Source organism: Ylistrum balloti, unplaced genomic scaffold (genome assembly GCF_031769215.1).
Source record: "Ylistrum balloti isolate Yb309-2 unplaced genomic scaffold, AGI_CSIRO_Ybal_v1 Utg371514, whole genome shotgun sequence".
NCBI classification, from domain to species: domain Eukaryota; kingdom Metazoa; phylum Mollusca; class Bivalvia; order Pectinida; family Pectinidae; genus Ylistrum; species Ylistrum balloti.
In genome coordinates, this window is record NW_026782782.1 from 2,792 (window position 1) to 110,817 (window position 108,026).

Here is a 108,026-nt window from a genome sequence, read left to right on the forward strand (position 1 = left end):
AAAAAAGAGCCGAAGGATGATTTGAACTGCATCATACAGCGGTCTCTTCCATCCAGGACTTGTAAGGACCCCAACTTGAAACCTGGAAGGCGAACGAGAAACATCCCAAGTGATCGAAAAAAATGCCATAATCTAGATGGATCAGTCCACTAGCCTCAGTAAACTTCCTATTTTTGTATTTCTGATAATTTTAGAAGAACGTTTAACACGTGTTTATTCTGAAGCGTGCCACTACTCGAATGAACTAAAATGCGGCATATAGGCGAATCTTCGACACTAACAATGCCCCGGAAGTGTCTACAACCTACAATGAAATTTGCCTATCAAGCTTACAATTAAATCCAAGGTTATCTGCCTCATAAAATATGTCATATATAATCAAGTCGTCAATGCTTTTAAAAAGATCACTTCAGCCTCCCTACTAAGGTATTTTTACAAATTAAAAAAAAATAAAAATGTCTAGAACCCAAACCAAGCTATCAGTTTCCATGAAATCGAAAAAGCTGACGCCACGTGATAACAACATGAACTATATACATCTAACACGAATGATAGAAACGTCTTTGTTTATAACACGATTTTGTTGTTTGTTTCGTGGTGAATAAAATTAGCCACATGCTAAACAATAATGAGATTACATGTAAACAATGTTGGAAAATTCATTTGTTAATACTGTATTAACTCCAATAAACTAACTCTATAGCTAAATAGATTGAACATAATTTACTATAAAAACGCAATACACAGAAATGTACAGACACCATTTTTTCTGTGATTAAGTCTGAAACATAGAATATACATATGTATAAAGCCTGAAGTTCACATTGATCTTAACAGAATGCTGTTTTACTAATAATACATTTGTGTTTTTATTATTTATCATATTGATGATTATCTTATAACGGGATTTTATCGCATTACCTCCCTTGCATCAGTTTTAAAGCCAAAAAAATAACTACACAAATATCAACGAATTCGTTGGTCAAGAAGAAGAAACAAACATTCCGGAGGAGGAAATAGGTTTTAGTAATCATCAAATTGATATATCAACAAACCGATATTATATGAAGTTTACCAATGCCATGAATGAAATAAATTAGTTTCTTTATGTCTAACTGCAAACTTTGGAAATATACGTCAGAATATTTGAAAACACTGTCGGAAACACGACTGCGAACACACACACATGGAATTTTCAAGTTGAATTTATTTGAATTTATCAACTTAAAGTTTCTGTTCGAATTTTTTCCAAAAATCAGTATAATAATTATGATTAAATTCAAGTACAATGTAGGCGTTGTTTAAGATATACCATTTTATCATAATGTATATCTTGAAAATTGTAAAACAATTGACGCAGGTAGACAATTTCAGACTTGTTCACTGTTCGGTGAACAATCTATGGCAAGAATTTCCTGACTGCTGACCATTACACTATCGCGACATCTCATAAAGGTTTATTGGAAGTTGTTGGATAGACGTCTCGAAATTCTTGACATTATCATAATGGCAAATTGTCTAATTACGTAATATGAATTCCTTGATCGCAATCTTTATGAGTACATGGATAGGAATTGACCCTAAAACATCAAGAAAATAACATGTCAACATAATCATAACTTAAACTCAGATTCAATAAAATTACAGCAAAATATAAAAGATCGATTTACACAGAGACCCCTGAAAAAGTACAAAGAGAAAAAGACGGTGTTTTAAATGGGAACTGAATTACAATTTCTAGATGTAAATTTCCGATGCCTAATCTTTTGCCAAATCTAATACTTCACAAACGTAGCACAATAAAAACATATGACAACTGAGTCATATCTAGCGCATGATAGATTTATCATGAAACCTTAAATATATTAAACAAAAAAGAAAGGTAACACTACTTTATTCTGTGATTAAACAATTAATCCCTTCATAAATACTTACCAATCATGTACGAATAAAGTAACTGATCAATTCTGATAAAACTGCAGTCATGATTCATTATAAAACTTTGCGTTCAGTTGATTTTATTTGACTGTAAAGGACGTTGGGGTCAATTTCAAAGGTAACACCATTATTAACGGGTATGGCCACCGTTTGCAAAGTAAACGGCATTGCAGCGTCGTCGCATGGATCTCGTAAACCGGCGGATAATTCGAGGAGGGATGTTGTTCCATTCAGGCTTGGGCCAGCTCCTGCAAGTTTGACGACTGATTTTGAAGTTCTCTCATGCGTCGCTCAAGAACGTCCCAGACATTCTCAATCGGTGACAAATCAGGTGATTTAGATGGCCAATCTAACATCTGTACATTATTCTGCTGCAAGGAAGTTCTGCTGACGCGACTGGTGTGCGCTGGTGCGTTATCCTGTTAAAAAATGGCGCCAACGCCATGGCGTCTTAAGAATGGCAGAACCAATGGTCTTAAAATTTCGTCCCGATATCGAATGCCGGTTAAATTGCCATTTAACACAACAAGTCTGGTAAGAGTCCCCCCCACAAATACCACCCAAAACCATTACACTTCCGCCGCCAAAGCGGTCCCATTCTGCGACGCAGCAGTTCGCAAAACGCTCCCCTCGTCGCCTCCACACTCAGCGTGATGCAGACAAAACCTGGACTCATCTGACAACAGCATATTGTTCCAGCGTCGTAAGGCCCAAACAAGATCCTTGTAGTCTCTACTGCGGTTACGAATCGATTGCGCAAGTGTATCAATCGTATACGACGGTCATCCCTGGCGGTCGTTTTACGGGGTCGGCCGCTTCGGGGACGATCGGATGTTGACCAAGTTTGGTTTAAACGACTTACCAACTGGCAAATTTTCTGCAACCAAAATGGCGTGCAACTCGACGGCGAGACTCCCCAGCCTGGATCATGCCTACAGACCATTCTCTCTGTACTTGTGACAGCCTGGGCATGATAAAGTTAATAAATAGCAAGATTCGGTGATTTCTTAGTCCTAAGGATCTAAGGAACAGTTGTCAGTTTGAATGTTTATGAAATTTCAAGCGAAGATACAAGTTAGTCGCAGAAAACCTCGTTCAGCTCTTTCGCTAATACAGACTTTCACGCTTGAATGATTTTGGTAACCCCCTTGGATTTTGTAATGTAAAACATTAGCATTTTCTAAAAGTGCACAAACGTCATTTTGTTTTCTCTCATTTACAGGTATTCGCCAAGGAAACATATTAAACTTTCTTTTTTTGTTGAGTATATAAAAGTCACAAGAAAACAACGGACCATGTCTTCAATAAAATATCGTCATATCTTCATGTCCGGTTGAAGCATGAGACTGACGAGACGAGTGACACCTGATCAACACAGCAAAGCCCATACATTTAAATCGAATATACTTAGTAAAACAAAACAAAAAGAAAACATTATTAAAAAACTGAAATGTTACAAGTTCTGTTCAGTGCAGTGGTCACAACGATGTTTATATAGGTGCCGTTTTAACTGTTATTCTGTCTGCTTAGTCATCACTGTTGGTTGCCATATTCTCCTCGATTCTTAAAAGGAATTCTAGAAAACATTTCATTTCTGTGCTTTTTAACAGACATGTCGCTATGTTTTCTGAAGTTTCGCTATCCATTTGTTTCAGTGTCACCCTTACAGGGTTTTTCAGATATTTTCCTTCATCAGTATTTTTTGCTCCTAAAAAGATACTTCTAAGGAGATTTTCTTGTTTCTCTTCATCTTCTGTGATTTCCAAGATGCTTGTACAAATTACCTCCTCGATATTTCCAGAACTCCACAGATATACATTCTTTTCGTTTTTAAAATATTCAAGAATGTCTTTGGTTGTCTTCTCTTTGTCTTCACGCAGACCTAAAACTTTTGCCTTTGTCTCTACTAACTCATCTTTTAACTCTGAATGCAGCACTACATCCCTGATAAATAATGTTATCGTTTGAAGTGTCGGATTCTCCAGGTCTCTATCTCCTAAGTTCAGTGCCTGTTTAACAGTTGTTTCATTGGTAGTAGTAGTGTCCAGAACCTTCTGAATCTGTTTTGTCTGTTCTTTAATTTCTTCTTCCTTAAATTTCCTTTTTCTTCTTTGAAGAAGAATTTTGACAAAGTTGAGAGTTGATTTTCGCCAGTCCGTGACCTTTTTCTTTGGACTTACATTTGCCATACATTTGAACAAGACGTCCTTATCAAGCAGAAACGCAAATGTTATTCCGAGACTATTTGCCATTTCTTTCAAAGTGTTGTACGATGTGGCACCGTCGGTACAGATAACTTGAACTCCGGCAATTCTTTTCTGCAAACCTTTGAGATTTTGATCGTCGAAGTTTTCAAGATATTCTGCCTCCAAGATTTGATCAAATACAGACCCAATTACGTACATGTCTGTAATGCTTTCGACAAACAATACATCTGTAGCGTACAACATTTCTTTCAGTTTGACTTCTACTTGATGAGTGTTTTCAACTTTTTCACTCAATTCAAAAACGGAGTGTTTCCAGTTGCGTTGTGCGTCTTTCTTCCTCCTGCAAACGTACATTCGAGACATTCCCCATCGGTTGATCATTGCTGTTTGATGTGGAACGAATATCAACACCTTCTTCTGACATTCTTTTTTCCGAATCACAAGGTCACGTAACTTCTGAACCATTGGAGGATGCATGCCTCGATCCGGTTCCTCCAACATAATTGTTTGAAATTTCTTGTGAGCAAACAATAATGAAAACTGCTTTGCTTCCATTATTCCTTCCGGTACCTTGAGGAGTCTGGTTCTGTTTCTTTTACCATCCTCAAGAATAATGTTTTTCGAATTTGGTGGATTCCGTTTAAATGTGTATTCAAAAGGATGAATAAGTGTATCAAATATCTCTTTTGACTTTACCTGGTCGACATCATCAGATTCCAATAGCTGTTGAAGTATCTCCGCCTTGCTTGACGCTGTGTCGTAATGTTCGTTTCCTATGCCAATATTTTGAGTATGGCTCCACTGTATCTGTCCAGGGGAACGTATCGGGAACGTGATGGCAACAGAATCATGTATTTTCTGTAGTAATTGATCACACTTTGAATTCTTATTTTCTGATCTTTCACTTTTAGTATCCTTAATTCGAATCATTTCATTATGAAAACTATCAAGTGTTTTCTTCTCGAAAAGCTCTTCCAATCCCTTTGGTATTTCGTCTGTGTCAAGACTTAAATCAAAGTGTTTCACATCTTCTGGTTCAAGGGAATGCCCTTTAGGGATGGTACAACAATCTAGATAACATCTTTTTGTGTTCGAAATGTACACTAGCCTGTACATCTCTTTTTTGTCCTCTGACAAATGTTTTACGTAGATATAGGAATATAGGCATTCTCCTGTTGGAAGTTCGTCTGATAGACTCTCTGTTATGTCAAATTTACATAGAACAAACGCAGGGAACTTTTCGTTTGTTACAGTCGATGTTGAAGAGCTTACCTTGTTTGGTAAACATCGCCTTATCAGTTCGAAAATGGAACTTTTCCCAGTGGCATTCGCCCCAACAAGGAAGTTAGGTCCGTTCCGAAATTTCATTAATTGGCGATGCCGAAAGCAAACGAAGTTCTCAAACACTGTTGCCCGAAGCATTGTATTTCTGAAAGTGTTAAAATAAAATTGTATTATAGAAATATGCGAAAGCTATTTTTCCAACATCAAGTTATTTTTATTGCATACTACATTTTCATAAAATCATGCAATAGCCAATGATCGATATATTCAGGATATTATGGAAATGATTCTGGAATGTGAAAAATATATTGATGTCGTGTCAATAACTATTTGCGTTCACAAAAAAGGTTAAAGTCAACATGATAATATGTACACGTATCAAGTATTGTGCCTTCGATTCATAGAGATGTCATACAAAGATGAATACAGGTTAGACTAACACTCCTTGGACATTATCTTAACCTTACTGAAGAATCATGAGAGATGATCAAATCATGAAAAATGAATTTGAAATTTCAACACACCTTTTTAGACATAACATAAATATAACATATGATATACGGTTTATGGACGTAGTTCCAGTAGTAAACTTTTTTATGATGATTTTTAAAGCGCAAAATCAGCATGTTGCCGCACAACATTTAAGATGCAGGCGCTTCAGAATATATGACAGGACATAATTCATTTTCTTTTTTTTCCTGAATAATTACACTAGTGTATACCTACATTGTTATCAATGAGCTATTTCTCTAAATTTCACTGGCAAAAAAAAATGTATTAATTCTTGAATATTTCCACATTTTAAAAAAATTATATTCCCTTCTTTCATTACAAGGTGAGGGATATCATACTTTGATATTATGAAAAACAACGTAAAAAAAATTTCTTTTGATTTAACGAGTTTTAAATAGCATAGCAGTAAAAAAACTGAAAATGTTCCAAATGATTTAAAACTGCTATGAGAGAGTTCCACAAGCGAAATGCCTGTAAGAAATCAGTTTGATGGCTATGATAATTCGTGCCAAAATTATATTGAAATTAACCCAAGATTTAAAACAGTTTTATTCATGTGAATTGTTTTGGCAACCATATTATACCAAACCGAATCACACGTCAACTATGCCATCAAAAAGAGTACTCCTCAAGCGAAATAGCTTCAAAAGTTCATAAAAATAGACCTTTTTAAATTTGTAAGTATATCATAAAATACAAAGTGTATTACAAAAGTTATTATATTGGAATTCCTTTTATATTAAAGCTTGTCTTACTTCCGGTCAAATGTTAAAAGATCACCTCCTTAAGTTAATATCATTTCGAATTTTCGCCTTTTGGGGTATCTAAACTGTCGATCCGCATTGCAATTGTGATTCCTAATTTGGTATAATGAACATGTGGTTGTAAACTGGCGTTATAGATTTAGTACAACTTTGAAGTCATCGCAAGTCAAAGTCAATCATATAAAAATATGTTTAAATCAACTTGAAAACAAAAAGCATTAATGCATCATGCTAGTCCAAAAGCAATTATTTGTTGATACTCGCCAGTAATTGCCTGGCAGGTATGTTGTAAGAATTGTACATGTTCGGATATGATTACATTGATACAGAAAGATGTTTTACAAGTGAGTCTTTTTTCCCTCTTAAATTAATCCCTAATTTTTGACGGTATTGCTTTTATTCAAATATAGTGTGTTATGTTAGTCATGTTTATACGAGACTGTAAACAAAACTGTAACATTTAATTAATGAGTAAGACAGAGCCACGCGTTGTAACAATGTACATGGCATTAATAGGATTCCAGGTATCGGACGTCTTCTATACTGTACCAATACCAGGCCACTTACGGAGGTAGAATAACCAAGGTTCAATCAATTCTCTTGTTCAAACAATAAATGGCCACAATATCAAATGCTCTTAGAGCACATTGTTCAAAAGTGCGTCTGTGGTTTATAGCGACGTATTGAACGGAAATTCTTAAACATTTTTGGATTTTCACCCGCAGATCGATTGAGAAAAGATTGCATCACACAATTTTATGTTTCAGGTATCTTAAAACTTTAACTTCAACATTAGGGCCTTAAAAGACATTGGTCTAATGATTACTAAAGACTGTGATGTCTTGCATAAGAAGCTTCTCATCTAACCTTCTAGTAAATAAGTCGACGTATTAATTATTTCCGTCATACTGATTATATTTTTGCCAGTATGAAGTGAATTACACTGTATCTTTTGTCCACCCTATATTTGTCAGTCAACCTTATTTTATAATCCGATGCTTTTTTTATTTGATATATCTCCTGTTTTATGTATTTCTTCATTATTGGGAGAATATAGAAGCTAATGAATGAAAGTGCTACATTTCTGGAGAATAAACATGATGACCTTAACCATTATTCTCGGAGAAATTGTTTGGAGGTTTATCTAACCTGATTGGAAACACCAACGATTTGGTATTGTCCGCATGATTTTTTTTTATATATATAACAACCTTGAAATAATTTTAACTTAAGCGACGTAATTCCACTAGGTATCCCAGTGATAGTATCTTACGGCTCGGGGTATTTGGTGTAAGATACCAGATTTTGACTACCTTGATAAAAAAAATATGCCTTATGTATCTTAACTCATGAATGTTAATGCATGATTAGCACTTAAACACTATTATCGAATATGTTTGTTAATCTAAACATGGTGGATGTATCATTGAAATTATACCTATGGCACAACCTCATCTTTGTATTAACCTGTACAAAGTGCATGTATCATTAAATTGGTACAAATGATACCGTCTCAGTTGTGTGTTAACCTGTACATGATACATGTACTATTAACTTGGTACGAATGATAACTCCCCATCTTTGTGTACCATTAAAATGGCAGCACTGGTGGTGTCTCGTCTGTGTGCAAATCTGAATATGTACCTTTAAAATGGAACCAATGATAAAACCTAGTCATATTAGGAATATATTTTTAGCTGTTGATTATCCAAATGGTTGAGATTACCTGCTATCTTGAATAAGCAAGGAAAACTTTTAGGAGCATATGCATTAAAAAAAAACTTAAGTGAGCATTAATTAAATCAAACATCTAGACGCATGTAAGGACTCAAAACGAGCATATTACCTTTAGAGTCTCTTCAGCCCATATTTGCCCAGTGTTGGTTGATACATGGTTTTCAAATATCACAAAGTTGATTAAATATCCAGGTATGTTATAATCACTTCTTTACATGTGTATGAGGATTTTCTTATATTTCGCATGGTGATAAATGGAGCTACTACTTTACATATCTAATCAAGCGGAAAATAAATGTCATGTGATCTTATTGTATATGGAATCAGTCGATTTCTTGGTATTGGACGTCCACCAACTTACCGATGCCAAATATATATCTAATATATATTTTTGTCTGTTATTTAATATAAAAGAAATACCTACACAGAAGTATTACACTTCAACAAAGTTAAGCATTGGAAATCTGAATCTTGATATATCCACCAAGTCAATACCTGTTTACTGAAAGCTTATGTTATTAGATTATAAAAATGTTATTATTTATACACATATCATAATGTGCTCTATTCAATACATGTACCTAAGTACGGGTTCAACTGATTAGGTAATGGCGACAAGCCAAAATCTGCACAATATGTGTGTATATCAAAGTAACGGTGGCCTTTGCGTTACAACACTGTATTGTAATGATCCGGTGGATCATACAAAGCAGGTAGTTTGGCTGACTTATAACCATCTATCATTGAAAGACTGTTTATTGATGAAACAACCACTCACCATGTGGTCAAAATGTGTCAAAGGGGATGTTCTTCCGCCGCAATATTGCTGACAAAATAAAAATGGCTAATATGTATTCACTCACATTCAAGGAAAAAGAGACATTTCTATGTGAATTAGATTAGTACTCTTCATGACTGAAGTGTATATTTCACTACCCGTCGATTAATATAACAAGTGTTTATGGTCCCAATATGATGGCCGATGTTGTTGATTCGTTTGAGTGTAACGTATGTTTTATTCAATTGTGCCACAATTTTCTCTCAGAGAAATTTTAATTGCTCGACGCGTAATCGATTGGTTGGAACTACTCATTTTGTCTGCCTCCCTACCGTTAACACGAGAGGGCTTCTGAGGATATGATTGCAATAAAGTTTGTATCAACCAAGACACTGGAAATCATAAGTAGCATACGGATTAGTGGAAAGTTGCTCATGTTGTCTAGAAGAGTCTGTCCTGGTTGGTATATATGATGGATGTGGTCAATAAATTTCTTGTAATTTAAAGTCAAGACGCCATCAATATATCTCTAAATATTAAACGACTTTATAAATAATCTGTTGGCAGATGCTACCACCAAATCCGACGAAGAAGTTGTCAACCAGAAACTTATTCAATTTCTTACCTTTGATACTGCGCTCATACTTGCTCCCGTGTCCAATTCCTTGTAGGCTTCTGAAATGCATTCAACATTTGGAGCAAGTCATGGCCAAATTAAGAGATATTGGTTACATGGTTATGACAACGGATGCGGCAAAGTATGATCAATCGGCGCAGATTTCAAATATTAAAACTCTTAAAGGTATCTACCTGTACTGTTGTAGCTTTGTGTAACAGCACTTTTCACTTGTACAACGTCAGTGCCAAGTAATTTTTCGATATTTTGATTAATTTCTGATAGCATTAAACAATGGCACGGCTGACGGACATTCAGAGGGGTCAGGCCATTGCGATAGTTATGCAAGGTCAAAGGCAAATACAGGTTGCCTGACAATTCGGTGTCAATATTTGCACTATGGAACGTCTTGTTAAACGTCTAAAGGAAACTGGGTGGATTGCTGACAGAGCAAGGTCTGGGCTTTCGCGCGTGACGTCCCATTGTGGGGACAGGTTTATTCGCTCCGCGCATTTGCGCAATCGGCTCCTTATTGCCACTGAATCTGCCCTTCATACCACAGGTACATACTCATAACCGTCCTATTCATGCAAAAAAAGTAAGGAATCGATTTCGGGAAGTTAGTCTGCGGGCACGTCTCCTATTTGTAGATCCGCTCCTTACCGGTGCTCGTCGCCAGCGTTGTATGGCTTTGGTGGCGGTACATGCCCCCAGAATATGCCCGTTGAAGCAATGGGCCTTGCTTACTGATGAGTCCCAGTTTACCCTATTTCGGGCAGACGGTTGATGTCGTGTATACTGACGTCGTGGAGAACATTTTGCAGACTGATGCGTAGTAGAGACGGGTATGTTTTGGGGTGGAACGGTTATGTGTGGTGGGAAATCTCGCATTGAGTTAAATCACCACTGGTTGTGTTAGCGGATAATTTACCTGCCGTTACGTATAGAGATGAAATCCTCCGACCCCATGTTGTCCCATTATTGCAGCAAAAACAACCTCACATTCCAGCAGGATACTGCTCAACCAAAGCAGCGAGGATCTGTCATACAGCCCCGACCTATCCCCTGTTGTGCATTTGTGGGACCAACTGTTAGACATATTCGGCCACGTAAGCCTCCCTCTCCTACTCTTGACAAATTTGAAGAATGGGCCAACAACCCCATGATGAGGATAAACTCATTCATAAACCCCATGCCTAGGATAATCATGACTGTGGAGAGAGCGAATGGGGGACATACCAGGTAATAGCCAGCTTCCACAATAGATCCATTTCAATTTCAGATGACAGTGTTATTTTTCAATTCCTTCAAGTACCCCTAAATTACTAACCAGTTACAAATAATTGATTTAGCAGTTTTTTTTCCTGTATGGATTAATCTCTATTCTTCGTCATCTTCAAAGTTTACACTGCGTTTCCCTTGAGAATATTTATACCTCATGTCTATGCGTCAAACCTTTGTAATAACAAATCATGGTTTCATATCAGATGTTTATTTATTATTATTTTTTTTTAATATTTTAATAATTTAGGTAATAAGGAGATTTAACCACTTTTATACATGCTCACTAATACCATTATACGAAAAAAAACATGAAAAAAGTCTTTGCTAAACTGTAGTATTTGGTATTGAACATGTATTAGCTTTACATACCTTACCGACACACAGCGTTTAATAATTTTGTTTCTGAACGATCCAAATAAAAAGTTATTGTCATTTTCTGTTTGCCGTGCTTCAGTGAGTGATCGAGCCTTTGTTATGACGTACTCATTTTGTATGTATACATTGTGTGTTGTGATATTGCTAAGCATGATAGTACATGTGTAATATTATCGCATGTGAAAGAAACCCTTTGGTGTACGTTCTATTGGTTCTTAAAATCGGGTATATCAACATGAAGTCTACATGCAGTGTCTATATCATCTCTGTCTGTCAAAACAGATAATGCACAAATTTAAAAGCAACTTAACTATAGAAACTTTCAAGGCTAGCGTACGTATTAATTTCACTGTTTGTATTGTGTCGGCACACCTGTAAGTATCATTACATAACTGGCGTCACAAATTACTCATAATCATGGTTCCTTAAGTTCTGACTACATTTAAAACTGTTCACATGTGTACGTAAACGTAGATGAGATCATTAATTATTATCATTTGAAATTCTTTCCTTTGTCATTTCTCTACATAACTATATACATGCAGCAAGTCAAAGATCTTAAAACCATAACCTTACTTAGATAAAAGAAAAGTACCATCAGCGTACAGGGACTTTACTGGATTGCAACATCTTACCTTCTATACCGCAGTCACACTTGCTACCGATTCCTTGTAGAGTTCTGCTTTAAAAGCATTCAACGTTTGGAACAAGTCATGACCAAATTCAAAACACGTGATACCCTATTAGTGACTGGCTATGTGGTCACGACAACGGCTGCGACAAAATATAATTAATCGCCGCCGATTTCTAATCGCCATAAATGTATTTTAGCTATTTTTCCCTTTTGTTACGGTATCTTTATTCGTCCAATAAATCACAGCCAAGGACAAAATTTGTGATTAACCAATAATGTACTTCATGTCTATGCGTCAATTGATTATTGACTTGAATAAGTTTCTGATGGACTGTCAATATCATATATAAAATCTTTTAAATACTTTTAAATAAGTTTGGTAATTAGGTATTTTAACCACATATATGCACGCACTACAATGCCGTAATATATAAAATATACAAAAACCTGAAGAATTGGTATTGAACATATATTAGCTATGTCCTATAAGGCAACATGACCGCTAAGTGTTCTATCTACTGTCATCGTAAAGTAGTTAGCATGGAACCAGCGTTCTTGAGTCCCGGTATCATTGCCGATGTTGTTTATTCGTTTGTGAGAAACGTTAAGGTATATATCTTTGTATTCAATTTTCCGACAATTTTCTTTCAAAGTAGTTCAAATTGCTCGCCGCGTAAGCAATCGGTCGGTACTAATCAGTTTGATGCTAAATCACTTTGTCTGCCCCACCACCGGGAACAAAAGATAACTTTTGAGGATCTGATTTCAATAAAGTTTGTATCATCCAAGACAAATCATCATAATTATCATACAGCTTGGTTGAAAGCTGTACATGTTGGTTTCGTTGTGGGTAAAGATAAGCGTCTGATCTAGAAGAGTCCATCCTGGTTACTATATACGACGGACGCAGTCAATAAATTTCTTATTTAAAGTCAAGACGTCATCAATATATCTGAAAGTGGCATTAAACGACTTTGCAAGGTCTTTGTGACCTGTTTTGCTAAGCTCTTCAATAAATGAAGCCTAGTATGAAAACAAAATTAAGTCAGCCAACAGAGGGGTGAAAATTGTTCTCCATAGATATACTAATAGTTTGTTGGAAAATCTTACCATCAAACATGATGAAAATATTGACAACCAGAAACCAGAAACTCGATCATTTTTTATGATTTTCCCTCCGTATATTTCTTCTTTGATTTGCACACACGGGGATATCATTTTCCTGGTCAATTAAGCGCAAAAACGCAGAATTCATGCCATGTCAATGACAGAGGCTATCGCTGGAAAATCTTATTGGTTGTCCATGTATGTAAGTTTTCAATTTGTTGGTATGGTCATGTGGCACTGGATTCATACTGCACTGTTGTTGATAAGGATATTGTAAGAAAAAAATTAAATGTACAACAATCAAATTCCATACCTACAACTTCATTGAACCAATAAGGACTGCGTGTCACATTTCTCGACATTTAACAATCGATAGCTTTATTCCTTCACGCAGTCAAGTAGTTGCTTGTTATTATCAATTCATATTCCTTTTACAAATAATAATGAACAAGTCAAACTTTTGTGCAATCTACGTTACATTCAAACTTTTGTTTTTTAAATGCCATTCAGATGTTGTTGCTGTTACATCCTTCATTATCTATGTCCTTGATTTCATGTGTGTCGTTGTCTAGCTCTTAGTTAACTTGTTCCCAGTTTGCTTTCTTCCAGATGTACAATTCCCTGGGTTTTTTTAAAATTTCTATCGATATCAGCTATAAATATGGCAGGGTATAGTGTATAACAGTGTATAAAGATGGTAATGAACTTACAGGATTTTTCAGGCGTGGCATACCCTTATCTACATAAAGGTGGGTGGAAAATAACGTAACTAGATTGCGATAAGATTAAAGTGAAAGTCAAATAGACTCATTCTTCTGATATGTTATTTATATCCTACAAGAGTGTTTCCAGAATCCTCTACCTTATTACATGCAGTTTCTCTAATAATGACATGGTGTTAAGAGAAGTGATCCTTTGAAGATATTCGATATCAACATCAAGGTAATTGATAAAAATCCAACATTCAATGAAGTAATCTTATAACCTGGAAGTTTGCTTGTTGGTTTTGTCGCCGTCTAGTACAGCCAGGGTCTTCCGAAGCGAGGTCTTCTTACAGAAGTAGATGACTATCTCACTACACAACAAACGGTAGATCCGTAGGTCCGTTTATCCCTGTTTATCCCAAGTTTTAAGTTAACCACAGAGAGACATATAGTCTTAAGGATTCTCACGACAAAGACTATAAATTAATCGCGGTAGTCAGTCAAAACCTTTCTGACTTGCACAAGGTTTTTGGCTAAAATACAACTTATTTAGATTCAGTCCAAGTAGTTGCTTCACGGTTATATATCAAAAAAAAAATTCTATCATCTGCTAATAGGAACATGCATGATTTAACCAGATTAAGTAGACCATAGACGAACTTTACGAACGGGGTCCGAGATCGTCTTGGATTAATATTCCAGACATCACAGTTGACCATTCTGAATGTTCTTCACTTATTGACACTTGCTGTTGTCTGTGTGTAAGGAAACTGTTTATCTATAATAGCAGATGGTCTGAAAATTGATTAGATATTTATCTTGCTTTTTAAAGCAATCTGTTTGTTCTCTGTCCCCAATGACTTGGAATGGATCATATTTCATGGTTTTTTTTTTTAATTTACCATCAAATTTAAAAAAAAAAAAAAAAAAACATAAAAAAAAGAACACAAACAAACAAACGAACAGCAAAAAAGAAAAAAAGAAAACACAAAATGTGTAATTAAATTCTTTTACAATCTAACTCAAATCTATTATTTGCCAAGCTTTCATTTTTCCATCATTACGAGAAAAATATAATTTTGGTTCAGTGTTGAACATACATTTACAGTGTTTAACTCACTTTCTAAATCTAAATTGTGCATGAAAAATGTATTCCTTAATATGCCTTAAATATCAATAAAGCTTATTATCATCATGAATTTTATGTTACTGTGAAAAAATATAACAAAATAAAAACGGAATCCCTTGTACTTAAAATAAACATTTTCTCATATTCTAAAAATAGAATTTAGTAGGTAAGCATTTACATGACCAAGACACAAGGTTCCCCAAGACGCCATTTTGTCCGATAACCACAAGGCTGTAGCATGGTGTTTGCAAAGTTGCATTGACTTGTGATCAAGCAATATGAGTTCAGGACTGTCCTGGAAAACTGGACGGGATGGTCGCAGGAATTTCGGAGGTACGTTTATGACGCTTAACAACGCTTTAATTTGAGTAGGCGTGAATGGTGTTTCAAGCACTTACTGCGACTTCAGACCAGCATCTGCCAGCTGGCAAGATTCGTCGCAAGTTATAAGTTTAAACATGTCATTAGCAGAGGAACATGGGCATGTATGTACCTCTATACTTGTGACAGGTTATGGCTATTGTAAAATTAGGCTTGGCCTATCATCTGATCAAACAACTACGGAGTTAATCAATATTGCTGAACTCTACTGTGTAGTTCTAACAACGGACATCATGCTTGTCTATGGATCATGACCTGTCATAGTTCTAAGGGTTCTGACTATCCTCTGCGATTGTTTTTTTGTGGTCTATAACCAAGGCAAAATAAAACTCAAGATAGATAGTCAGAACCCTTCTGACTAATCATGTTCTCTCTACTCAGAAATTAAACTCCTCTGAGCCCAAACCGAAAATTTCTGCCTCTAAAATGAAAATTTAATGTCAATATTCACATTTATTATGCAGTAACTGATAGTTATCTTTTTGCTGACTATGTTCATTTTAGACAATGGGTATATTGATGAAAGTGGCAGAAACAACACTTGTAGTTGGCTATTTTTAAGCCATTCTAGTGTGTTTTCTTCCCTCTTAGAAATTCGTCGCCATTACCAGTTCCACTAAAAACAGCTTGACGCCACTCTGAATAGCCCAAGTGAAGAGTATCGCGCTATTTTCGGTATTGATGGACAGTGCCAGCGTAGTAATAGTAAACTAAAAGGTCTGAAAAAGTGAATACGGCAAAATGAACTTGATTTGTTTTTAAATGAACCCTAGATTTCTGTGTAGGCTGGTGGAATAATTGTTTAATTCACTGCATCCATGCTAGATGTGTTTTTACCACTTTCATGGAAGTGCCCATTCTGTCTCTGAAATGTGCAGTCAGTAAAATATCCATAACAGCATAATAAATGTGAATATCAATTTAAAATCAGCATTTTAGTGACGGACATTATATGTCTACCCAAAGCCCAGCACAGTGATTTACAGGTAAGTCATAAGGGACATTGTGAAAATAAAAAATAATTAGATAAAATGGCAAGATTTGGTTGAGATATTAAATATATTTGAAACAAAAACTATGACTTTACTGTCTATACTACCTACAATGGTTTCTATGGTTATTGATAAACCGAATCACTTGTCAATCTTACCATTGTTTACAATGAAATACTTGTATTGTGTCAGGAAAATACAGCTGTCAGAAGGGCATTCTAAATTAGAATTTTTATTCACACAGATCACCCGTGAGTGATTTTATATACAGTACCTACCCCATTCATTGCATTACATCATACATGATGTTTTACCAAAAGTCTATGGTTTTAACAATATGTTTGATTTTTTTTCCAAATGTAATTCATAATGCTACATAATGTGTCAGTCAATGTTTGTGAATATCTGAATGTATTTACTGTCACAAACTTGGCAAAATCAGCTGGATAGTTATTAAGATTCAGTTTGAATGTTACTTTCAGTTTTATGAATGTTTTTCTTATCATTGCATTTTTTAACTTTACACTCTTGCTCACCATAATTATTGTATTGAATGAACATTTTAGACCATGACGACCGTTGGGTAGATCATGACAACAACAATGACCAAGGTGGACGAGGAGGGGGAAAGTACAACAACAGAGGCAAGACTCGAGGGAATCGTGGATTTGGTGGCTTTTACACTCCGACTCGTGGCAGTCGTAGTAGCTACCGCAACAAGTACACCTCAAACAGTCGATCATACAACAATAGGGGTTCGAGTAAGTATTGAATGACAATTATAGTGTTAAGAATAAGTAGAAAGTTTGTCCAGGCTCTTTCTGCTACACTATTAATCACTGGAAAATTCATACTTTGGGTATGAGTTCAGTAAGGTAGTGTGTCAGATGGAGATTTTAATTTGATAGATAGAAATACATTCCTGGACTCCAAATTTAAATATCTGTTTCCCAAATTCACAGCCATTATTGTTAAAATGTGTGTAAGAAAATAATTTGGTTGACTTAACAGTGCATAATTATGTCTTAATTATTCTCAATTAATTTTTTATATTTATATTGGATACAATTAGATTCTCCTAAACATAGAATAGTTGTTTTTTTGTGATGTATTGTACATTGTGTCATTATATGTACATGTTGCATTGTAACATACTACATGTCTGAGTCAGGCAATTTCCTCTACATATGTTACCGATACTTTCAACAATCTGTTGTTCTAGTCCATTTACTAATACATGTAATATGTGTTAATTCTTATGTTGGGTACTTGAAGTCAGTAAAGAAAATATATTTTACCTTGGTACTGTAGAATTGGTTGACATTCTGTCTGTATTGCTTTTGTTACAGGATGTAACATATAGAGTTAAATTTCGTACAGAGTTCATGTGCTTCATTGTATCTATTTGGAAAAAAATAAACAAAAAAAACCATGCCTTTATAGAATATAGTGATATACGTACATGTTTTGTAGGAGGAGGAAATTCAAGAGGTGGTTACAAAGGAAGTGGAGCAGCAGGAGGAAGTGGTGCAGGTCCTCGCAACAGACTAGATAGTGAGGGAGACTGTGACATGGAAAATGAAGGGTCTGGATCATCATCAAGATAGTGAGTATTTCATGGAAAGTTTCTTTAGGTTATGTAATAATGACATGAAAAAATTGGAAAGAAGTTAATAGAAAAAATCAAATTAAAGCCTTACAGGTATAGTGTATGTAATTTAGCCATTGTATTTTTAAGCTCTCCATACGGCCGACCGGATCGACGTGGCTCCAGAAATTCTAGGGGAGATTACTCCAGTAAAGGTAAGTGCTAATTGATTTATATACCAACATACTTTAATATAACATATTCTTTCTAATGCAATTCTGTTGTTCTAATATTGAAAATTTGATGGTAAGTTTCATAGCTATTTAACGATGATGTGGGTTTTGATTCTTATTTCAGGAGACTCAAGACGAGGAAGTGGCGGTTATTCAAACAGCGGAGGAAGATATTACAACAGTGGCCCGCAGTGGTACAAAGTTACGGTGAGTTACATCTATGTATTGTCTGTGTTGTATATTCCTTCATCTTTCTTTTCTACTACTAAGAAGAATATAACTTTCCAGTCTAACTGTAATGGGTTCAGTGTTTGTAATATGCTAGCCCAGAACTACATGTGTACAGACTATAATGTAGATTAAAGAACAAAAATAGAGACGTATCATAAATGCCAATATCAAATGTGAGATTTTTAATTATCTTGTCTTCCACAGATACCAAAAGGAAAGAAATCAGAAAAAGCAGTGCTACTTCGGTTGATAAATGAAAACATTTCCACTCCATTTATTCCACAAAATGTAAGTGTTATATAGTGTAAACAATATGTTTAGTTGATTTGTGTCTGTGGAATACTTGGGTCTATAACAATTACCCAGATCAGCTGTTTGCTAGCTATTTATAGGCTGTACCAAAGTTTACACCACAAAAATGCCCTACAACACACATAAACCCCTATGGAAAGGATATTAAATGTGTTTGGAAATGAAGTAGGTGATATTGTTATTTCACAAATACAGCCAAACCTCGCTATCTGGCACTCTGTAGGACCATGGGAAAACTTTGAGATAACTGAGCATTCTATTTAAGTGAGTTTGAATGCAAAGTAAGCATGAACCAATGAAATGCTTTGAATTGAACAGGGTCTTTGAGTCGTACAAGTTCTAGGTAAAAAGAGTCAACCGTACATGTATATGAGATAACTAGATAAAAAAGAAAACACAAGAAATGTTAAAAGATGTTGTGTTTTTAAATGACAGATTAGAACTGTTTCATGCAGATGTTACTTCTCTGCTTCTCTTTTGGATGAAAAATTATATTGTCGACACTGTACAATTTATGTCCTTTCATCCATAAGTTTCTTACACACCAATATTTTGCAATAAGGACATCTTTCCCTGACATAACTTAAAGATGTTTGAATACTTTCAATTATTCTATGGGAGATATCAGTGTAGTAGAAATGATCGCACATATTTTAAAGTTTTAAAGGTAACAAATTTCCAGCATACTTCTAGAATCAATAGCCTACCACCACCGACTTCCTATCAATATCTAAGTCTGTGGAACCACTGTCTCAGAGATCAATCAAGTTTCTTATATGATTTATCAAATGGACATTTGGAATGCTTTTCACTTTTGAAAATTACTTGATAACAATGAATTAATTTATGAAAACTTTAATGTGAAACAACACTGATTAGTGTAGAGTTAGCTTTTTAATGTAAATCCTGGTGGTGAGCTTACACTTTGTTCATAAGCATGGATTAGAAAATGGTAAAGAGTCTGAAAGATATATTGCTTAAGGAAATAATGTGAGTTCAGAAAACCATGTAGATGCAAACATAGCAGTCTTAAGATTATGTCATCAAATCTGTGCTAATAAAGGTTCATGAGAGTAATAGATTTGTCAACACCTATTCCGTTGAAACGAAACCTATTGTTGCTGATTGTGTTTGGAAATTGAAGGTGTGATTAGTTTATATTTTGACTTGAAAATGTTTAGATGATTTTTTATTTTGATGCATATAATCAGTATATATAGACGTGATAAAAAGACACTTCTCCTGGCTGCTAAGGTTTGAGTGAGTGCCTATAGGTTGAATTTTCCTTCTTTGTGATTTTCATCTCTACCTATACTGATGATTCTCATGAGACTACAGTGAGATTTGGCCTCTAGCCAGACATTCTACCACAAGTCTCCAGAGAAATTCTCTCTAGCCAAGGCTAGAAAGGTGACCATTAGTAGGACTCATGTGGTTAAAACATACACTTAGTATTTGAAAACTAATAATTTGCAGCACTTAAAGAAGTTATGAACTGATCAAATGTTATTGGTCATTATAGGGTAAGGTACTTTAAAAAGTAAGAAACAATAGTCAGTTGGGTAAACAAGCCAGTAATTGATTAGTTGTCAGAAGCCAGAATCTGATCATCAGTGTTGAAATTCTCAACCCATCCCCATGAACACAAGAAAATATTTAACCAATTTATAGAATTTAATACTTTAAACCTTTCACTGACCTATTACTGTGCACTACACTGCAAAAGGCGTAGATTTCAGAATTGATCGCATGTCAGGATTAGCAACATATTACCTTTGCAATCACACTCGTCCACCAAAATGATTATTTGAAGATCTTATTATGACTATATGTCTTAAACCTTCAGGTATTTATATCAGCATGACCAATCACTAAAGATCAAATGCTATTCTGTATATTGATATACCACTTCCTGTACACAGTGTCTCTGGGCATCCTTGACACTTTGATTTTTCAATATTCAGCAATATTACACAAAAGTGTCTTAAACTTGAGATGGAAAACAAGCTTAGAGCTTAAATTATTTCCTTTCCTAAATACATCAGATATAGGTATATTTCCAATATGAATAGTAATCCTATTGAAGAGTTTTCACACTGAAAACACTGCTGAAATAAGGTTGCTTTAATTGCAATTTCTTAATGTTGCTAATGTAGTTTGTTTATTTTGGATTGGTAAAATTATTGCCAAATTGTGATAGTGCACATAAATGTATGCCAAACTAAGTATGTTTGATAGCACATGTATTTAGACATTAATGATATCCTCCAGATTGTTGGTATATTGGTTTTGGTATCCTATTTTGATGGTGGTTTATTACAAACTGGCTGTCAGACAGAGCAAAGTTGAACTATTTTGTTTGTTTTTTATCATACTTTTTTTCATCAATTTTGGATTGGCCTTTTAGTCATAATATTGGGTGAAAAGTGATTATTTGAAAGTAATTTTCTATAGTGTTGTTTTCGAACAAATATGCTAAGATGTAAGAAAAGTTTAACTACCACTTAGTTCTTGAAATTGATGTCAAGTCCTTCTGAAACATGTTTAAAATTTTTGTTCCTAAAGCAAGTTTTTTGATGAAATATATTTGTGAACATTAAATCTCACTGGACACCTGCTGCCGATATTTCATGTATAACTTGTTAAGCAATAGCATTTTAAGTCAGAATTAATCCAGCTTGTTTTGCAATGCATTTGGTGTTGAATTATTTTGGGGTAAATCTGTTTTGATAGCCTGTCCTTGTGTGAGTAAGTCTTGTGGTGTGTATGCACTGACCCAACTGTGACTTCATTTGAAAGAATTTATTTGTAAATTACTAAGTATAGGTGAGTTGTAATCAACCAATTGTTTGCTTTACAAGATTTGATAACCTATTGATTGAACATAGATGCCTTGGTAAGTTTTGTGGTAGTCATATTTGTTCAGTGATAGACACAGTAATTACACAATATGTCTTGGCTGTAATACTTCTCCATGACATCAGTGATGAAATATTTCACTGATGTTAAAAATTTGCTCACTTTAGTGGCAACAAGAATATAACAAGAGAAAAACCACTGTTAGATAACATAACTGCTGTACAGTATTATTTCTGAAAAGTGAATTTTAAATATGATTGTAATTTGTAGTTCCACTTTGAGCAAGACAGTGCTGTGTTCCATATACAAGACAAAGATGTCGCAGATGCAGTCCGTGCCCAGAGTCAAAGACACACACTCCCAAATGGATTCAAGGTATAACAGATTCACCAATAATACTGCAGAGAATAGGGTTGGTTTCCAATTATATACTGCTGTCATTATCTGGAACATTTACTCAATGAGGTCAACATGGCTTCTTTTGTATGAGAATGTTTCTTTTTCTTAAGCCGAACTACTATTTAGCGATGTTTATTGTTGAGATAATCTTTTATATCGCGAGCAAATGTGTCATTATGTCTTTTTATGTATGTATAACACATTGGTGTAAAACATCACTTTACTTCAGGCAAGAAAATCTCCCCACAATATCATGTGCTTGATTTCTGATAAGCTGAGTTTGTCTGGAATTCCAGTTGAATGGGTGTTGTCATATTATCTGTTGTGTGAGAACATGTTTGTTCCTTGGAGATTCAGTTGTATACAGCATTATTTTTTTGTTTTATTGCAGTTGTGTTAACCTTACCAGTATTTGTTTACAGATGGCAATTATTGTGAAGTCTGTTATTGTTTACAGATGGTAGTTATTGTGAAGTCTGTTATTGTTTACAGATGGTAGTTATTGTGAAGTCTGTTATTGTTTACAGATGGTAGTTATTGTGAAGTCTGTTATTGTTTACAGATGGTAGTTATTGTGAAGTCTGTTATTGTTTACAGATGGTAGTTATTGTGAAGTCTGTTATTGTTTACAGATGGTAATTATTGTGAAGTCTGTTATTGTTTACAGATGGTAGTTATTGTGAAGTCTTATTGTTTACAGATGGTAGTTATTGTGAAGTCTGTTATTGTTTACAGATGGTAGTTATTGTGAAGTCTGTTATTGTTTACAGATGGTAGTTATTGTGAAGTCTGTTATTGTTTACAGATGGTAGTTATTGTGAAGTCTGTTATTGTTTACAGATGGTAGTTATTGTGAAGTCTGTTATTGTTTACAGATGGTAGTTATTGTGAAGTCTGTTATTGTTTACAGATGGTAGTTATTGTGAAGTCTGTTATTGTTTACAGATGGTAGTTATTGTGAAGTCTGTTATTGTTTACAGATGGTAATTATTGTGAAGTGTGTTATTGTTTACAGATGGTAATTATCATGAAGTGTGTTATTGTTTACAGATGGTAATTATTGTGAAGTCTGTTATTGTTTACAGATGGTAATTATTGTGAAGTCTGTTATTGTTTACAGATGGTAGTTATTGTGAAGTCTGTTATTGTTTACAGATGGTAGTTATTGTGAAGTCTGTTATTGTTTACAGATGGTAGTTATTGTGAAGTCTGTTATTGTTTACAGATGGTAGTTATTGTGAAGTCTGTTATTGTTTACAGATGGTAGTTATTGTGAAGTCTGTTATTGTTTACAGATGGTAGTTATTGTGAAGTCTGTTATTGTTTACAGATGGTAGTTATTGTGAAGTCTGTTATTGTTTACAGATGGTAGTTATTGTGAAGTCTGTTATTGTTTACAGATGGTAGTTATTGTGAAGTCTGTTATTGTTTACAGATGGTAGTTATTGTGAAGTCTGTTATTGTTTACAGATGGTAGTTATTGTGAAGTCTGTTATTGTTTACAGATGGTAGTTATTGTGAAGTCTGTTATTGTTTACAGATGGTAGTTATTGTGAAGTCTGTTATTGTTTACAGATGGTAGTTATTGTGAAGTCTGTTATTGTTTACAGATGGTAGTTATTGTGAAGTCTTATTGTTTACAGATGGTAGTTATTGTGAAGTCTGTTATTGTTTACAGATGGTAGTTATTGTGAAGTCTGTTATTGTTTACAGATGGTAGTTATTGTGAAGTCTGTTATTGTTTACAGATGTTAGTTATTGTGAAGTCTTATTGTTTACAGATGGTAGTTATTGTGAAGTCTGTTATTGTTTACAGATGGTAGTTATTGTGAAGTCTGTTATTGTTTACAGATGGTAGTTATTGTGAAGTCTGTTATTGTTTACAGATGGTAGTTATTGTGAAGTCTGTTATTGTTTACAGATGGTAGTTATTGTGAAGTCTGTTATTGTTTACAGATGTTATTGTTTACAGATGGTAGTTATTGTGAAGTCTGTTATTGTTTACAGATGGTAGTTATTGTGAAGTCTGTTATTGTTTACAGATGGTAGTTATTGTGAAGTCTGTTATTGTTTACAGATGGTAATTATTGTGAAGTCTGTTATTGTTTACAGATGGTAATTATCATGGTAGTTATTGTGAAGTGTGTTATTGTTTACAGATGGTAATTATTGTGAAGTCTGTTATTGTTTACGTGAAGTCTTATTGTTTACAGATGGTTATTATTGTGAAGCCTTCCTCGCCACCATTAAACTACATGGACAAAGAGACAATAGAAAAACTGAAGGTACTAATAACATGAAAACTTAGAGTCAAAGATCATTCCTATAATGAATTACTTTAATGCATATCTCTAATTGTCAGTAAAATTATGATCAATCTCAGATATGAGATGAAAAAAAATTATAAAGAAGTTCGGACATCAGTATAAAGTAAATTTATTTTAACCAAATATGGCTAAAATTTCTGTATTTTGTTACCAGGCGACCATGAGTAGGCGATATGACTCCAGTGCTAAGATGCTAGACCTTAGTAATCTTTACCAGGACTCAGGTAAAGTATTACCACACCACACTAACTGGCTGGTGATGAAGTATTACCACATCACACTAACTGGCTCGTGATGAAGTATTACCACATCACACTAACTGGCTGGTGATGAAGTATTACAACATCACACTAGCTAGCTGGTGATAAAGTATTACCACATCACACTAACTGGCTGGTGATGAAGTATTACCACATCACACTTACTGGCTGGTGATGAAGTATTATCACATCACACTTACTGGCTGGTGATGAAGTTTTACAACATCACACTAACTGGCTGGTGATGAAGTATTATCACATCACACTTACTGGCTGGTGATGAAGTATCACATCACACTTACTGGCTGGTGATGAAGTATTACCACGTCACACTTACTGGCTGGTGATGAAGTATTATCACATCACACTTACTGGCTGGTGATGAAGTATCACATCACACTTACTGGCTTGTGATGAAGTATTACCACATCACACTAACTGGCTGGTGATGAAGTATTATCACATCACACTTACTGGCTGGTGAGGAAGTATTATCACATCACACTTACTGGCTGGTGATGAAGTTTTACCACATCACACTAACTGGCTGGTGATGAATTATTACCACATCACACTAACTGGCTCGTGATAAAGTATTACCACATCACACTAACTGGCTGGTGATGAAGTGTTACCACATCACACTAGCTGGCTGGTGATGAAGTATTACCACATCACACTAGCTGGCTGGTGATGAAGTATTACAACATCACACTAACTGGCTCGTGATAAAGTATTACCACATCACACTAACTGGCTGGTGATGAAGTATTATCACATCACACTAACTGGCTGGTGATGAAGTTTTACAACATCACACTAGCTGGCTGGTGATGAAGTATTACAACATCACACTAACTGGCTCGTGATAAAGTATTACCACATCACACTAACTGGCTGGTGATGAAGTATTATCACATCAGACTAACTGGCTGGTGATGAAGTTTTACAACATCACACTAACTGGCTCGTGATGAAGTATTACCACATCACACTAACTGGCTGGTGATGAAGTATTACCCCATCACAATAACTGGCTGGTGATGAAGTATTACCACATCACACTAACTGGCTGGTGATGAAGTATTACCACATCACACTAACTGGCTGGTGATGAAGTATTATCACATCACACTTACTGGCTGGTGAGGAAGTATTATCACATCACACTTACTGGCTGGTGATGAAGTTTTACCACATCACACTAACTGGCTGGTGATGAAGTATTACCACGTCACACTTACTGGCTTGTGATGAAGTATTACCACATCACACTAGCTGGCTGGTGATGAAGTATTACAACATCACACTAGCTGGCTGGTGATGAAGTATTACCACATCACACTAACTGGCTGGTGATGAAGTATTACCACATCACACTAACTGGCTGGTGATGAAGTATTATCACATCACACTTACTGGCTGGTGAGGAAGTATTATCACATCACACTTACTGGCTGGTGATGAAGTTTTACCACATCACACTAACTGGCTGGTGATGAAGTATTACCACGTCACACTTACTGGCTTGTGATGAAGTATTACCACATCACACTAGCTGGCTGGTGATGAAGTATTACAACATCACACTAGCTGGCTGGTGATGAAGTATTACAACATCACACTAACTGGCTGGTGATGAAGTATTACCACATCACACTAACTGGCTCGTGATAAAGTATTACCACATCACTCTAACTGGCTGGTGATGAAGTATTACCACATCACACTAACTGGCTCGTGATGAAGTTTTACAACATCACACTAGCTGGCTGGTGATGAAGTATTACAACATCACACTAGCTGGCTGGTGATGAAGTATTACAACATCACACTAACTGGCTCGTGATAAAGTATTACCACATCACACTAACTGGCTGGTGATGAAGTATTATCACATCACACTAACTGGCTGGTGATGAAGTTTTACAACATCACACTAGCTGGCTGGTGATGAAGTATTACAACATCACACTAACTGGCTGGTGATGAAGTATTACCACGTCACACTTACTGGCTTGTGATGAAGTATTACCACATCACACTAGCTGGCTGGTGATGAAGTATTACAACATCACACTAGCTGGCTGGTGATGAAGTATTACAACATCACACTAACTGGCTGGTGAGGAAGTATTACCACATCACACTAACTGGCTCGTGATAAAGTATTACCACATCACACTAACTGGCTGGTGATGAAGTATTACCACATCACACTAACTGGCTGGTGATGAAGTATTACCACATCACACTAGCTGGCTGGTGATGAAGTATTACAACATCACACTAACTGGCTCGTGATGAAGTATTACCACATCACACTAACTGGCTGGTGATGAAGTATTACCCCATCACAATAACTGGCTGGTGATGAAGTATTACCACATCACACTAACTGGCTGGTGATGAAGTATTATCACATCACAATAACTGGCTGGTGATGAAGTATTACCACATCACACTAACTGGCTGGTGATGAAGTATTATCACATCACACTAACTGGCTGGTGATGAAGTTTTACCACATCACACTAACTGGCTGGTGATGAAGTATTACCACATCACACTAACTGGCTCGTGATGAAGTATTACCACATCACACTTACTAGCCAGTGATTAATTGTCACCACATCACACTTACTAGCCAGTGATTAATTGTCACCACATAATACTTACTAGCCAGTGATTAATTGTCACCACATCACACTTACAAGCCAGTGATTAATTGTCACCATATCACACTTACTAGCCAGTGATTAATTGTCACCACATCACACTTACTAGCCAGTGATTAATTGTCACCACATCACACTTACTAGCCAGTGATTAAGTGTCACCATATCACACTTACTAGCCAGTGATTAAGTGTCACCACATCACACTTACTAGCCAGTGATTAATTGTCACCATATCACACTTACTAGCCAGTGATTAATTGTCACCACATCACACTTACTAGCCAGTGATTAATTGTCACCACATCACACTTACTAGCCAGTGATTAATTGTCACCACATCACACTTACTAGCCAGTGATTAATTGTCACCATATCACACTTACTAGCCAGTGATTAATTGTCACCATATCACACTTACTAGCCAGTGATTAATTGTCACCACATAATACTTACTAGCCAGTGATTAATTGTCACCACATCACACTTACTAGCCAGTGATTAATTGTCACCACATCACACTTACTAGCCAGTGATTAATTGTCACCACATCACACTTACAAGCCAGTGATTAATTGTCACCACATCATACTTACTAGCCAGTGATTAATTGTCACCACATCACACTTACTAGCCAGTGATTAATTGTCACCACATCACACTTACTAGCCAGTGATTAATTGTCACCACATCACACTTACTAGCCAGTGATTAATTGTCACCATATCACACTTACTAGCCAGTGATTAAGTGTCACCACATCACACTTACTAGCCAGTGATTAATTGTCACCACATCACACTTACTAGCCAGTGATTAATTGTCACCACATCACACTTACTAGCCAGTGATTAATTGTCACCACATAATACTTACTAGCCAGTGATTAATTGTCACCATATCACACTTACAAGCCAGTGATTAAGTGTCACCATATCACACTTACTAGCCAGTGATTAAGTGTCACCATATCACACTTACTAGCTAGTGATTAATTGTCACCACATCACACTTACTAGCCAGTGATTAATTGTCACCACATCACTCTTACTAGCCAGTGATTAATTGTCACCACATCACACTTACAAGCCAGTGATTAATTGTCACCACATAATACTTACTAGCCGGTGATAAAGTATCACAATATCACATTTACTGGCCAGTGATTTCAGAAAAAAATATTGTCATTAACAAATATTCTCCCACTGAAGAATTTTTTATCTAGCATTTTCCCTTGTCTTAATTTTGATATATGAGGAGGGCTGCGATAACTTAGTCAGTTAGAATGAGGGTCTTCTTGTCCTCAGGTGAAGACCTGAGAGTCTCCTTGCTGTAACTTCTTGCTACCTGACTGAATAAGATACAGGAAAGCCCATCACATGTCATCCAAAGCATTTGCGGTTAAGTGTTTTGCCAAAGGACACAACCATGATAGTTCAGACCACTCCATTTCTCAGCTTCATGAGAACTAAAAACTGTCACGGGTTGGGAACATGGTAGACAAAAAATTTCTGTCTCTAAAATGTATTCACATTTATCATGCTATTATTGATACTGTTTGTGTTAACATTTTTAGGTCACCTGGCCCAAAGGGCCAAGTAAGCTAATAGCATACCGTATTAACCATCATCTGTCCTTCAATTTTTTCTACAAATCGCTACTAGTTATAAATGACAAAGCAGATTATCACCAAATTATGTCCGAAGCATCCCTAGGGAAAGTAGAACAAATTTGTATAAATGATTGGTCTCAGCCCCATGGGACCTTAAGGAGCAGTACTCAAAGAGGGAAATTTTGCAAGTTCTTTAAAATCCTAGCTACTTGTCCTGTAGGTATGGTTGGATTTTGCCATAACTTGGTTAAAAGCAATGCTGAGAGAATTAGAATCAGTTTTGTATAAATGGCGGGTTTCAGCTGGCTGGGATGGGAGGGGTGGGGCCTAATATTGGAAATAGGGCAAATACTCTAAAATCCCCTGTAGGAATGATTAAGTCTAACTATGAATGGTTTGTCAGACCCTCTATGCACAGTGGGTTGGTGCACAACATGAAAATAGATCTATTTTGTCTTGCATGCTTTGTTATTAAGAATTCCTTTTCCTTTAGTTTTATCAATGCAATTTCAGTCAAGCAAAGCCAAGTAAACCCTATTGTCCTCTTGTTATTGACTGTGCCCATTTTAGAGACAGAACAGAGGCATTCATAATGAAGGTAGAAATGCATTCACCATGGATGTGGTGAATTATTTCTGCTATGTATCAAGAAATCTTGGGGTCATTTCAAAGCAAATTATGTTCTAATTCACCAGTTCAAACAAACATATATAATTTATCAATTAAAACTCAACACTGTCATATAGAATACAGCTCACTGCAGCTTGTGCTTTAATGTGGTAAAAGTACATGAAATACGACAATCTGTGTCGTGACAGTTCCATGCTTCCAAAGGAGTATATTATCGGACACCTGATCGAGTTGCCTTTGTCCATCGCTATAAACCTGAAAGAACATCACAACCGAATCATCAATACACTGCTACCCCCACATTAACTAATGTTGAGGATGGGGGGGGGGGGGGGTAAGTATAAACCATGGGCGTACTGTATGGCTCCAAAAGCTTGAATGACGCAACTGTATTGGTCCGCCCTGCCCCACGGAATTCACATGCTACCTGTCGCACATCGTGTATGTCCAATTCCCCGCTCCAAAACTACACACCTGAGTATTCGAGCACCCAAATAACACCCTAGACTAGAGGCAGGCTACACACCACTATTAGCAATGGTGGGAAAGCTTGAAATCTGTATATTAAAACCAGAGATTATGGTTGGAAACTAAGGCATGAATTTTATGAAATCAGTTTGAAATAGAAGAAAAGTAATAATTCCTCCGTTTAGAGCATATTAAAAATCAAGTTCCTTGACTTTACACAGATAGGACAGCCTCTTTGAGCTGGACATGTAAGCATCATAGCACATTGTACACATTAACCATCTGTAACTTCTATGTCATCGTAGAATTTAAAGATTCTTCAGACCATTAGAAATAATATACTGCAGGTCACTGGAGCTAGATTGTTTATCGGATCAGAACTTCAGAACTGAACATTATTCGATTTGACATTTTGTAACATATCAAAGTCAGGATCATTCATTTGCTGAAAATCTCTGTCTGACAGTTTTAGGTTGGACAAAGAGACATGTTATCACATAGATTTTTTGTCAAAGTATGAAAAATGTATATGTACGTTAGAAGGCATGTATTATACAACAGGTTAGGAACATAGTTATGTTGATCAGGGAATTGCTGAAATGTGTGTATTTGTGATGAATTTAAAGGCTTCGTAAAACTTGAAATAGTTAAGATTGTTATTCCTTTTACAGAAATGTCAAAAGAAAATGTACATCTACCTCTCAGCAGACAAAATGTGATGACACAAGTGATCACTATTATAGAAGAGAATATTCCAGAGGTAAGAATCACTATCATAGAAGAGTAAAGTGATATCAGTCAGGGCTCTTGATCTGCCAGATTTGGGACCGATATTCGGCCCCATTCCCAATGCAAAATAGTATCTTTTTTCCCAATTTAGACACCAAGATTTCCCAATTCTAAGGAAAACACCCCAGGCCCCAGTCCCAAAATGGGGTGTGAGAGCCCTGTCCGTATTCGCATAAATTTGGAGTGAATACCACATGATGTACAATTATTTTGTAAGCATTGTAACATAGCATTAAGGGAACAAAATGATAAGGATGGAATGATTTGTCATTGACTCTCAAAGATTAACTTTATATTTTCAGTTGGAGGGACTGGATATCAGTAATAATCGGCTGATATCATTAGAGAATTTGTCAAAATTGACGAAGATATGTCCTAATATTGGAAGAGTCAACCTTGGTAAAAACTCGGTAAAAACTTTTTCATAAATATCTCTCCATAGTACAGTCGAACCTCTTTACTCGGAACTTGTATAACTTAAAGACTGTGTTTAATTTGAAGCATTTTGTCAGACCCTGCCAAACTTTACACAAAATGTTCTAGCTAACTTAAATTGAATACTCAGTTATCTTGAAGTTTTCTCATGGTCCTGCCAAGTTTAAATAACAAGCTTTGACTAGTTTGATTTCTATTTTCAATTTACAAAGTTATTATAGAAATGTCAGAAACTCTCACTGTTTCATTCCATAGTGATTACTGTAACAGGTATTATAGCTATATTTCTAGATAATTGGATGTGGTTCATTTGTTATGTGTGAAGTATAATTTAGCATTAGTTGAACAGTGTTTAGTATAGAAGTATAGATATAGATACAGTATTACCTCCCTTTACACACTCACAGGTGCGGCACCTTGATGAATTGGACAAAGTGAAAGACTGGAAACTTGTGGAACTGATGCTGGATGGAAATGAGCTTTGTGATAAGTTTGAAGATCAAGCAGCATACATTAGGTAATAGCTGACCCTGACACTCTTGACCGAGGCTCGCTTGACCTTGGCTTGATTGACCGGGGCATGCTTGATCTCTGGAGGCTGTTGGTAAGGTAGTATAGTCAGATGGTTAGGTGTCTGGCCCTAGTAGTCACGGATGGTTATTTTATGGTGACTGCTTTAAGTGGAGGTGATGCAGATGAGTTCTGATGGTCAGATGCAAAAAAGACTCATTACCAATCTATAGAATTGTATCAATTTGCAGTGCACTAGTTTACTATCAAAATTTTTAAAAAATGAAATGCTTTTTGGTGAAAATAAAGGTACATGGATACACGTTCTGAAGCCTAGAAATTATAGAAGCAATATTTGGCATGCCTGTTACAGAAAAACTCCAAAAAATCTCTTTACATGGTAGTTATTTTGTATTGGCCATCACCAGGTGTGTTAAGTCAAGGTTATAGTCAATGGAACAGTAGGGTAATATCAATAAGGTTCAATGCAAAAATGTTGTCACTGACATTATCATAATATGTCAAACCAAATCTGAGATGTTTTATTTTATGATTTTTAACTTAACATTTTCACCAAAGACACTTAGTATTAGATCACTATGGCACAATGTGATGGAAATTATTTATTCTTTGTCCATATCTAGACTTTGTCTGGTTTACAATATGGCACTTTATCTTTATATAATATACATGTATGATAGGTACTCATAAAACAATGTAGTATAATTAAAGTATAATCTCTATATATAGAATATTGTAGTCCTGAGAGCAAATATTAATCATGCTTTTGTATCAAGCAAGTGTTTCTTATATTAAGTGGAATTTACACACAAGGTGCCACAACACATAGCCAGAGCAACAAGTTGGAAAATTTTATGCTGTATATAAGGAATGAATGAAATCAAACATAAGCGATATTATCATAGAGATGACTCAGGTTTATCTGTAACTAATCTATAGATACAAATATCTCTGATTGATAAGCAATATCTGGAGTATCTACATGTAAATGTAATTTTTAAAGTACATGATGTTATAACAAAACCACTGTTTTTACCAGAAACATAAAATTTTGGTATTGGCCTCAATTGCAATGTTTCAAGATGGATTTTGATTGCAGTGGATTATGATATGCTATCAAACAAGGAAGGCACGTAAAACTGAATCCAGTCTGTTTTCCGTCATCAATGGTGCCCTTAAACTGATTCTTTTGTGGCCATACTTGTACAATTTTATAGAAATTTTAAATGACCTGCTAGATTTATAACTAGGAAGGACTTTGGTACAGAACTCATATCCTTCTAGTTTCACATTGTCAGGCCTTCCTAATTATTCCAGATTTCTTTCTTTGTGTCATCTCTGGAGACTTTGGTTGACTTTTGAACATCTTTTCAATTAAAGTTGAAAGAATTTTTTTTTTCTCAGGACAACTATTATGCCTTGGCTTCATTATGATATGATTATCATTATTCCTATCACCAGTATTTCTTTTGGATGATAAATGTGTAATTCCTTAGGGTGCCTTGTAGTCACTATCATCATTTCCTTTTTCATCTCAATTTGATGAAGATATCACTTACTGTTATGGTGACCCACAACTTACCACCATAGTGGTGTGATCTGTCTGTAGTAATTTCTTGATCTATACATAGTCCTTCTGTATTAAAGACTTTAAAGTTGACCCACTACTTACCATCAAAGTGGTATGATCTGTCAAAAGAAATTTCTTGATCTTTCACTATATGCTTATATTAATGGAAACTATGCCCTTCAAGAATATTTTGGTAGGTTCTGGAAATCCATGATTGGTTGTAAAGATATTACCATTTTTCTTCTACTTACTCTGCTGGTGTTCCCTCTCTTTAAGAATTTCCCTATCTCAAGATTCTTCTCATTGGTTACATATTTTGTTTAATCAAGAGGATCTGTGTTCATATTTTAAAAAAAAAATGAAAACTGAAATGGTTTCAAATGAAAGTATGCAAACAAGGCATATACATTGTATGAAAATTGGAACATTCTTTTTTTGTGATGTTTGAATTCACTCAATTTGATGGTTTGATTTTGTAAAAATGATCATTTAAATTCTTTCACAAACCCAAAACTGAAGAAAGGTGGTTTTGAGTATTATTAATTTGAAGAATACTGTAAACAAGCTACACTGACTTGTAATATCTGAAACAAGGATCTATTAAACAAAAACAAAAGCAAGAAATCTTATTTTTGAAATTGCATAGTACTCCAGAGTTGAAGGTGTACTGTTGGAAGTTTGAGGGTTTTAATAACCAGTGTCATAACATATGTTATAAGCAAACAACAAAATTATGTTTTGTATTTGACCTTTTTTTCTGTTTGTATGTGTTTTAGAAATCATTGTGCTTGTATTAGTATTCTCCAACTTGATGATACCTCAGAAAGGAGTTATCTCCCTTGAATGAAAAGCTCTCGTTTGAATTGAGATGGAGGTGCCTTGTGACACAGGTCTGTCACCGATGACGGGTAAGATCTCCCAAAGGGAGGCAACCTAGGACAGGGGCAGCTGGCACTCGGCTCAACAGCAGTATCTAAATCATTTGTTGACCATGAATGATAACATGGATATATGGCAGAGCTATTTATAGTTCTCAGCTCAGAATTTGTAGATAGGCGTCAATAGCCTGTTATCAGTGATACACTACTTCTGTTTACTTCATTGTAGACTTCTGTGGAATCACTGTATCTATGTAGGTAATTGTGATAGGTTTAAGGCAATGTAGGAATCCCAGTGTGAGATACATATATATATATATGTATGTAGGTAATAGATTAGGTAGGGACTAGAGTTGGAGTCACATGATGGATCAACTGTCATTTAGGAACATACATTTAGCATAAGGATCTTGTTAACAGTTTTATTAGGTTAGTTATTTTGATTTTAGATCGGGAAGGAATCATACTAGAAACTGCCTGGCTATACTGCTGTTGATTTGGAATACCTCCAGAGAGCAAAATTTCCAAAAACAATAATGTGCTGCACATACACACCTTGATTATATAATTAATCCATTTTATCAATATTGAAAAAAGAGCAAAAAAAAAAGAAAAAGGAAAAATACTTAAGAAACATTTCCTTTTGGTTATTCAAAATTACTGATACCCTAAAATCTTGTATACAAGATCATCTTAGGTGATCTCCTTCTTATATTGAACCAGTCCTTTGATTAACTGAAGAAAATATGACACCTCTTAAATACTGCCCTGTAGGTGCATTGTCTGTTTACAGTACTAGACTCTCCTTATTCTGGTTTCAATTCAATGGTGTCACTTTGGTGTTATACTACAACCACTCCCAGTCAACTAGCTATCAGTAAATCTAAGCAATTCTATGCTTCAGTTTGACTTTCATTCTGTCACCAGAATTCTATGATGTCTGAGGTGAACCATCTTTACATATGGTGAAATCACTGGTGTATCTCTTGGTAGTCAGTTTTATCAGTATCTTCCTAGAGAGTTGTTCAAACTGACTTGAACTGGATTTTCCTGGTAACTATTCCATGGTGTAACTATTTAGGTTTAACTAGTATCTGTGTTATAACTGGATATCAGTATAAGATTATAGCTAGCTATTAGTTATAACTAAAGACAAGTCCCCAGTTGTGAAAGTATGGATGGTAGAATACTAAGTACACAAAGTGTCACTTTCACAACAACATTGATGCTCCCTCACTGTTAGCATATTATGGAAACAATTATTATAATGAAAGAAAGAATGAAATGCTTTGAAAATGCCCTCTGTACCATACTTACATTTCCTAGCAAATCTTATACATATTGTATATATTTCTAGCAGATAAAAATGAGAAATGTTTGAAAATAAAATAAATGTGCCTTGTTTGTTTTGTGGTATCATATCATGTTCTATAATATAACCAGTCAATGTTTTACCTGTAGAGGTACATCACATACTGTGTCAAACATCAACAAGTTTTTTGTTGGACTATATCACATAACAATGGTTTGTTTAGCAGAAACTGTACAGAATGAAAACACTTCTTTGCATTCAGTATTAGTTATATCAAGTTCTCCTCGGTAAATAATCTCATATTCAGGTTAGTAGTAAAAGTGACATAGGTAAAAAACAGATCCCAAATTTTTCCTTTCAATTTTTGCCTAAAATTAAGCTATGAAGTCAAATAAGATGTTAATGTATTTTACCATGAAGAAAACAAAATTAATCCACTGAACAATGGTAATTACCTGGTATTTATGATAGACAATAGTTAATGTTTGTTATGTAACCACCTGTGGCCTTTCTTGATTGTTACCATGTACAGATGTTATGTGAGTTTGACTTGATAGTAGATTTTAGTATTAACAATATTTTACAGAAATATTGTTTGAAAACATTTTATGTAAAAATAATCTACATACAATTTTACATTTGAATTGAGATTTCTTTTGCTTCTCAAAAGATTTAAGGTTGATTAGAAACCAGTTACTAATAATGATTTTGTAAGATGTTACATAAGTTTTATACTGTGTACAATGTAATCTGCCAGCAGAAACTGAACATGTTAGTGTGATCAATCTGTTTACATCATCCGTGTGAAATATCTATAGGGAAAGTCATGAAAAAAGAAAATGTTGACTATTATATTGATAGCTTTTATGTTCCAGTGCTGTACGGAAGAAATTTCCTAAAGTTATGAAGTTGGTAAGATTTCAAACTTTTTTCTTTAAATGTGTCCATTTTAGAATCTCTCTCACATTTACTCAAAAGGATAATATATCCATCAAACTCTTTCTACTGAAAGGCTGAATGCTCGTAACAGTGGACGAAAAGCCTGTTAAGTTAATTCTCTATCTTTATTCAATTCTAGATCACATTTAATCAAGATTCTGTTTATTACAGAATTCAAATTGATACAATAGTGGTACTGTATTTCATGTGTGTCATAAGATATCTGTGATATGGGTGCATTCCAAAATTTGTAGCATATTACTGTATTGTAGGGAGTTAAGGGCCACCCTTGTCCATCACATGGTGAGTTATACCAAAGTTACTCTGTGTGATGTGAGAGGTTAATCCATCTTTAAGATTTTAGGTCATCTGACCAGACCAGTCAAGATAGCCTATTGCTGTTGTGTGCTGTCAGTTGCTTTCTGTAAACTTTTCCTGTAAAACGCTACTCCTTTTTAATGCCCAAACATACTTCAATTATATATAATCAGAAACATTATTTGAAGTGTGGAATCATTTCTTAAATTTAGAAAGTTGATTCAATGCCAAGGGAGCTTGGGATTGTGCCCGAAAAGGGAAGTTAGACAATGTTTTGCTTTAAAATGCTACCTTCTTCTTAATGCCGGGGTAGATTTAAACCAAACATGGGGAGTGGTAATGGTATCAAACATGAATGAAGTGATCCTGAGATTGTCCTGACCAAATCTTGTTTTTCAGTTTGGTCCATAACTTATCTTGAGCAAATAGTCTGCTTCTCAAGTTTCATTCACACCATTTAGAAAAATATTGGGAGTTTAATTTGTTAAGGAAAAGAAACATTTTTTTTCATCCTGATCAAAATTTCAACCACAGTAACCATTTTGTAACGTGATTAAGCAATTATTTTTCATCAATAGAATCTACCATTTATGAGTTTCTGATACTTTTAAGGAATTCATCAGATTGGTTAGACAACCATTCACAAATTTTGTGGTCTGTCCATCAATCCATTTGTCGAATGTCAGATGATGGTTAAGGACTATGGTCCTGTTGATATATTTAGATATTATACAACAGTCAGTCAACTAATTCAAAAGTGATCTGTGTCATTTAATCCATTTTATCTATGAAAAACTCCCCAGTTAAATAATTCGTGTCAAAAATTAAAAATAAAAAAAAAAAAAATAAATTCATATTTCATTTTTTGCAGTAATCTCATCTTAGTACTTTCATGCTGAAAGTATTGAGGTAAATTATTTTTGATGTAATTAAAAATTTCTGTACATTATTTGAGGTGATTATTATGAATGCACAAATTCATCATTAGGCTTATTTGCTAGAAAGTGATGATGTACTATAAGTTGATTGTTCCAATTTTTAAAATTTGTTTACAGTAACATTACTTTTTAGCCCACCATCTATTCAGATTGCTCTGCGTCATTGGTCCGTTCATAAATAATTTTTGTTTTTCTTGTGAAGTACTGGATGGATCTTTCTCAAATTGCATATATAGTTTCCCCTTGGTCCATAGTTGTGGCTGTTTAATTTTTGGGGCTGATAAAAAAATACAAAATGACCCACAAGCAGCAATATTGAATTTTGACTTGGAAAGTTTGTTTTCACTGTTTCTTAAGAGCTACTCTATAGATCTTTCTCAAATTTCATGTATAGGCTCATTTAAGTCCCTAGTTGTGTGTTTGAGGTTTGGACTGATCAGAAAAACAAAATGGCTGACAGGTAGCTATCTTGGATTTTGCCCAGTAAAGATTGTTATCGCTATTTTCTAAGATGTACTGCATAGATATCTCTCAAATTTCATACGCAAGTTACCTTTAGTCTTTCCTTGTGCTCATTTGATTTTGGGACTGATCAGAAGAAAAATATTACTTCAAGACAGCCATTTTGGATTTGGCAGGTAAAGAATATCATTGCTATTTCTGCAAAGGAATGTTCAAATGTCTTCTCATTAAGAGCAAAAACAGAGTAGAAAAGAGAAAAGAAGTTAAAAGATCCAACTTTCAAACAGCACATAAAGATCAAACAATGGTGGGTGCCAAAATCCCTTTGGGATCTCTCATTTACATAAGAAGTCCCTTGTCCTCTATAATCATTTGATGCACTCAATTTTATTATCACCACTATAGTCAACATGAATAAAAATCTATAGTCTATTAATAAGTGTTGTTACATATTTATAACTTTGTCATTTTAATAGGATGGACACGACCTTCCGCCCCCAATAACCTTTGACCTGGAGACAAGTACAGAATTACCTGCCACTAAAGTAAGAATGATATAAAGACGATGTTATTTGCTTCTGTATGTTTATTTACATTCTGCTTCCCTTAGCCTTCTTAAAAACATAATCCTGGAATTTCAGTGACATTGAATTGGTGTGCAAGTCTTGACCTAGAAACATAAATATACAATAATCATTATTTCTTTTTTTCCCCAATTTTTGTTATCCAGGGCAGTTTTTTCTTAAATGCAGAGATCCAGGATGTTTTGGTGAAATTCCTAAAAGAATATTTTACAATATATGACTCTGACAATCGTCAGCCATTGACTGCAGCTTACCAAGAGGAGGTTAGTGAAATAGACCTATTAAAGTACACATTAGAGATTATGACAAAGGGTACAAGTGCTTGTAAATATGATAGTGAAAAAATAAACAAACTTTATAATACAGTATCACTACACATTGAAGCAAGATAACATGGTGTTGGAGGGAAGATGATATTTTGTGTCCGACAGCTTTAGGAAATATTTATAATTTTATATTGACGATACTTTCTTTTATATTTATAGGCTATTTTTTCCTTGTCAGCTTCAAAAAACAATTCATCAGATCATTGGTAAGTGGAGTAAGACTTTATAGACTTCATAGCAGATCATTGGTCTATCTGACCCTACTTAAACCATACAGAAATAAGACACATGTAGAAAGATGCTCAAGTGAAATGTATTGAATATATCATATGGTGTATTACTTTTGTCTTTCATCTTTTCTCTCATGATCTGAAGTGATTTGAATTTGATTCAGAATCCAGTTGACTATACAATACAAAGGTATCTGGTGTGGTTGTGAATGTAGATCCTGATTAATTATGCCGTTATACATAATAAGCTTTGAAAAGTAAAATTCTTATTGCATGTTAATTAACATGTTTAATTAACATGTTTAATTACCTATTCCACTGTTTTGATGTTAAGTTCTTATGTTTCAGGCAAGCAGGTCTGCAGACATACTTTCCAGAGAGTAGAAATCTGCTGCGAAAATCACGAGATCCAAGTAAGGAAAAAGAGATTTCAAGAACTCCCAAATCAAAGTTTTGGACAAAAAAACCAATAAATTAGAATAATTTATTACAGTCACTGTTTCCAAGAGGTTAACAAGCTCCAGCAGTAAATTTTAGTGGATATAAGAATTGTTTTTATCCCTGTGTCATTATTTAAATTCAGAGGTCAAACAATAGTAGAATATTATGCATCTACTGTCTCTTTTATTTTCAGTGTAGCTTTTGATATTGATTTTTGTGTCCATATTTTCAGGTCAGAAGCAGCGAGTGTTGATGCGTGGCAAACTGAATGTTGTGTCGAAGCTGTGTCTGTTGCCGAAAACTACGCATGACTACAATTCATTTGTGGTGGATGTTGACCATGCTTCTGTAAGTACAGTGTAAATGTAGGTATCAAATGTTTAAATTTAACTAGGATGATCACAGCTGTCTAATCATTATCTCAATGGTTCAGGTCTTTTATGAAGATTTGTTTCAGATTTAATTCACATTTAATGTTTTAGTTAGTGTAATAGTACAGATTGAAAATGTGATCAGATATGTATATATGACAGATACTAATAGACTACTTTCAAATTGAAATGATCCTAAATATTTACGCTGAAGTCTAAAACTTGTGGAAAAGAAGTATTACAAAAAATGTCAGTATTGATGAGATTTCAAATGAAACAAACAATTGACCTTTATTTACTTTCGAAGTTCGTATATTGAAAATTATTGTTAATTTTCCTTTCAGACTACCCTCCTCAGCTTCACAGTAATGGGAGTCTTTAAAGAAGGTGAGTTTTGAATTAAAATTTGTTGTTTAGACAATGTCTAGGGATAGGAAGAATCACAGAGATAGAAAACTTATAACCTACAAACCAACTGTTGATAGTTAAAATCTTATTTGAAAGTAGTAAGTTGTGTATGGAGTTAGTGTTTCCTCAAGAAATTAAGTGTAATGACTTCCGTTGGTGGTATGACAGATTAATTAGAATTTCTCTTGAGATTATGAGATGCTGAACAGATTTGAGGACTGTCATTGTACAAATGAAGGAACAAAATATTTATTTCAATTTTTTGTAAACTTAATTATCTCACAACGTTTTGTTTGAGAAGCTGTATTGTGCTATATTTGTTTTGTTTTTTCTGATGTTTTAGCTGACGAACGTTCCGATCGACAACCAGTGAGGGCATTCAGCCGTCGTTTTATAGCCCTGCCCAGAGGTCAGGGGTATGTGAAGTTTTACTATAATATACAACAATTTTAAAAGGGTCCTTGTCTGGTTATTCAAGCCCACCATCATCTTGGATTTTTAGGTCACTGATCACCTTTGTCAGATGTTGTTTATCCAGCGTCTGTGCATCATGTGTTGTGCACCTGTAAACTTTGAACATTTTTGACATCCTCTCAAAAACTCATGAATTGATTCAATGAATGTAAGACACCCACAGGGGCAGGAGAGGCTGGGCCAAAAGGGTCAGTCAAATTGACTCAAATTTCAAAAATCTTCTCTACACCCAGATTTGGTAGAATCAAATGCACTTCAAGTATGGAAGTGTCTTAAAGGTGCCTTGTCTAAATTGTGAATTTCATGGCCCTAAGGTTTCACATTTCTCCCTTGGGAGGGGGTAAAGTTTACTGTAGTTTCTATAGGAAATATAGATTTTTGAGCATAATTTGTTTAATTTCCAATGGCAATATTTCAAACTTGGTTAGAATTATGAACGAAGGATGAGGGCTTGATGGTATGCCCATATTGGTCCAGACATGACCCCAAGGGGCTGATAGGCATTGCCAAAAGTGGTCAAATTGACTCATATTTCAAAAATCTTCCTTTGAACACCCAGATATGATAAAATCATTTAAATGCTCATGGGTGGAAGTGTCTTAAGGTGGGTTACCAAAATCGTAAATTTCATGGCCCCAGGATCTCATGTTTCCTAGTGGGAAGGGGGTAAAGTATATTGTAGTTTGAATAGGCTGATAGGCGGGGCCAAAAGTGGTCAAAATGACTTAAATTTAAAAAATCTTCTAAACACGCAGTTCATCCTCAATACTCCCGGAGTTACGATCACTTTCCCTCTCTGCATTCCTGAAACATGTCATGTAAAATCTAGGTTCAATGTGGGACACCTTGTGGACAAGGCAAAAAGACTACTTTGATCCTTGGATGTACATCAATTGAATCTCGAGGTCACATAACGGTATATTGTAATGGCTTTTAAGTTGTAACATTCAAAAGGAGGGTATTAGATTGGGATTTGTAAGTTCTTTTTCTCCAGGAACCAATCAAATTACTTCTCTTGTGCCTTCAATTTCGCTCCCTATTGTATCAAGGATGCACCCAGTTTATGATAGAATCAAATGCCCTTCATGGACAGAAGAGTCTTAAGGTACTTTACCAAAATTGACACTGGCTTACTATCATCAATGTCACCATTTCTTTTTCACAACACTTGAAAGGTACTGACTGGATCGCTCTCAAATTTCATATGTACCTTCCCCTTCTTCTCTAGTTGTACATGTTTGATTTTGGAACTGATCAGAAAAGCAAAACGGCTGTCAGATAACCATCTTGGATTTGGCAATTGAAGGTTATTATCATTATTTTTGCAAAGGAATAATCAAATTTGATACCATTAAGAGCAAAAACAGAAGAGAAGGGAAAAGATCCAACTTTTAAAGATCAAATAAAGTTAAAGCTATGTTGGGCACCAAAATCCCTCTGGGATTTCATATCTTTTAAAAATTACCTTCTCTAACTTTGCTTTCAAGACATGAAAACTACATAACAATGCTAAGATGTCACTGTTCTTGTTGACAGTATGGTGATCGCCAATGATATGCTGACAGTGACAAATGCTTCACCTAGCCAAGCACAGGTATGTGATGGATACAAATTAGCCTCAATTATAAGGACTCAATCTAAAGGAAACTTTTAATCAAAAGATATCAATGAAAACTTCTTAATTATTGTGGTCTTTTTAAGAAATTAAGTCAGTTCTGTGATAAGATGTAATGTGAAAGGTTTATTTTCATTTGTGGTTAATCAAAAATTACTATTTCAATGGCACTTGGTTTCGTTGATATACATATGGCTCTATAAATCTACATATATTTTGATTAACGGTTTGTGGACATACAGATTTGTCAATGAAAATAAATCCCCAATGAAAATCAACTGTAGAGTATAGTGCTTTTGAAATTGGTTTCTTGACAGCACTATTAACTAGCCGTAAAATCTTTCAGCTGAAGTTTTGTAATTTCTTCATTCTTCAGATGTAGTTAAGAAAAAATTCATTAAGGTAGTTGTTATTTTGAATTTCAGGCAGCCTTTAAGAACCCTGCCCCAACTCCCTCATCAAGTCCTGTGCCTGACACAACTCCTGCTGCACCGTTTCATCCAGCAGGGCCAAGCCTTACTCCTGAGCAACAACAGATGGTGCAGAGCTTTTCTGCACAGTCGCAGATGAACCTAGAGTTCTCAGTCAAGTAAGTGAACATATACACAACATAATAAAGCAATATGTGTACAATATCAAACTCAATGAATGAAATTGAAAGCTTAACATTGGCTCATAAAAGTGTTTATTTTTTTGTCGCATTCTTTCATTATATGTTATCAACCCTTAAGCTTACCTTTTATCTTCATATTGTACAGTTGTTTAATTTGGTGGTGCAAATATTTCCTGGTTGTCTAGGTTTGGTCTAGTTCATGAGGATTAAATTTTGCACATGTGTAATCATAAGTACCATGTATACAGACATAAGATATATATTTTTGTGATTTCGACCTACTGTAAAAATGGATAATCAGTTTTGTGATAATTTTGATGACTACGAAAATAACAAATGTAAATCGCATGTGAATATTACCAAATACACAGTGCAGTTGCCTTCTGTTTTAATAAATCATTAATGTTGTTATCATGAGTTATCAATATAAAATTTCCAAAATATTCATGGATTTACATATATTTAATAGATGTCTGGAGGAACATCACTGGAATTATGATGTTGCAGGTCAAGCGTTCCTCACTCTACAGGTATGTACTTTAAAATTTCACATATTGTTGGTGGGGATCATAGATATGGAGTTAACTGTATCATCTGTTGTGATAAACACTAACAGGTGTCAGTGGAGAGATGTCATTGCTGAATAATAATGAACTAATGAAGGAAAATAACAAAGTAAACTGCTTCCTCAGTGGAGTTCATTGAGTATTACCTATATAGAGATAAATGTGTTCAGTTGTCATGTGAAAAATTGTAAGTGTGCAAACACCTTATATGCCCTCTATTGGAGACATTCTGATGTATTAGAATTACTTCCCTTTGTTTCACTCGATCAATGACTTAACGCTAGGGATGCAACTGCTTCTGCTTGAATATATGGTGCAAGAGTTCCCAGATGCATGCTGTCTTGAAAAATCTGAAGGCATGTAGCATCAAGTGGAATCAGTCAGCTGAATTTTAACTGAGGAACATTTTCACAGGGCACGGAGGTTGCTCATTGTCAATTTAGCTAAATTTTACATGAATTATCATCACAAATCACAGATTTTAAATTTGTTAATTTTGACTTTTTGAATCACTTTCTTTCATTTTTGGGACCGTAAAACAAACACTTCATTTTTGGAAGAAAATTACAAAAAAAGAAAGAAATGAAGCCCCCTCTTATTGAAGCAGATAAATTATCCTAGAATATTTTTCTTTCCAAGTATTGTCTAAAAAACCTTTAAAACAAGGCCAGATAAACATTATCAGCCATTTTTCAAAGCTTTCTTTTTTTTAATTTTATTTTTATTTTTTATTTATTTATTTTTTTTTTTTTTTGCTATTATTCTGTTTTTTTGTTGTTTTTTTTTGTTAATATCTCATTAGTTCTGTTGTTGTATAGCTTGTTCTCATTGTTGTGGCATAACTTACTTTAATTGATCAAGATGTACATGGCAGGTGTCGCCAATGAAGTGGAAGACACTTACTTTTCCTGAACACCTGGTCTGATTCTCCTTGTACATTTTCATGAGTCTCCGTGTAAATCTTTCTTTTGTTTGTGAGTTTGGTGTGTGATTTTGTTGACTTTTTGGTATTTTCTATTATGTTTTGATGACAGAGGAAATTTATTTCCAAAAAATGCCTCATCTTGAGATAAGAAAAGAACGAATGATACATGAAAATGGATTATTTCCTGTTTCACTTATGTTAACATCTGTGAAAAGGGAAAAGAAATTTTTCTGCTCTTATATTACATTCTGAAACTTTAAACTTTTATAAAATTGTTACCTCAACAAAAATTAGATTATGGAGAATTTGACCACCAGACTTTGATAAACTCTTAAGATTGGACTGTTTCTATAAAAAGACATGGAAATATATTGAACAAGAACACTACAAATAACTATCACCCCTGTATTGTGAGTACTTTCAGTACTGTGATTAAAAATGATTTATGTTGTTTTTCTTTTATCAGAAAGAGAACAAAATTCCACCAGAAGCATTTGTGAAATGAACCAGTCCAGAGATGAGTGTGAAAAGATCTCAGAAAATCTTGCTCCAAGGCAGTTTACTGATTGAACATATAACTTTCTACACAGAACAGTAGCAAGCTATTTAATCCTGACACAAAAAACAAATCCAGCTTGGATTTATTTCACTGTTTTAGAAGAGACATAACTTAGGAGGAAATTCTAGTTTTTATCAAACAAGTGAACATGGTTGGATCTTCAGGCCAAGAGTACCACTTCAAGTATCACTGATTTGTATTGGATATGATATGTGTTACACAGACTCTGTTTTAGGCCCAATAACCGACTGGCTACACAGACTCAGGTTTAGGCCCAATAACCAACTGATTACACAGACTCTGGTTTAAAGACTTCAGTCAGTCTGCCTATACAGACTGGTTGAACAGACAGTTTGCTAAAGAATCACATTGAGATCAGACTTAAACATTGCTAGAGACATTCAAATTACTACAATGACAGTTTTCTTCAGAGGAAAAAAGTAATTCCATCCATATAAACAACTTGCTGTTGACTTTCCTCTGTGGTCACTTTCATCAGTTACATACCTGTAGTACTCTGTGACTCTTAGTACAGCTCAGATCGGAAGGGCAGTACATAATGTACCTACTTTTAAAACCTGGTGGTATACAGGCATGTGATAATCTAGTCTGAATCTTAGTCATGCTATACGCTCCTCATTGGTTAAAATCACCAGGGATGATGTCTGATTGGGTTGAACCACCAGGGATGATGTCTGATTGGGTTGAACCAACAGGGATGATGTCTGATTGGTTAGAACAATCAGGGATGATGTCTGATTGGTTAGAACCACCAGGGATGATGTCTGATTGGTTAGAACCACCAGGGATGATATCTGATCAGTTAGAACCACCAGGGATGATGTCTGATTGGTTAGAACCACCTGGGATGATGTCTGATTGGTTAGAACCACCAGGGATGATGTCTGATATATCATCAAAATTATTATTTTCAAAATGTTTTTTTGAACATTCATGTTGTTTATGAAATATGGTAATTTTAAAACCCTAGATATGGGTAATAAATATTACATATTGTACATTTTCATAGAACAAAACTGTGGTTTGATAGTGTAAACTGTGTGTGATACATGTTATAAATTATTGACTGGATGGATGTTCTTGGGCTTTCTGGTAAGGGATATACTTGTAAATACTTTGTCAAGTCAACTGTTTATGAGCGATGATGGTTTTAGTATGTGCGAAATTTTATCATTGTAGATTTTATATTCCTGAAATTGTATTTGTAAAAAACATTTGTTGTTAAAAAATAGTGATATTGGAAGAGGCCCAGAGAAATCATCATTTAAATTATCTAACGTTTCATTTCATGCAAGGAGTGCTACATCATAAAATCGGGGTTTTTTTTTTTTCCAAGAACTAAATGTAATAATGTATTTTTTAATAAGTGATATTATCTTATCTTGATACATTTTTATGTATTTTTGTATGGTCCATACTTTTAACATTTGATTCAAAATCCTTAATCAATTTCCACCAAAATGTCATATTTATTTTTCAATCATTGGAGGAAGAATACAATCTTTAAAAAATTCCCTGAAACTATGTCTTTTAAAAGATTTTGATTTAACATTTTCACTTTGATCAGCCATCATTTTTTAATTGGTTTTGAGGATAAAAATTATTACAGACAGGAAACGTATCAACATTCTTAATTACTGGAGAAGTAAAGGGACAGATATGTGCAAGTTTTGTGTCTTTTTTTGTGTGTAGTGTAGATATAATCTATCAAGCTCTTTGTTGTACAAATTACATGAAATATAAAACATTTTAATTGTTATAGGACAAGAATTTATTGTAATTATGAAAAATAAATTGGTGAGGTTGTAAGCCTGAGTATATGTCACAGCAGCTGTATGTGTTTTTGGGGATGAATATGGTGAGTGATTTGGTATGATTGGTGAAAGTATTTGTTTGAAGTCTGGAATCTTGAGGATAGAGGATGAGAGGGCTGTTGTTTGTTCAAAGATTTATAGAAAAGTACCATCTTTCCGTCAAAAAAAAAAAAAGATTTTCTGTATAGATTTGTCATATTATTTGTGAATTGTGTATTACTTCATAAATACCCTTATGATTCATGACATCAGACAAAATGTCAAGTTTTAATGTTTGATAATAAATATTTTCGTAGAAAACAACCAGTTGTCCATTGTTCATGTTTGTTGTTTTACTGTATAGAAACATTGTAATATTAAGTCTGAATTTTGATGGTTTGGGTCTTCTTGTGAATTCTTTGTTATTCCTTACAGAAAGATTGAAATATGAAGTCGGTATTTTGATGATTTTAGTCCATACAACATCTAGGTAGACCATACACATGGTAGAAAAGCTGGAAGGTGCTTAGTCATTTTGACATGATTAAAAGGTAGTTTTACAAATTTAAAGTATAGTTACATTTAGAAAATTAAAGGGAATCTATTACACTCATCTGTTGATTAAAAAAGATGTGATATAGAGATACAGTAAGATGACTGGTAATGGTCCTGGGCCATATCAGATTACCAAGGTTAAAATTATCACAGTTAAAAACCTTATGAATATTGGCGGCTAGAATGAAATGCTTTCAAGACTGAGTGACCCTTGCCAGTCTTCATGGTTACACAAGGTCAGATTACCGGTGATGAAATCTTCACACAGCTTGTTCTATTCAGGCCAAAAAAATGAGAAAGGTGGTCAAGGATTCTATTAGCTCACCCTCCCCCAAAAAGGCAAACAAGCTTATGCCATGGTGGTTGGCTGCTTTCTGTATGTCAACTTGCACCTTTAAATGGCATCTCAATCATCAAGTGTCCCAGGGTAATAAGGGCCTATAGCATGCTAAGTTGATGTTATACAAAGTCCATTGGAATGGATGACGTTGACTCACTTTCAAGGTTAATAGGATACTAAAATCTAAAATCATTTTCTCCATTCCCAAAAGACTCCAGTTTCATTATTTTACCTGCTACATATGCACTACCATATTTGGGATGAAGACAACGGTTCTTTTGCTCAGATAGAAGCCTTCAATTGAAATACCCCAGTAGCTTAACTAATCTCAACAAATGTTTGAATGTTTTATCGATTAATGTTTTGCTTATAATGATTGTATTGGAGTGACTATTGATAGTTCCATCACTATTTTCTATCCTTAAAACGTATCTTATCCTCAGAATTGCAATTGTTTGCCCCTGATTCATCAGAAGATGAAGTGGCTGTGAAACAACTAGAGAATAAATGGAATTTGTACAATGTATTTCAACTTTTTACTAATAATCGCAGCTTCTAGTCATGAATGAATGAACAGATTTTGACCAAATTTGATCAGGAGCATCTTTGCAGGTAGGGGAACTAGGCTTGTATAAATATTGGTTCTTGCCCCCCAGGGGCCAGAGTGTGGGGCCAAAAAGTGTAAAAAAGAATTCTTTAAAATCCTATTATTGATGTAGGAATGAATAGAATATTGCCCAAATTTGGTCTGAAGCATTTTTGGGTGAAGGGAAATCAGCCTTGTATAAACATTAGGCCTCTGCCTCCTGGGGTGGGGTCCATTGGGGGAAATAGAGCACAAACTTTAAAATCCTACTCTTCTTGCAGGGATGAATGAATATTGACCAAATTCAGTCTGAAGCATTCTTGGGTGAAGAGGAATCAATTTTGTGTAGATGTGTAGGGTCTTCGCCATTTGCGGCAGGGCCAATAGGGGACATGAAGTAAATTCTTTAAAATTCTACTCTTCCAATAGGAATGGATACTGCTCAAATCTGGTATGAAGCATTCTTGGGTGAAGAGGAATTATTTGTGTATAAACAGTGGATACTGCCCCTTAATAAATACATACTACCTAAATTTGTTCTGAAGCATTCTTGGGTAAAGGAGAATCAATTTTGTATAAACATTAAGTTTTGTAAGGGAAGGTGGGGCCTAATAGGGGAAATAGAGCAAATTTTTAAAAATTCTACTTCTCTTGTGGGAATGATTGGAATTTGCCCAAATTTTGTCTGGAGTGTTCTTGGGTGAAGGGGAATCAACTTTGTATAAATGGTGCATCATGATCTCGTAGGGAGGAAATGCAAGTTCTTAAAAATTGTTCTTCTGTATAAGGATAATATCCAAGTTTGGTCTGATGCAATTTGTGTGAATAGTGAATCAGACTTATGTTTAACTACAAGGCCCAATTGTATCAGAAATTGTTTGTCATACCAATGTTTGAAATTCTTTATTTAGTGCTAACGAGCTATATTAATCAGGTGAACGATGCAGGCCCTTAGGCCTCTTGTTTGTCTTGTAACATAAATCATGTACCAAAGATCTCGATGAAAAGCAAGTTTATGCAGCCCACCATCTTATGATAATTTTCAGAATGATAACATCTTTTCTACAAATTGAGTTATGCCAGCAGGTTTGATTTGCAAATAAATATACTTAATACAAATGATCTAGAGGATATTTATTCGAAGTAGTAACTATGGAACAAATAACCCCAAATTGTCTCTTTATAAACAACACAAGCAAAATGCCAACAGGATTGCATACATGGATGGCTCAGCAATTCACAGTTCAAAAAGGAGAAGAATTCTAAAGGTGTACAATACGACCTCCTATTGAGCCCTGTCTCTATCACCAAAGAATGCTTCAAGCTGAATTTGGACAAAATAATATCATTCCATGTTTGCTAAATTTCCCCTATTGGGCTCTGGGCAGACTAACTATTTATACAATACTGACTTGCCTTCTTCCAAGGTTACTTCTTGACAAATTATGTCAAAATACAATTTACAGTACTTCAACAACAGAATGATTTTGAAAGGCCATACCCAATGTTTACATAAAATTGTGTTTTGTTTGCCAGAGGAGCCTCTGATCCAACCTGGACAAAAGTAAAAAAAATTGAAAAATTAACTTAATTTCCACCATTGGAACCAATGGGTATGATATTAGTACCTAAGGTATGCAATCCAGTCTTGAATCTGTTGCGCAAGTGCGACATTCAAATCACCCGGTCTTGTCATGTCAGTACAAATGGACGATTTGGTAACTAACCCAGTAGCATGGAAACATGTATAGAGACAGGCAATTGTACACTGGGCAACGTCATACTGTCGTGCAACAGCAGTTTGGCAATGACCATCCAACAACATAGCAATTGTTCTACTCCTCTGAATTATGCATGGCATCTTGGTCAATGGCAAAATCAAAATGCCAGCATGGAAAATTGATGTGGCTGAACATTGAGTAGCCATTGAAATTATTTGTTGCAAAAAAAATCTGGCTTGACTAATCACACTTCATGATTTGGACTAAAGAAGCTAACAAAGTCAGACAATAACATCATCATTCTTGGCTGATTTTAGGGTAGATTGTCGAGAAGGGAGATCATTCTTGATGTTATACCTTACCAAATATTCCATTATTTCCTCACAGCTAAGGTGTACTGCAGGGGACAACTTTGTGTATTTCTTTTTTTGGTGAGTATACTTTCCTTGCATCTTTCTATACCATTGTCCAACTTCTACATCATATCTGAGTCAAAATTGTGGGATTAGGTTTATTTTGCATGGCACGTCTCCAACAATCAAAATAAAAAAACAAACTATTACATTCAAACAGAATACACTTTATTATGTAAAACAAGTTTACTCTGAACTACCGAACATGTTATTGTTCTGTTAAAGAGCTTCACAATATGAATTATCACTAACGTAACAAGATAGTTATAGATACCTCTGGTCTAGTACAATCAAATCCATGTTTCTTACATAATACAGACAAAATGAAGGTAATCCTACAAGAAAAAGACAGTGGGAGTATGATCCTACATTGTATAGTCAATGCAAGGATTATCCTACACCATATAGACGATGTGAGCATGATCCTACATGATAAAAACGATGTGAGGATGATCCTACATCATACAGACAATGTGAGCATGATCCAACATCATCCTGACAATATGATGATTTTTCTATGAAAATATGAGTAACATCCTACATGCTACAGACAATGTGAGGATGATCCTACATCATATAGACGATGTGAGCATGATCCTACATGATAAAAACGATGTGAGGATGATCCTACATCATACAGACAATGTGAGCATGATCCAACATCATCCTGACAATATGATGATTTTTCTATGAAAATATGAGTAACATCCTACATGCTACAGACAATGTGAGGATGATCCTACATCATATAGACGATGTGAGCATGATCCTACATGATAAAAACAATGTGAGGATGATCCTACATCATACAGACAATGTGAGCATGATCCAACATCATCCTGACAATATGATGATTTTTCTATGAAAATATGAGTAACATCCTACATGCTACAGACAATGTGAGGATGATCCTACATCATATAGACGATGTGAGCATGATCCTACATGATAAAAACGATGTGAGGATGATCCTACATCATACAGACAATGTGAGCATGATCCAACATCATCCTGACAATATGATGATTTTTCTATGAAAATATGAGTAACATCCTACATGCTACAGACAATGTGAGGATGATCCTACATCATATAGACGATGTGAGCATGATCCTACATGATAAAAACGATGTGAGGATGATCCTACATCATACAGACAATGTGAGCATGATCCAACATCATCCTGACAATATGATGATTTTTCTATGAAAATATGAGTAACATCCTACATGCTACAGACAATGTGAGGATGATCCTACATCATATAGATGATGTGAGCATGATCCTACATGATAAAAACAATGTGAGGATGATCCTACATCATACAGACAATGTGAGCATGATCCAACATCATCCTGACAATATGATGATTTTTCTATGAAAATATGAGTAACATCCTACATGCTACAGACAATGTGAGGATGATCCTACATCATATAGACGATGTGAGCATGATCCTACATCATACAGATTAAGATGATTCTCTATGGCACTGACTTTTTGAGGATGATCCTACAGGTACAATGTGAGGTTGATTCTACAGGTACAATGTGAGGACGATCCTACAGTACAATGTGAGGACGATCCTACAGGTACAATGTGAGGACGATCCTACAGGTACAATGTGAGGACGATCCTACAGGTACAATGTGAGGACGATCCTACAGGTACAATGTGAGGACGATCCTACAGGTACAATGTGAGGACGATCCTACAGGTACAATGTGAGGATGATCCTACAGTACAATGTGAGGATGATCCTACAGGTACAATGTGAGGACGATCCTACAGGTACAATGTGAGGACGATCCTACAGTACAATGTGAGGATGATCCTACAGGTACAATGTGAGGATGATCCTACAGTACAATGTGAGGATGATCCTACAGTACAATGTGAGGATGATCCTACAGGTACAATGTGAGGACGATCCTACAGGTACAATGTGAGGATGATCCTACATGTACAATGTGAGGATGATCCTACAGGTACAATGTGAGGATGATCCTACAGTACAATGTGAGGATGATCCTACAGTACAATGTGAGGATGATCCTACAGTACAATGTGAGGATGATCCTACAGGTACAATGTGAGGATGATCCTACAGTACAATGTGAGGATGATCCTACAGGTACAATGTGAGGATGATCCTACATGTACAATGTGAGGATGATCCTACAGTACAATGTGAGGTTGATTCTACAGGTACAATGTGAGGATGATCCTACAGTACAATGTGAGGATGATCCTACAGTACAATGTGAGGATGATCCTACAGTACAATGTGAGGATGATCCTACATGTACAACGTGAGGTTGATTCTACAGGTACAATGTGAGGATGATCCTACAGTACAATGTGAGGATGATCCTACAGTACAATGAGAGAATGATCCTACAGGTACAATGTGAGGATGATCCTACAGTACAATGTGAGGATGATCCTACAGTACAATGTGAGGATGATCCTACAGTACAATGTGAGGATGATCCTACAGGTACAATGTGAGGATGATCCTACAGGTACAATGTGAGGATGATCCTACATGTACAATGTGAGGATGATCCTACAGTACAATGTGAGGATGATCCTACATGTACAATGTGAGGATGATCCTACAGGTACAATGTGAGGATGATCCTACAGGTACAATGTGAAGATGATCCTACAGGTACAATGTGAAGATGATTCTACATGTACAATGTGAGGATGATCCTAAAGGTACAATGTGAGGACGATCCTACATGTACAATGTGATGACGATCCTACAGGTACAATGTGAAGACGATCCTACAGGTACAATGTGAGGACGATCCTACAGGTACAATGTGAGGACGATCCTACAGGTACAATGTGAAGATGATCCTACAGGTACATTGTGAAGATGATCCTACAGGTACATTGTGAAGATGATCCTACGCGTACATTGTGAAGATGATCCTACGGGTACATTGTGAAGATGATCCTACAGATACAATGTGAGGATGATCCTACAGGTACAATGTGAGGATGATCCTACAGTACAATGTGAGGATGATCCTACAGGTACAATGTGAAGATGATCCTACAGGTACAATGTATGAATGATCCTACAGGTACAATGTGAGGATGATCCTACAGTACAATGTGAGGATGATCCTACATGTACAATGTGAGGACGATCCTACATGTACAATGTGATGACGATCCTACAGGTACAATGTGAAGATGATCCTACAGGTACATTGTGAAGATGATCCTACAGGTACATTGTGAAGATGATCCTACGCGTACATTGTGAAGATGATCCTACGGGTACATTGTGAAGATGATCCTACGGGTACATTGTGAAGATGATCCTACAGATACAATGTGAGGATGATCCTACAGTACAATGTGAGGATGATCCTACAGGTACAATGTGAGGATGATCCTACAGTACAATGTGAGGATGATCCTACAGGTACAATGTGAAGATGATCCTACAGGTACAATGTGAGGATGATCCTACAGGTACAATGTGAAGATGATCCTACAGGTAAAATGTGAGGATGATCCTACAGTACAATGTGAGGATGATCCTACAGGTACAATGTGAAGATGATTCTACATGTACAATGTGAGGATGATGATCCTACAGGTAAAATGTGAGGATGATCCTACAGTACAATGTGAGGACGATCCTACAGGTACAATGCGAAGATGATGATCCTACACCATGTAGACAAGGATGATATTTCAGGAGGCTGACAATTTGAGGATGATTCTACATCATTCAGAAAAAGTGATGATGATCCTACACAGTACAAATAATGTGAAGATAATCCTAAATATTACAGATAATATGCAGATGATCCTACATGATACTGACTATGTGAGGATGATCCTACAAGGTACAGTTAATGTTAGGATATTATTTCTACATATTACAGATAATATGAGGATCACAGTACATGGAACAGACAATGTGAGGACAATCCTAAATGATACAGACAATGTGAGGATGATCCTACATGAAACAGACAATGTGAGGATGATACTACATGAAACAGACAATGTGAGGATGATTCTTAAGGACAAAGGTAATGTAAAGTATGACACACATGCAGTCCTCATATGAAATTTAACAACTGAACTAATATCTGCATGAATCAGCATTCTAATAAAAAGTTCTAAAGCATTATGATAAGCTCATCAGTTACACAGGCTTATTTTACAGCGACTCACAATCAATCCTTGCAAAATAGATCAAGGAAAAACCAGTAAAATAATGGAATTCCTTATGATATACAAATTCTCCCTTAAAATGTAGACTAGTGGAGGGGAAGTTGTCATCATTATGCTCAAGTCAACCTAAATATACATCATATGTATAGGTATGCAATATATGTATATAATCTATGTACAATTTATGTCACAAACATGACAGTTATAACAAAACAATAAGAAAACAATAACAATTTGACACCTCTACTGATCACTGAAGTTTTCTTGTCCACTGAGATACTTGTATGGCAGATCTTGTATGAACTCCCCTATACTTTTTTTGTGAACCAATCAAATTATGGTGGGGAAAAAAAGCAATTGTGTGGAGAATCGTTGAAAGAAAAGAATTTAAAGTAACATATTTAAGCACTTATAACAAAAAATATGCTTTGATAGGCAAGATAAAATAATGAATATACACAATAAAAAAAGAACTTTGATCACCAGTATGAACAAGGTTCACAACATTTTGAAGTTTCTAATGCAGGTTACAAAGAGCGTGGATTGAAGCATGCTGTTTTTACAGAAACAGAGAGGCTCATTTATACTAGAAAATGTTAGCACTTTCCTCAAGATATTGCTGTTGCACTAATAATCAATTTTTTACCAACAAAATGCAAGCAAACAAACAAACAACAGTAAACAATTACTTATAGAAAGAAAACATGAAATATTTTAGGCACAATTACAGCACAATTACAGCAGCAATACATGCTCTTGCCAACCTCACTTAAACTGTTTAATCTGGAAACCAAGTATAACAGTATGCAGTCACATTACACATCTATACCGTTTTCCTAGCTTTCAATTCTCCAGCCATTTTTAAATGGTCATACCAAACCTAACAACCATATGCAATGACATTCAAACTTTTGAAAAACATTCTATACAAACAGTTAGATTGATGACTAAATAGTGACAAAAACAAAACTTGAACACAATATACACTGTATAGTATTAAAGTATACAGGCATATTGTGTTGTAAGTATAGTGAAAACTTTGCAATTATAGCATTTATCATGCAATACCCAGGAAGGGCCAAAGCATGATAGCAGAGAGGTGGGTTTATTCAAGACCAATGATATGGCATTTATTGGTATTTCTACTTCAATAAGCGTTGGTGGGCTTATCACCAGGCATGAGCTTATTGCCAGCTTAACACAGCATACCCGTTGGAATCTACATTAAAATCTTTCTGTGTCATATCTTTGCTAAATAAAACCCCCCTGACCATAGCCGTACAATTCTGACATGTGGCTCAAATTAGGCATAGCGAGCTAAATCTCAACACAGAGAAAGCAAATGTAACATAATATGCATAGCCTTGTAAATGAGTGGATACAAGCTGATTGTACTCACATTACTGTTTATTCAGCAGCAATTTTACTATTTTATAAACATGTTTCAGTGATATCACCTCAGTATCCCACAACTCGAATGAAGTGTTTATTTTACAACACAACAAAATTTATGTACAGAAACAAACAATACTGATACAGTCTCCCGAACATTTCATCATCAAGTGTTGAGGCATCACAACATTACAACACAGAAAATTTGTTTGTAACCTACTTTTGAATCATCTAGGTCACTCTCATTCCATCCTGTATTTGTAATAAAACAACACTGATGTAACAGAGACAACAGACCCATTAAATGAAGCTGCATTTCAAAACTAATCAACACTTAAATGGAGATAACTCATAATAAAAGAGTGGTATATATACACCATACTAGTGCATCATTCTCCCAACAAAACATTGGTTTTACAAGAATTTGACCACATTTAGACAGGGTAGTTTATACAGTGAATATTTTAAAACAACACTGTCATTGGGTCATTTTTACAGGCAAATATGAAGGTACTATGATATACATCATTGTATGACAGAATGCTATAATGTAATATAAAATTTATTCTTCATCGAGACAGTTGTAGAATTTCATGTACAGCAGCAGTATCAAAGATGTCATTGTATTATAACAACAAAATGTATGATTTTAACAAATGTTACAAATCTGGAAATTTCATGCCATTTTTCTACTTAATAAATCAGTTTCTCTTGTTTCTCCTTTTTAATGATTTGATGTTCAATATCTTAAGTGACTGATATTTCAGTTATCACATTTAGTTTACAGGATTTTATTCCATAACTTCTTTATTTTGTCAGTTCAAATATTTCCAGATTTACATAATTCATGGAATGATGTAATCATGATGACAACAATTGCAATCATTTTGACCTAATCAGAAAAATCAATGATTCCATACAATGATGGCACAATTTACTACTATTCATAATTCATATTTTCACATTCAAAATTTGAGAATAAAAACACTGTATAACATAGCACTTCAACAGAAAAACTAACATTTGTTTGTAAAGGAGGATAAATAATTCAAATATTCAATGTGTAGTTTATGTCTATCATACAACCAAACCCTTTAAAAGACATACCAGTAACCTATTGATTTGTGTGAAATTAAAATATTCAACATTAAGCCTATAGTATGGAAAAAATAAGATGAGATGGAAAGAATAATCCAGAACAAAGAAATTATCAGTTATTATTTGTTATAACAAAAGAATAAGTACTGCAGAATACATTTGTACCTCAATTACAAGGTGCAGTACTGTTTGATACTCATAATTATCAATGATATTGACCAAAGTACTCATTTTTGCTAATCATGATGATTCAATTTTGCATCATATGCTCCAGCTAGATACTATGTACTGTGTTTAGAATTCAACAAAATTCAGTTCTGCTAAATCTGCTTAAGATGTTGAAAACTAATTACCTCTGATAGCATTGTTTTCCTTACAAACAATATTACACAATATGTATGTCAAGGTGTCCACTGTTTCATACATGTTTACATAACTATGGCACAAGCCATGTTTCTCAGAGACTTCTACACCTCTTTAGACAGACAGGAAAAGTAGCATAAAAATGTTTTCATATAGTGAATCATTGTGTGAAAGGGTGAGAATAATATGTATAGTCATTTTACATATCTGCTCAAAATAATAATTAGAAAATAATTGTGTCTGTTTTATTTCATTAAGTCAAATGAAGCATATATTGAAGCACTATTGGCTAGTGGTCAAGTGGCAGTGATTGCACACTTGCCTTTTACCTAAGGCTAATCTGGTTTCTTGCCATACTAAGACTTCTAGCACTTTTTAATCACGCCCAATAAGAATGATTAACATCGCTGGTTTCACCATTGTTACTTTTTCTTAACAAAACAATCTCTTAACTAACAACCTTTGAGTTGAAATTGATTCTATGTATTAAATTCACATTAATGATTTTTTCATTTATGAAACTTCAAATAAATATCCACATCTTTATACAGCTATGGTCCAAGTTAATAACTGATGGGTCAAATACTGGAAAACGTCTGATAAATACTGTGGCAACAAAGCAATTATTCTGAATTGAGTGCAAAATATATTAGGCTGATAACCATTTGAATGAAAGGACCAAAAGAGCCAAACAAATTTACTAAGTGATTCTTGAGACAACATTCATCCAAGCAAGGTAATGTTTATCCTGATTTGATTAGTATAATGAAATATACATGATAATAACATTTCATCAGAGAATCATCTCAATAAAGAAAAGAGATTTAAAGCTGTTTCCTATTTTGAGATTTCTTAAATATCCATCATATATTTGTATAAATAAACATAACAAAATAGTGACCCATATTCTATATTTGCGTAGTTTGAATATTTTTTTCCTGTATAAACAAAATATATTTGCATTGCCAGTACACAGCTGGTTCTATAGACGACGATTGTGTATATGCTCTGAGGGGTCTGAGTAGTTGGGCTGTGTTTCCCTGTCTGGTATAGGTTCCTGTATCACGGCCTGTAAGGCTACAGGGGTAAGCCACTCCTTTGGTAAGGCCCGCTCCAAGAACGGAATACAGGTACTGATGTATGCAAGTCTGTTAACCCAACTGGGTAGCTCTTTTCCACACAGAATCTGTTACAAATTGAAAATAAACTAATAAATCATTAATGGGAAAGGAAACAACTCAACGAGTAATCTTATGGAGTTGAAATAAATCTATACACAATTCATAAGAAAAGAAAAATAGATTTAATTATTATGCATCAGAGTTGAATCTAAACCACTATGGTATATATTGTGAAGGAGCTATTTGTTTGATTATTTTTCAGGAAAGTCAAAAATACAATTTCCTTAACCTTAACAAGTCCAATTACTTAGAGATGTAATTTGTCCTCAAAATGTATTTATAGAGTTCAGCAGGAAAAGCATACCAGTAAATCTTGGAATGAAATATCTGATTCCCAAAAACCACTGGACCAGTATATTGTTATCTACATTCATGAGTTTTTACCTGTATCAGTGATATACCATATCTGAATGTAAGAGAGTTCTTTATTCCTGAAGATTTTACCTGGGTCAGTGATGATGAAAAATGATTGCAGTTATTATTCAGCAGGTGGTAGCGGTCGCCACGGAAACCCTTGCCAAGTTGCTCAACAATTCTCTTTACATCCTCGGGCATGAAATCTGTTGTTCCTATGTGAATTGATTCTCTGAAAATTTCCATATATTATAAACTGTACAGCAATTTACAAACATGTCACTCTTCTTTTCTTTGAATACAATTAACTTTTATATATTCCCTAAGAATCCTCTGTTATGAAGGGGTTGAAATAAAATTCAGTTTATGGAGTCAACAAAAAACTTCATCAATACTTTTAAGCAGAAGCAACGTATTGGCAGAGAGGCTTACTACGTCAACAATGATTTTTTTCTTTTCATTCATGCATGAATATATTGATTCAACTTACTTAAACTTGAACTGTTCTCCCAAGTCCTCTGCATCCCGGGGAGTGATCTCAAAGATACCCGACATGGGAAGTGGGTGACCTCCATACCCGTATTCTGTAACAATGTGCACACATATATAAATATATATTATGCGTTTGTACAAGTAAACTGCATAGTAAATGTTATACTGTAAACATGTACCAATAACCTTCCTGAATTAAGGCGACCTAGAAATGAGTTGTTAGAAAATAATATCTTTATACAAATATCTCTTTTAAATTTTATTTTCACTATATGAAGGCATAAGATCTGATTTTTTTGATCTCTTAATCTGATCTGTTTTATCAACAAGGTGATAGATCTTTGATATTTTTTTTTCACCTTTTACCAATGAGAATTAATGCAGAATTAATTGATACAATCATGCTTTATGATTGATGACAATCATTTCCATTGCTGTGAGAGAAGACATGATGTACTGATGACCGGGATTTCTCTGTGAATACTTGCCTACTCCAAACACCTCTACTCCAGCATGGAACACTCCAATTCCTAAGTTGGTTGTGTACTCATTGATCCAATACTAAAAATCACATTGTCAATGTATTAATTTATCAAATGTAAAGCTCAACACCAAGCTTAAGAAAAAAATATAATGTACTATAAAACCTTTATAGTGAATCTGAAATAGGTGCCATGCTATTCCTGTGAGCTACACTTTGAGCCCACAACTCTTACAACATAGAAACATGTCTTGAGAAAATTTACTCAATTTGTAATAATCTTATTAAAATCATTTCTGTTACTATATGTAGAATGTTAAAAATTGGTGTCCAATCATTTATCAATTATTAGCTACAGAGAAAAGCAGTTCAAATCAGTAAATATCTAGACTCAAAGACATATCCCCACTAGTCTATGTCTATAGCCAGCCTGACAATTGCACCTTTAACTAATGATGGTAAATTTTACGAATGGAAGCATATTGTGGTTATACAATATAGTTGCATATTTACACTGCCTACTGTACAATAGAGCGGCTTAAAAAATAACACAAGTAACTAGTTTATGTTTGTTTGTTTGTTGTTTTTTTTTTATTTGTGAAAATAACGGAAGATTCGTAACTAAAACTTAATGTAATAATCATGATTAAAGGTGACAAATTGCAAGGAGCTAGAAAGTAATGGTCAGTGCTAGACTGATATGCCATAAACAATGAAGTCTCCAGGAATAGCATAAACAATAGATTGAACTTTTTAATACTTACCATATCATAGACATTTACAATAATTGGTTCCCGTGCCATATCCGTTGTTTTGAATTCTCCTGAGATAATTAAATATAAAATGAGCGTCAATTACGACCTGTTGGCCTGATGTTGTAGAAAAAAGCAAATTTCAATACAGAAAATGACAATACGCCATACAAAATCAAATCGCTAACTCATGATGTACTAGTGCAACTACATCGTATCTTAAGTTACCAGAGGAATGACAGTCCCCTTTTCAACGATGAGTCATTCGCTGTCCTCGCGAATATTATTATGTACTGTAAAATTATCAATTTCAGAGAGATTTCATCGACTCCATTACCAACTAATTGTATCGCTTTAACACATGGTCATGGCAAACCGTTCAAAAATACACAATCTTCATAATAACAGTGGAGTATGACAACAGTCTGCCCTCATCGAAACGGAAGCTGAGAATAGATGCACTTGTGTAGTTCGTCAACGACCGCATAAATGATGACGTAGTCCACATTCTGTCATCTCAGAAATGGCAACAACAAGGTGCTTTGCACGACTGTGCCGATGTTTAAGGGAAGTACGGCGTTACCCCCGAAATATTAGAAGATTTCATTCAGCTGCTGTTTTGAGAACTCCCGTAAGTGTATATAACATCCAACACTTTTTGCTACTTTCCTGATATGTAACATTCGTAATGGTGCCAATTAAGAGTAACTTCCCCTTGTTTTGACTTTCGTAGCATGCAAATAAGAAACAAATCTTGCAATGACTGCAATTTTTTCAATCTTACTTTATGTTTTGATATACAAGTAGGTTACAATGAACCTGCCGTGTCATATTTTCAATTATGGGATGCCCAGGGAAGTGGAAATAACATAAATTCTGTAAATTGGGAATTAATAAAAATGTTACGTTTCTGTCTATAGTTTCTGTCTATAGTATAGTTGATAATGAAAATAATCGAAGTTTCTCTCTTCAAAAGTTATTTTTCCTACATCATATATTACTATGGTATCTAAACAAACTGTGAATATTTCATACTCTTGCCTGTAAAATACATTGTAAATCCAATTTCAATAATTAAAATTCCTGTTGATGCTAATTCACAAATTTTAAGTGTACATTATAGTTGACCAGAAAAGAAGAGATTTAATAGACATATTATAACTGTGACTGTTTTTGAGTAACTTGGCTGAAATGGTCCAAACAGCATAAAATTATTTTATATTAATATTATTATTATAATAATTTTATAAACAAATGCACCGGTACTGAATGTTGGAATGTTATATGTAACCTTTCACATTGTTGAATTAAATGGTGTAGGAGAGGGATTCTATTAGTTATTAAAATTATCATAACTTGTGGCCAATCCTTGCTTGTTGTAGAAGCAATAAACTATGTTTAAGATAAAGCTCAATATGTTTTAGAACTCCCTTTGATATATAAAACAATGAACCAATTATAAAATATGTTTCATTTTAACCCACACTGAATACATGTATTATAGCATTTCCTGAAGTATGTGCATGCTCTTATCATGTAAAATTATGTAAAAATTCTCAAAAACTTGTATAGATAGGCAAGTTTAAGTTGTTGAATAACTATGCCTGGCATTTTACTTGTAAGTCCAACCACCTCAACTGCTTGTGTGAAATTGACCTACAAATTAGTTTTTTTTTTTTTTTTTGTGTGTGTGCATGTTTGTTATATTAATTAAGCTGAAGATAATGAAGGTAAAAACTGATTGTAATAAAGTTAGATTAGTGATAGCATTGTGGTCCAAACTATGTGCTGTTTGGCATGTTTTCTAATACAAATCTCTTAGTCTTGTCAAGGAGGAAAATGGTGAAATTTTTCTTCAGAAGTTTTTCATCGATACTGGTATAAAAGCTTATTCATTTACCTTAAACTTTTAAAAATCTTATTTTGAAATTGTTTTACTCCACAGAAAAATGACATGCCTAACTTTCCTGGATGTCGATCAAAATTTATGCACAAATGTGAGTTCATTATCCCAGAAAATGCTGAAGGTATCCCTGTCTACAGCGTGATGCGAAATGGAGAATTTCTATTTGAATCAGAGGATCCAAAGGTGAGTAACCATTGCATCATTTCCTATTCAAATTTTGCATGAAGATCTTTGAAAACAAATTGAATATTACCAAAATGTTTATCATGCTGTCCCTATGAATAAGGAATATAAAGGTAGTGTCTTATGACTTTACAAAATATTGCTGTAACTTGACCTATGGTGTATTTGGTAATCATCTAAAAGTAATTTTCTGGAAGAGGGAGGGAGCAAAACTTTTTTCAGACCACACTTACTTGTGTGAAAAGAAGGATGATTGTTTACCTTATACTGATCATGCGGTTTTTTTTTTTTAAACATTTAAAAATAAATTTCTCGGCAATTGAAGAATTTTGAATGCAAATTACTTCTTATATCTTTTGAGGTCCCATAAGCCAAAATCTCTTGGTGACCCATTCCATCGTCTTGTCTGTCGTTGTGTCATCCATTAACTTCAAACATTTTCAGATTCTTCTCAAGAACTGCTCAGACAATTAATATTAAACACAATCACTAGCATCAGTACCTAAAGGAACATGAAAATTTTGTGGTCCACTCACCTCAGAGGCTTACAATAAATGGGCTTGAACAGTGATAAAGAATGTTGAAAAAATCTTTTTTGCTTTTGGGAGACATAAATGAAATAATTGCTTGATATGGTTGTAATGTTAAAGAGTAGCTCTAGTGATTACAAAATATTCTAGTCTCTAGCGGTAGGGCAATTAAGGGTGGCGCCAAAATACCAGAACAGCAATAAAGTACCAATGCCTTTGAAAACTGTCAAGGTTTGGTACAAGTATAGGCATTTGTAAACGTTGATGCAAATATTTTGTTCACTAGGTTTTTAGGGCACTGGGTCAAAGGTTATCAACACTTTGAAGTAGCGAATCTGCCAGTTTTCTCCAAAATCATCATTTTTTGGTTACATTTGTATATGTATATGCATTTGGAAGTTGTAGTGTCACTGGGTCAAAGATTAAATATCATCAGCACTTAGAAGGATGTATAACTACCATTTTTCATTAAAAATCATCTCCTTTAGTATAGACCTCTGTATTCTCTGTATTTGAATCATTGTTTTCTATGTTGCACGAAACACCACATCCATAGCCAACACTGTGTCCGAGTGCCTCAACATCATGTAGGCTGGAAATTGATTTTAGAAATATCCAAGGAAGAAGAGGAAAATGGTTTTTTTTCTAAGATATGATCTTGTTGATTAAATTAAAGCAGTTTTTGCCTCCCATTTCCAACTTCTTTCATTAACAAAACATTGACTGCGACTGTAAACTTGATAATCCATGACTATTAATAAATTATTTGGTGAGAAAATGGCTGATGTTAACCTTCAGAATATAGTTACATGCAGAATTTTGGTTTGTTAAGTGACCATAGTCATACTGTGTCTGGAAATGCATTGTAATTACACATTATGTATTATAAACTTTGAAATGTTTGTATGATATTGAGCTTTCAATTGATATTACTTGTATACAATGTTGTTTTAGCTGGATAAAGACACAGTTGTGAAGATGTACAGAGATATGACATTGTTGAACACAATGGATCATATCCTATATGAATCTCAAAGACAAGGAAGAATATCTTTTTATATGACCAATTATGGAGAAGAAGGTACTCACATGGGATCAGCAGCTGCTCTCGACCCTAAAGATTTGGTGTTTGGACAGTATAGAGAAGCTGGTAGGTTAAACACATTTTTCTTGGATAACTTAAAAAACATATTTTAGGTAGGGTCATTCAAAACACTTTCAACATGATGTATCATTCAATTCACAGGGACTTAACACCAATCCCAACTGACAATCCATTTGATACATATAAAATTATGGACTGTGGGTTTAGAATTTTTGCCAAGTCCTCGTGATTCTATCAGTCTTCCTCTTTTTTTTTGTCGTGGTTTTGCAATAAGGGACCACTATGAAACATCTGTAAGGTCCTACTTCATAATTGCACATGACAAATCAGAAATGCAAAATTTCCACCAGACTGCTTTACTGAATATTTCTTTAAACGTATCAAAAGGATCATGATGAAATATGGCATGAATAATTCCTAGTTGTGTCTACTTCATCATGAAAGCCATCATTGATTCAAAAAAGCCACTAACAGGCAGACTACATTGGATTTTATAAGAGTGCTGCATGCAAGGCTTAAGTGTTATACGTCATCATTTTCACTAAGATTGGTGTCAATGATATTCCTTTTATCCTTTGATGTGTTTGCTCTAGTAATGTATGGATAGAGAAAGAGGTTTGGTGCTTTACAGTGATGGAACACCTTTTTCAGTTCATCACCTCATTTGATCTAAAAATACATGACTAATGATAACAAGTAAACATGCATTTGGATTATATCGTGTCTAACAATTGCTGTGTTTGCCATGTATGTTGCTGGCCTTATTACGATTAAAATTGGGAAATGTACCATTAAAAGCAAAAAAAATATATCAATTCAGTGGCCTAATTACCCCTTAATGTGTGAACTTTTTTAATCCTGAAGATTTATAGAACATTGAGATGACATTCTACCAAGCCTCAAACACTATCAAGTAGGACTCTACATTGTATGTCACTAGTACTATCATGTAACTCATTGGCTGCATTCATCATCACAAAAGATAATGGGTCAGGGTTTAGCCAGTAATTTCTGCAATGCATATATTAATGAATTAAAGGACACTGGCCACTAGAATTAATTTTATATAAAAAAATATGCATTGAAAACAAATGAAAAATTAAAATACTATGATGTCGGTAGCTATGATTAAATGTGCAACTCCATGAAAATTCTGCTCATGTGGGAGTCAAGTCTTACCATCTGTGTTATATATAGATACTGATGTAGAAATTGACAACATTTTAATTGCTTATGCAATATTGAAATCTTAAGCTTTTTACATTTCTGGTCAAATTTGATTTTTTTTCAGTTATTCAGTATCAGCGCATTAATTTTGGAGGACAGGATTTAAGTTACATCTGATTACACTGGATTAGGTTCAGTTGTCTTTAAATTGGTACATTTGTGCGCTGTGTGTAAAAATTGCATTTAAAGCTGAGGAAATTCCCATGTTTTAGTGCATATTGCTACAGGTAGCAACTTTGACAACCTGCAAAAAAAATAAAAAAGGACACATCCAAATTTTTTTTCCTGATAATTTGCACTTGGATATATTGATTGGAATTACCTATCCAAATTCATTGAAATGGAAAATTAAGTTATGCATTTTGTTGTTGATCACATTAAGGTCAGGCAGTTACAAACCATATCTCACTATCATAGGACATGTCTATCACTCCTTCAAGATCATGTTGTATGTTTATTTCCTAGTACAGATTGATTTTTTCTAATTGTATGCTTGTCTTTATTGATGTTACATCTGTATATGGTATCATCTTCAAACTTACTAGTGGTTTTCATTTCCATTTATTATCCCCCGCCCAACAAAGTTGGCGGGGGATGTTCAAATGAGTTCCATCCATTCGTCCTTCCTGGACATCAGGACGTCCGAATGCTGCTGTCCACATTATATCTTTTGAAAGACAGGTAGCATTTTGATGAAACTTGGTTGGTACACTTGTTACCTTAATTCCTTGATCAAATTTAGTCAGTAGCAAATTCCGCATACATTTAATGAGGCTGCTGTGACTTGATTGGTTAATTTCTTTAATCATTCTCGGATGCTGCTTTCTGCATGGTATCATTTGAAGGACAGGTAGGATATTGATGAAACTTGTTTGATACACTTGTTACCTTAATCCTTTGCCCAAGTTTGATTAATAGCACATTCTGCACATATTTAATGAGGCTGCTGTGACCTGATTGACTGACCTCTTTTCCAGTTTTCCATGTTGCTCACTTTAAAATGTATATATTTTACTAATGAACATTGGCAGGAGATCTTGATGACTATGTCCTCGTTGAAGTCTGCTATATAGGCACTATTGTTAACAGGTGTGCTGATGTGGAGGGGGTTTACATTGGACCAGTTTATGGATCAGTGCTACGGCAACATGTTTGATAAAGGCAAAGGTCGCCAGATGCCAGTGCATTATGGGTCTAGTGACCTCCACTTTGTTACAATTTCATCTCCATTGGCAACTCAGATGCCACAAGGTGAGATCATGGGTTAAATTAATTGATATTTTACATATGATTTGTCTCTAAATTGGACAAATCATTCGTGATGTGGCATGTCTTTCAATTACCAGTATGCTTATTCACTTATTTTGTTGAAATTAAGCTGTTTGATTTACCTGCTGGTTGTACATATTATGAAGCATATTAAATTAGAGTTAAAAAAGAATTAAAATAAAAACAATAAAACAAAAATAATTAAGTTGATAATTACGTGTAAACTTGATGATGTAATTCATTACTGATGATTGGTCCTATCCTTTTACAGCTGCCGGCGCTGCCTATGCTTTTAAGCGTGCCAAGAACGGATTGTGTGTGATCTGTTACTTCGGAGAAGGAGCTGCGTCGGAGGGGGATGCCCATGCTGCACTGAACTTTGCTGCAACATTAGATTGTCCTGTCATCTTTTTCTGGTATTTTTGTTCTCTTACCAAAAATACTATTTTCTACCTAATAATTAATTATATTATACATAATAAGCCCTTCCAGGTCTACCGTAGTTTAGTAAAAATACTAATAAATGTTATTTCATTCTCATAGTTCACACAATTAATGTGTCAAAGTTTAAGTCTTGGTCCCCTGGGCAGGATGAATATGTCGTGCATTACAGTGAAATATTTTGTCCTTTAGATGAAAGTCACTGACTTGATTTTAGCTTCTCAAATCTGATCATCTGTTGAATTTAGTACCCAGTAAAATGCTGAAGAGAAAAATCAAACTGAAAAGAAAAACCTGATTTATCATGACATACTTATAGAGAAAAATTTTAACCTGGCCCAAATGGCTTATGGCATGACGTGGCATCCATCATTCATCTATATGTCAACTTTTCCTACAAATAGCTACTAGTCATGAACCACTGAATGGATTTTGCCCAAATTTCATCAGAGGCATCTTAGGGGGAAAGGGAATTCATTTGTCTAAAAGGTAGGTATGAGCCCCTTGGGACCAGATGGATGGGTTCCAATAGGGGAAATACAGAAAATTCTTTAAAATCCTTCTCTTCCTGCAGGAATGATTGGATTTTGCCCAAAATTGATCTAATTTGTTATTGGGTGAAGGGGAATCAATTTTGTATTAATGGTGTGCCTAAGCCTCCTTGAGAAGGAGGAACAGGGCCCAAGAGGGGAAAAAGAGGAAATTCTCTATAATCCATCTTCTTCTCTAAGACTGCCTGAATGTTGTCCCAATTTGGTATGCTCATGCCTGGAGGGAGGATAAGAATCAATTTGTTTAAATCAAAGGGTTTCTGCCCCTTGGGATTGATGGATCAATAGAGCAAATTCTTTAAAATCTTTTTTCTGTAGAAATATCACAGTGTTCTTCTAATTTGGTCTGTAGCATACATAGGTGAAGGGGAGTCAGTTTTGTATCAACTAGGAGTCTGACATCAGAGATGTGTGGCCCAATAGGGGAACTTTAAGTTCTTGAAAATCCTTCACAAGTATATTGTCCACATGTGACTTCTATTTGAAAACAAAGCCCCATTTGGGAGTCACTTCAAAAATTATTTGTCATATTTTAAATTCTTTGTTAAATGACAGAATAACTGAATTAGCCAGGTGAGCAATGCAGGCCCATTGACCTCTTGTTTATAAATTTTCGTTCTTTGCCCCTTGGGTGCAGGAGGGAATAGAGGAAATAGACCAAATTCTTTGAAATTCTACTATTCCTGGAGGAATGATTGGATTTTATTCAAATTTGGGCAAAGGGAATCATGGTTTAAAGACACCTTTAGTTATCATGAACAGGAATTTAATGGCTGTATGCTATTGAGAACCTGAGGCCTGGTGTTGTGCCTTTCATTTATAAGGCACCATTTGACCTTTCAGCATCATGACTCTAGGCCACACATTCCAAAAGTTTGTAGGGACTCTCTTGCAACTCAGAACATGATTCCATACTCCATATAGCCGGAATTTATCCCCATTTGAAGACTTATGGGATAATTTAGAGAGAAGAGTTTGAAATGGAGCAAACATCCCAAATAACCTTAGCCAATCGGCCAATGTACTTGCTGAGGAATGGAATAACATTCTTTTATGGACAGTCAAGTCAATGTCCTTATGAACTCCATGCCATGCAGAATTAGAAATTCTATGGCTGTTCAGGAAGAACACACACTTTATTAGGGATTGATCTGACAACTGCCATTATAATGTATGTAAGTGTACCTTAATTCATAATGAAGTCCTTATTCGACATAGAAAATGGAATATGCCATACACATCTGGTGTATGCTTACATTACAACCTGTCCCATCAATGCTGCAGTAATTCCACATGGTAGAAGGTAACATTCAGCAGGTTGGTTTCACAGCTGTACTAGCAGAGTTCATGTGTATTTGGTTTAGTTTTATGGATTTAGAGTTGGAGTCTGAGTCATTCAGGTTACATGGAAATGGACTTAGTTCTGGTTTGTCTTCTATATTCAGTAATGTCTTGGATCATGTTGAATCTTGCATTTTAAATGTATTTCACATTTAGGCATATTGCTCATAAATATTTTGCTTAAATTAACTAATTCCATCAAACTAATCCAAGTGAGTGATACAGGCCATATGGGCCTTTTATTGGTTTCAGCAGGCATAAGAGATTTTTTTTGTTTACTAATATTTCTAGAATTTGTAGGAAAGATACCATTTCAGTGTCATGGAAACAAATAGATATGGAAATACAGACTATGTCACCCAGACATTGTAAGGTTACAGAGTTTTTTTTTTTCTTTTTTATTCAGTCGTAACAATGGGTATGCCATCTCTACCCCTGTAGAGGATCAATATCGAGGTGACGGAATAGGTAAGTATTTAGTTTATTTAAATTTTTTTGAAAGAGATAATTTGTAAAAGAAGTTTATTGTTTAAGCCTTGCATACTTCATCTGGAATTGTCTTCACTACCATGGCATTCCCTATCCAACGCTGTTGATATACCCCTGATATTAGTTGGTTCTGAGTCATAGTAAGCCCTAAATTTTCTTACACAAAATATCATTTCTCACTTATTTTACATCAGTATAAAAGAAGTCTTTAGAGTAGAAAATGCAAAAGATAATGATTTCCTATTATTGTCACCCATCAGCAAGTCGGGGAGTCGGGTATGGTATGGTGACAATCAGAGTGGACGGGAATGATGTGTTTGCAGTGTACAACGCCACCAAGGCTGCAAGGGAGATCTGTGTTAAAGAGAATAAGCCTGTCCTCATAGAGGCCATGACATACAGGTAGGAGACCAAATATCAAATGTCCTTGCAGTTCTATATATAGAATATAGGGGTATAAGGTACAAGTAAATCATAGTGAAATTCGGATTTAAAGTGACTAAGTCATGATGTAAAATATTTAAAAAAAAAAAAAAAAAGGCTAGAAACGTTCAGAATCAGTTATGCAGCATAAGAATTATCTGTAGACCTATTGTAAAGTATAGATTATATTATACAATGTCATGGACTTGGTTATATATCATCATATCTGTACTTTCACTTTGCTTTACAATTACATAGGGTTGGCCACCACAGTACCTCAGACGACAGCTCTATGTACCGTCAGCTTAATGAAGTCCAGTCATGGGATGTACAAAGCCCAATCCTCCGCCTCCGCCAGTACTTAGATAAACAGGGCTGGTGGGATGATGACAAGGAAAATCAATGGAAAGAGCAGTCCAAAAAAGATGTAAGCTTCTCAGTAATAGTAATTTAGTTTCAATTTACATTTAATGCTATCTTCTTAATTGTTGTTACATATATAAAGCTTATTGTACTTGTTTGTGCTGTAAAATTTTCCATAACAATAAATATGCATTTTTAGGTCATCTGACCCGAAGGGTCCGATGACCTATAGTCATCATGCTTCGTCCGTCGTCGTCCGCCGTGCGCCGTGCGCCGTGCGTCGTGCGCCGTCCGCCGTGCGCCGTCCGTAAACTTTTCATTCAAACGACTTCTTCTCAAATACTAGAAGGTCTAGGGGGCTAATACTTGGCACAGAGGATACTGGCATGGAGCTCTACCAAGTTTGTTCAAATGAATGACCTTGACCCACTTTAAAGGTCACAGGGGTCAAATATGTTAAAATCTTTAAACAACTTCTTCTCATTAACCAAAAGGCTCAGAGTGTAGATATTGGGCCTGTGACATGCTGGGATGAAGGACTACCAAGTTTGTTCAAATGAATGACCTTGACCCACTTTAAAGGTCACAGGGGTCAAATATGTTAAAATCTTTAAACAACTTCTTCTCAATAACCAAAAGGCTCAGATTGCTGATATTGTGCCTGTGGCATGCTGGGATGAAGGGCTATCAAGTTTGTTTAAATGAATGACCTTGAACAACTTTCAAGGTCACAGGGGTCAAATATGTCAAAATATTTAAATAACTTCTTCTCAAATACTAGAATGCCTAGGGGGCTAATACTTGGCCCATAGCATGCTGGCATGGAGCCCTACAAAGTTTGTTCAAATGAATGACCTTGGCCCACTTTCAAGGTCACAGGGGTCAAATATGTTAAAATATACAAAGGACTTCATCTCAATAAGCAAAAGTCTATGAGTGCCGATATTGGGTCTGTAGCATGCTGGGAGGAAAGGCTACCAAGCTTATTTAAATGAATGACCTTGAACAACTTTCAAGGTCGCAGGGGTCAAATATGTCAAAATCTTTAAATAACTTCTTCTCAAATACTAGAAGGCCTAGGGGGTTAATACTTGGCCCATAGCATGCTGGCATGGAGCCCTACAAAGTTTGTTCAAATGAATGACCTTGGCCCACTTTAAAGGTCACAGGGGTCAAATATGTTAAAATCTTTAAACAACTTCTTCTCAATAACCAAAAGGCTCAGATTGCTGATATTGTGCCTGTGGCATGCTGGGATGAAGGGCTATCAAGTTTGTTTAAATGAATGACCTTGAACAACTTTCAAGGTCACAGGGGTCAAATATGTCAAAATCTTTAAATAACTTCTTCTCAAATACTAGAAGGCCTAGGGGGCTAATACTTGGCCCATAGCATGCTGGCATGGAGCCCTACAAAGTTTGTTCAAATGAATGACCTTGGCCCACTTTCAAGGTCACAGGGGTCAAATATGTTAAAATATACAAAGGACTTCATCTCAATAAGCAAAAGTCTATGAGTGCCGATATTGGGTCTGTAGCATGCTGGGAGGAAAGGCTACCAAGTTTATTCAAATGAATGACCTCAACCCACTTTCAAGGTCACAGGGGTCAAATATGTTAAAATATACAAACGACTTCTTCTCAACAAGCAAAAGTCCATGAGTGCTGATATTGGGCCTGTAAGATGCTTGGAGGAGAGGCTTCCAAGTTTGTTCAAATGAATGACCTCAACCACTTTCTAGGTTTGGCTTGCTTTTTGTCAGATGACCGTTAAGGCCCATGGGCCTCTTGTCTTACATGTAGCCCATTCGTGATGTTATTTAATTTGTTTTCATCAATATACAATATAGATGCAGTTTTTGTTGTTTGAAAATTCTGACATTTACACATTTTCCATTTTTAACAGATAATGGAAGCATTTGCCAAAGCAGAAAAAAGGAAACGGCCAAATCCGGAGTTTTTGTTCACAGATGTTTATGATGATGTGCCTCCTCACTTGCAGAAACAAATGAAGGACATGAAACAACATGTGGCAAAATACCCACAACATTATCCTATAGATGCTCATGATGGCATGAGTTCATGATCATGGGAAGGTGTGATAGTGTTTGGTGACTCACCTGTGTTTACACATTCCATTTGGTGTATTGTAGAGTTTGGTTGCTGGCCTTCCCAGCCAGTATAGGATGGCTTTGGCTTGGAATGCTTGAGATTGAAGTATTTTTTTTAAATATTACATATAGACAGGAATGTGTATATACTCATTGAAAACAAATACTGAATGTAATTTAGCTGTGAGAGGATAGAAATATGTAAACAGAGCTGTGCTGATACAAACTCGGTTGGTTCAGGAACTCTCATTTTCCACTCTAAAAGTTAGGAACAATAATATCTCAGTTTTATAACCGCTGTGTGACTGAGACTAACCATATCATTTTACCTATTTATGGAAATTTTTAAAAAGGTAGTTTTACTTGTCAATGAAGTTATCATGATATTTAATAATTATTATTTACAAAAAAAAAATGGTGAAAACTTGTGTTAATAATTCCTGAATTTTGTTAACTCCCCAAACACATGTATAATCAACACACTTCAAAGCTGTGTATGTTTACACTTGTATACATATCGATAATATTGATCTGGTTAATTTATGAGAGTATGTCTAATTTGTATGTAGTCTTTTGTGATTTTTTTTTTTACATTTTTCTAACCTGTATGTCAAGAACAACACTTACAAAATTTTTTCCCACATTTATGATGCTGGGTTTACATTGTTAGAGTTTTGATAACAACATGTACATCTCAGCTTTAATTTTTTGGGTAATGAGGCATATTTAGTCTGTGACTTAATGGTTGTTTCCTTGGCTTTACCTAGTTTGCCATACACTTTTATCTTAATCAGCATAGTATAATCAAATGTTTAGAATTTGTCTATCTATTTTGATCAGATCTTGTAAGCCATTCATTGTCTTATCATTAATTTGTTGAAGTTGATTTGAGGACAGGAAATACATATTCCTCTACTACGACATGAGAAAATGTTACATACTTGGCTTTGTAGTGAGAAATATTACACAGCTCCAAGTTGAATTTCTTGTGTCATCAGATTGAATTGATTAAACTCTTCCAATAAAATGATTTGCCACTTAGCTGGGTTTTAATTCCGAATAGCTGGATGAGTTTAATGATTTAATATTACGAGGGCATTTGTAAATATTGGACTGTAATTTGATGAATAAATCAGCTCATAAACAGAATTCAGCCAGCTTAGACCAGTTATCTCCACATGTCATTTATGTTACGAAGTCACAATTTTTCCTTGATCCAACAATTCAAGTTTTCTTTCTGTCTCTGCAAACTATTTATCAGGTTTCTATTTGAATATGATGTGATATGACAAGGACTGAATAGAACACCAATTACTGTAACAAAAAAGTATTATGTATCACTTCATTAAATGTGATTATTGAAGGATGTTTGATAGTATGTCACACTTCTATATATTACAAACTGAGTGTCAAGTCACTGCAAGTTACAGTATTAGTGGGTTTTTTAGGTGTGAACTTGCTCTTTACAATACATCTGTATATTACTAAAAAGGCAATGTAGTGCCCATCCAAGACCATTTTTTTACTTGATAATTAAGGTAAATGATAGAGATATTTAGAAAAGAAAAACATTTTTTCTCCAGAAATCTTGTATATAAAGGCTTATATTTATATGCAGGGATTACAGAATATAAGTACCTATACCAGATACTATTAAAATTGATTTATATGTAATATACAAGGTTTTGAAGACATGAGATTTACATATGTGTACTTATCATTTTCACTATGATCTGTTCTGTTCCTGAGTGAATAAATAGTTAATTTAGAAATTATTGTATGTATTGGTACTCATTATAAAGAAAAAGACGAGAAAAAAAAACAAGAGGCTCATGGGCCTTGACTGTCATCTGACTATAAAGACCTAAACATACAAGAGGCCAAATAGGCCTTAAAGATTGCTTAACTACTCTACAGCTTAAAAAGAAGACATTGTTGGTTAATATCATTATTTCAGCAAACTCCTATTCTTGATACACACAAATGTTATTACTCCAGACCTATTGCTTGTTGAAAAAGATATTTTAAGACCTCAACTCATTTGACCCAAGAGACCTTGAATATAGGTCTCGGCATGCTACAGGCCCAATATCAGCATTCTTGTATTTTGGTTATTGAGAGGTCGTTCAAAGAGTTTGACATATTTGACACTTGTGACTTTGAAAGTAAGTCAAGATCAATGATATGAACTTGGTAGCACTTCATACTAGGATACTATTTACTCAATATCAGCAGGTTGTACATTTTGTTTATTGAGCAGAAGTCATATTTGACATGAGACCTTGAAAGTAGGTCAAGGTCATTCATTTCATTTGTCTTCCCTTTCTTTTGCCCTTGTCATTTTATTTGGTTGACTACCACAATACCCTGGACAAGTTTGTATGTTAGGATCTCCAGGTCAAGGACACTTTACTTTTAATGGAAATTTGCCTTCTTTCTCTCCACAAAATTGTGTTAGACCACTTTCTTTTTCTAACTGTTATCTCCGTACTTTCAAAAGCACCCTTGGCTGTAAATGTGTTTTGATATCCAGTATATTTCAAACTGCTTAAAAATGAAATGTCAAGTTCATAGTTTAAAGTGTCCAGATTCCTAACATATCCTGCTTTCAAACTCCTATCTTTGCATTCAAATCATGAAATTTTAATATTTGAATAAGCCATATAGTATCTGGTGGTTATTTTCAATGTCCACACAATATACAAAATTAAATTCAACACTAAAACAAGAGATCCGATAGGAATCTTCGAGCCCACCATTGTTTGATCTTTGTATGCTCTTTGAAAATTGGATCTTTTACCTTTTTTTCTCTTTTCTTTTGAGCACATTTGAAATTTGAGAGATATCCGTTCAGAATTTCTAGGCAAAATCCAAGATGGATGCCTATCGGCCATGTTGTTTTTCTGATCAGTCCAAAACTCAAATAGGCAAAACTAGGGACCAAAAGGAACCTAGATATGAAATTTGAGAAAGAAGAGTAGTTCTCAAGAAATAGTGATAACAAACTTTCGAAGTCAAAATCCAAGATGGCCGCTTGGTGGCCATTTCATTTTTTCTGACCTGTACCAAAATCAAACAGGCACAACTAGGAATCAAGGAAAGCATACACATGAAATTTGAGAAAGTTCAATGCTGTAGATCTAAAGAAATAGCAAAAACAAACTTTCAAAGTAAAAATCGAAGATGTCAATCTGTCAGCCATTTTGTTTTTCTGATCAGTCCCAAAATCTGATGGGCACAACTAGGGATCAAGGAAAACTTAAATATGAATTTTTAAAGAAAGATCCATCCAGTACTTCTCAGGAAATAGCAATTACAAAACTTTTAAAGTTAGAATACAAGATGACCTTCTGTCAGCCTTTTTGTTTTTGTGATCAGACCCAAATCCAAACGGGCACAACAAGAGACCAAGGAAACCTACATATGAAATTAAGAAACATCCATCCAGTACTTCTCAATAAAAAGTGATAACAAACTTTTAAAGTCAAAATCCAAAATGGCTGCCTTTTGGCCATTTTGTTTTTCTGATCATTCCTAAAATTACATGGACACAACTAGAGGCCAAGAAGAACCTACATATGAAATTTGAGGGAGATCCATTTCTTACTTATCAAGAAACAGCGTTAACAAAAATTGTTTACAGATGGATGGATGGATGGCTGGATGGACAGACACAAGGACGAACAAGACGCAGAGCATTTTTTCTCAAAAAAAGAAAAAAAAAGGAGCTGATCAACTAACACCTTCATTGATGTAAAATTTTCTTCTATAAGCTACAAACATCCATCAGATGTATTTCCCTTGATGAATACAAATCTAAAGTAATTGTTCACCATATACACCACTTATTTTACAAGAAGACAATAAACTACAATTTTCAGATTTCCTTTTCTTTATTTACCTAAATTGATGTAAACTTGTACATACATGTAAAAATTCACAAGTAAAAAGAGACAATGAAATTTAAATGAATTTAAAGTAGATTTAAATAAAATGAAAAATGGGTCATTTTCAAGAGAATATTTAAAACATTTCTACCATGTTTTGTACAGACGTTCAACCTTCTAGATGTGGAATTGAAAACAGGACACTACAATGATTTCAAATACAAAATCTATGTTTATAAAGAATTTCGTGCATCGTGAATTCATGACGTCAACAAGAACTTCAAATTATAAAGTCTTCTTTCTGAATATCTTACTTATTTTATTTCAAACAAAATAAGCCATTTGCATGCCAGACATTAACAGAAAAACTTCATCTCTCTGGATATAGGTTTACATCACTGACATAACAATAATTAATCTAAATCTTACTGTAGTTCAAACATGATTTCGGCGAATTTAGTTGAACTAATACAAACAAGAGGCACGATGGGTCTGCAACATTCACCTGGTTATATATACCAACTAAATATCATGCCTCTTGGCCTTTTACTTCATGAGAAGTGGTTTGAAAGTTTAAACAAATTTGACCTCTGTATTCTTGAATATAAGCCCAGGTCATCTCCTTTCTGGAACTTAAGATTCATCCTAGGAACATATCCTGGCAGAATATTATGCCTCTAGGCATTTTAGTTCATGAGAAGAAGTCATTTAAAGGTTCTAACAAATTTGACCCCTGTGGCCTTTTAATTCATATAATTCACAATTTTGGTTCATCTTAGGCCTGGAAAGGTTTCTGCAAAATTCAATGAAATCGGATCCTGGGTTTTTGATAAGAAGTAAAAAATTTAAATTGTTTACGGGTGCACGATGCCGGATGAAGGTGATTAGAATAGATCACCATGAGACTCAAAAAGTTGAAGCTGGATGACGAACGCTAGGCCACTTGGCGGTTCGGTTCAGCTGAGCTAAAAAGTGCTTATCATATCAAAAATGTTGCAAAATTGACATGTTAGCACTTCATCGTCAACCTTCATTATCCACAGAAAATAGATTAAATAACAATCCACAAAAATTACAATGTAGATATACATTTATGAATTACAAAACATGGAGAATGTTTTCTTAATGACAACGTGCTGCCGTCGGGAATTACAGAAACACTTAATCAGATGACTTTAAATTAATTCTTCCTGGTAGGGTATGAATTCCAGACCACATCAGACAGCACTATAACAGTTATAAGGACAATGTTCCACACCATTGATCAAAGATTGGATTGATTGCTTTTGAAATACTGAAAAATTAAAGATATATACCTGTATTGTCTCTTGATTGATATTCCTATTACTTCGACCATATTTGACAATCAGTAATGTATCTGCTAAACACTTATATCATAAATCTCTCTTCATTATTACCCAGACCTATTACAATGTTGTGATAATTCTTCAATCTCTCCCAGATTGCACTACAATACTGTACATGTGCCTGGTGACTGTAAGGAACATCAACTCCAGTAGATTATGGCAATTCTGCTGGATAAAGTTTGACAGAATACAACCATATAATGTCTACTGCAGTAACCTACATATCCATGCTTTTACATTGCATGCATCTCTAGTAAACTTAACTGAATCAACAATCTCTATATATGAGTCTAAAATCAATAAAACAACATGTTGTAATGCTCTGAAAGAAAAATCAGGATAATTACCATACCCCACAAAATAAATCAAATACTTAACGGCTGGGAGATAAATACTGTGACCATACGTCAGATTTGTAAAATGGTCACGAAAAATACATAATGTCGCACACTGCAGACATTAAAGCACATCTATTTACCTGAATAACGCATATTGCACTCAACACTTTTAAATACAGCTAAATACCAAGGTTCATATAGACTGCTTGCAATAATTTAGCACAGTAGTTACCCAAATTTGTATTATACACACATAAATACAGGGTATTAATTTTTCTTTCATAATTCAAACAAATTTTTACCAGTGCACCATTAATTTAAATAATGAGTGGTTTCTTAATTTGGCAAGAATGCATGAAACAAATTCTCAACAATTTTTATTTACAAACCCTGTTATTCAAATTCAAGTTATATTTCATAAATTAGGCAAGAAAATATCATTTTAAAAATATTTCCTGAGGTACCTTATCAAAAACTTGTGTATACATATCGGTGCAATACAACAGATTTGGATGTTGTCTGAAGTATATTTTGGTGCACTGATTTATGATTAAAGTAACAGATTCATCTCAGCCTTGAATATTAAAGTAAAAAAATTAATATACTTCACAGTTTTTGACAAAAACTTCCAAATAATTTCATCATACTTATTTCTCAATAGAAACATGAATCAAGCAAACACTTTAAAAACAGTGCACTAAGTACCCAACAAGAAAATACCAGGATTATACTAATACAACTGTACAGGTATAGATACATTCAAAACTTCACCTAGTGTATAGCACTTACTGAAAACATTACACACAAGATCTAGCTACATATTTATGATACATTAACAGATATTTGAATGAGCATAAAATATGGCTGCAAATTTCCCATCTCAGTTGACTTAATAGCACATAGGATTTCTGAGCCAAGAGTTGGAGGAATACATAGATAGTGTACAGTGTAAACTAACATAGACTTAGTATGTTACATTCCATACATTTAAATATATCAAATTTCATTAGAATAAATTAAACAAAATGGAAATTGTCATATATGTCTATAATATCCAACTCTGCATCAAGCTGACAACTTTCAGTACAAAATGTTTTCAGGTTTATATATGTAACCAATAAAACACTGGAGATGGTTGTTTCTAGACTAGACTGTCATGTTCACCATCACATGATACTCTTTAAGTATCGATTACATGTACATACCTACAGAAATTCAAATATATCTCCCTGACAAGATTCTTACCCAGCACCGATCAGTAGATCAGAATAATGATTATAATGACACAGCACTGCGTTCCTTACAATGTACCGATCAGTAGATCAGGATAATGATTATAATGACACAGTGCTGCGTTCCTTACCCAGCACCGATCAATAGATCAGGATAATGATTATAATGACACAGCACTGCGTTCCTTACAATGTACCGATCAGTAGATCAGGATAATGATTATAATGACACAGCACTGTGTTCCTTACAATGTACCGATCAGTAGATCAGAATAATGATTATAATGACACATTGCTGTGTTCCTTACCCAGCACCGATCAGTAGATCAGGATAATGATTATAATGACACAGCACTGCGTTCCTTACAATGTACCGATCAGTAGATCAGGATAATGATTATAATGACACAGCACTGCGTTCCTTACCCAGCACTGATCAGTAGATCAGGATAATGATTATAATGACACATTGCTGTGTTCCTTACCCAGCACCGATCAGTAGATCAGGATAATGATTATAATGACACAGCACTGCGTTCCTTACAATGTACCGATCAGTAGATCAGGATAATGATTATAATGACACAGCACTGCGTTCCTTACAATGTACCGATCAGTAGATCAGGATAATTACCATGATGACACAGCGCTATGCTCCTTACATTGTACCAATCAGAAGACCTGGAAAATTATCATGATCATCCAGCAGTCTGTGCAACGAATATGTATCTCCCACTGTCATCTACCTGGACTTAATCTATCACTGACATTATCAGTGTGCAAAAAAAAATTGAACTTATGGCAGTCAAAATAACTGTCCATTGTTATGGGAAGAAGGAAAACAGAAAAATCAGAAGTTGTTTACGTTTTTTCATCATCGGCACAAAGGAGAAAAGATTACAAAAATCACTTAACACAGAATACTATTATCTTATTCTAGCATTATAAGCAGCTATACATTTCAATATCTCTTGATAATTTTGAGAGTGTTTTGTAGGTATAGAGGGGGATTCAAGATCATCAAGAAGTCTATATTTATATTGTATGAAGGAAATACTATTTAAGACATCTTAAATACTGAGTACACTCTAGGGACCTTCATAAAACTAAAATAAATTTCTAATTAAGATCAGAACCCCAAACCTTCAGATCAAAACCATTTCCAAGCTGTAAAGCATAAGAATAAAAGACACATGATTCTTACAAACACATTGTAATATGTACAAAAATATACATACTAGGTAATGTGCAGAATTCATCTGGCTGCTGCCAAAAAATGTTACTTAAGCTTTCTTATAAATAGCATCACACCAACACACATTTGCATACAATAAGTGTATGAAGTAAAAGGATTTCAAATTAGTAAGTACAAATTACAGATATCTCAAATAGATTTTCTGACATCTGAATTCATGCTAGATGCACACTATGCTAACTTTCTCTAAATATCAACATCTTGATAGAGTGGCTATCTGATTAATTTGAATAGGTAGGTAATTTGTACATGTGAATTAAAGAGCAAGAGGCCCAATGAGCCTGCAGCACTCACCTGGTATATATATACCACCCAAGTATAATGCCTCTTGGCCTATTAGTTCATGAGAAGAAGTAATTTAAATGTTTTAACAAATTTGACCCCTGTGACCTTGAAAATTGGTCAAGGTCAAATCTTTTTGCAAACTTCCTCAGGCTTCATCCTAGGAACATACCAGTCAAATATCACTACTCTAAGCATCTATGCCCTTCTGGCTAGGTGAGCAAAAAACAAAACAAGAAACAAAAGAACAAGAGGGCCTGGTATCGCTCATCTGGATATTTAGGTCAATAATGCAGAACTTCACATTTCTTTTAAAGGAAAATATTTCCCCTGATGAGCTTCATCCTACAGATACAGCTTCAAATTTCCTAGGGGTGCTGACAGAGATCAGTTGTTAATCTCTTGATGTCCAGCAATGCTATTAAGTTATAGGATGGTAATCTTAATGGCTTCAAAGATATAATCTGTCCTAAGTTGGGACCAGACCCCAGGACAAATTATCAGTTATAATTGTGTTTACTATCTGATGCTGAGCAATGCTATAGTTATTCAAATGTTTCAAAGAACCAAACACCCAAATAAATTTTGATAATGAAAAATGGACAATATCCTGCAATTAAAAAAAAAAACAAAAGATTGATTTTACTGAAATTGATAGATTTTCCCCATTGGGCCCCAACCCCTTTAGTCCCAGGGGGTCGAGACCCACTGTTTAAACAAAACTGATTTCCCTTCACCAAAGCATGCTTCAGATCAATTTTGGACAAATCCTGCAACTCCTAAAGAACAAGGTAGATTTTAAAGAATTGATAGATTTTCCCTATTGCCCACACCCCTTTAGCCCCAGGGGGTTGAAAGCTACCATTTATAACTGATTTTCCTTCATCCAAGCATGCTTCAGACTAAATTTGGAAAATATCCTACCCTTCCTTAAGAACAAGATAGATTTTAAGGAAATTGATTGATTTTTCCCTATTGGGCCTGCCCCTAAAGACCAAGAGGGAGTGGGGGGGGGGGGGCAGACCCACCATTTACACCAAATTCAGAGACCAAATTTAATTAAAATCCACTCCCTTTTTCATGAATAGTTGCAATATATAGTAAAAGTTGACAGAGGACGTATGTCGCGGTATCCCTAAAAAAAACAACCATTTTCTACCTATTGATAGTTTGAACCTCAAATTTGAATCTTTTAACACATGGTGAGATCATGCATAAATCTAACTATTGATAAGATATTGGCATTGAAATTACAAAGCTCCATGAGGTCAGTATTCACATAAATGGTAAAAGCTGAGGATAGAGGGTTGAAAATGACCACCAGAAGCAACTGATATCACCAATTTTTCACGTCCATGCCATTTATTTAGTATTGATTTAGGGTGATCACTTTTACATCTTGCTGTAACATCATACTAATGCCATCTGACATAATATGAGGTCCAAACTCTGTATTACAAGCTATCAGTATATGGAGAATGGAATGTTAGCATGTGTATTGTCAAAGAGCAACAGTGTTCCACTATACATTTCGGTAAGTAAATTCCACCAAGGCTATTTCTAACTAACTGGAAGACTGATGATTTTAATAAACATTAATCCAAAGCATTAAATCTAAATCCACTCTTTGCAATATATCAATTCTTACTTCTACCAATACACAAGCTGACATGCTTTTTTGGGGGGCTTGCAGGCCCCTGTGTCTTGCATGGCTTCTTCATCACAATATTCAATATGATGAAGAACAAAATGGAACTGCGATTTCTTAACTGTTGATTAACATGTAAAAGTTTCAAAAGATAATCATATTATCATTGATATATATTTGAATACCAGGGTATTCCAAACATGCCAGTGTATTTACCAATTGGTAGCTTTTGTCTTGCTATCTAGGACATTTTTAAATACTGCATCATAATTTGCATAATTTGAATGGGTTCAACAATATCTTATCTTACACAGTCTGACTGATGGTTTAACATAAATTTTGGGCATGAAGGTAAAACATCACTTTTCTACCAATAAGTGATTTTTCATTAACAGGAAATTTCTGAGTGAACTTAAGTCTTGAAAATGGTGAGTTTAAGACAATTTAATCACAACAAAATCTGATTCCCTGCCACCATCTTTATCAATTTGGATTTTTACCGAAAGAATCTGAGAGATGAACTGATCTGTGCTTGTATGGCTGTGTTCTATGACAAGACACTTTACCCTAAATGCTCTTGATAGCATCCAACATGCCTTTCGTATGTTGTTCAGTGAGGTAGCCAGCGGCTTCATAAAAAGTCCTATCTTGAAATGACTTGTTCATGGAGCGATAAACCTAACAAATGAACAAAATCCTACAGTAGACCAGCTTGTCATTCTCAAATCTTCTGACATGTGTTGCATTCCCTACATTCTGTTTGATTTTATGTTTGGTATAAATTTACAAAAGAGTGATTAACTCAGTCAAGTCCTGCTTCGTGAACATTATCATAACAAGGGTAAAAGCTGTGTTATTTACTTCAGGATTAAAAACAAGATTACTCATGTTCATGGATTCTGACTGATCCCTCTCAGATATACCTATACACTACATACAGAAATTATGTTTTTCTACATTCAAAACAAATGAATAATTATTTCATAATGAACATGAATATTATTACCAACATGAATTGTACATTGTACAAAATAAAACCATAACTTCCTTATGTTTTAGCAGTTCAAAATATATCATGGAACATCCTGACAGTACATCACCATGCATCAGTGCATATATACTGATCTACTGTCTTTAAAACATCACATACACCCAAGACAAGTCATTAATGATCAGATGGCTTTGTAGCTGTCCGACAGCCAAGTCCTTGACGCCTTGGCCGTCGGTAGGCCATGACTGGAGTTTTAATGCCAGCTCCGTCTGATCCCAGTCCTGATCCTGGTGTCCAGCCCATATTCTGTAACATCTTACTGCCTAAGTTTGAATCAGGGATAGGCTCTGCCTCATTGCCAATGAAACCTGTAGACAAAATGATCTTATTATTCAGATTGTAAAAATACTAAACAGTATTCAAAATATCCTTAATGTGATGTGAATACTTCAAACAACTCCACATAACAAAGTGTTTTAAAAATGTTTTAAACTTTGGAGTTACCAGGTACATGATAGTACAGAGGATAGTATAAACTTGAGCAAGGATGGCCTTGGAAAAACTTCACAAGATGACATGGAATGATATGGGTTTCATGCTCAGCTAAATAGTCATAAGGTTCTTCATTTTGTCATAATAAATAGGTCTAAAACATTTGGCATATTATCCAAAGAGAAAGTCCTATCAATTTCTTGCAGATATAAAATAGGTTATGAAAAAGTGATGGTGGAGCTGCTGGTAGGGGCAGGCATGTGGTTTCTGAGGTAAATAGCTACCTTCAGTCTGTGGTGTTGGTGGGGGTGTATTCCTGCGACGTTTTGAGTTATCGTTACAGGAGCTTGTGTTGTTACTAGACTGCCAGGCAGGGGAAATCATTCCCTGCATTGAATTCCATACTTGTCGATCTTGGAGAAATCTTGACACTGTATAGCCAGGATGCTGTTAAATAAATAATTGTACAAACTTATATGTAATTAAAAGAACTAACAATGAAGGAATAATAAACATACTAAGAAACTTAAATATCACCATCTCTAGCTCTGATGTTTTGAGCATAAGAAGTATGTTATAATTTGAACACCATATAAAGTTTTATTTGTATGGGGCTGGCAATACATAAAAATTTTAGCTAAAGCAAATAAGCATAATCAAGATTTATGCAGGTTAACAAACACTAAGAAATGAGATATCACAAAGATTCACTGCCCTGTCCACAATGTTGGGTCACATTAACCTATATATCTCTCTTCATAACAATGAAAATATGTGGACTCCAAAGTTTTGTACAGATAATTCTGTAATAAAATCAACACTTCTCTAAAACTTTCATTCCATTTTCACTATCAAAACAGCACATATGAATAGCTTCAATAATGATATTGTGTCTTCGCATCAGTGACATCAGAACAGATCATCATATTCAAAGATGTTTGCAAATCTCAAGATTGGTGACTTGCATTCAAACAAGCTGTTTCAAATGATGTCTGCAGTACCTGTCTTATTTATCATAATTCAAGGCAATATGCACACATTCATCATTATTATCTTATAAATCATTGAGAGAAAGCAAAGACAAACCTTTTCTTTCAACTTTCTTCTTCCAAAGCGAATTTCTCTGCCAGACTAAGAAAAAACAGAAAGACATTGTTGTCGTAAAGAGTGAGAATAAAATGAAGATTACCTAGATTCATTGCTAAAAATGTAATAGGTTCAGTTTATCATTATGCTTTCTTAAACTAAAGACAGCTAGGATTTTTTTTTTTTTTTTTTTTTACTTTTAAATACAGAAAGCAGGAAGATTCTTGTCACCTTTGCCATGAGCCTGGACACTCTGGCTTTGAATGCCATCTGTGAGGATTTGGAGAGGTGTTCAAATGTTCCTGTCAGTATTTGCTGAAACTCCTTATCTGACTCAACTTCTCGATGACCTGCATCATTTTCCCACCATGGAATAATACCAGGAATTCCACACGCTGGACCACCCTCATAGAAAAAATCACTCTGCTCATCATCAGCTGAAAGAGCAATTTTCAATTCTGGTACTTCTTAAAGCAATTAATTATCCTTTTAGCAAATTCTAGAAATTAGGCAATTTCAGAGGTTAAATAACAAATCTGATGGGTCAAAACATACAGGTAATTGACATATCCCTCCATAATCCAACAGTCAATCAAAAACTAATTTTCGGGAGTCAAAAACCTACTCTCAAGGGTCTACTAAAATCCAAAAATGATGTCTTAAAATCAAACAAACATTCAGGATTCAAGATATGCTTAAGAAACAAACATAGTTACCTTCTCTTCCTTCATCATTGGTGATAAGACCATCACTCTCACTACTGCTGAGACTTGAGCTGCTCTCTCTACAATGGCCATGTGTATTAACTATAAATATATGATTTATTTGACACAGATAATACCATTCATGCAAAAAAAAACTGTGTTCATGATCATTTCATCATAAATCATTGAGCTTGCAATTCGGATGTTCATATAGTGTATTGACTTCTCTTTCAATACTTAAATTGTTATCTGGCAAATCATCTTTAGGACAGCAAATGAAACCCATAATAAGATATGAAATCTATCCGTTTGGAAAAACAATTACTAAGGAGTACTGGCACTGGTTATATTTAAATTATTTTTCTTACTTTACCATGCTGGGCTCTGTCCTTCACCAAATAACACATTTTTTCTTAGTCTGTATATAAAACCTATAAATTAGTCCTCCTAGCCAGTGACTACTTAATATCTTCATATGGTCAAATTTTTGTTTATCTAAATCAGTTAGGCAACAGCTTTTTTTCTTTCTTTTTTTTCCAACAGGGTTTGTTCTAACAAGAACATGTGTTATGCATATGAGAACATATGCCAATTTAACAGGTGCATGTACACAACTGAGGGTGGAAATTGAAATAAACTAAAGAGGAAATGAACAGACTGAAAAACAAGAAATCAAAATCAAGGTCTAAAGCGTTGCAATGGGGGCAGCAGAATTATTTTGGGTCTTTTCAATGTACTCTTAGTAAAAGACATGTTCAAAAAACAAAATATGAATTTATCAGGGGGCCAACTTTTAGTACGGCCTCATAAAATGAAAATATATAATACAGAGACTTACTGTGAGCCTACATCCATAGTATCCTCATTCTTGGATGGTTTACTCTGACTGCTGCTGCTGCTGGAAGGAAAGTCTGTCCTGGACTTGGAACTTCTCTTTCTTTTCCCTGGTAACACAGAGACTAAGAGTCCATTATTGTCTTTGCTAGTGAGAGGTGCTAGGGTTGCTTCCTGGTCCACAGATGAGTTGTTGAGAGCCCCATCACTGCCATGGTGATGCTGGTACGGCTTTGGTGGATGCATAGGTGGCTGCATCATCATTTCTGGATCATTGTCCACCGCCATAGACTTATACTTCTTCCTTCGACGCTGAGGACGTCTTGGAGAAAAAGTTTCTGTCACAGAATCAGATTCAACTGATGGCACGTAACTAAAATTCAACGGCATCGTCAACCTAGCAACTGTTGATGACATACCAATATCATCTGAATCACTTTGCTGGATAATGTTTTCCATGTAATCCTTCAGAGCTTCCTCAACACTACTTTCTGAAGCTTCACTGATGTTTCCTCCATCAACTATGAATGTACGGCGCTTCTTTCCTTTGCGTTTTCGACTGCAACGTTTGGAGGATGACCCTGAGGGTTGACCCTCACGGGATTGAGACTTGGTGCTTCTGGCTGTCTCCTCAAGAGCACTTGCCAGGTCATGCACCAGCTCATCCATCCTCACGAATTTGTTGTTTGAAAACACTCGCAGATTTTGAAATTCCTTCACAATATGACCCTCCATCAGTACAAGTATGGACACTGTAAAAAAATAAAGACAACAAGTTAACATAATTTCCACAACAGAATATAAAAACCAGAATCTTGAGGGGGTGGCAAGCTACATTACTTTTGCCTTGGTCCATTTCTATGACCATGCTATCAGAACTTAGATCGTTACATTTGTGGGTTGACCTGCATTGTACCCCTATTGTTAAATGATAATGAAAGCACTGATAATCCATGGCCAGATTCAGCTGAAATATTAACTTTGGACTGGTGTATGCATGAATGCTGTTCTATAAAAAATTGAAACATACTTATCAGTAGTTAACTATCCTTCTTAAATTCTCTCCCGTGGCTGAAAACAATTTTAGAATCCATATATAATTTCCTTTCACGGAATCCTGGTGTTATTTTTCTGGGAAGGATGAATGGGGGTAGATACATTAAGTAAATTTCTTTCTTATATACATCGTATAGAGATGTCATTTTCACCATCAGCTAACATTTCAAAAAAGACCCATAACATCCCTCGATGTGCAAAATCATTCTGGTGAAAAAGTCCATCTTGTGTATACGTACTATACCAAAAAATGACGATCTTGTCATCCGTTTTGTTCACAGTATGAACAAAATTTGTAGTCATACAAGTAAGGAAGTTAAAAGATGAAATTCCACAAAGAATCTATTTTAAGCTTGTGACAATAACTTAATAAGCAATCAAAATAGACGAATCGCAACAGCCAACACCATTGTAGGCGTGGAATCACACAAATATAGAACGGAAAAATAAAGCGATCACTTGTTAAGCATTGAAAAGTTATAGAATATTTTTGCATACCAACTTCATATCTTTATAAAAAGCACATGCAATATTATACTTGGATTCGTATTCTCCACGAAAACATGATGCAAAACATTGAAGCTGGCGTCGTGACACATTCGACCACCGCCATGACTGTTATGATCTCAAGTCTCGCGATGTCTCGGACATTCACGAGACGTTAGCAGACAGTAAGAAGGGAAAATGGCAGATCTGGGGCGCAGAAATATAAATCAGAAATTCGCTGAAAGTCTGTACAAGTACAGTCGTCCAAGGTAAGAGAATACAGGAAAGTCCAATTTTTCTATTAACTTCATTAAAGGGTTGACGTCAGTGTACTTGCTGAAGAATAAAATCGGATAATTTTAGGCGAGGCCCAAGACGAGCATATGGTTGTCAAGGGTTACAAAAGAAGCTTAAGACTGTCAAGTTCCCATATCAGCTGATTGTTGCGAGTTGATATTGTGTATTTGGGTTGGTAAACTATTGTCTCATTTGAGATATTTAAATAAATCCAAATTAGGATATTCAAATAAAAAAACATCATTTTGGAAAAAACCCAACTGAGATAGTTGATTTACCATTAAACCATGATCTACATTCTAAATTCTAATGGCAATTATGGTCGGTGTAAATGACACAATTTTACAGAAAAATACGATATGTGGTATGTTTGCCAACAGAACTCAGTCATTCTGACCAAAAAATGCCTATTTCTAACAAGATAGATTCCTTACCATGATTCATGTTGCTATCTTGCACAGAGTAATTTATATACAAGTAGGTACTATAACTCAATTTAAACCAAAATAAATATTCATCATTTACAATGTAATCCATCTATTGTAATAGGAATTTTGATGTTTAAGAGTCACTGTTTCTGTGTCCACAATACTGATATAATGCCTTAATGTCACCTTTTGCCGCCACCTGAAAGAAATAAGTTTTTAAACTTACCATGAAGTTCAAATTATTTATCTGATTTAAGCTTGTAATCCCATCTTCTCATATGTCATATGGGGGATAAGAAGAAGCTATTGTTACACAATCCTTCTCAACTGTCAGACAGGAGTTAAACTCCATCGCTCTTTAACATCAAACAGGTTCAGCAGTTCACTACAGAAACATCTGCCTTTCCTACTGTTGTACAAGGAAAACTGGAGTATGTCCAAGTTACACTATCCGTCCCTGTCAGATCATCTGTCGCACCATAAACAGTACACTATTCACTCCATCCTTCACATGATCTTTTGTCAGACAGGAGATGGGATAAACTGTACATTCCATCCTTCTCTATTGTCAGAAGGGGAGTAAACAGTACACCCCATTCACTCCATCCTTCTCTTCTGTAAGATAAGGGATAAACAATACACTCCAATCACACCATCCTTCCCTGTATCTAACATGGGATAAACTGTACACACCATCCTTCTCTTCTGTCAGACAGGAGAAAAACAGTACACTCCATTTATTTCATCTTTCACTCTAACATGGGATACACTGTACACTCCATTCACTTCATCCTTGTCTTCTGTCAGTCAGGGGAGAAACAGTACACTCCATTTATTTCATCCTTCATTCTATTTGACAAGGGATAAACAGTACACTCCATTTATTTCATCCTTCATTCTATTTGACGAGGGATAAACAGTATATTCCAGTCACACCATCATTGTTATTTGTTCACAGGATACCAGAATATTCTCGCCTCCATCCAGTGGTGCCACGGCTCTATGTCCAGGAATGGAAGACCGATATGAAGAACAGGGAGCTGATTGTTAAGGTATATATGCAGTATCATACCTGTATTTGTTTTACTTGTGTTAAACATGTGATGATGAGTTCCTTTTTCACTTGACTACTGTATCACAAACTCCTTATACTTGGCCTCAGACCACAATTTTAATTTTTCCTTTAGTTCTACCAGAGGAAAATGAAAATATAGAAATTTGTAAAGGATCTTGTTTATAAACCATTTTGTACATTAATTCAAGATGCATGAACCTACAGTTGGCAGAAATATCTGCACTTAAGAAAATATTTTCAGTTGAATTTCGACCCCAGCTACTGAGTCCTAAAAATAATTACACTGTACTTTTCCACGTAGCTAGATAAACATGAATATTTTTTTATTTAAAATTTTAAAGGTCACTAAACCCAATTAGGTACTTCGTTTTCATGAAAAGAAAAAATAAATAAAAAAGAAATATAGGTAAGCTTGGAAAAATATTTGGTAACTGACCAGAAATTTCTGTGAAGTCTACCAGCATGTACAATATGACCCTTAATAGTACAGATGTGATCTGAGGCCTATTAAGCAGTGCTTTTCAGTCAAATTACTTTACTAAACAAAGAAACAGTGCAATATTTGGGATAAGAAAGCTTTTTGCAATTTCTTTTTTAAATCTTTGTCATTATGAATTCCTGTATTGTTCCCTTTGTAATTTGACTTGATAGATTAACTTTGGTGTGAAAATTATTTTAATCCTCAACAACATTAACCCTTCAGGGCAAGAGTTTGCATGTATCTATAATCTCTGAGCCTCATATCCATTGGAACACTTTATTTTCGTAACTGATAATGATACCATTTTCTAGCCTTTATGAGGATGTTGCACTAGGAGTGATTCTTGGTATGTAAGTTTAAAGCATGAATATTGTCAGAACAGGTCATTAACATTCCATTTTAGTCTAGATCTATTAACAATCACATACTATGCTTGAACACATACAAAATTTGCAGTATTACACGTATAAATCATTCTTAAAACTTACAAAGACCTTCAGTCTGTACATATTGGTAATAAATCTTGTTTAAAATGTCTTAAAGTATGTAAACTGAACATTGAGCTTTTAAAAGCACACACTTGAGCTTAATGTGCCAGTTAATCTACAGCAAAGAATACTCCTCATGTTTTATTGTTTAACTCAAGTGTTTTGTGTGCTGAGTTTTTGTCATGTTGATCATCATTGGATGATTAATAAAAAATGTTTAGAACCTATAAAAACTGGTTGCATTTGATCACCATGGAAACTGCAGTTCTGGTGGAATTTTCAGCAACTACTTGTCAACACATTGTACCATTATATCTTAAAGTGGTAGCTAATGTCTTTAGTTGTTTAAATGTCAAGAAAGATATACATAGATAACAATCTATATACAGTGTAATTATCATATTGAACTATGTATGTAGATTAGTTTAAGCATATATATATATAATCACAGTAGTATAATTAGTACTATAACCACTAATTCCACAATTTGCATGTTGTGTACCCGATACAGATATCTAAATTTGCTACATAAACATCTCTGTACAACAATAAATAAGACAAGCTTTTGTGCAATTTCATCTCTATTTTTTTGTAGATGTTAAGGAAGGCATAGCCTATCACTAACCACAGACATCAATTCTGGTTGCCAGATTTGCAGTTACTGTAGCAGTTTCATACAGTAGGCTGCCACAGATAACTGAAATTTATGTTATCATAACAGCAAATTCCTGAATTATTCATTCTAATATATTTACATCCTTTTATTTGAAAAAAAGAAGCAATTAAAAAGGTGAAATCTCTTCATTTAATGAGAATTTAATTTTGTAATGCCCTTCTGGAAGTAAAATTCAAGTAGTATACAAAAATAGTAATGAATTGGTATAACTACCTTATCATGCATATATGATATACTGTATTGATAATGAGCCTCTCATTAAAGGATTAAAGTAAGACAGGACTTAACATATGATATTATTTGTTATATTGTTTGATGTCCATATTAAGTTATATTAAGGAGTTGGACAAATATTTCTAGTTTTCAGTTGATGTTCATCATGTGCATGCTAAAAATGGCATTAGATTATAATGTTGACTCCAAGCTATACCAACTAGCATGATTTGTTTTTACATTTCCATAGATAAGCTTAGAACTAATTACCAGCATGAAGCATGCTCCTTCCTTTTGATTTTATGAAACTTCATATATGTTTAGGTTTTTTGGGGTTTTTTTTTGTTATAAATGCATTGAATGAAAGAGGTTTTTCATGGTGTGGACATTTTCACAAGTACATATATGTTAGGAATAATAGAATCCAAATGCATCAAAATAGAAATAACATTAATTTTCTTTGAAATAAAAACCTGAATGACTGTATCCATTGGTGAGGTGATATCATCCATTTTGTTTCTTTTCAGATCTTAGTAGGAAGTATAAATTGATCAACAATTTATTCTGTTGACCTCACATATATGTTAATCTATAAAGATAAATACTAGATTTTGCAATTCTTACACCAGTTGGAGGGTTGGTAAAATAAAAGATCTTACAATTACTGAAGGGTTACCTACAACCTTTAAAAATATGTTGATGCACAAAGTCAAGATCACTTAGAGCTAGGAGTCAGTGTTTGACTGAATTGTTGAACAATTCTTTTTACAAACATGGCAGTGATTGTATGTTTTAGGCAATTCATTGCAGGAAGGCAGAAATTGAATATCATGAGAACTTTGTTACCAAATAGATTCCTGACATTGAACATGATAGATAGTGAAATATTATTTCATTGTATTCCAGAATGCAGAGCTGGGAGGAATTCCTCACGTGGAACATGATGAAAATATGTTCTTAGAAAAACGTGAACAGATGCACTACAATGTGGAGGACCGGAATCGTGTTGAGGGAAAGTACAAAATGCCAAGCAGGGCAAGATTACTTCAGCCTGATTTCCACCACGAAACCTCTAAATACCAGAGTGAACTAATGTTCCGCAGAGCTAGCGATATAACAGAATAAGAATTGAACTTTTGATATTTTTGAATAAACACAATGTGATATAGGGTATGCTATGAACATGTTGTGATATGAATATACATGTCTTATGTGGATTTCGTCCAGATTTAATGCAGTATGGAAGTTACTGGTATTATTGATCAAAGATCCCTTTGTCACACTCATATGAGGGTTTAATTCATCACAGGCCTTCTATTATTCACAATCAGTATTAGTAATTTACTTCACAATGGTTAACTTGCCATTTCCATAGACTTGTGCAAACTGTGATTATCTATTTTTGTAAATCTTTTATTATTACATAGTTTTACAATCACATTATGTTTTTCTTCGCACCTGCTTTTTAATATATCATTCAGACTTTAAATATTTTAAAAATTCTATTTACTGTTGAGAGTTCTTTTGCCGATATTTTCCCCTTTATATATATGGCACACTCCTAAGTATTTTTTGTACCTTAGTCATACATAATGTTGGAATTTTGTATCTATATGTTGCATGCAGAGTTTTACCGAAACATATTTTCCTTCTTTGGTTTGAAAATATTTCTCACAGGGGCTTTCAGCAAGTTTTCATAATAATGAATTTTAAAAGCATGACTTATTTTGGGTTGAACTTAAGCTTGTTTTCTTTATCCTTTTTTTTTTTGTTTTTTTTTTGTCTTTTTTAATTTACTGTTGTAAATTGATATCCTTTTGTGATACTTCTGTATATCTAACAAAGAAACCTTTCATATTATATTCATCAAGTGCTCTTTGTCTTCTTACATATATTGATATTTTGTACAAAATCTTTCTCCTCAACATAGTGTAATTTGTTTTGATTATAAGCATCTTGTACATCTTCATTTATATACAGACTCACTTTACATGGAAGCACAAACCTGTATAAATAGCTGATTGTTGTTTTTATTTGTGGTGTTAATAATAAAAAATATTGAAGTTTTCAAATGAATTCCGATACTTTATTGTGACTACAATACATATGTAGATGTTTTCAGGCTGTCAACCAAGTCTTCAAAATATAGGAGGAATACAGGAATGTTTTTCAACAAATATAATTTTTTGCTAGTTTTGAAGCAAAAATTAGGAGTTTTCCAAACGAAAATTGATTCATTCAAAGGCATTTATACTAACAATTCTTACCTTCACTTACTGTTTCTATATCAATCAATGATTAAAAACTACCTTAAAATAACTATTCACTTCAACAGCATCACAATCCAGGCAGAGAGCTGCTGCATAGTTCATCATCATCATCATCATCTGAATGGGCACCATAAAGGCCAATATTCTGTTGTACTGCCTTGCAAAGTGCCCATAAAGATGATAAAGAGATGCACTGAATCATTTTCTGGTGGCTTGCGATGCTTTCAAAGACTTAAGAATTCTCTAACCTGTAATATAAAGAAGCCAAAAGCAGTATCAAGGAAAAATTTACAACCTCTACATTTATCAGTGACAAATTTCCTGAAAATATAGAATATTTTTCAAAAAATAGGAAAATATAGAAATATAGGAATTGGCTGACAGCCTTTGTTTTGCTTTGACTACATAGTAACAGAGGCCAGATGCCAGGTCTTGTAGCCAAAAATCCTTATGGTAACATGTTATTAAGACCATCAATGATATGACAATACCCAGTATATTAACCAGCAGTAATGGTATCATTCTCCTGAACAAAATTGTCTAGGCTCATCCTTGAATGTACTTCAAGGGTCAAATCAAACAGAAAATAAAAATTTCATTATTTACACATTGTTTTTATACTGCTAAGATTTAAAATTTCAATGACATTTTTGGTCAATTGTTTTCTAATAATGATTACTAGGAGACCAGGAAAGTATTGATGATTGAAAAATGTATCAATATTGTTGGTATCAGCCACAGCTATACCTTTTATATACACTAACTCTGGGTGTAGCATGTACTGAATATAGTACAAACCTATAATTCTATCTGTAATTAAAATACCAAATGAAACCTAAATTTAAAACCGTGGAGAGCAAAACAAATCACACAATGAAATTTGCTAGTACTGTAATTTATTGAATACTGACTTTTAAAGAAAAGATAGCACACAAACTTGGCTCCTATATTGATATCAAAGGGGAAAACTACTATTAAACACTCCATCTGAGTTTTAGGTTATTTTCTCTGAAATAGACGGACTTATGATGACAAGTGATTCATCGGGGTCAATGATTCAGAAATGTTAGATTTGTTTTGCTATTGAGAAATTTCTCTCTTCAGGCTAATCAGATTAATGTCAATTGTAATGTTATATATGATGACCTCACTGAATGAACTGATATGGCAATCACAACTATACTGACTTTCCTTATATGTATTCATTACAATGATGTCATACAATTAACATTACTACTATAAGAGAATATTAAGTAATGTCATCAAGCAGGATGCTACAATTAACATTATAATCTGTTCAATAATCTTGACAAAAATATTAAGATGACTTTTATGTCCTGGGAAGGACCTCGTACAGATGAATGGATGCAAGGTCTTTGTCGTCTGGATCTTCCTGGCCATACATTAACATATTTGTTTTTTTGCACACCTCACACATGTCTACCTCCTTCAGCCATTTGGACAGATTTATGTTCGTCTGTTATACAAAAACAAAAAATAATGATAATTCTCTTTTTACACTGACAGATAATAACAAACAATTACAAACATTTCAGGAACAGAATAGCCAGTGTTGTTTTGGTATTTGATTTATCAATTTCATTTGTGTGAAATTCATCTAAAAAACTTTTAAATTGATAATACATTGTCAAGTCTGTGTAAGTGACGTTTCTATGAAAGCTTCTTCGAGCAGATGGTGAATAATATGATATGGATTTGTATGCAAATTCCAATAAACATAAACACATACCTGCAGATTTTGCAGACTTTCCTTCACACTTGGAATGGTGATCAACATTGTGCCAGGTTTATTTATGTTTTGATACAGTGACTGCCAGACTCTATAAATATAATGAGTTTTAGTGGTGAGATTAATTGATAAATATAATTACAGACTGACTCCATCAATGAAATCTCAAAATCAATGACTGAGTGGACCAAAGAATTCATACAATCAATTACTTTGAGTGTGTTTTGTGAATATGATAATATTCGAATGAATTTATACAATTAAGGTATAGGGCAATACTGCAGAGTTTACTTATTTAAATCCTTTCGCATAGCATGAAATTCATATATCACACACTTGTATCTGTATGAGAAAATGCAACAAGGTTAATTTTCAGAATGATACACCTTTCCTTAACCCACAAGTACCCACACGTATGTCAGATATTACATGACATTATGATGGGCCCAATCATATAAGGACAGACCTAATCACACATATTATGTCACTTGTTCTCATGTCCTTGTGAAATAACTTTAATATTTCTGTCATGGTGATTAGCAGTTAATATCTATACTTACTGCTTCTGAGCTTTCATTTCCATGAAGAATTCAAATACGTTATTGAGGATTATAACATCAACTGAAAAAAGGCCCATGATATTATTAGAATACCTTACAAATTAACACCTTAATCATTCTGATCTGAATAATGACTTGTATGCTTTAATATTATTTGACATCAAAGTTATTGTTAATTCATAAACATCAAACTTGAATTGAATTTGCACTGTTATAACACTTATTGGATATTAATGAAAACAACCAAATATGGCCTGTATATCATGATTTCCTTTATAATCTGACCAATGTGATGTCCCACTACAGTGTTGAAATGGTATGGAGGAATGATAGTACATTATGAAGCTTGTACTTACATCTGTTTAGATACTGTAGATAGTTCATTATATTCTGGTGCACAATCTACAAAGACCAAACACAAGCTCTGATGTACAGGATACAGAAAAACAATTTCTCCAACATACAGCATGATATCGTTTCCAATATGCAGGATATCTCTGTTATACAGGATACCAGATGATAATCTCGGAGATATATACAGGATGATAATCTCTGCAATATACTCAGAATGATAATCTCTCCGATACATACAGGATGATAATCTCTCCACTCCGATATATACCGGGTGATGACCAAACTGATACACAGGACAGTGACATCTCAGATACATTGGATGGTAAAATGTTTAAAGTATATCATAATAGATCAGCAAATTAATGCTCAGTATAATGTATTGTACTGAGCTTAAATTATGAACTAATTATGAGAATTTTTTATATGAAATTAATACAAATGTACGTAGTATTCTTTGTGGTCTTGATTTTCATGAATACCCAAGTTTGAGTTATGTTGACAATAATTAAGGTATCTTATCAAAGGTATGAAATGGACTGGCATGTCTGAATTTAGTGTATTTTTCATATTAGAATACACTGCGAACTGACTTGGGTCTCTTGGTTTTATCATCCTAAAGAGAGCATGAGTTCTGGAGTAAATCCGAGACACAGGAACATAAGAGAAATGGATATCTGTATCACTGCTTCATCAATTTTATATCTTGCAGGTGATTCCTGATATGTACAAAATGATAAATGGATTGCTTTTATCCACTGATTAAGGGCTGGTGGCCATGTGACACTACAGCAAGAGATTCCAGAGGATCTTGGCACCCCATCATTGCTAGATTTTTATTTGCTCTTTGAAAGTTTGATTTTTTCTCTTCTTGTCTCTTTTCTTCTCTGTTTTTGATCTTATTGATAAGAAATTTGAAAATTTCTTTGCAGAAATAGTCATGATAGTCTTTACCGATCAAATCCAAAATGGTCACCTGGAAGTCATTTTTTCTCCTGATCAGTCCCAAAATCAAATAGGCACAAGTAGAGATCAAAGGGAACAGACACATTAAATTTGAGAGAGATCCAGTCTGTACTTCTTAAGAAATAGCCATAACAGTTTTTACTTGTCGAAATCTAAGATTGCTGCCTGTTTGATATTTTGCTCTTCTGATCAGTCTCAAACTTAAACAAGCACAACAAGGAACCAAGAGGAACCTATACTTGAAATCTGAGAAAGATCTCTGTGGTAGTTCACAAGAAATAGTAATAACAAACTTTCAAAGTCAAAATCCAGGATAGCCACCTTTCAGCCATTTTATTTCTTCTGATCAGACCCAAAATCAACTGGCACAACTAGGGACCAAGGGTAATCTACATATGAAACATAAGAAAAATTCATCAAGTACTTCTAAAGAAATAGCAATAACAAACTTGTAAAGTCAAAATTCAAGATGGCCACCTGTCAGCCATTTTGTTTTTCTGATCAGTCCTAAAATCATATGGACACAACTAGAGACCACAGGGAATCAGCATGTGAAATTTGACAGAGATTCATCCAGTACTTCTCAAGAAACAGTGATGACAAAAAATTGTTTACGGACAGACGGGCAACAGACCACAGGTGTAAGGTATTTTAATAGCCTAGAATCTGATGATGGTGGGGCTAATGAGAAAGTTTGTCATCCTTATATTCCTTTGTTATACTGTAACTCAATTTCTAATAAAAAAATAAATCAATCAGACCTCTGTAGTCCAATATCCTGTCTTGTCCGAACAACATGTTATCTCTTCTAGAGTGTCAGACATTATAAAGAGACGAAGTCTTAGGGCATGCACTCAAATTTTTCAAATGAATAGTTCATTGATGGATGTTCAATTACAATGATATCTTACTTTTTCAAGAAACATTAAATGTAAAAGAAAAGACAAGTATCAAAGTCTACACTACAAAACACATAACCTGTGTTATTAATGTTTCTGATGCAGAGGTTGTAGCTTTCTTCTTGATTTTCGGTACATGTGTAGTTGTTCAGGAGAAGAACGATCATTGATCTGTACTTTCTTTTGATAACAATTTCAACTTTCTTCCCTGTTCTCTTGAAAAACTGGAGAAGATGCTTTCTTTCCCTTCACAGAAAGTTACATCACAGAAAGCAAAAATCATTTTGAAGATGGTCATCCCAGTAGAGAGATCTGCAACATACCTTTATCCTATCTTTGAATTCGTATTTCTCCACTATCTTCTTCTGTAGATCACAAAAGCTTTTGTCTAATTCCACACCAACTATTTTACTTGCATCACTGAACAGATATGCCTAGATTGAAAAAGAAATGTTTTATAGTTTAATGATTAATGTCACAAAAAAAATGTCCAAATGAAAAACAGGTAGTTTGTCTATGTAGAAGTTGAAAGTACAGGTCGATGTACCAGCCTCAGCTAGTGGGAATTTCCCTTTAGCTGAACAATAGAGTGACTGGCCAGAGACCAAAGGGTCATTAGTTCAAACCCCAGCAGTGACAGGATATTTTTCATTGTTCATTCCTATTACAATTTTGGTGCCATTGACCACTCCAAGGGTAGAAGCTAAAGGAGATTTTGATGCTTCCTTGGAGATATTGAACCTTGGTAGTTTTGGTCTTCAGGGTTAAAGACTTTGTGAAGGACAAGAAAGGGTAGAAGTTGAAAGTGCAGGTCACCTTACTAGCCTCAGCTAGTGGGAATTTCCCCTTTGTCGAGCGGTAGAGTGTCTGGCTAGAGACTGAAGGGTCGCTAGTTCGAATCTCACCAGGGCAGGGAGTTTTCATTGCTCCTTCCTATTACATGTATATTTGATAACATTTCTTACACAACACAATAATTCTAATGCTATGTACAAAGAAAATTTTGTGCAAAAGTTTCCCCACAAAAAAAAAGTTTTGATGATGTTGCTTCATAAATGATATTTCAAGTTTGCTTTCTCATATTTATGCTTCAGAAAAGAATGAAATGTATATTGATTAGCTACAGCATACATGACAATTCTTTGTGTTCATTATTAAAATATCCTAGCAGGGCTGACAAGTGTTATCACAAGATTGGTGTTTTAATCATAGAACTTCGATTTGTATATGAACTCAAATAACAATATTCTGTAGAATCATGTATTTATGAGGAGCTCAATTTCTGTGGCTTTCGTGAATATTTGATTTCATGGAAACATTTGACTCAACAAATTCACTTATACTGCATAAGAGGATGTTTTCACCCCAGATTATGTCGGCCCTGGTACCATTATAAATGGATTCGCCATGTATTCATTCCATCCTCTGAAGATTATACAAAAGGTAACGACCCATCGTAAATTTGCCCTTCTTGTTCATGGACAAAAATGATGAAAATTAAACGACGACAAAAATTTCTCTGTATACAGTAATTATTTTAGTGGTTCATGGACATCTGACTTCATGGAATATCAGTAATAATGAAATCAATGAAAAATTAATCCCCCACGAAAACTGAAAACTAAAATTAATATCCACAAAAATGAATGACTTTACAGTAACTAAAGTAAGATTGTATGACAATAAATGGTCACTAGATTACACTATGATATTTGTGTCCATTTAATACAAGTTTTTTCAACAATCTTATTGTTTGAGATTGTCTTGGACAAAATTGGCAGACATATTTAATTGATCTCACAAGAAATAGAAACTTTTGTAAAGATCCTGACAGATAAAAACTGATATAAACAGTCTTACCCCATAAAGTACTGCACCAGTCCTTGATCCAACATCGAGTACAGCTTTTCCATGGAGATTAGGTAGCAAGTATTGAAACATGTATTTTATCTGTCTCACTGATGCAGAGTGAGTTATAAAGGCTGAAACAGAATAAGGTGTCTATCTTAAGAACAAATTCCAGTCGATTGTACCTGGTTACCACTGTCCCAGTGCTGTGTAAGTTTGAATGAGAAATTAAACCTTAACAGACTTCTGTCATACAGTTACAGTGTTAAGAAGATCTCTTTAATATATTCTCAATACATTTCTTTATACAACAATTAATATCTCTTCTTTTCAAGATTTTTCATAAATGTCAAAAAAATTGCATCACAAACTTTAGCAATTGAAGCATAGTTGCGAATAAATCTAAGGATTGTAAGACATTTGGTACACACAGATAGGACTGTAAGACATTTGGTACAAACTGATGGGACTGTAAAACATTTGGTACAAACTGATGGGACTGTAAGACATTTTGTACAAATTGATGGGACTGTAAGACATTTGGTACAAATTGATGGGACTGTAAGACATTTGGTACAAATTGATGGGACTGTAAGACATTTGGTACAAACTGATGGGACTGTAAGACATTTGGTACAAAATGATGGGACTGTAAGACATTTCGTACAAACTGATGGGACTGCAAGACATTTCATACAAAATGATGGGACTGTAAGACATTTCGTACAAACTGATATTAACCTAAGACATTTGGTACAAATTGATGGGACTGTAAGACATTTGGTACAAATTGATGGGACTGTAAGACATTTGGTACAAACTGATAGGACTGTAAGACATTTGGTACAAACTGATGGGACTGTAAGACATTTCATACAAATTGATGGGACTGTAAGACATTTCATACAAAATGATGGGACTGTAAGACATTTCGTACAAACTGATATTAACCTAAGACATTTGGTACAAATTGATGGGACTGTAAGACATTTGGTACAAATTGATGGGACTGTAAGACATTTGGTACAAACTGATAGGACTGTAAGACATTTGGTACAAACTGATGGGTCTACGATATTGGTACAAACACACAATACTGTAAGATATAGGTAAAAACTAATGGGGAATGTCAGACATTGGTACAGATTTGTAAAGCATTGGTAAAAACTGATAGGACTGCAAAACATGTGTTTCAAACTGATGGGGATGTAAGACATTGGTTAACCATTGGTTGGACTGAAAAAAATTTGCTATAAACTTAACAGAGTGTAAGTCATTGCTACAAACTTAAGGAACTGTAAGACATTATTAACTTTAAAAATTGGTACAAACTTAGGGGACTGATTTCCTTTGATCCACACTGCCGACAATAGTTTCTACTCATCTTCCCATCATCACACAGGCCATCGATGACATTATCATCAAACAAGAAAGCATCTACATGGACAGTAGTGGTAGGATCACAGTCTGAGTTCTGTAAATCAGAAAGCTGATTATAATTGAGATAATTGCTCTGTGGATGACATAATACCCTTTCATATTGAAACATATCTGGTCCACCTACAAGTGCTGCATGTAGGGATCTTTAAAGGCATTATCTTAAATGCTCCAGTATGATTGCATATCTATAGGTATTATACTAAGAGGTCCAGTTGTATTAGTAATCTCAACAGATATTATATTAACAAGTTTAGCTCCAAGTTTTTTATGTAGTGATGTCTACAGTTATGGTATTAACAGTTTCAGCTCTAAGTGTTGTATGTAGTAATTTCTACACATATAAATTAACATGTAGTGATGTCTACAGTTATGGTATTAACAGGTTCAGCTCGAAGTGTTGTATGTAGTAATTTCTACAGGTATCATACTAACAGGTCCAGCTACTGGTGTAAGGATACGCTCTGTGGGAAAGGTGGCGTTGATAGGTAACCTTTCCCTTATTTCATCTCGTATTGTGTCCAGCATGATGTCACAGTTCTGTCTTGATTTGTCCACTGCTTCCTCATACATATCTGCAAATCATGGTGGTAAAAGCTCAGTATTTAAAGACTACTGGGGATAGATATGTCAGTACGGCATTAATACCCCACTGGGAACAAAATTGAAAAATGAGAACTGTTTGAAATTATCTATGTCCAAGGGGCATAACTCTATCAAATATCATCTTGGTGCAAGGAGAATAACTCTGTCAAAATAAATTCAACCTGAAGTGAATAATCTTAAAATAAGGGCAAATTAAAACTTGACAGAGATTTTCTTAATGACATTAAGAATAAAACCCTTAAGAACTTAATGCACTGAAACCTTATTTTCAAGGCATGCAATGAGGAACTTAACTATGTTAAATTTTATCAGAGTACACAATGTATACAGAGAATGAGTGTTCAAAGGGTTTGATTACAAGGAAATTTGCTGCACTGCAAGAAACTATATACACATTTTCATTTGATAACATTTCTCCACAACTATTTTCCTCTCATTTTCTTTCATGTTCATTGGACATTTACGAAAAGAATGTAGGGAAACATCATTGACAGTATTAGAAAAAAACTAATACAAGTGATACTTCAGTCTTTTTAAATCTTGGAGTTTAAGCAATTTATTTTCAGTGTGCTTGATCTAATGTTGATCCACTGATGTGAATTGGTATTTTTACTTGTTGTGCACAATCTGGTAAACTTTGTCTTAATAATTCATGGAAAGATGTATGAATGTTTATGTTGATATCTCCAAACCCAATGCCTGGTCTGTGAGTAGATACAAAGTTTGACATGTCGTTGATAAAAGACTGTTTACATGTTGGTGGTAATTTGTACTGAAGACAAATGGAGTTTGGGTGATCATTAGACGACAATGAAAGATACACCAATTCTATGTGTGGATGAGCCTCATTCCTAATACATCTCTTGTGTAAAACATCAGTCTATGACAGTTATCTTGCTTTGAAGATTTAAAGTCCATCCATTATGATGGTGATCAACCATTTGATTTTCATACACACTAGACTCAGTTAAACACAGTATATTAACACTATTAAGAATAGGATGTTTTAGAATTTGCAATCTTGCTGAACGGTCATTGACTAAAGCTAGATTTTTCATATTTTAACATATATGCAAAATATTATCTAGCTCTATTATGGCATTCCAAAATCACTGTGCGGAAACTAAATCTTGATGGATGGATGGACGGACTGTCGAACAGGATGTACATGGGTAAAACTATATGCTTCCCCATTTTCAATGGCAGGGTCATAAAAAGAAATCTATTTGACATCACACTGTATTTCGGTTAAGTAAAAAATATTTGAACAGTGATGCCAACCTCTAGTCTTAGCCTTTCAAAATCAAGATGAATGGATGCACAAAAGTGAGGTAAATACAATTACATATTATTTATATGAATTGAGTGCTAAAACTCACCATATCATTACTTCAAATTTTGACAACTCGCCTGTACATATTCAGGTCACAGAAATCTTTAGGATTCGTCTTATTTTTTAAACATAATAGTTACATTCATAAATCGGCTGACATATAAAGCATCCGTTGCCTGTGTCCAGATAAATAATCATTGTAAGACTTATAGATAGATAGCTTTATTAATTATATTTCATATGAATAACTATGGTTGATATACTGGTGTGCTCAAAATTAACGTACACTGTAACAGTATGAACGTGTTCTGGAGGCTTTGTGTAGTCTGTCTTACCGTCGATATTACTCCGGATCCATCCAAGGAATTCTGTAACAGCACATGGCTTAACATCGGAAATAAGTTTTTTCAACTCCTGTATAGCCTCTGTTGAGTCCATTTCGAGTCAGTTTTACTTTTAGCTACGCGTGTGATATCGAGTTTTACAGACAGGAAAATGCTGATCTTGACTAGTTTTAAAGCCAACTACGGACTATACTTTTTCCGGATTTTGATTAATGCTTGTGTATAATAATAGAACTTAACACGAAACTACAATTATGCTTAATTGATTAAATTGGTATTGATTTAATATGAATATATTTATATAATGTATTCGTCAATTCATTTTATCTTAAACAAATAACTTGCATGTGTAATTGAAAGGATTGCTGGACAACTCGTACCCAAGACAACTCGTACCCATTAGAAGACAACTCGTACCCAAGACAACTCGGACCCAAAGACAAATCGTACCCTTTTACGAGACATCTTGTACTCATTATATAAAGTCATCTCGCACACAGATCGGAACTTAATATTTATATAATAGTTATTACATGAACTGAATATAAGTATATTTTGTATTTTGCATATATAATAAAGATTATATAAAACATATGATATATTTATATATAAATTGTATTTTGAATATATAATAAATATAATATATATTAGATCTATAATAACAAAATAATGAACACAACAATCTGAAAATATATACAATTTATATTACATTATATTGTCAATGCTAGAGTGACCTTTTCTAAAGTCTGCTTGAGCTTTAGTTAATATCTCCTCTCTCTCTCTCCGAGTACAATTTTAGTCTATTATTCAATATCGCTGTTAAAAAATTACCAAATTAACTGAGCATAGTTACTGTCCTATAATTATCGCAATCCTTCATATCACATTTATTCTTATACATAGGCTTAATTGTCCCCAGAAGCCAACAACTAGGAATAAATCTGGTATCAAATATAACATTTTAAAAAAACACACATGTTGGTAACGTTTTTCCTGGCTTAATTTTAAAATACTCATTAATAACACCATCTTCACCTCCTATACTTTTTTTTTTTATTTTTTAACCGTGATTTTAATTTCTTCTTTAGTAATCGGCCCAATTATTTCATCAATTTCAATTTCAGAATAATCAAATTAATATTTTTTTCTCAACAACAACATATGACTACGAATTGTTTGTCTAGAATGTTTGTCTTTGGGTACAAATTTCTCGCAAAATTACCTGGAACTTATTCAATTGTTTCATAATCTTATTTCAATAAAAATATAATAGAAAAGAAAACGAAAAAGGGATCCATCTTGTTACCATGCAGTATTCAAATGGACATCTCCATCTTTTCCAATAATAATTATAATCGTAATAAAAAAGGACCTAGCACTACCCTGATTTGGGTACGAGTTGCCCCGAATTGGAATCAAAATTTTCTTGAAATTAAATCACTATGGGTACGAGTTGTCTTTTGGGTAGGAGTTGTCTTGTAATGAGTACGAGTTGTCTTTGGGTACGAGTTGTCTTAGGTACGAGTTGTCTTCTAATGGGTACGAGTTGTCTTGATACCATTGAAAGGAACATATATTGCTCCTTTACAAGTACAGAATCTGAGTTAAAATGTCAATTGGAATATTTCTAATAAGAAATTTTTTGCTTATTTCTATGTAGTCCTTTGCAAGTCCATATAACAGGTAGCAACAGAAATCTACTTTTTGCAGTCTTCTATGGGCGAAAACTGGTACCCATATTTATTTATAATGTTGAATAATATGTAAAATTAAGCCACTCCAAGCTGATTTGCTGTTCTTTGGATTATATTCTCAAGGAATGATAACATCAAAATAATTCAAGTATTAATTTTTCCAAACAGCATAAAAATTCAGCACACTTGATAGCAAAGATCTGCATAACAGTTTGGATGTGGCCTAACTTGAAGTTAATAAAAGAGCACTAAGACTCAGTAAAACTGCTCAAATACGTCCTTTATTATCACAGATTTATAATCGTTAAAGCACTGTTTAGCCACACCAGCTAAAACTACTCTACACTCTACATCCTTACCTATTTTATTGATTTCATAAAATCAAAAGTTCACATGTAATTAATAGATTGAACCTTTTTTCTTTTTTACCAGGAACTTAAGTAGTCCGACCACCTGTCTAACCCTAAACAGTTATGTAATCACATTTTTTTATAAAAATATCTAAAAATTCATGCTGTCTATATAGAAACAACAATTTCAACATTGCCTGGATATAAGAAAAGTCAGGTTTCACTACATACAAGTAATTTGACAATCTGTCTAAATGCATCGGGTTAAAATACCATTTCTGATGGTAACTGCCATTTATATTTAGGATATATGAATGTATTCTGATGTTCACAGAGGTTCACCTGACAACTAGGTTTTCTCTAACAAGGTGTCAGATTAGACAGGTTAATTTAAAGATAAGATTTCTCCAACCAGGGGTCAGATAAGACTGGTTAATTTAACAAATAAGATTTCTCCAACCAGGAGTCAGATAAGACAGGTTAATTTAACAGATAAGATTTCTCAAACCAGGAGTCAGAAAAGACAGGTTAATTTAACAGATAAGATTTCTCCATGCAGGGGTCAGATAAGACAGGTTAATTTAACAGATAAGATTTCTCCAACCAGGAGTCAAATTAGACTGATTAACTTGACCAATATGCATTATCCAACAGGTTACCAGATTTGATAGACTTCACTGTAAACCTCGATAAATGAGTGTTATGATAATATGGACTGGATAAGAACCAAATCTGCAATAAAATTCTAAAGATATGATATGGATCTGAAGTGGGAGGCAGTACAAGAGAACAGGATGGGACAAGATGACATTTATAACACTGTCTATACCCCATATCATAAAAAGAAGGGGGAATAAAAATGACATCATACAAGATAAATATCACAGTCAATCATAGCCTCAAACCAAAATGACATGTCCTTTACACATAAGGTTAAGTCCTTGGGCTATCTGCATGATGTTCAGTAAGATAGTCACCAGCTGCAGGAGACATCCCACCTAAAAATTACCTAGGCTATTCAGGGGTTGATAAATCAAGAAGTAAACAGCAACCAGCTTGTCCATTATGTAACTGATGAATTGCACCACCAGCAAACAAGCTAGTCCATTATGTAACTATATGTGTGTATTGTCCCAGCAGTAAACAAGCTGGTCCATTATGTAACTGTATAGGGTATATCACCACAGCAGTAAACAAGCTGGTCTATTTTGTAACTGTATGTGTGTAATGCCCCAGCAGTAAACAAGCTGGTCTATTTTGTAACTGTATATGTGTATTGCCCCAGCAGT

At 34.6% G+C, this 108,026-nt stretch overlaps 6 protein-coding genes across 7 annotated transcripts; 3 read left to right on the forward strand and 3 right to left on the reverse strand.

Annotated features, from left to right (window-relative positions):
* The first annotated feature begins 15,300 nt into the window (after nucleotides 1–15,300).
* LOC132562807 (nuclear RNA export factor 1-like) lies at nucleotides 15,301–47,462 on the forward strand. Its single transcript, XM_060227578.1, has 24 exons — nucleotides 15,301–15,403; nucleotides 17,010–17,204; nucleotides 17,917–18,049; nucleotides 18,182–18,246; nucleotides 18,389–18,471; nucleotides 18,700–18,783; nucleotides 21,937–22,041; nucleotides 24,279–24,350; nucleotides 24,547–24,616; nucleotides 30,712–30,800; nucleotides 31,132–31,239; nucleotides 31,672–31,781; nucleotides 36,431–36,467; nucleotides 38,689–38,757; nucleotides 38,943–39,059; nucleotides 39,282–39,328; nucleotides 39,701–39,765; nucleotides 40,026–40,141; nucleotides 40,509–40,551; nucleotides 40,916–40,988; nucleotides 42,583–42,640; nucleotides 43,087–43,250; nucleotides 43,744–43,804; nucleotides 45,232–47,462. Exons 1-24 carry the CDS (start codon nucleotides 15,349–15,351, stop codon nucleotides 45,268–45,270), a joined length of 2,058 nt encoding a protein of 685 aa, XP_060083561.1. The 5' UTR covers nucleotides 15,301–15,348; the 3' UTR covers nucleotides 45,271–47,462.
* Nucleotides 47,463–58,658: 11,196 nt separating this feature from the next.
* On the reverse strand, nucleotides 58,659–61,485 carry LOC132562805 (deubiquitinase DESI2-like). The gene is made up of 6 exons (XM_060227577.1): nucleotides 61,413–61,485; nucleotides 61,088–61,146; nucleotides 60,331–60,403; nucleotides 59,841–59,934; nucleotides 59,441–59,582; nucleotides 58,659–59,001 (listed from the first exon to the last, which is right to left on the reverse strand). Exons 2-6 carry the CDS (start codon nucleotides 61,124–61,126, stop codon nucleotides 58,798–58,800), a joined length of 552 nt encoding a protein of 183 aa, XP_060083560.1. The 5' UTR covers nucleotides 61,127–61,146; nucleotides 61,413–61,485; the 3' UTR covers nucleotides 58,659–58,797.
* Nucleotides 61,486–61,597: 112 nt separating this feature from the next.
* On the forward strand, nucleotides 61,598–74,788 carry LOC132562793 (2-oxoisovalerate dehydrogenase subunit alpha, mitochondrial-like). Its single transcript, XM_060227563.1, has 9 exons — nucleotides 61,598–61,706; nucleotides 63,021–63,164; nucleotides 64,649–64,844; nucleotides 67,116–67,277; nucleotides 67,567–67,711; nucleotides 70,035–70,096; nucleotides 70,378–70,519; nucleotides 70,799–70,967; nucleotides 72,809–74,788. Exons 1-9 carry the CDS (start codon nucleotides 61,599–61,601, stop codon nucleotides 72,986–72,988), a joined length of 1,308 nt encoding a protein of 435 aa, XP_060083546.1. The 5' UTR covers nucleotide 61,598; the 3' UTR covers nucleotides 72,989–74,788.
* Nucleotides 74,789–84,034: 9,246 nt separating this feature from the next.
* On the reverse strand, nucleotides 84,035–88,784 carry LOC132562804 (G patch domain-containing protein 2-like). Of its 2 annotated transcripts, none has more exons than XM_060227575.1 (7): nucleotides 88,724–88,784; nucleotides 87,134–87,881; nucleotides 86,308–86,375; nucleotides 85,823–86,028; nucleotides 85,592–85,636; nucleotides 84,790–84,952; nucleotides 84,035–84,381 (listed from the first exon to the last, which is right to left on the reverse strand). In XM_060227575.1, exons 1-7 carry the CDS (start codon nucleotides 88,782–88,784, stop codon nucleotides 84,188–84,190), a joined length of 1,485 nt encoding a protein of 494 aa, XP_060083558.1. In that variant the 3' UTR covers nucleotides 84,035–84,187. The 2 variants fall into 2 exon arrangements, with proteins under 2 accessions (XP_060083558.1, XP_060083559.1); XM_060227576.1 differs by having other exon boundaries at nucleotides 88,684–88,745.
* A 79-nt stretch (nucleotides 88,785–88,863) lies between these two features.
* On the forward strand, nucleotides 88,864–94,080 carry LOC132562799 (testis-expressed protein 43-like; the record flags this gene model as incomplete). The annotated part of the gene is made up of 3 exons (XM_060227570.1): nucleotides 88,864–88,940; nucleotides 90,355–90,448; nucleotides 93,236–94,080. Coding segments are annotated over 3 exons (390 nt in total), but the record flags the coding sequence as incomplete, so codon positions are not given.
* Nucleotides 94,081–95,478: 1,398 nt separating this feature from the next.
* On the reverse strand, nucleotides 95,479–104,803 carry LOC132562795 (uncharacterized). Its single transcript, XM_060227565.1, has 9 exons — nucleotides 104,685–104,803; nucleotides 102,846–102,985; nucleotides 102,306–102,447; nucleotides 100,986–101,107; nucleotides 99,449–99,559; nucleotides 97,266–97,311; nucleotides 96,910–96,970; nucleotides 96,350–96,440; nucleotides 95,479–96,076 (listed from the first exon to the last, which is right to left on the reverse strand). The coding sequence occupies exons 1-9, from the start codon at nucleotides 104,785–104,787 to the stop codon at nucleotides 95,930–95,932; spliced, it is 963 nt and encodes a 320-aa protein (XP_060083548.1). The 5' UTR covers nucleotides 104,788–104,803; the 3' UTR covers nucleotides 95,479–95,929.
* Between the last annotated feature and the right edge of the window lie 3,223 nt (nucleotides 104,804–108,026).

Coding starts and splice junctions, on each gene's coding strand:
- LOC132562807 (XM_060227578.1), top strand. CDS start 15,349: ATGAGTTCAGGACTGTCCTGGAAAACTGGACGGGATGGTCGCAGGAAT. Junction 22,042..24,278: donor CACTCCCAAATGGATTCAAG/GTATAACAGATT, acceptor TATTGTTTACAG/ATGGTTATTATTGTGAAGCC. Junction 39,329..39,700: donor AACAATTCATCAGATCATTG/GTAAGTGGAGTA, acceptor CTTATGTTTCAG/GCAAGCAGGTCTGCAGACAT.
- LOC132562805 (XM_060227577.1), bottom strand. CDS start 61,126: ATGGCACGGGAACCAATTATTGTAAATGTCTATGATATG. Junction 59,935..60,330: donor AGTAGAGGTGTTTGGAGTAG/GCAAGTATTCAC, acceptor ACATTGTTACAG/AATACGGGTATGGAGGTCAC. Junction 59,002..59,440: donor TTTCATCATCACTGACCCAG/GTAAAATCTTCA, acceptor AATTTGTAACAG/ATTCTGTGTGGAAAAGAGCT.
- LOC132562793 (XM_060227563.1), top strand. CDS start 61,599: ATGGCAACAACAAGGTGCTTTGCACGACTGTGCCGATGTTTAAGGGAA. Junction 61,707..63,020: donor CTGCTGTTTTGAGAACTCCC/GTAAGTGTATAT, acceptor TTTACTCCACAG/AAAAATGACATGCCTAACTT. Junction 67,712..70,034: donor TGTCCTGTCATCTTTTTCTG/GTATTTTTGTTC, acceptor TTTTTTATTCAG/TCGTAACAATGGGTATGCCA.
- LOC132562804 (XM_060227575.1), bottom strand. CDS start 88,784: ATGTGTCACGACGCCAGCTTCAATGTTTTGCATCATGTTTTCGTGGAG. Junction 84,953..85,591: donor GAAGAAAGTTGAAAGAAAAG/GTTTGTCTTTGC, acceptor TTTATTTAACAG/CATCCTGGCTATACAGTGTC. Junction 84,382..84,789: donor ACCAACACCACAGACTGAAG/GTAGCTATTTAC, acceptor TTTTGTCTACAG/GTTTCATTGGCAATGAGGCA.
- LOC132562795 (XM_060227565.1), bottom strand. CDS start 104,787: ATGGACTCAACAGAGGCTATACAGGAGTTGAAAAAACTTATTTCCGAT. Junction 96,971..97,265: donor TCTACAGTATCTAAACAGAT/GTAAGTACAAGC, acceptor GCCTTTTTTCAG/TTGATGTTATAATCCTCAAT. Junction 96,077..96,349: donor AAAGTCTGCAAAATCTGCAG/GTATGTGTTTAT, acceptor TTTGTATAACAG/ACGAACATAAATCTGTCCAA.